General features: G+C 41.8%; 2 protein-coding genes across 5 annotated transcripts; one reads left to right on the forward strand and one right to left on the reverse strand.

The window, feature by feature from the left end:
• Window positions 1–12315: 12315 nt before the first annotated feature.
• Window positions 12316–64191, reverse strand: ube2g2 (ubiquitin-conjugating enzyme E2G 2 (UBC7 homolog, yeast)). 4 transcript variants are annotated; one of them, XM_052013758.1, is made up of 7 exons: window positions 64065–64161; window positions 40546–40581; window positions 37784–37829; window positions 20384–20502; window positions 20058–20198; window positions 16613–16671; window positions 12316–13908 (listed from the first exon to the last, which is right to left on the reverse strand). In XM_052013758.1, exons 1-7 carry the CDS (start codon window positions 64105–64107, stop codon window positions 13858–13860), a joined length of 495 nt encoding a protein of 164 aa, XP_051869718.1. In that variant the 5' UTR covers window positions 64108–64161; the 3' UTR covers window positions 12316–13857. The 4 variants fall into 4 exon arrangements, with proteins under 4 accessions (XP_051869718.1, XP_051869710.1, XP_051869737.1 ...); XM_052013750.1 differs by lacking the exon at window positions 12316–13908 and having other exon boundaries at window positions 14669–16671; XM_052013777.1 differs by lacking the exons at window positions 12316–13908; window positions 37784–37829 and having other exon boundaries at window positions 14669–16671; window positions 64065–64166.
• An 8-nt stretch (window positions 64192–64199) lies between these two features.
• pofut2 (protein O-fucosyltransferase 2) lies at window positions 64200–88590 on the forward strand. Its single transcript, XM_052013736.1, has 9 exons — window positions 64200–64396; window positions 68913–69163; window positions 69452–69596; window positions 72856–72966; window positions 78933–78999; window positions 82465–82590; window positions 83532–83712; window positions 85365–85488; window positions 86822–88590. Exons 1-9 carry the CDS (start codon window positions 64200–64202, stop codon window positions 86973–86975), a joined length of 1356 nt encoding a protein of 451 aa, XP_051869696.1. The 3' UTR covers window positions 86976–88590.
• The last annotated feature ends 55589 nt before the right edge of the window (window positions 88591–144179 follow it).

Consider the following 144179-nt stretch of genomic DNA (forward strand, 5'->3'; position numbering starts at 1 on the left):
TTTTCCTCTTTGCTTCACATAACACACTAAGGCAGAACAGTCTGCAGTAAACTGGAGGATAAGATGTTGCTGATTCCTCTAATTCACTGAATCATATACATCACTGTAGCACAGCCAGTCTGTTCTGGCTCTTTATAGAGGAACCAAGTCACATTTTCCTGTTCCTCTCCCTCCCCCAAAAAAAATCCTGCATTTTTTTTTACCTGCAATAATTTTTTCCCCCACTTCTGTTCATTTTCCTAGATCTGTATGCTGCTGATAACACCAGCATTTATTACACTTCTCCGATTGCCCTTGAGAAGGTGATGGTGACAGCACCTTGAACCACTGCAGTTCTTCTGGTGATGGTACTCCCACAGTGCTCTTGAGAAAGGAGTTCCATGATTTACACCCAGCAATGAAGGAATGGCAATATATTTCCAAGTCAGTCTGGTGTGCAACTTAGCAGGGAACCTGCTATTGGGGGTTTTCCCATGCACCCCAATCCCTTGCTCTTTGTAGTGGTAGAGATCATGGGTGTGGGAGATGCTGTTGAAGTAGCTTAGGTGAGTAACTGCACTGCATTTGTAAATTGTACACACTGCACCAACTGTGTGCCAGTGGTGGGAACAAATGATTAGGGTTATGAATAGGATATCAATAGGATTAATACATCAGAATTTATGGTGCAAAGAGGGGGAAAACATCTGCTGAACTTACCTGACACTAAGAGTTGTACTAAAATGCTAAATAAAATAGAATGACATCAAAATCTTTTGAAGTTATGCATTTGGTCATTAACTTGTTGTGTGTGATCTTGGCACAAAGTAATTTTAGTCTTTCCCCTATGTTATTTCAGTGAATTTCACCTTTGAGTGAATTTCAACTTTGGATGAATTTCCTCAATTCAAGTGCCTGCATAGATTAAACTGCTTCAGTCCTAATGTTTGTGTAAAAGTTGATTAAAAATGTGAATCCTTCTCTTTCAAAGGCCAGACTCTCCCAAGCAACAGGAGATCCAGCGATTCTGGGCATTAGTAACACACCTCAGCTTTTAACCTTCCAGATCTTAGCTAATGATATTGTGGTGAATACAGATACATGGCAGGTGCAGGTATCAACTATTACATTGGAAGTGTCAGATATCCTTTATTTCAGCATAAAGAACATTATGCTATTTAATCTCATAAAGATGACAGGTGGGGCATGCAACTCTGAGGTATCATATCTTGTTATGTCTTTAAACTACATCAAGGTCTAGGAAGAGGGTATGAGAGTTATCAGGGTTCTTTAAGTTATTGGGGAGGTGGGAAAGAAAGGGCTTCAATTATTTCCTTTATTCATATGAACATTAGAGCCCTTATGTTTTTGTATGGTTGCGGTAAAATGTGCATGCAAAGATAAGTATGTTTAAGCCTACTATAACAGCCCGTCTGTGACCCTATGGAAAGGACACTAGACCACAAGGCTGCCTTTCAAACAACACTTTGGAGTTTAATAGCAAAAATAGCAGCAAGTGTCAAGGATTTCCTTCTATTGAATGCAATCCTGCTCCATGCTACGCCTTGGTTATACCACTTGCACATCTTTTATCAACAACCACAAAATGACTTTCGCTATTGCAGAAGCCAAATTATCCCCTTATTCCCACAGTATTGAACTCGCATCTTAGTTGTAGAAGCAATCATAACCCTGTGTGTCACTGAAACTGCAATTGAATCAGATTGATACATTCACTAAAGGCCATATAACACATACAGTATGCCTTTGGTAGAGCTGCCAAATTAGCCTCACTGCCCCTACTCTTTCCTAATTACCTGCAAATCTTTCCCAGAAATGATCACCCTCAGCTACTGTTGGAGGCTTGGGTTCAATTTTCATGTTTATTCTTTGAATTTATACAACTTGTTGAAGTTCTGCCAGCTTCCACTTCCAACACAGCCATTTGCTCAGCAGATTGATGAAGTTGCCTCCCCACAGCAGAATAACCAGGCCGGAGGTGTTGTAGTTATTGCACCCCATCAACCTACTTCCGGAACCTTTATGATGGCTCATGGGACCACCATCCCAACCAGTGCTGATAGTTGCTGAGGTGCAGTAATCCACACCAATCCATTCTGAAACTTTTTCTGCCCGTGATTTACTGGTGAGGTCTACACCTCAGACAAGGAGAGGCTGCTGTCATCTTATTGTTATCCGGGATCCCTTGGCTTTTGGGTGGTGCTTTTTGTATTTTCTTCTTATTCACCATGTGTCATTCCCCTGCTTGTGTAACTGCAGCCTCCTCTTCCACTAACTTCATCTCCTGGGAAGAAGCCAGGGGCTAACGGCTGGTGCTTGGCAACTTGAGATGGCCAGACCTTCCTTCAGTGAAGGCGGCTGTCATAGGATACAGCAGGAAATAGATCAGTTACAGATGTGGGCAGAGAAATGGCAGATGGAGTTTAATCCGGCCAAGTGTGAGGCATGCACTTTGGGAGGTCAAATGCAAGGTGTAAAGTATACAGTTGATGGCAGGACCATTAACAGTACTGATGTACAGAGAGATCTTGGGATCCAAGTCCATAGCTCACTGAAAGTGGCCACACAATTAGATAGGGTGGTAAAGGTGGTGTATGGCATGCTTGCCTTCATTGGTAGGGGCATTGAGTACAAGAGTAAGGAAGTCATGTTGCAGCTATACAAAATTTTGGTTAGGCTCCACTTGAAATACTGTGTACAATTCTGGTCACCTCATTACAGGAAGCTTTGTGGAGACTTTGGAAAGGATGTAGAAGAGATTTACCAGGATGCAGCCTGGATTAGAGGGTATAAGCAACAAGGAGAGGTCAGACAAACTTGAGTTGTTTTCTCTGAAGTGTCAGAGGCTGAGGGGAGACCTGATAGAAGCTTATAAAATTATGAGAGGCACAGACAGAATCTTTTTCTCAGGGCAGAAATGTCAAATACTTGAGGACATGCGTTTAAGGTGAGAAGCCGAAAGGTTAAAAGGACATGTTTGGGGCAACTTAAAAAAAATAATCAGTGGCAGGTGCCTGGAATGGGCTGCCAGGAATAGCAGTGGTAGCAGATACAATACTGGCATTTAAGATGCTTTTAGACAGACACATGAATATGAAGGGAATGGAGGGATATAGATCAAGTGAGGGTGAAGAGATTTAGTTTAATTTGGCATCGTTTTCAGCCCAGACGTCATGGGCTAAAGGGCCTTTTCCTGTGCTGAATGAATGATTCTATGTTCTATGCTCCCTGACTTGGGCTTGTTTGTGGCTGGAATCTCCGTAGTGGTAGGGAAGATGATCTTCCTTCTGGGATTACTGCTGCCGGTTGACCCTCCTATTGCCTGTGCATAACCAACCACAAGAGCATTTGGGGCAAGCACTATAGAAGTGGCCTGCCTCCCCACATAGATCACAGCACTTGGTCGCATTTCAGTCCATGATCTGGTGGCCTTGCAATTTTTATAGATGAGTGTGTTGCCACATGTCCAGTTTTGCTGCAGCTACAACATAGTCTGGACTACTCTGCATGCATCATGTAACCCCAATATCCTCCAACTGCAAGTCTAACATAATTTGTCAAAAGAATAAAACCAAAATGTGCTGGAAATGCACTGCAGGTCAGGAAAAAACTCTGCAAAGAGAAATTGTGCTCTCTCCACAGATTTTGCAACCTGCTATATGTTTCCAGAATTTTGTTTTTATTTCAGATTTCCAGCAACAGCATTATTTTGCTTTTATAGATACATTATGCAATGTCTTTGTTTTAAGTCAGACATTTGTGGTGGTTTGTGTAAAACATTTCTGGTTTCAACAGAATATGTATTCATCTTGGTGCCTCTAGTACAGTATGAAGTAGGGAGTGACATGATTGCACTTTGTTGTTGACTGCAATAACCACAGAAGTTTCAGCACATCATTCTTATACCTGGAAATGCAAATATTGTAATTGTATAACATATCAAAAATGTATTCCTAAAATATTAACAAATCCTTAAATCACCACTATTCTTGATATGAAATTAAACTATACCCAAGTCATCAGATTTCAACAAAATAACATAGTCTGTCTCAATGTATTGTGTTCCTTTCCAGGCATTACCATACTCTCACCAACAGAGAATGCACAATTCACTATAAAATGTCATTACTACTGGCCAAAAATCAAAAAAAGTTTTGCATGCCATCATTAATGATATGGGTTCAGTATTAATCAATGCTATTCATTCATATTATTCGATTTTTCCCACAATTATAAACTGTACTGGTTCTTCAGCAGTATCTCAAGAACAAGGATGACTTGCCTCCAGTCTGGTTTTGTGGGGCCTGAGGTGGCTGATGAGCCCAATGTGCGAATCACAGACTCTTCCACAGATGGGGAAGGAGGTACCCGACCATAGTTTGTGAGACGAGGTTTCTGATACATGGACTCAATACCACTCCAAACGCTCCTTTTCTACTTTGAGTGGCCAGGGACCAGGATTCTCAGGAGGTTTGAATTTTTCAAGGAGACTTTTGAGTACATCACCATATCTTTTCCTCTGTCATCTGGTAAACTCTTCCCATAACAGAGCTAAGAATAGAGCATCTGTTCTGGAAAGTTAGTGTCAGGCATGTGAACAACTTGGCTTGCCCAATGGAGCTAACTGAGTGTAACTTGGGTCTCAGTGCTGGGGATGTTGGCCAACAAAAGTTGATTTGCTTATCCTTCCAGTGAATTTGGGAGGATTTTGCAGAGGGACTCGATTGGTGGTAATTTTCCATTGCCTTGAGATGGCTGCTGTACGTAGTCCACATCTCAGAAACACAAAGAAGACATGGATCATTGTGCCCTGGTGTACTGTACATTTTGTGCCACATCTGAAGTCCTGATCTTCCAATGCCCTTTTCCTGAAATCAACCAAAGGCTGTTGGTACATCGAAGCAATGGTGAGTTTTATCTCTGATATCCATCTTCATTGATAGGTGGTTTCCGAGATGTGGGAAGTGGTCCGCATTTTCAAAGGCCTCTCTATGAAGCCTTATTGTCAGAGTGCAGTATGGTGCAGTGGAGGCAGACTGGTAGAGGACCAGTGTCTTGAGTGTAAAGGCCATCCTCTCACATGCAGAGTTCAAAGCCATTCACTAAAGTACAAATACAAGCATGAACTGCATACTGCAGCTTAACTAACGAGGCTCAGGTGACCTTGGTTCTGGAGTGCAGCTACTGTAGGCTGAAGTTTCCCCATTAGTTCTGAAGATATATTCCACTCCTTTGGGAAGTTTATTGGAGAAGGGCAACGTTGCTGTGAGAAAGATTGAGAAAAGTGTGAGGGCAAGTGTTGCAGCCCTACTTGAGACTGATCTTCAGCAAGATTATCTCAGTTGTAGAACAGATGGTTGGTATCATTTGCTTCATGATGCCTTGCAAACCGTAAAAGGGAAATGAATTCCATGGCAGCCAAATTAGAGGATGGGGTTCCCTTGACCCTGCTGAGTCAAATCTTTAGAGAAGCCAAAGGAGAGGTATAGTGGATGCCCCCTCAGTTTTTATGTGGTGAAGATCCTGTCCACTGTGCCTCTAGATGAACAGAATCTTATTGGTGCTTCACATAACAGCTCTTCAGCCAATAGGAAGTGGCAACTGAGAAGGATCCTGGTGTTGCAGAAAGCCAGAAAACCTCTACTATAACAATTAGATTTGTCTCTTTTAGAGTCATACAGCATTTCTGCCAAACTGTCACAAGCTGACCAAGATTCCCATTTAAACTAGTTCCATTTGCCTGCGTTTGGCCCATTTTCCTCAAAAACTTTTCCATCCATGTACTGTCCAAGTGCCTTTTAAATGTTGTTAATGTACCTGCTCACTTCCTCTGGCAACTCATTCCATATACTGACCACCCTCTGGGTGAAAATGTTGCCCCTCATGTTTCTATTAAATCTCTCCTCTGTCACCCTAAACACATGTCCTCTAGTTCTTGGTTCCCCAACCCCAAGGAAAAGACTGTGTGCATTCCCTCTATCCGTGCCCTAGGTGGATCTTGAATCCCAGGTGGATTCAAAATTGGCTCAGAGGTAGGAAGCAGACTGTGGTGGTTGAAGGTTGTTTCTCGGACTGGAGGCTAGTGACGAGTGGTATGCCGCAGGGGTTGGTGTTGCGACCATTATTCGTTACTTATATAAATGATTTGGATGAAAATGCACAAGGCTTGATCAGCAAGTTTGTGGGTGACATGAAATTAGGTGTTGTTGATAGTGAAGAAGGTTATTGTAGATTACAGGGGGGGGGGTCTTGATCAGTTAAGGAAGTGGGCCGAGGAGCGGCAAATGGATTTCAATACAGGTAAGTGTGAGGTGATGCATTTTGGAAAATCAAACCAGTGTAGGACTTGTACCATGAATGGTAGGACACTATGGAGTGTAATGGAACAGAGGGACCTAGGAGTACAAGTGCATAGTTTGTTGAAAGTGGCGTCACAGGCAGACAGGGTGGCGAAAAAGGCGCTTAGCACGCTGGCCTTCATCAGTCAGAGCACTGAGTATAGGAGTTGGGACATTACATTGCAGTTGTACAAGTCGTTAGTGAAGCCACACTTGAGTACTGTGTACAGTTTTGGTCACCCTGTTATAGGAAAGACGTGGTTAAACTGGAAAGAGTGCAGAAAAGATTTACAAAGATGTTGCCAGGACTGGAGGGCCTGAGCTATAGGGAGAGGTTGGCTAGGGTAGGTTTTTATTCCCTGGAACATAGGAGAATAAGGGGCGATCTTATAGAAATGTTTAAAATTATGAGAGGTATAAATAAGGTGAACGGTAACAGTCTTTTCCCTGGGATAGGGAAGTCCAAAACTAGGGGGCATAGATTTAGGGTGAGAGGGGAGAGATTTAAAAGGGATCTGTGAGGCAACTTTTTCACGCAGAGGGTGGTGAATATATGGAATGAGCTGCCAGAAGAAGCGATTGAGGCAAGGTCAATAGTATCATTTAAGAAGCACTTGGATTGGTACATGGAGGGGCAGGGTTTAGAAGGATATGGGTGGCCACTATGGTCGGCATGGACTTGTTGGGCTGAAGGGCCTCTATTCGTGTTGTATTGCCCTGTGACCCTATGCACCTCATGATTTTATACTATCACCACTCATTCTCCTACAGTCCAATGAATGAAGTCCCAACCTGCGGCGCTTCTTAAATAAAGGCACAACATTAGCCATCCTCCAGTCTCCCAGCACCTCACCCATCTCAAATGATGATGCATATACCTCAGCCAGGCTCTGCAATTTCTTCTCTAGCTTCCCACAATGTTCTTGGATATTCCTGACCAGACCCTGGAAATTTATCTACCTTCATGTTTTAGAACACTCAGCACCTCCTCTGCTGTAATGTGGACTATCCCCAATTCCTCCCCATTAACTACCTCAAGTTCCAAAGTCTTCATTTCTTTCTCCACGGTAAAAAGAGAAGACATGTTCATTGAGGAGTTTGCCTGTCTCCTGCAGCTCCACACAAAGGCTTTGGTCTTTCAGGAGCCTTATTCCCTCCCTAGTACCTCTTTTTCCCTTAATATACATACAATCTCTTGATTCTCTGCCAAAGTTATCTCATGCCACCTTTTTGCCCTTCTGTGTTCCTTCTTAAGTATACTCTTGCATCTCCTAAACTCCTGCAGGGAATCACATGATCCCAGCTGCCTGTAGCTGACCCACACTCCCTGCTCCTGCTAGCCTTGTCCTTCACTCTAACAGGACATGCAGACCTTGAACTCTCGTTATCTCACTTTTGAAAGCCTCCCATTTGCCGGACGTCCCTTTGCCCACATACAACCTACTCCAATCAACGTTTGCAAGTTCCTAATACTGTCAAAATGTGCCTTGCCCCAATTTAGAACTTTTTGTGGACTAGATATGCCCCTTTCCATAACTAATTTAAAACTAATAGAACCATGCTCCCCCACTGACACCTCAGTCACTTGTCTTGCCCTATTTTCCACGAGTAGGAAGTAGGGCCTTCTTTTCTTGAAGTCATGATTGCAGTATATCCCACGTCCCCAGGTATATCGCTTTTTCCAGATGTGGACAATGAGACTGTGGATTTGTTAATGAAACTTGTTCACTACCAACTTTTAGAACAACTTCTCTGCACAAGGCCTTTGTTTTTAAATATACAAGTTGGTATATGGCCTTGAGAGTCACGAGCAGCACCAAGGTTGACTCAGAAAGGTTGCATGCAATAACATCAACAGAGCTCACTTCAAAAGGCAAAGTCAAAGCTGAGGTAGTCTTTGAAGTGTTCCCTCCAGTGACTGCTGACTGCCTCTCTGTCCCTGATGAGTTCACCTCTGTTCTCAACTCCAAGGTGGGGTCTTGGGTGTTAAGGCAGATGATCTTGACAGTGCTGAAGAGCCTGCACATCCCATGGCTGTCAGCAAGTTGATAAATCTCCCATCTTTTGAGTCATTTTGTTTTATTGGACCTCTGCCTTCAGATCCATGTAGAGCCATTTCTTTTTCCTTGAGGTATAATGGAGATGTGAATTTAGGAATGCTTGACATTTGCAATTAGTTAGCTTCTCAGTTCTCCTGGTCATTCTCAAACCCTAGTCCTCAATGTTCTTGAAGAAGTCAAAAGCCTTTTCACAGGCACCAGTTATTGGATTCAAAATCCAATAGGGATTCACCGTGCAGGTAGATGTACTATTCATATAGATACATCACTTGGAGGTTTCAACTGATTATTGGTTAACCTGCTACATCTACATAGTTTTAATGTGATTGCAATAACTATACCGGGAGTTGTAGTTTTACCAAACCAGTTTTTTTTTTACATTGCATTTAATTTCAAATTCGTAATTTAGTATGGGATATTTGCTTCTTGAAAGCATCAGTTTTCAAATTGGGGCATTTTCACCCGAAGACAACTGCAGGGAATTCCCATAGAATTGTGTGGTTGTTGACTTACCATAACGTTATTTCTATGGCTGATACCGGCATAGTATTATTTCTTTCAAGATAACTTTCACAGCTAGTTATTGTGAGCATTCCAAACAATAGCTCTCCAACACATCCTCCATACAATGATACATAATACAGCATAATCTGACTGCCAATCAACTTTCATTGGCAAAACAAAAGGACTGCAGATGCTGGAACCTAGATGAAAAACACAATGATTCTGGAGAAACTCAGCAGGCCAGGCAGCATCTGCAGAGAAAAGTAGGCGGTCAACGTTTCAGGTCAGGACCCTTCTTCAGGACACTTTCATTGGACACAATTTATTGTTCTGCATATCATTTTGGTCTATTCAGGTTACTACTTTGGAGATAGGATATTCACCAATTTCCAAATGACTCATATCATAAATTTATGGATTTCAAAGCATCCAAACAAATGGAAGTTAATCCAACCAGTGTCATCACATTCTTTTATTTGCACCTCAAATCTGTTAATTGCTTTCATTTAGTTGTATAATGTGCTTTTCAAAGTCCCTCCTTAATAATGTTTTATGGCAGAGAATTACAATTACAATGTATTTTCCCCCCTTAGCTTCAATTCATTGGCAAATAGTCTTTGAACTTTTGTATAAGTCATGCTAACAGTACCAGATCTACCCACCACTGCGCACAAATTTTCAATTCCAGCCCATGTTGCTGTGCAAATTTTACTTCACTTCCTTGTTTATTGGGATTTTATGCCAAATACATTAGGTTTCCTTGTCTTACTGTTGAGTGTTTAACATACAAATTAAGTTAGTTGGCCAGTCATCCCCTTCAGCGTGTTCTGCCATTCAGCAAGATCTTGGCTGATCCAATTGCCCCCTACTTTGAATTCCTGTGAAGTAACCTCTTACCTTTTGCTTATCAAGAATCTATCCACCTCTGCTTTATAAATATTCAAAGATTCAGCTCCCACTGCCCTTTGAGGAAAAAGTATTCCAAGAACTAACAACCCTCAGTGGAAAAAAAATTACACCACCTGTTTTAAATGGGCAACTCTTTTTAAAACGTGATTCCTAGTTCTAGATTACCCCACAAGAGGAAACATCTTCTCCACATGCCCCCAGTTAAGATCTTTCAGGATTTTGTGTTTCAAATGTTGCCTCTCCCCCAAACTCCAAATGATACAAGCCTAGCCTGTCTAACCTTTCTTCATAAGACAATGTGTATCAGTCTAGAAAATGCAGGGTTTTGACCTGAAACGTCAATTCCTTTCCTCCCACAGATGCTGCTCAACCCGTTGAGTTCCTCCAGCAGATTGTTCATTGCTGCAGATTCCAGCATCTGCAGTCTCATGCCTCCTCAGTCCAGTGAATCCTCTCTGAGCTGGCAACACATTAACATCCTTCCTTAATCAAGAACAATACTATTCACAGTACTGTATTACAAATGTGGTCTCACCAATGCTCTATAACTGAAGTCTAACCCACCCTCCCTTCCCAATTCTTTTGTATTCCCCTTATAAGAAACAATAACGTTGTCATCTTTCCAAATCATGGCTAGGATCCAGATCCCTCCACATCTCCAAACTCTAGAATCTCTCAGTAATATCTTTTTATTTTTCTTTTATATTTCACATTTGCCCACATTAATACTCCATTTGCCAATTCTTTGCCCACTCACTTAACCTATCCCTTTTAAATCTCTCCACAATTTACTTTCTCATTAACCATTGTGTCATCAGCAAATTTAGCAATGGTACCTTTGGCACCCTTCATCCAAGTTATTTACATAAATTGTATAAAGTTTCCACTAGCGACCCCATGACAAACCATTAATTCCATCTTGCCAATCTGAAAACAGCCGATTTATGCCTTCTCTTGATGTCCTGTCAGCCAGTCAATATGTTACCTCCAACATAATGAGCTTTTATTTCCTGCTGTAACCTTTGATGCAGCACCTTATCAAATGCCTGCTAGATGTCCAAGCATAATATATACACCAGCTCTCCTTTATACAACAGCATATTACTTCCGCAGAGAACTCCAACCAGTGAAATAATTTTTTTCCACAACACTTTCTTTAAAGGAGATATTTAAGGCATTCCTTTGCTTGTAGTTCTCATGCCAATCGAACCTTACCTATGAATGATGTTAACCCATTCTCTGCAAAAAAAAACTGCAGATTCAGTTCCATATGAAACTGAACACTCCTTCTAAAGCTTGTCAATTCACTTGTTAATGAGAAATCAGCAAAAAGAGTAGCCTGGAAAGCATTCATCTTTTAAGCAGTTTCATGTAATGATTCCCCAACCTATTATTGTCAAAACAGGCACCTGGGCAACTGCAAACAGGGAGGTCATCTCATTTGGAAAATCCAAGTTAATCATTTAACCTCTGATGCCTCCAGGGGTTCCATCCAATTGCACAATGGACTTGTCAAACTGCATTAGTTAGGAGATATTTGAAAATGGGAATTACAGTAAATCTGGTCGTCGAATTTCAGGCAGTACAGGCCAGCAACAAAAGATTCTATCACAATGCATTAGGAAAATAAAAAAGCTAAGCCCAGAACAAAAAGGCAATAATCAAATTCAGGACAAATGTCAAAATAAAAAGTGTCACAAAACTAATCAACTAATCAAGATATCACTTAATAAAAACAAGAAAAAATAATTGCTAATGTGTATACTTGAAACCAGCCCAGAAACAAATAAAAATCCTCACCTGCCATTTATAAGATTTATAAGTTATGGCTTCAACTGAAACACTTAAATGTGGATTTAATAGTCCATCTTTTGTCTAGTTCATTTTAATTAATTTTCTATTACGTTTGTTTTTAAAATGTTTGCATCCTACGTTAAGAGTATTGAATAAAAGTATGTTATTAAGTAATAACATGAAAGTTCCTCTGCATTTTCATTGATAGGCAAGACACAGGATAGCACCTGTGCCAAGGACTTTAATTCAACATGGTTGCCTTGAGGAAAATTTAAATCAGGAAATAATGTTACAAAAGCCAAATACTACTGCTGCTGGAAATCTAAGTTTTGTAAATGGTTAACTGAGTTTAAACACTCCTTCTATCTTAACAAATAATGTTTGATCTGCTGTGTATTTCCAGTATTTTCTGCATTTCTGCTGTAAATTACTATATACGGAACTTTAATGCATTTGAACTGTATCTGCATATTGAATAAGATCTGTACTTGTAAAATATTCCAATCCCTATCCTTCTACAGGGGGTTAGAATATATGAATTCATGAATAACTTTGACATTTGCTTTGAGTGAAAACAAGCTAAATTCCAATGCACTCAGTTAAAAGTTGTAGGTTATGCCTGGCAAAGACTGAACAGAATCCCAAATGTAACATGGCCACAGGTGGCCTCTTTAAACAGCACTTTCCAATCAATATGCTGCTCAGGCACATCAAAAATCAGTCCAATGGCAATCATAAGTCATCATAAGTACATGGAAACAAAGACTTAGAACAATATACCAATAGGGAGAGATAAAGTAATGCAAGAGGTAGCAGGTATGGAGTATAAAGAGCATCACCAACCAGTTTAAAATGCCTATTTCTACAGTCTGAATTCTAGGAAAGAAGTTCCGTGCTTTTTTTTCAATTTGCTCAACATGGATGCAATTTAATTAACTTCATTGATTGAGTTCAAACCACATTATCAACATATTTTGGATCATTCATAGGGTATGGTCAGCAAGTAACCAAGATATGTTATTATATACAAACAGTAACTGCTAGTAAAAAGGTAACATAAATGGGTGCTGTGACTCATTAAAATTTAGTATACAATACCAGTTAAAGTAAATTTTCTGGAAAAATCCTGCTAGGAGTGCTGCTAGACTCCAAACTGCTTTTCAATGAATGTCCAAGGGTCCTGAACCAATTCAAATAAAAAATTACATTGTAATAAAATTCACTTTCACATACTTTAACAGGAGTCACAATACTCCATGGAATTTATTGTGGATATCATTATGAATACCAGTTTTTAAGGCTAGAACAATGAAAGTATTAAAAAATGGTAGATTTTCCCAAGAGGAGATATCGGTGAATATAGAACAAATGTGGGTAAATCGTGTTGAGATACAGTCCAGCTTCAGTCTAATTCAATAGGCTCTGTGAGTTAAATGGTAAAATCCCAAGAACTGTCGGGTACCCTTCACTGCAAGCAGTCACACTTACTCTAGAGCTCCTAACTAATGGCAACTGGCTTAACACACCTAACCCACTTATGTTTCGCAAAAATCATCGAGTTCATCTCAGCTACAATACAAAACCAATGTAAGAATCCGAGTCCATGCTAGTCCAACTGTCATCATTAGAAACAATGTGCCACGATCACAATCCATTTTCACTAATATTCCTGCATTCAAGAAGCAAGACCGTCAAAAACTAAGGCAAAACATATTTTCTTTTGTTGTTGCCCACTGAACACTTGGAAATGAATAGAGGAGAATCCATTATTTTTATTTGGAAATATAAAAAGTCAGCTAGCACAGACATGCTTTCTTAATTCCTTCAATTGACCTGAATTTGAATAAGGGTCTCAGAATATATACATCAAGCATAAATGTAGCTTCCACTTATTCAACCTCAAAAATATTTTACTGCAGTTTATAATGGATCAGTCACAGAACTATAGAGACCAAAATATATTCTCAACCATCCTAAAACATAAGGCACTCCATTAAATCTTAATTAACAGTAATGTGCTATCTACCAGTGTCTAGCAAAGTAAAGCTGCAGTTTCAGATGCCTGTTCCATTAACCCACTGGTATGAATCTGCGTATACAAGCTGCAGCTGTTACTGTCCAAGTACTCTAATTATCAGCACCATTGAAGCAGAGCTGTAAACTGTGGTCATTCTATTACATTCTGATACTGGAATTCCCACAATGATTGCCTGATATTTCAATCTCCGAACCATGTGCCTCTGGCATATTCATTATTTTTCAAGTGCCCAGCCAAGTAAGCCCAAGTACTGCCCGAGTGGCCTCTGAAAATGAAAAAGAGAGCGAAAGCTTAAAATGACAGCCAATGCAAAATAATTATTACTGTGATGCTTTGCACCATCAAGGACACAGGTGTCACTACCAGGGAAATACAAGACTTACACAACTGGAAAAAAAAATGAGTCAGTCAAGCTGCAGAACAAAGTTCATTCCATTCTGGTCCAATGTGTCTTACACCCAACTGCAGAACATCCTGGAACACCAATTATAACAAGAATTTCTTTTATCCAAAGAACAGTCAACTTGCTGCTACCTTATGCAGTTGAGAGGATAAGCACAGCTGCATTTAAGAAGTTATGTGCCGATCTGCAGGACATGATGGTCAAAAGGTTGTAGGGAGAGATGAATTATGAAGGGCAGCAATGTGTCAATGCTATAACTTACCTGTAATTCTGTACAACTTGTGTTGGAGTCAGATTGGGGATTGGAAAAGGGGCTCATTCCTACCAGTCACTTGTGTTAGATAACACTCAACCAGTGTCACCACTGCCTGGAAGCTATTCCAACAGACAGTATGATGGCATACTTACTGCATTTTGTTTTACATAAAGAAAAGCCTTGTACCTCCAAAATCCCAGTATTCAGGCAAAGTAGTTACTCCATCTTTCTACAATTATGGGCTGCTGTAATGGAACTAATTGCACACTATCAAATGACCACAGCATACACATCATATGGATGAAACATACAGGAAGAAACTAGGTATTTAGAATTGCTGTTTGTGAAGAGAGTATCAAAAGAAAGTAAAACAAGATACTTTACTGCTGAGTAGACGAAGTAACAGTGAGACATACTTTCTCGTGAATGAGGTTCAGAATACAACCAGCAATATTCAGGTATCCACTGAAACTTCTTTATTATATAGTCAGGCAAGCATGTTGTTACTTCTAGGAGGAAGTGGGAAAGGGCATTAAGCAATTTTTTTAATGCATTTTTCAGGATATGGGCCTTAGTGGCAACGCCATCATTTAATGGCCCACCTCCAATTCCCCTCGAGAAAGTGGTGCCGATTCATCTTCTTGAACCACTGCAATCCCTCTGGTGAAGGTACTCCCACTGTGCTGTTAGGGTAGGATTTCCGAGAGTTAGACTCTGTGATGAAGGAATGACTTAATATTTCAAAGACAGGATGGTGTGTGACTTGGGGGAGAACCTGCAGCTGATGGTAATCGCATGTACCTGCTCCCCTTGGTATCGTTCTATTGGAGTAACCCAAATGAGTAACTACAGTGCATTTTATAGATTGTATATTTGCAGTCAGTGTGCACAGCCAATGGATGGAAAGAATGTTTAGGGTGATGGACGTGGTGCAAATCAAGTGGGCTTCTATATCCTGGGTGATGTCAAGCTTCTTCAGCATTGTAGCTGCCATCATCCAAGCAAGGAGAGAGCATTCCATCTTCAAGGCGCGCGTTGGGACTAAGATGGTAGGAATAACTTGGGGTGCTGGGCAAATCAATTGCCACAGGGTACGAGACTCCGACTGCTCTTGTAGCCAGAGGATTTCTGTTCTGGTCCAGTTGAGTTCCTGGTTAATGGTGACTTCAGGATGTTGATGGTAAGAATTCAATAATGCCATTGAATGTCAAGTGTAGATGGTTAGACTCTCTCCTGATGGAGCTAGTCACTGCCTGGTACATCAGTGACATGAATGGAATTTGCCTGAATGTTGTCTCGGTCTTGTCAAGGTTATGAAGCAGAAGCACACAGTCTTTTCATTCCAGAGGATAACATTCATCAAACATGTCAGAGCGCGCGCACGCACACACACTTACATCATCCACCCCTAATGGAAGGCAGATACCTTCATCATCATCAGATTTCTCTGCTGGTAGGAAACAAGGTACTTGAAATGGCATTGGTGTTATGAAGGGATTTACACCAGATATTTGCTGTTTCATGTATTTTAAGTGCTGTTCTTTAATTTTTAATGTCCAAGAGCTTTCTTGCACAAACATGTTTTCCTCCACTGAAAGACCCATCTTAGAAACCATCAGTCTGTTGTAAATTTTTGTACAAATTCTGGAAGGGGACAGGAGCGTGGAATCATCACCTGGTAAATGACATCCCATTTGCTGCTAATGACAAACCATGCTTCACTCATCTCTACAAGATACTGTGCATCATCAACAGGCAAGGAAAACTTGAAGTCTTCCTTCATATGAGGAAACAAAATCCAGTTTGTTCCTACATCTGAAACTGCTTGCATTCAACAGAGATTAACCAAATGGTAGGAAGCAAATAGGCTCTCATCACTGTCTCCAGGATCGAGCAGAGGTGTCCAACAGAAATATCACAACCTTTTCCATTTACAGCAATATTTAGGAGAAACAAAACTCATGTTACCATGTGTCTTTTACAGCGGTTATTTTTACCTCTTCAGTTATTCCTTCAAAGCAAGTTCAAACTATTTGCATCTGAAATGGAAAACAGAACAACACTATTTCAGGAATGAAAGCCACTCAATAGTCTGGTGAAGTTTTGACAGGGGGCCAAATAAGTCCTAACGCCAAAGAAAACAGGATGATCTTAACTTTATCCTTGGATACGATTAGCAGGAAACAAACTGCATTGTGCAAAGAACCATTAAATATTGCAGATGATCCCCAGACAATTGAAGGGCTTTCCAATCAATCACAGTCCAAGGGATTTTCGCACAGTTTGCTGGGCAATTTTGCAGAACTGTACCCGGTCATCACGCCACATCTTCGAGGCATCAACATTGGCCCCACTTTCATCATTGGGCTCTGTAAAAAAAAATGTCAGAAGCAATATAAACAGTGAATAAAATTATAACGACTGCAGATCTAGAATGGTGACTGCATAAATAAGAGTACAAAAGAAGGAAACTTGAGTATCTTTATAAATCAGAGTTCATGTCTAAGCTGGAGAGTTACATTCAGTTCTGAGCACCCTACTTTAGGAAGGATGACACAGCATGACTTTACATAGTGTACTGGGGAGATTTGACAGGACATCAGGGAGAGTAGTTGCGACCAATACAAAAAAGGGTTATAGGGAGATTTAACAGACTTATTCAAAATCACGAAGGGTTTTGATGCAGTACATTAACAGTCTGTGATAAGAGGGCAGGTAACATGTTTGTTGTGATCTAGAATGTACTGATGCCTGAAAGGATGGAAGAAGCAGATTCAGTAATAACTTTGGAAATAAAATTGGATACATACTTGAAAAGGTCAAGTTTGCATGGGTTCTGGGCAAAATGGAGTGGAGAGGGAGGAAAAGGAGAAAAAGAAACTTGGGACTATCTAGTTCAAAAGGCCAGTGCAAACACAATGGGGTAACCACAAACAAAAGCAGAAAATGTTGGAAACACTCAGCAGGTCAGGTGGCATCTGTGGAAATAAAACAGTTAACATTTGTGCTGAGAACTTTGTCAGATGTAGGGGTCTTCGACCTGAAACGTTAGCTATTTGTCTTTTTACAGATGGTGTCTGATCTGCTCAATGTTTCCAGCACTTTGTCTTTTTTTTAAGGATCAAGTCTGTTGTGGGCAAACATCTTTACATGATTGTTTTATATTGTATTACTAATTCAGGTTGCTCACATAGACAGGTTATGGTGGTCTTTCTTTCATACTCCTGTTGAATACATTTGGGAATATTTTAAAAGCATGAAATGGGAATGTAAAACAAAGGAACACAATCAAATGGAGAAAAAAATTAACACCACATAGCAAGTAACTTCTGTGTCAAATGCACCCATGTCTTTGCTTCAAGGTGATGCAACTGGAGCTCACTTACTAATCATTGCAGTCATGATTTCTCCTAATTTTTCCACTCTTCATCTCAATTTTAACTCAATTATTTTATTCTTCCCCACTCATTTTCCATACTTATTTTCAATTGGCACACAACCTCCATTTATTGATCTATAATACGGTCAGGTGTCATTCCCAGCTTTACTTTCACCTCAGTTCTTATTTTGATCCAATATCCTTTGTTTCAATCCTTCTTCCCAATTCTTTTTTATCAATATTTCACACTAGCAGTCTTAGAATCTTGCTACATCTAAATTATCTAACAGGCCTCAGAGGAGTTCCAATCCACTCATTTGTGAGCAGGAAGTGTGTGCAGTGCACATTTTGTTCACAAGCCTTTCATTATTTCTTGTCAGGCAACCCCGCATTATGGGGGAGTTGCGTTCCTAGAAAATGGTCCATATCGCGATCTTCCATAACAATAGTCATCTGCACGTGCGTCAAGAAACACAAGTTGAAAAAAAGTGTTGATTTATTTACTACCCCCCACCCCCATGTTAATTCCATGAAAGTGAATTATATTTTGCACCTTAAATTTTTGGTGATTTGTGAATTCTGTAAGGGCGAATTTCCATAACCCAAACGGCCATAATAAAGGGGTCACCTGTAATTGTAGACCTTCAAGCAACAGATGGTGATATCATAAAGATTTGTCTATTAGTTCACTTTTCAACATCAGATGTTTTGGATCTTTGGGTTACAAAAACAGCAAATGAATTAAAACGTACAATTAAAACGATTAATTGAAATCAAACAATTAGTCTGTCTACAAGGAGAAACCAATTCCAGTGAAAGGAGAATTACCCCCAAAATGCAGATTCAAATTAATTGTGAAAAGAATATGAGGAAGAATATTTTTTTAATCCTTTAAAGGTGGTAGAAAGGTGGTAGAAATATGTTTTGCAATAATTTTGACGTGAGGGGATAAATGACATTGAGTACATTGATGTCCTTTCTCCATCCTAAATGGAAATTGTTTCTGACTTACAAAGCAGGCATAAAACAAGCATTGGGAATGCATTGTTTTCTTGACCCCTGTTCAGTGAAGAAGTTCAACACTAGACAGAGAGTTTATGCTGCTGAAAAATAAGGCAACTGGATCTAATATAGAGCCCAGATTAAGGATTGAGATTGTAAATTCCACACTTTACATGTAGCAACTTTAAAGGAGCAAAAGAAGTCCCAAGGTGCTTCACAGGTGCACTGCCAATCAACAAATTAACCAGGAGATATTTGGGTAAGTGACAGATATTTCAACAAAGAAATGGGGTTTTAGACCATCTTAAAAGTAGAAAATGGGTACAGAATTAAAGAAGTTTAGGGAAGGTAATCCAGAGTTTAAGACCTTAACAACTGAAGGCACAGATGTCAACAGTGAAACAGTTACATTCAGGATTGATCACAAGGCTAGAATTGGAGTGCCAATATCTTGGACAGTTGGAGGAGAATGCAGGAGATAAGGAGTGGCAAGACCATGGAAAATTTTAAAGATAAAAAAGGTGAGAACTTTAAAATCAGCACCCCACTTAACAACAATCGATGAAGGTTAGAAAGCAATGGGGGCAATGGTTGAACAGCAATTGGTCAAGTTAAGATACGGGTAGCAGAGTTTTGGACTGTCAATAGAAGAAGGGAGGCCAGTTGGGAGATAGTGCTGGGGTAACAAAGGATAAGGGTTTCAACCACAAACAACCCAAGGCAGTTGAGAGTCAGGCAATGTTAGAGGTGGAAAAGATGGTCTTAGCGATAGTACAGATATGTGGTCCAAAGTTCATTTCAGAGTCAAATATAACTAAGAATGTGAAGAATCTTGTTCACTTCTAAACAGTTGCCAGGAGAGGCATGGAGGTAGCTACGCTATGGAATTTATGACAAAGACTCACGTTGACAACTGTAGCTTCCCAATATTTAGTTGGGGGAGATTATTGACCATTTAGTGCTGGGCGTTTATAGACAACCTTGTCATTCAAGTCCACTTACCTGCATGATCAATAGATAACCCATGCCACATAAGATGTTATTAGTGACTTTGATTAAATTTGTTTTCATAACGTGGGAGAGGAAGAAATCTAATTGGAGGGATTCAAACAGAAATTTCAAGTGTAGGGTGAAAACTTGGAAGTACCACATATTCAAGGATTTGGGAGAGGAAAGGGAGGATGGAGATGGCTGGCAGTTTCCAAGGACAGAAGGATAGCAAGGGACAGCCAAACATGTGCCAGACATGAAGGAGAAAGAATGAAATCTGAGGAGAAAAGAATTTTATAAACTCAAAATGGTGCAAAATATCGAGAAACAATAAGAGGTGCCCTCTTCGATCATGTTCAAAGGCAGAGCCCACTTGAGTTTTACCTGCCAGCATGCTGACAACAGAGAGGAGAATCTTCTCAACACTCTGAACAGGACTCCATCGCTCTGCACTGCTCTCATATCCCATGGGATCATCACCCGGTGCATGTAGAATTGAGATGCAAACTCTTCCATCTGGGTAAACTGTAGCAATAAATCAATGATCAAATATAAAAGGCAGCCTCTTTGAAAAATGCACAGCATACATGAATATTCCAATTTATTAAAACATCCCATTGTAAGATTCCAGCTTAGACAAGAAAGAGTTCAGCAAACTCTTCCTGATAATAAACAGAAGCCAGCAGGACCATAAAAAAATGATTGCTTACCATTTGGGTGAAACATTTCTCCTGTGAAACGCATCTTTGGTGGACTCAGTGGGTAATCATGTGGGAAACTTAGTATAGCTGGAAACACACCACCTTCAAAACATGTGTCCTCAGGGCCCCTATTGAACAAATAGGCAGTCAGATTTATGGCACATGAATCATTCATAGGGATCATATCCATTCCTACTTTCCCACCCTTATTTAAAGCTACTGGAATTCGACTACAATGGTATAACAATTTAATAGAACAAGATCATGTTTAGCCTCCTTGCGGCTCATTAGATCATAAGAGCAGAAAGTAAAAAGAGTAACCCCATCCATCAGGCTTATTCAATTTAAGGACCTATATAATCTCTCACTCCTGTTTTAAGGGGAACATGGTCCTCTTCCTTTTTCATTTGAAATTGCCATTCATGAATTGTATTAATAACGTCCATGGCCTCCAACCCTCTTCCAGCTTGATTTTGATCCAGCTCTGAACCTGGAGTTACTTTAATAACTATAATAATTGAACTGTCTCCAGACCAATGACTTTAAAGTAGAATAGTGGACTTGCAGAAGAGACCATGAGAGTACTTTGAAAACCCAAACTGTAATTCTATATTCTGCATTCTGTTGTTGCTTTTCTCTTGTACTACCTCAAATGTACCAACGTGATGAAATGATCTGTATGGATGGCATGCAAAACAAAGTTTTTCGCTGTACCTCGGTACATGTGTTGATAATAAGCCAAGTTAACAAATTAAATCACCTATATGTGAACTGAGAGGCAATGCATAGGATAGATGAAGGACACAAGTCTTTTACTTAACAGGACTAACAGCAATGCGCAATCGCAGCACAAGTGTATCACTGTCGTTCATTCAAAATACCAGTAAAATACTATGTAGTTATGGAGGATAACATTTTATGTTTTTGTCATTTTGAACACAGAGTGTTAGCAAAGTGCTGCCAATACCAACAATAGCATGCATTGACATACTAGCTTTAAAAAAAAACTCAACGCCAGGGAGATTTTCATTTCATAGAATGTACAGCACAAATACATTTGACCCAAATACTCCAAGCTGGTATTTATGCTCCACAAACTTAACCCCATACTTCAACTATTAGCACAACTCCCCCCTGCATATCTAGCCTCCTCTTAAATGTATCTATACTAATTATTTCAAACAAATGATTTACATACTCTCATCACTTTCTGGATAAAGAAATTCTTTTTAATTTCCTTATTTTATTTCTTGCTGAATCTCAGTCTGGTTTTGTTCTTTTCCACAACTAGAAACTTTCTCCATGCTCTCAATGTTTTGATATTTTAAAGATATCTATTACATTACCTCTCAGCTTTCAAATGAAGGTTCACCCTTTCTTGGTAAGTATATCTTTACAGTTATGATATTTGTCAATCTTTTATGCAACCTCTCCATCATCACAAAATTTCTATAAAGTGTCGAACAAAATTGCATTGTCTTCCCAAGTGGTTGTATTTCTTGCTCGCCCAATGGCAAATTTTATACTTTTACCATTCTTCTTCTAACTAAACAGAGAGAACCACCTAGGTGTTCCACTGTGGGGGCCATTACAGGACTGTGTATCCACATTCAACACACGTTGTCCACGAGTGAGTCTCAGAAATGGAACCACCACTCTAATGCTCATGATTCCCAATATTAGTTTGGAGCAGCATTCTCAATGGAATTTCAAAGTGCACTGTTGGAGAGGCATTTTTTGTGAGATGTTAAATCAAGATTAATATTCTCCCAAAAGATGAGAGGCAAAGATAGCACAATACTTTTCGGAGGGCATTGTGTGAATTTTCTGCCTGGTACGTATTTATTCCTTAAACGTCATCAGAAGCAGATTATCAACTTATTTATCTCAAGTTTTGTTTGATCATAACAGTGTGAAATTGATTCCCATGATGGTCTAAAAGACCTGCGTTTCTGAAGCACCCTTCACAGCCATGCCCAAGCAATTTACACCCAATGAAGTATTTTTGAAGACAAGAGACTACAGATGTTGGAATCTGGAGCAAAAATCAAAATGCTGTAGGAACTCAATGGTTCGAGCAGCACCTGTGGAGGGAAATGGACAGTCGACATTTCAGGTTGAGACCTTTCATCTAGAGTGACGGCATTTTGTTTTTTGCTGAAGAATCTTTGAAACGTAGTCACTGATTTACCATAGGAAAGAGATGAACTACTTTGCCCACAGTGACATCACAAGAACAATAATTTGATCGTTACTAGATAATCTGTATTGAAATATTACAGATAATGCTGGAAATGCTCCGCAAGTCGGGCAGTATCTGTGGAGAGAGAAACAGCTTACATCATAGCCTGTTGACCTTTCAGTTATGGACTGCGCTCTGCAAGTCCAGGACTTGAGAGATTTGAAGGCACAAATCATCACAACGTTTCACAACTAGACAGCCCAAAATTACTTCTAAGATCCTGCAACAGCAAGGCTTGGCACAGCATCAGAGCACCCCCCCCACCCCACCCTGCCATTGATTTCAATAGTATCCTAGATTAGGATGCAAAAGGGAAGCAAATTTTACTTTTTAATTATTTTTAGTTTAACATTTTAAATTATTAAGTTTCTTCACGATTTTAATTAACTTTAATTGTGATGGGTTTTTTTTAAAACCATCTCCAAATTCTTGGTCACTACTTCCTTAATAATGGATTCCAGCATTTTCCCAATGAAAGATCAGGCTAACTGGCCTACAATTTCTTGTCTTTAATCTCCCTCCGTTCTTCAAGCAGGGCAATACATATACAGTTTTCCAACCTGCTGGGACTTTACAGAATCCAATGCACCGAACTTCTGTAGTCATTTATTTTGAAATTTTGGATGTAGATGACTAGTTCCTGGGAACATGGTAAAATAATAAGAATAAAAGGCAGAAGATCTGGTTTTGTGGTTTGACATTAGCTTGCATCAGATCAATGCAACATTGTCCCATAGTTTCCTAGAACAGCAGCAGTGCTTTTAGCTTCTGTCAGAAGGATTATTAATAAGGTCTCTATAAAACATAATTTGAACTTTTGTCTTCAGAATGATTGCCAGGACAAGCGATCAATTGATAAGCAAACATCTGCCACTTGATTAAGTGAAGCATGCAAATGCTTCCCAGCTAGTCCACATGGACACATACAAATGCAGTTGAATGCATGCATGCCATTCATTATATCCCTGCACTCCACAGAATCAAGAATAGGGCATTTATTCTTTCAAACCTGTTCCACCATTTATTTATAATGTGAACAATTGATAAAAATCTGTGCATTTGCACTGACCTATATTTAGTGACACATCATTTCCACTCAAACATGCCGATAGTGACTGTAGGTCATTCAGCTCCTTTAGCCCCTCAATTAAATCATGGCCGTCTGTACCTCAATCTCATCCACTAGTCTTCATGATCCTTAATACCTTTTACTTTCACTTATGGAATTGTACAATGCACCCCCAGTAGCAACTGAATTTTTGGAAAAAAGTTCAAGTTTTCCATTCCTTTTGTGTGAAGATGTTTCCAGCCATCACCAGAGTAGCCAGCTCTACTTTATGGTTATGCTCCCTTATTCTGGACTCACCCACAAGACAAAATAGTTTCCGTCAACCCTGCCAAATCCTTTAATCATGCAAAACATCCTAATCAGACCATTCAGGCAAAGTGCTTTCATAATTTAACCTTTAGGCTTTAGAGTAATTCTGGTTAATCTAAACTGAATCTCCTCCAAGGCCGACACATCCTTTCTCAGGTACAGTATCCAGAAATGAACATAGTACTCTAAATGGGGTCTGATCAGAGTTCATCTGTTACAGGAATGCCTTCCCACTCATACAAAGACACATACTTCAAACATCTCAAGTTACTATCTCTGTAAATAAAGTTCACTTTAAAAGCCAACCTTGGCTTTAACAAGCCTAACCAGAGCCTTTGAAATCCATTTTTGTTTAAGAATCAAGCACACTCCCTCATTAACTGCATTTCTTTCCACTCAGTCATTTCAGATACCCCTTTACTCCAATTGCAGACAACAGAAAAACAGTTAAAAGCTCTAATTTCAAGACCAGTTGAAAGCAGTTCTCTACTGTTCAAATGATTACGATTTTTTTTGTGCATAGAAAATCAACAAACAGAATTCTTTTCAAGAAAAAAAATTCATTGCACATTCACTGCCAGAAGTTCTGACCCGACCAGTGGAGGCTCACCATAGGATTCCAACTCCAATGATGTGTGATGGCAACAGGTTTGGAACTGCTCAATAATCATTAACTGTTGTATCTCTTCCCAAATCAGAATGTTCTAGGTTCAAGTTCCACTCCACTGACTTGAATACATTACCAAGGCTGACAGTCTTGTTATGTACTGAGGGAGTACTACACCGTCAGAGTTGTTGTTCTCTCAGATCAGAGGCAAAATATTCCACAGTGCCAATTTGAAGAGCAGGAGGGTTCTCCCCAGTGCCCTGGCCAATGTATTCCACAAATCAACATTTCTAAAATATTATTTGGGTACATTGGTTGTGGGAGCTTACTGTGCACAAAGTGGGAGGTGGCTTTCCTGCATTACAATTGTGATGATATTTCAAAAGTAATTCTTTGATGGTAAAACATTTGGGATGTTATGAATGGGATAGGAAAGGTACTTTTTCAGTATTTTCACCCCAAAATACATTAAAGCATGCAAGATCATAAAAAGATCATTAGGCCTATTCAGCAATGCTATCTAGATATGGTTCAATCAATCACATGCATTACTCAACCCAGCAAGAGCTAAGCCTGGTCAGAAGAGCAAAGGGATCAAGGGGCATTCAAATCATTAAAAGTAGTGACATGGGTTAATAAAGCCAAGAAAACAGCAAACAAACCACTGGGGTTCATTTCAAGAGGGTAAAAAAAGAATAAAAAGTTGATCAGTTATACAAGGTTTATAAACAATTAGTAGTTGCAGCAAACAACACAGGAGAATTTACATAGAACAGTACAACACAGGAACAAGCCCTTCATGCCAATCATGAAGCCAAGTTAAACTAATCCCTTCTGCCTTCAAACGATCCATATCCCTCCATTCTCTGCATATTCATGTGCCCATCTAAAAGCTTCTTGAACACCACTATCGTATCTGCTTCCACTACTGCCCTGGCAGTGTGTTCTATGCACCAACCACTCTCTGTGTAAAGAAAAAACTTGCCCCGCACATCTGATTTAAACTTTCCCCCTCTCACCTTAAATGCATGTTCTCTAGTACTTAACATTTCTACGTTGGGGACAAGACTCTGGCCATCTACTTTATCTACTCCTCTCATAATTTTATAAACTTCTATCAGGTCTCACCTCAGCCTCCGATGCTCCAGAGAAAACAAAAGTTTGTTTTCTCAAGTTTGTCCAACATCTCCTTACAGCTAATCCAGGCAGTATCCTGGAAAATCTCTTCTGAACCCTCTCCAAAGCCTCCACATACTTCCTGTAATGGGGCAACCAAAACAGCACGCAATACTGCAAGTCCGGCCTAACCACGGTTTTATACAACTGCAACATGACTTCCTGACTCTTATACTCTATGGGCTTACCGATGAAGGCAAGCATACCGTACACCTCCTTTACCATTCTATCTACTTGTGTTGCCACTTTCTAGGTGGTTTGGACTTGGACCCCAAGATCCTTCTGTACATCAATGCTACTCAGTTTTCTGCCATTAACTGTATACTTTCCCCTTACATTTGACCTCCCAAAGTACAACACTTCACACTTGCCTGGATTAAACTCCATCTGCCACTTCTCCACCCATAACTGTAACTGATCTATATCCTGCTGTATCCTTTGACGACCTTCTTCACTGTCTGCAACTCCACCAATCTTTGTGTTGTCTGCAAACTTACTAACCAACCTATCTACATTTTCATCTAAGTCATTTACAAATACAGGAAGTTCCCGGGTTACGAACGCCCGACTTACAAACACCCGTACTTACGAACCGACCTCCGTAAAGCCTATTATTTAAAAAAAAAATCGAGTTACACACAATGGTTCATACTAACGAACGGGCAGTTCGTTAGTACGGGACGAACTGTAAATATTTACATGTATGGTTTAATGCAATGGTTGTCCATATTCGCATCTGATTGTGAAGAATTTTAATGTTCATTCATAAAACATTGTAGAAGAATCAATTCGCTTGCACAATGATTTGAGCTAGATGCTTTCTGAACATCCGACCGTGTCTTAGAACAGAGGCAGTGAACACTGGATCTAGACATTATGTAATCGTTTTATTTTTGAGGAATGTTGTCAAACCACCGGCATACTGTTTGATATTTTGTCAGCATTGGACTCACCGAACGAAAGATTTCTGCCCGAGTACAGAAGGAAGCACCGGGCCGGGCGGTGAGGAGAGGGGGCGTGGGCTTCAGTTCGCTGTTTCCACAGTGCACTCTACTGAGATATCATGGAAGTTGCTGCTCAGCTTTCCCCAGCCCAGAGATTTCTTTATGGTGCAAGCTCACTGGCCAGCAATCAATGTTGTGTTGTTACCATAAAGATATCTCCTAGCACATTAACATGTGAAGCAGATGCTCCCAGTCCCCAGTGATGGCCCAAATTCAATGCTGAATGACCGCACTGCTTGACACAGCCTGTCCGGCACCAGCCCTCACAAGTAGCCTCCCTATACTGAGCTATAAAGCAATTCATCCTGGGGAGAACACCCGTGGACGACAAGGATTCACGCCAGGTACTCCCAAGTAAAGAAATGCTAATAACTGCTCAGCGTTTGGTTAACATCACCCGCGACCCACTGAACCTTAACTCACTGCATCCCACACGGAATAAAAAAAGAAACATAATGAAAACCGTTGAAATGGGTCCGTTTAACTTGAATAAATAACAATTATAAATACTGTACTGACTTACATACAAATTCAAATTACAAACAGACTCAAAAACGGAACTTGTTCTTAATCTGGGGACTTCCTGTAATCACCAACAGAGGTCCCGGCACTGATACCTGTGAAACACCACTGGTCACAGACCTCCAGCCAGAATAACAATCTTCCACCACTCCCCTCTGTCTTCCATGGATAAACCAACTCTGAATCCAAACTACCAAGTCACCATGCATCCCATGCACCTTAATATTCCTGATCAACCTACCATGAGGGACCTCGTGAAACACCTTACTGAAGTCCACGTAGACAACATCCACTGCCGTACCCTCATCAATCACCTTGGTCGTCTCCTCAAAAAAGTCAATCAAGTTTGTAGGACATAACCTGCCCCACACAAAGTCATCCCGACTGCCCCTAATTAGCCAATGTTCTTCCAAATGTGAGTAAATCCTATCCCTAAGAATCCTCTCCAATAACTTCCCTATCACTGATGTGAGACTCACCAGCCTATAATTTCCTGGATTATCCCAATTTCCCTACTTAGACAAAAGAACAACATTGGCTGCACTTCAGTTCTCCAGGACCTCGCCTGTGGCTAGACGATACAAAGATCTTTGTCAAACCCACAAATCTCCTCTCTTGCCTCTCTCAATAATCTGGGGATAGATTCCATCAGAACCCAGGAATTTATCCAAATTGATACTCTTCAAGAGACCCAACATCATCTCCTCCTTGATGTCATAATGGCCTAGCATATCAGAATATCCTGCACTGATGTCACCATCCTCCACATCGTTTAAGAAAAAAACCAAATAATTCACTAGGAAGAAAGGAAAAAGGTGATACTTCCAAGACTCTGCTACAACAGTGAGATGAAAGGAGAGTCGAAAGTCGTTTGTGTGGACATAATTGCCATTATAGCATTTAAAAGAAGATAAATAATTGGCAAATTATGACACTTGTAAATGAACGTTTTTTAAAAATCTGCAGTTGCTGTAAATCTAAAATAAAAAAATGTTAGAAACACTCAGGAGGTTAGGTAGCTCCCAGCTGAAGCCAGAAAGATTCAGCCCATTAATGGATATCCAATTCTATATCTTTATTCATTTTCCTGTTAGCTTCTTCATCTCCTTCTCTTGTGCATATCCCCCACCAGCACCACCATTTTATACAAATATCAATACCCATCAGCTAACTCAAAGCTCCATATAGTGGCAGACAGTACAACAAATCCAATACATAATAGCTGCACTAAAAAGCCAAGCCTGATGTAATATTTGAGCAGTGGACTGAGTCTGAGACACTCAAAGTAGCCAAAAACAATTTGAATACTAACTAAGAATGTTTCAAATCAGAACCTGGGATCACACCAGGAAGTTTAGATATTTGTCTAACTAAACACAAGGAAGCTAAATTCATAGAATCAGGCAAACAGCCTTTCACAAGGCTGTAAAATGGATAATTACATACTCAAATCCACCTTAACCCCTCTCTTTTATGTTTGTATTAACAGAGTTGGGAGTTATCAAATCAGCCAGAGTCTCAAATAGGAGCCAAGTAACTGGGGAATTCCACAAGTTCAATTCACTTTTTGCATGTGAAATTGCAGCATTATATGCAAGTACCTCCTTCCCTTTTTCAAGGGTACAAGAACATAGTAGGCCACCAAGTCCTCAAGTGTGCCCTACCATTCAATATGGTCATGGCTGATCTATACTGGCCTCAAGTTGCCCATAACCATTAATTCCTCGATCTTTCAAATATTCATCTGAACCCACCTTAAATATACCTTATGGCCTGGCCAGGGGGGTGAAGAGGGGCAGGTGGGAAAGAGAATTCTAGAGATTCACTACCCTCTGAGAGGAGAAGTTTCTATGCATCACAGTTTTCTTTTTAAATGACCGACCCCTTTCTTTATACCCCTTGTCCGTGACTCTACCACTAGTGGAAATATCTCAACATTTACCCTGTCAAGCCCTGTAGGATCTTATATCTTTGAATAAGGTCACCTCTTATTCTTCTAAACTCCAAGGAATACAGGCCCAAACTGTCTAGCCTCTCTTGACATGACAACTCTCTCATCCCAGAAATTTGCCTGGTGAATCTGCTTTAGATTGCCTTCAATGCTACTATCTTTTTTTTAAACAGAAAGGGGACCAAAACTGTGCACAGTATTCCAGGTGTACCCTCACCAACACCCTGTACATCTGTAACAAAATTTACCTCTTCTTAAAATCCAAACCCTTCACAATAAAGACCAAAATGCCATTTGTCTTCTTAATTACTTGCTGGACTTGCCTTTTTGTGATTCCCGTACTTGAGCACCTAGATCCCTCTGAACTTTACTCATTTGCAGTCTCTCTCCACTTAACTAATAACCCTCCTTTTGATTTCTCTTACTGAAGTGCAGCACCCCTCACTCCCCCACATTAAACTCTATTTGTCCAATCACTCAAATTATCTATATCCCATTGCATAAATCAGTGTCTTCATCACAACATGCCCTTCCACCTATTTTCATATCATACCAGCAGCAAACTTGGAAACCAAGGCAAATTCATTGGGGGCTTTTAAGGGGGGCTTGGATGGCCACATGAATGAGAGGAAAATAGAGGGATATGGGCATTCTGTGGGTAGGAGGGATTAGCTATGTTGGCACAACACTATGGGCCAAAGGGCCTGTTCTGTGCTTACTGTTCTATGTTCTTACATTTCATTCCCTCCTCCAGGTCAATAATGTAAATCGTAAACAATTGAAGGCTAAGAACTGATCCCCAGGGTAGTCCACTAGTTACACCCCTCTAGCTTGAAAAAGACCCATTTATTGCAACTGTTTTCTATGTGGCAGTTCAGTTTTCAATCCATGCTAACATATACATACTTCCTCCAATACCTTGGGCTCTTAATTTATGCACCAGCCTCATATGTGCCACCTTGTCAAATGTCTTTTGGAAATCAAAATACACTTCTTCTACACGTTCCCTTCTGTCAACTCTCCCTGTCATATCTTAAAAGAATTGGAAGCAAATATGTCAAACATGATCTATCTTTCATAAAACCATATTGACCAGGTTGATTATATTAGCTATTCCCTCTGATTACTGACTCTAGCATCTCAACAACAATAGACATTAAACTGGCCTACAGTTTCCCACCTTCTGTCTTCCTCCCTTTTTGAACAAGGGAATCACATTGACTGTTTTCCAATCTTCTGGTACCCTCCCTGAATTTCCACAAGAAAGGAATGAGATGAGATATTTTTGGAAATTATTGTAAATTAATCTGAAGTACAGCAAGTGAACAAGGAAATGTTAGTTTAAAATGAAATATGAAGGTAGGGCCAATGGGATTTACTGGGGGGGCAAAAAGTGTATTGAAGTTTTGTAATAACCAAGATCAGAATGTCTGACTTAGCCAGATTGTGTTGCCACAACTTCTCATCCAAAAGTGTCTGCCCATACTACTTGCAAAAAAATTGCCACAATGCTCTGAGGTGTCAAGTGACCATCAATTCCATTTTATGAAGAATAGAAATAAATGATTAGAGAAATTTTGCGCCCTTGGGGCAAGTACAATAAATCACTAAGTCTATCTAATCCAATTCATTCCATCTGCAAGCATACAATACAGGGATTTGCAGAACAATTTCTAACAAACTAAACCACTGCCTTTGGTCGCACTTATTTGCACTGATCCCATCTGCTCTGTGGAGTCTAACTTGAAGGTGAGATATGGTTTATAACTTGTTTCAGCACCATATATAACAACCTGAGCAGGCAAATGAAACTATTGCCCTCTTAAGGATGGTTCAAAATGGAAGTGGAGCCAGCTTCTGATCAAATAAGGAAAAAGATTTGCATTTTTATATTTTTAAATATAGGCTCAGGTCACTCCAAAGTGATTTACAACCAATGTTCAAAAGGAAGATTCCCGAAACAGCAACATGATGATGAGTGGATAATCTTTTTTTTAAATAAATATTGACCACGATATCAAGAATAACTTCTTACAGCCACTGGAGAGATCACTCTGGGCCTTGGGGTCTGATTCTCTCTCTCTCTCCTCTCATATGCTACTTCAACAAAATGTCAAGACCTTAAACATAGCTTTATAATTAAGGAGTTTGGAGGAAGCACAATTAGTACAGCTACTGTCTCACAGCTCCAGAAATACTGGTTCAATCCTGATCTCTGGTGCTTTTTATGTGGAGTTTGCATACTGTTCCAGTGAGTGGATGGAATTTGTCCAGGTGCTCTGGTTTCTTCCCACGAGCCTGTTCCTGTGTTGTACTGTTCTATGTTCATCCCAAGGGTGTGGGTTGGAAGGCAAATTGTCCCTAGTTTGTAGGTGAGTAATAGAATCTGGGGAGGGAGCACCTGGAATGCACTGACAGGATGGAAGGTACATTTTCAATTGTGGCTTTCAAAAAAGGTCATTAGATCAGGACTTTAAAAAGGAAAAACCTGAAAACCTGGTGAAACCAGCTACATTGCTTTTGCAAAGAAGGGGCATAAACTCTAGAGGTCAAATAGCCTTGCTCTGTACTGCTATTGAATAATAAGAGGAAGTGGTAATCAGGTGGGTTTAAGTTCATGAGGAACAGGATCAATCATGATATTAACTGAATGGCAGGGCAGGCTTAAAGGTCACACAATCTAATCCAACTTTTTGTTCTTATGTTAAGTTGTACCAAAATAATAACTTGACAGGTTACTAAAGGCATGTTCTCACAGGAATTCTCATTACTCTGTTCATTCAGAATTCTACACCCAAATAAAACTCAAATACAAGTCTAATGTTCTTCAATCATTCAGCAGCTGAAGCTCTAAAAACATACTACATATAGTTCCATACATTGCCGAACTTCCGAGAAAACATGTTTTACAAGTCTAACTTATTTCATACAAGGTGCACGTTTATTTATTCCACTATTATTTAATTAAACGACATTGCATAAAGATTGGCAACCACGGTTCAGCTAACTAATTTTCTACTCATTAGAACCATACCATGGCCACTTCACTGGTTAGGAAATTGGTTTTGCTCATAGCTCTGGTGGATTTCCAATGTGTTCTTTCGCATATGGACAAGCTTGCTAAAGCTGGCACCATTACCAAACTGCAAACTCATTTGTTAAACCACATATAGTATGAACTTTCCTTCATTAATTATAGAACACATACAATATGCACTTTTCTCTATTAACTATAACAAAATTTGCAAATAGATAAAACTGTCTGCCAGTCATATCAAATGGCAATATAGAAACCATTATTTTTGTTCTATCCAGTATACTAAAATTGTGTATGAATAAAACAAAACGACTTGCTTTTGTAACACCTCTTTCAGGATGTATCATGGCAATTTAAAGTTAGTTATACAGCAAGGACACAGGCCCTTCAGCCCAACTCATCCATGCAAAGGTGCTTACCCGAGCTAGTCCCATTTGCATGCATTTGGCCCATATCCCTCTAAACCTTTCCTATCCATGTACCTTTCCAAATATTTTGTTTTAATTTTAATCATCATAATTATATCCGCCTCTACCAGTTCCTCTGGTAGCTCATTCCATATATCCATCATGCTTGGTAAAACTTGCCCCCCCTCAGGTCCCCTCTCATCTTAAACACAATTTGTCATAACAGGTTCATAAAAACAACCATGAGATAACCTTTTAATCCTGATTTAGTGATGTTAATTGAGGAATGATTAACATTAGATTTAATTGATTTAATTTAAAAATGTGGGTAAATGTTTGTTTATGATTTTCTTAAAGAAGTTTTTTCTTTAGAAGTTTTTTTTAAGAAAACATTTAATGTCTAATTTGTAACCACTGTTGAATGTGGGCACAATTTCAAGTCTTTTTTTTAAATACAGTAGTTCAATCTTGCTCCATGTCTTCTGCAGCTGTCAAAGCATTTTTATGAGACAGTTAGCAAGGGAATACACCATTAAGATCAATCTGTTCAAAAGCTCATGCCAGGGGTCTCACTCAAGGACAAGAGTGGGTTGTGAATGATAACTGCAGGCAACAGCAATCCCTTAAGAAACTCAGGACCAATGACCAGTGAACTAACTTCCAGCACAAAATGTCAGAGGTAGCCTCATGTTTTTTTCCTCAAACAGCTCTACTGAAAGTTACAAAAAGGCAAACACCGCAGTTGCTGGAAATTTGAAATAAAACACAAATTTCAGACACTCAGACTGCAGTGAGATCAAAGAACTTTCATCATAGTGGGAAACATTAGAAGTTTTAAGTAGCAGAGGAAATGGAGAGGTCCTGGAAAGAATAAAAAGGATCTTCACTAGAGTGCAGGACAATAGAGACTGATGATGGAGTAGGTTGAAACAGAGATAGCAAAGGCTAATAAATAATAAAAGGAGTAAATAGGTGAATACAAATGACATCAGAAATTACTAGGAGAAAATGGACACAAAGTGAGCTCGAAATGCAAAATACATGCTAATTATCTCAAGTTACTGAATTCACTGTTGAGTCCTGAAGGCTGTAATGTGCCCAGTCAGAGGATGAATTGTTGTTCCTTAAGCTTAGAGAAAGTTTCATAGGAACAATGTCTTCTTACACTGTCCCCAGGATTGTTGTCTTGAGTCCACTCCAGTTCAGAGTGTTCAATGCATGCTACTGGATTCTTAGAGTGGGACAGCTATTGCACACCATCATCACATGGTCTTAGTTGTATGGCAAAGCAGTACAAGATGATTTAAAACCTGGCTGTCATTCACACATACAGATGCACAAAATTTCGACTTGGCCCCTACTACAGGTATGTGTTTGAAGTTGTATTTTTTCAATCAAACTGCCATTAAACGACAGACAGAGCAGATTGTATCATTTACTTAGTTGAAATGTATTGTAGCTGTTAACACACACTACCTGCCAAGGGAGTTCACTTCAGCCATCCTGATGGCAGTCTACATCCCATCACAGATGGACATGAAGCCTGCACTCAGAGCTATATTCCGTGGTCAACAACCTTGAGACAGGATACCCTGACGCCCTCTTCATCATCACAGGGGACTTCAATTAGGCCAACCTCAAGAGTGTGTTACCAAAATACTACCAGCACATCTTCTACTCCACCAGGGGTGCTAACACCCTTGACCACGGCTATACAACCATCAAAGATGCCTTCTGAGCCACCCCTCGTCCTCACTTTGGGAAATCAGACCACCAGGCTGTGCTCCTCCTCCCTGCATACAAACAGAAACTGAAATGGGAGGATCCAGTACAGAAAGTCATGCAGTGCTGGTCTATAGAACAATACAGCACAATACAGGCCCTTCAGCCCATCATGATGTGCCGTCTGAGGAAGCAGATGAGCTCCTATGTGACTACTTTGAGACAGTGGATTGGTCCATGTTCAGAGACTCAGCTGTCAGCCTGGATGAGTATGTCACCACCATCACAGACTTTATCAGCAAGTGTGTTGAAGACTGTGTACCAAAGAGGACAATACGGGTGTTCCCAAACGGGAAACCGTGGATGAACCAGGAGATCCACTCCCTAATGAAGTCGAGGACTGCTACACATAAATATGGTGATCCTGACCTGCACAAGAAATCGAGATATGACCTTTGGAAAGCTATCAGGAATGTCAAGAGGCTATACCGACTCAATCTAAGGTTCCCACCTGTTTTAAGAAGACCACTAGCATCCCAGTACCGAAGAAAAGCAAGGTAACGTGCCTCAATGACTACCAACCAGTGGCTCTGGCATCCACCATCATGAAGTGTTTTGAGAGGCTGGTCATGGCACGCATCAACTCCAGCTTCCCAGACAATCTCAACCCACTGCAATTCGCCTATCGCCGAAACAGGTCTACAGCAGATGCCATCTCCCTGGCCCTACGCTCAGCTCTGGCGCATCTGGACAGTAAAGACACATACGTTAGACTATTATTTATTGACTACAGCTCTGCCTTCAATACTATAATTCCAAGCAAACTTTTCACCAAACTCCGAGACCTAGGACTCAACACCTCCTTCTGTAACTGGATCCTTGACTTTCTAACCAACAGACCGCAATCAGTGAGGACAGGCAGTAATAGCTCCGGCACGATTATTCTCAACACTGTTGCCCCACAAGGCTGCATCCTCAGCCCTCTACTCTACTCCACTCCCTATACACTCATGACTGTGTGGCCAGATTCTGCTCTAACTCCATCTACAAGTTTGCAGATGATATCACCGTTTTAAGCTGTATCTCAAACAGCGATGAGTCGGAGTACAGGAAAGAGATAGAGAGCTTAGTGGAATGGTGTCACGACAACAACCTTTCCCTCAATGTCAACAAAACAAAAGAGCTGGTCATTGACTTCAGGAAAGGGGGCGGTGTACATGCACCCGTATACATCAACGGTGCTGAAGTCAAGAGGGTTGAGAGCTTCAAGTTCCTGGGAGTGAACATCACCAATAGCCTGTCCTGGTCAAATCACATAGATGCCACAGCCAAGAAAGCTCATCAGTGCCTCTACTTCCTCAGGAGGCTAAAGAAATTCAGTTTGTCCCCTTTGACTCTCACCAGCTTTTATCAATGCACCATAGAAAGCATTCTATCTGGATGCATCACGGCTTGGTATACGGCAACTGCTTTGCCCAGGACCGCAAGAAACTGCAGAGTTGTGGACACAGCCCAGCGCATCACAGACACCAGCCTCCCCTCCTTGGACTGCCTTTACCTCTCAGTGCCTTGGTGAAGCAGCCAGCATAATCAAAGACCCCACCCACCTGGGTCATTCTTTCTTCTCTCCTCTTCCATTGGGTAGAAGATACAGGAGCCTGAGGGGACGTACCACCAGACTTAAGGACAGCTTCTACCCCACTGTGATAAGACCCTTATACGATGAGATGGACTCTGACCTCACAATCTACCTTGTTGTGACCTTGCACCTTATTGCACTGCACTTTCTCTGTAGCTGTGACACTTTACTCTGTACTGTTATTGTTTTTACTTGTACTACATCAATGCACTCTGTACTAACTCAATGTAACTGCACGGTGTAATGAATTGACCTGTATGATCGGTATGCAAGACAAGTTTTTTCACTGTACCTTGGTAAAAGTGACAATAATAAACCAACACAGGAAGAAATTGCAATTCCAACACCAATTATTTTTAAACTAAAATCAATGTTTCTTAATAAGCGCAATTTTAAATACATTTTTATAGTAAAGGATTGTTCCAGTTGCTAAATACCAACTTTGCTCATTATTATTATTTGTTCTCTAACTAAATACAGATCTAAGATTAATTTAGTTCAAAGTTAATTCAGTTAATTCTTGGAAAGATGAAATCATTTATTGAGTAAAGTGAGAGCTTTTAGCAGCACAAACCCCATTTAGTTAGTTGAGAGAAAAAAAAAGTAGTTTGTATTGCTAAAGGTTGCCACTCTACCCTGCAAATAACTTAACCTAGGCACTTCAAATTTGATTAAATGCTTATTTGTGGAACAGCATTCAGGAGCAAAGACATTGTTGGAGGTCAAGCTTGTTGGAGGAGGACAAAAAAATGTAAAAATGATAGGTAACTGCAAGCTCAGGGTCACAGACTCAGAGTTGTTCTGCAAAGCAGTCACTTAATATGCTTTGGGTTTCTCCATTGTAAAGGAAACTTCATCATGAATAATGTTTGCAGTATACTAAAACAGAAGTGTACATGAATGCTATTTCATCAGTGTTTGGAGCCCTAGACAGCAGGAAGGGAGGTGGTAAATGGACATCTCCTTTGCTTTACAGCTCATTCAGATGGGTGATGACATCACTTGTTTTATCTTCAACTTTTCCCAATCCTGATGCACGTCATTAACCTGAAACATTAACTTTACTCCCTTCACAAGTACTGCCTGCCTGCTGAGTATTTTCTAGCACTTTGTTTACCACTGGAAGATTCCTTCAATGAATGTTTAATCAGCCTTAAAGCACCATTATGAATTCATGTTGGCTAAATTGTGGGACATGTTTCTCCCTGATACACGTAGGTCAATCAAGCAAAAGATGAGGGAATAATGTTTATCCTAGGGTACGCACAAATTCAATTAAGGCAGCCATTCATTCCAGATTGAGATTCAAGGTGTCTCATACATACACTAAATTGATTTATTACACTTGTTACAGATGTTCCACCGAGTAGACCACACTGTTGTACAAAACAGAAGTAACACATCAATCACCTACGTGCATGTGTGCTAATAAACAAAAATAAAATAGAAGGTAAATGTCCAGGGTAATGAATTAATTGAGTAGTAAATTTAAGATCACATTAATCAGCTTGTGATAAGATTGATCTCTCCAACCACAAATGAAACAATGTAGACCTGTGATCAACAATGGCTTTGTACTACTGCTTGCTAGGCCTATTAGTTCCTAAAAGGTTCCATATTGTTCATGCATACTTATCAAGATACTGCTTAAACCACTAATGGACATCTACATAAATCAGTCGAGTGAGTTGGGGGCAAAACATACTATAAATTTTTAACCTTACATGATTAAGGCCTCCCATTCAAAAAAATTCTCTTCGCTGATTGGACCTATGAACAGAAAAAAAAAAGAGAAAATTGAGAGGTGCTCCAATTGAAGTATACAAGATCCTTAAAAGATTTCTTAAGTGTACCTATGCAGCTTAGCTATTCTACATGGTAGTCACCACTGATCAGAAGCTTGACTGGAGCAGTTACATAAGTAACACAACTAAACGAGCAGGTCAAAGGCTGGGTATCCTGCAGCAAGAGGCACATCTCTTGACACTACAAAGCCTTTCCCCCATTCACACAAGTCGGGAGTGTGATGGAATGCTCTCCACTTGTCTGACACACAGTGGCTGCAGTGTGTTCCATCCACAAAATGACCTGCAGTTACTTGCCCAAGCTACTCTGACAGCACCTCCCAAATGGATGACCTCTACCAACAAAGGAGGAGAAGAATAACAGGAGCCAGGGAACACCACTACTTGTAGCTTCCACTCCGAGCAACATACCACCCTGACTAGGAAGCATAATTGTTGGCCTAAACACTGAAACTCCCTACCTAACAGCACTGTGGGAATATTTCATGGTGGTGGCTCATCAGCACTTTGCAAGGGGAACTAGGGATGGGCAATAAATGCTGGCATTTTCAGTGACGCCCAGATCCTAAAAATGAATAATTAAAATAAAATGTCATTCCATATTCTAACCATTGCGTTAGTAAGGAAATTTCTCCAGTTTCTCTTACTGGATCTATTAGGGTGTCACTTATTTATGGCCTTTGACTTAGATTCAACATACGTGAAGCAGTTTTCGATTTGTCATTCTGAATCAGGTTTATTTTCAATGAATTACATGTCATGAAATTTGTTGTTTTCCAGCAGTACAGTGCAAAGACATGAAATTACTATAAATTACAAAATAAATTAATATTGCAAAAAAAAAGGAATAATGAGGTAGTGTTCATGGGTTCACAGATCGTTCAGAAATGGCTAAAGGGAAGAACCTGTTCCTTTCCAAACCCTTCAATAATTTTAACGAAGAACAAACAACATGCTAAAAAGAACTCAGCGGTTCAAGCAGCATCTGCAGAGACAAGAGTTGTAAGTTTACATTTCTGGTTGAGACCTGAGTCAGGACTGAGAGGACAGAGGAAAGCTTGCCAGTATAAAGCAGTACGAACATAGAACATTACAGCACAGTACAGGCCCTTCAGCCCACGATGTTGTGCCGACATTTTATCCTGCTCTAAGATCTATCTAACCCTTCCCTCCCACATAGCCCTCCATTTTTCTATCATTCATGTGGCTATCTTAGAGCCTCTTAAATGTCCCTAATGTATCCGCATCCAAAACCTCTGCCAGCAGTGCGTTCCACGCACCCAACACCTGTGTAAAAAACTTACCTCTGACATCCCCCCTATACCTTCTTCGAATCATCTTAAAATTACATCCCTTCACGTTAGCCATTTTTGCCCAGGGAAAAAGTCTCTGACTGTCCATTCGATCTATGCCTCTTATCATCTTGTACACCTCTATCAAGTCACCTCTCACCTCCTTCTCTCCAAAGAGAAAAGCCCGAGCTCACTCAACCTATCCTCATAAGACATGCTCTCCAATCCAGGCAGCATCCTGGTAAATCTACTCTGCACCCTCTCTAAAGCTTCCACATCCTTCCTATGAGGTGACCAGAACTGAACACAATACTCCAAGTGTGGGCTAACCAGAGTTTTATAGAGCTGCAACATTACCTCACGGCTCTTGAACTCAATACCCTGACTAATGAAGGTCAACATACCATACGCCTTCTTAAAAACCCTATCAACCTTCGCGGCAACCTTGAGGGATCTATGGACATGGACCCCAAGATCCCTCTGTTCCTCCACATTGCTAAGAGTTCTGCCATTAACCTTGTATTCTGCCTTTAAATTCTATCTCCCAAAGTGTATCACTTCACACTTATCTGGGTTGAACTCCATCTGCCACTTCTCAGCCCAGGTCTGCATCCTATCAATGTCCTGTTGTAACCTACAGCAACCTTCTACACTATCCACAACACCACCAACATTTCTGTCACCAGCAAACTTTTACCAACCCACCCTTCTACACCCTCATCCAAGTCATTTATAAAAATCACAAAGCGCAAGGGTCCCAGAACAGATCCCTGCAGGACACCACTGGTCACCAACCTCCAGGCAGAATACGCTCCATCTACCACCACCCTCTGTCTTCTACGGGCGAGCCAATTCTGAATCCAAAGGGGGATAGAACAGAAGCTGGCTGGTAGATAACAAGTGGAACCAGACAAAGAGGGAGATAGAACCAGGGGGAGGTGTTTAATGACATCTCTTTCCAAGAGAAAGGAAACTTGGTCAGTTCATTATTTCATTTAATGCTAATTTTCACGTTCTCCAGTCATGCTTTCTCTTTGTTCAGTTAATGGTGTTCAGTGTTTCAAAGATGGTTTATCCAAAGTTCTAACAAGTTTTCCAAATTAAAATATTGGGTTATTCAAGTAATCTCATTGTTAAATTTTAACATTATTTTATATACCAATGAGGATTATATACCAGGGAGGATCCATGATTTAAACAAAAAATTGCTTCGGCAGGGATTTTCCAATATTGTGCTATTTGGTTCAATGTACCAACAATATAAATGTATAATCATAGCCCTGCCTGGTATGCATTTTTCTTGATAGTTAATCGATTTTCAGATATCATGTGCGGACCTATGAAAGACAGAGGGAGTTATTGGAAGTTGTATAATGTGGCATTGCTTACCTGCAACAATTCCTTCTGGAGGATTTAGTGTTAATTCTGCAAAGAAACATAGATGGATTACTTAAGAGAATCACTGGGCCCCCAAAGGTTCTACATGATATTACGAGTTATGCTTCAAGGATTACAGAAAAGAAAGAGAATGGGTGCATTGAATAAAATAGAAGCCCATAAGCAGGTTCCCATAGTATGGCAACTCAGTGGCTGGACTGCGATATACTACCTTCAATACCTGCCAACCAAAACTTTTTTTTAAAATAGCATTTTCATCCAATCTGAAGCTCTATACAAATTAGTGAGGGTTTAAGACTCCCACAGACATTTTCTTCATTTTACAGGGAGGGTGGGGGTAGAGTACTTCACTTATATATCAATATATGCATTTGTTTCATTCATGTACTATGAATGGCCTCGTTGCACCATTAACTTGCATAACAAACATTCTGCATCAATTTCCCAGTGAAGCTTTTTCTTTTGTCATGTTGGTTGGAGGAGGAATGTCTACTGAGGGAGCTTCCTGCTGCACTTCAAGAATCCCTTTGGAATCTGAGGTTGTGAAAAGGTGCAATGGATTGATTTTGACTTCAAATCATTCCATTAGCATCCACCCAAACCACAGGAGGCAATCAGAACATTATTTTCTTCAAAAGATCATTAACTTGAAACATTAACGCTGCTTCTCTCTCCAAAGAAGCTGCCTGCCCTGTTGAGAAATTGCAGCACTTTGTTTTTTTATTTCAGGATTTCCAGCATCTGCAATTTTTTGCTTTTCTGATAGAGGCTCGATTGTTAGACTTGTTCTTGCTGGATGTAGTCATTGCCTGCCACTTTGTGGCACAAGTACTGCTTGCCACTTATCAGCCCATTTCTGAAAGGCATGGAAAACTTCATCTGCCATGAAGCTGTGATAGAATTGAATATTGTTCAATTATTAGTGAATATTCCCACTTCAGATGTCATGGCACAAAGTCATTCATCAAGTAGTTGGATCCTGAGGAGCTCCTGGATCTGGGATGATAGACAGCCTACAACCATAACTACCTTCTTTTGTGCAAGGCATGACTCTAACCTTTGGAGTATTTTCTTCTGGTGCCCCACTGACTTCAGTTTTACCAGGGCTTCTTGATGTCCTGCACCTAATCAAATGCTGCCTTTATGTCACAGCAGTCACTTCTCCTCACTTCTGCAATTCAGCTCTTTAATCTATGATTACACCAAGATCTGGAGCTGGGTGGTTCTGGCAAAGGACAATCTGGGCATCAGGTTAGGGTGTAATAGCAAGTGCCATTTTATTGCACTTGATGCATTAACGTTATGAGACAGACAGACAAACACAAAAAGAATCAGAGAAAAGGAGAGCCACACACATACACAGTGCCATAGGGAAGAAGGAAGAGAGAGGCCCAGACACATCACAAGAGAGTGCACATATGTTGATCATCATTCTTGAGCAGCATAATGAATTGGAATCTGCTGGGAATTATTAGCAGTTGCACATGGGTCTCTAGCACAAATTCAGATGTCCAAAACTGACTGCAAAGCTCCACAAATAATTTCCTGGCTACACTCAGCACAAATTCCCTTGGTGGAGCATGACCTACTAAATTCCTCATGAGCAGATTTTCTATCTGCATACTAACACTTTGTCAGGTTAGATGTGGCTCAAGATCAGTGAGCTCATCAATCTGAATGAACAGCAATGGCTGCAAGAAAAAGAAATGCAAGTCGCATTCTTGTAAGTAATTGTGTCAGCATGAACATTTAATTACATTAGGTTTGAGTTAATTTTTAATAGTTTGATTGTTGAACTGATGTAATAGATATCAAAAGCGTACAAGGAAAGTGTACCTTGACGACCGAAGCCATGGGGCCTTGGTATTATTGATAGTGGAGCAGGGTTCATTCTGACCCACTCACATGAATGTAGGACAGAGAACAGTACAGCACAGCACAGGAACAGGTTGTTCAGCCCACCATGTCTGTGCCAACCATGATGCCAATTTAAATTGCACATCTACCTGCACATGGTCTATATTCTTCCATTGTCTCAGTTCACATTTCTGTCCAAATGCCTCTTAAACGTTGCTATTGTATCTGCTTCCATAACTTCCCCCGGCAGCACATTCCAGGCATCCACCATTCTCTGTATTTACTTATATGTACATGACTTCAACCGTATTTCCTAAATAATGGACCCTAAAATACAAAAGTATTTTGCAACTCCTAAACCTAGCTTAAGAGGTTCCTTCTTATTTGGACAAGCAATACCTGCTTAATGAAGTTCAAAAGTGATGTGCTTGCCAAGTCATTTGCTTCCTTGTGGTAAATTACACGTTAAGCTCTGCTGAATGTAGGTCACAAACATACAAAAAAGTGGCATTGGTATTACATAAACCAGAACTCCAGACCAAATTCCTTACAATACTGTCCTTTCCCATATGGGAGAAAAGACTGAATCACCCAAACATGTAACAAAATTGTAATGCTAATTGACTTTAATCAATTTCAATCCAACTCCTAGTACACAAGTCCCATGGTACAAGGCATTCCAATTAATTTGGTGTAAAATAAGAGCCCGCATAGATAGAAACAGAATCTTAGCAACGCTGGAAGGAAACCATTGGAGAGAATAATGGGGAAATTCACAAAACTGTTTTTATTTTATAGTGAGATTGGGTCCAAACAGCCAACACATCTTCAGTTTCCAAACCACATCTCATTATCAAGTACCCAAGGAGGCTGATCCAACTAGCTGAAAGAGAACAGACATCAGTACTGACGGACAAGGATGTGAATCTATAATCCTAATGGCCCTAGTAGTTTTGCACCCTAACCTTTCCCCTCAAAATAGAGAAATTCAATATAATTCAGGGATGTGGAACTTTAGTTGCATGCAGAAACTAGGGCAGCTGGAAGTGCTCTCCTTGAAATACAGAAGGTGGAAAGGACATTAAACAAACATGTTCAAAATTATTTACTCAATTTCACAAGGACAGAATTATTTCCGCTGACAGTTGGGCCAGGAACCAGAAGCTTTGAGTTAATTGGCAAGGGGAAATGAGAAGTTTTCTTCTACAGCGAATTATTAGGATCTGAAATTCAATTGGGGAAATGGCACTGAAAAGAGATTCAACAGCAACTCAAAAGGGGAATCTAATACACATGAAAAAGGGGAAAAATGTGCAGGATCTTGGATAAAGTGCGGGGAAGTGAGATTAATAGTTCCCCCACCCCAAGTGGCAACACACATGATGGGCTGAAGAACATGTTTCTGTGCCACATGGCCGATTCTACATCTCAATAAAGCTAGCATCAGCTGATGAACAAGACAATATAGCTGAGTGAAAAATCAGAGACAAACTTTTTTGAAACAAAGCTCAGAAGTGAGATGCAAAGATATCAGGTTGTACAAGGATTGAAATATTAGCAAGGCAGTGTATTTTTTTTAATTAAGAGGACTGAAACTCAGTAGCGTAGGAAAGGCTTGTCATTTTTAGAACTGGAGGGGAAATGTCCTGACTGTAGAGGGACCAAGAAGCTTAATTCTGCTTCATGCCCATCAGACAGCCATTCAGACACAAAGCAATAAAAGCAGGAAGGGGTCCAATTTTTAAGTAGATACATTTACAAATAATTGCTGTTTCCAAACCCCCACCCCAAAAAGTGATTTCCTTTTAAAAATGGAACAAGTGAAAGGGATCAAATAAGCTATTTAAATGTCTAAGCAGACAAGGGTAGAGGAGTCCTTTGGGATAAATTGAGCAGAAATAGTGTCCTGGAAATGGCAGGCATGGTAAATTAATTCTTCACATCAGTCTTGAAAAACAAAGAACATGGTCAAACTCCAGAACTGTTCAAAATTGCCTCAAGAGTCTAAGGTGTATGTGGAGATCAGCAAAGCACGTACAGAAGAAAATTCAAAGTATTAAGTGTCAATGGAGCACCTTGACATACTAAAACACTCAAAATGAACAACGCAGTGAACAGTATGCCCATAAGCTCCTCCATCATTGACCCAGCCACTGTAGATTGGAGAAAATACAATCTTCATGCAAGAATTAAGGCACAAATGAATCCAAAGAAAGTGAAATATGTACTCATATATTTTAAGTGATAGCAACATTGTTCTAATAGAGTTCAAAGAGCTAGTTTAAACAAATAACACCCCTCAAGATATCAATTTATTTAAGGAACTACATGAATGGACAAAGACCACAGAGGATATTGTTGGATCTGGAGATAATATTTCTTCAGAAGTCAAGAATGAGGCGAAAATCTTATAGTTACAGCCATTTTATTAGATGTTCATCAAAGTACAGGTGAGAAGTCTGTGAATGACAAGGACAATCTTGATTTACGCTGCCATACAAACATATAAGCAAGCATAAAGAAAGTTAAACTACAGGAAAAATAACAATTTAAATAGCAACTTAGACCCTAATCCAACAACAGTTTGGATTTCTCCAAACATATTTGACCAAGTTCAGCATTTAACAACTTACAATATGACGGAGGCCTCAAGGATTTCATTGCACATTAACCAGTTGGCTCGAAACAATCCTCAAAGAGGAAGTTAAGAGAGAATTTGTAGTACTTTTGTTATGGATCTCTACAATTCACAAGTTAATTGGTTAACCATGACACCTGGTAGCACTTCTTAGTCAAAGTCCTGGGCTCCAACCCGACGGGGCCAGCTTAAAATATTGGGGCCAACACAAATATGACACTGACATTAAACCAAGACCACACCAGCCCTCTCTGGTATGCATTAAATGTCCCATGCTGCTACTTCAAGGAGATTTCCATAGTCTCCTGTCCAGTATTTATCTGCAACCAACAATACTAAACAGGCTGCCTCGTCTTCATCTCTTGCTCTACGTGGGATATTGTTCGGAGAAGAAGATGGGTTTAAAACATGCTGCAGTTTGTTAAAGGCACTACAGAAAGCCAGGTCTTTCCTGCCATGATGAATTTTATAGGGAGAGCAACTTTAGTAGTGTGCGACACTTATCAATTCATTCCCAACCCCCCCCCCCCCCATTCCAATGAGATACCCCCATCAATGCAGAAGGCCTATCTAAATGCAAGTTCTAGCCAAGAAAAATCCTTCCAATGGGTTCCATATCCAAAGGAAAATTTGGACTTTTGTTTTTAAAACCAGGATCAGCAGCTTGCAGAAGGTACTACTCACCTACGACCAAAAAATCCATAACGTTATCTTAAGTGTATACAGAGCACTGCCAGAACCAGACAAATATACACAATGTTTATAGACCCATGGCATTCCAAAGAGAACAGATGTAATAAGAATATTCCAAAGATAAAAAATAAAGCACAAGTCTGAAGAGACTTGCAGAATGGAAAATATCAGAAAGTGCAGAAAGAAAAAATAACTTGCATTTATATTTTACCCCTTCTCCACCCAAGAGAACAGAGCCTTCAATTTAGTATTTCATCTGGGGAAAAAAAAGCAACAGTGAAGATTTCCTTAGTCAGGGTTTCATTTTCAGGGTTTAGCCAGGTACCTTTCTCCTGATGGTGCCTACAGAGCATTTGATGAAATTCAAAAGGTGATCTAACATGCACTCCATCTGGATTTATAACATCATTCAAGGTCTGGATGGTAAAGCTGGATTCTGCTTACTAGATGTGATGAGCTTTCAGGCAGGTTGGGAGCGGGGGAAGAGGAGGGAAAATTATCCAATTAATATTACAAATTGCACAGTAGATTTATTAGAAAGAGATAATATAGCACCTTATGTTATTTGTTTTTAACCCTAATTTTAATTCACTGTTTTTCTTTGGGCATAGAAATGTAGAAAAATGACTCTTCATTAACTGGGTGACTTCTACTAAAACTGGATTAGCATCATGCTTTGCAAATCTTACACACAAGCAATTGGAGCACAAAACTTCGTCAGAAGCACCTGAGCAAATGCTGAGCTGCAGTGACAGAAGAGAGCGGAAACAAGATTAGAAAGACAGTTCTCTCAGGCGTCATGACTTTTTTTTTGTTAGGCGTCATGACTTTTTTTTTGGTTGTAGATAAACTGGGAGCAAGTTCCATGAAATCTAACTCTTGCACTTTTAGAAGTTGGGACCAATATTTTTAAAATCAAGAAGTTAAACAAAAGTTATCAGCACATCAGGCACATCTGAGAACAGAGAACAAGTGGCTAATATTTCAGGTTAGCAACCTTTCATCAGAATTGGGAAGAGATAAAACAAGTTACAAGGTGCAGAGAACAGGAGGAGGGGAGGAAAGATTAAATGAGAAAAAGGAGTGATAAAAGTCAAAGCAAGTGGCAAAGGCATTAGTGAATGACAGAAGGCAGATCAAGGAAATGCAAAGTACAAAGAATTGTGAGTAAAAATGCTAGAACTGAGAGCACACGAAATACAAAGTAGCCATGCAGCCCCTCGTGCCTGTTCTGCCATTCAATAAGAATTGAGCTTTTATTTAAGTGTCACTTTCTTGCACTAAACTCATATCGCTTGATTCCCTTCATATCCAAACATTTTTTGACTTCAGTTTCAAATATACCAAGTGATGGAACTTACTTAGCCCTCTTAGGTAGAGAATTCCAATGATTCACTCTTCTGGGGAAGGAGTAACTCAAAAAGCACAGGAGGAACTCAGTGGGTGAGGCAGCATCTATGGAGGGAAATGGACAGTCGACGTTTCAGGTCGAAACCCTTCATCTTAGTCCAGAGATGACTAGCTGGGTATTTCCAGCATTTTGTGCTCCCTTTCAGGTTTCCAGGATCTAGAGTAATTTTTTTGCTTTTGGATATCAAATCATAAATGTTTTACTCAGAACTTACGGATTTTAAACCACCCCTCTCAAAACAAGTTTACGAGGCAATCAAAAGGATATTGATGAGAAAAGATAACTTGGGCTTAATATTTTCTCAACTGCAAAATATCAATTCCATCATAATCAATACCTGCTGAAGAGAAACATTCTGTCTTATTACTCGAGAGGCATAACTCTCATTCAGCACCCTTCCATGTACCTTAAGCAGAGCTGGTGCACAATTGTTTGTCTGATCATAACTAATATGGTCTAGGAATCAATAGAAATTGGAAGAGAGTAATGGAAGCAGAAAATAACTAGTTGGACAAAATTACTGTTAGTAGACAACTATCCAGCATGCTTAAGCAATTTCCTCTGGCATAGTAGGTGGGAAGTCAGGCAAGATGTATCATATTGTTACAAATTATAAGGGAAGTAGTATATCAGGTCCCAGGACTTGCACAGCATGGTTTGCATGCAACTACCCCAAACTATGGAGAGAAAGAGATAAAGTACAAGCTGCAAATCCCCACATTGTTTGCCAATTCACACCAGTCTGTTGCTTCATGGAAACAGCAACTCATTCTCTTTTCCATTAATGCCAAAAGATTGCTGCTTGTTCACTGTAATTATGAATTAATTTCACTGCAAGAGGGCTAGGATTAGTACTTAATGATGCAAGGATCTATTTAATAATGAGATTTATGTTCTTACAAGGCCATTCTCTCGCTCTGCCCAGAAGGGAGATAATTAAAATTCTGGAGCCTCATCCCTACAGGTAGCAAGTTATTCTAGTAGGTCACAGCATTTCCTCATATTAAAGGATGAGGGAAAAAAGTCTAACCTGGTCTATACTTGCTCTTGAATACTCTGTTCTATGATTACTTTTCACATGGGAATGGGATATAAATGACAATGGAAGTGAAGTGTAGGTGATTTTGTGAAAACTAGATATTTTTCAGTATATATCCTTCCAAATACAAGGAGGAGTTGACAGAGTGCCAGAATCCCCAGCAAGGACTATCCAGTTTATGGACAACTGATTCAACTTCCAGTTCCAAGTTATAATGATAGTCAACTTCAAAACATCAAAGAATGTCATTAAATTGTTCCATCCATTTTTCTGGCACACAGCATCCTTTCAGTTACTCAATTTAATCACAAAAATCAAAAGGGGAAAGAGCACAAGTACATAAACAGCTGCCACAGTGAAGATTCCGATGAGTCAGGGACAAGAGGAACAATTTGTACAGTTGGAAAATTGGAAATTTTCAGACCGTTGAAGGTACAATTTGTGCTGCAGAGTTCTGAATGTAGACATTTCACCTGTTCCAGAAAATAAAGGCTATTCCAAGAGTAATTTATTAAAAAATTGATAATTATTCAACAAGGTTAGAAAACACAAACAACACACTCTGCCAGTCCCATCATTCAGCTTTCAGTGCATTTCATTTTAAATTAAGAAAAATAACAGAAAAGATAAATCAAGTAATAATAATCAAGTCAAGCACTTCTTGTGACTCACCACAAGTATCACCACAGATTTAGACAAACAGACAAATTTACACAAGTGCAAGATTGCAAATCAGCCAAAATGAAGACAGATCAAAAGGAAACAAAAATCAGATGCTTGAAATCTGAAATAAAACAGAAAATACTAGAAGTATTCAGGAGGTCAGGCAGCTCATGTGGAGGGAGAAGGAGAGTTTAATGTTTCACACCAATAACCTTTCCTTCAGAACCAGAAAAGCTAGGAAGTGACATGTTACATTGCACAGAAAGATGAAGGATAGAAAGAACAAAGTGAATTCTGTAGATACCAAGAGAACAGATTACACAAAACGGTCAATTGGAACAGTGAGGGGGCAAAGAAAGATCAGAGTGGAAGTGGGATGGAGAACTGAAGTGATTGTCAACTGGAGGCTCAGGATCACCCCTGCAGATGAAATGGAGGTAGTCTGCACAGCGGTCACCCAATTTGCATCTGGTTTCTTCATTGTAGAGGAGCATTGCTGCTTTGCCTGTCAGGAGCATTTGGGTCTTTGATGGAAAGGGAAGAGATAAAAAGGCAGGAGATCCTGTTCCAGTATTTTTTCCTCTTCTGTCCTCATTCATCTCCTACTTACAGCTCCTCCAAGCAATTAACAAGCCTTCCCCATCCTCTCTCAGCCGACACCACCAGCTTGTATCATTCAATCTTTCTCAGTCTCCGACCAACTAACTTTTGTTCTCTCCAGCATCTGCAACTTAAAATATGCTTGATTTCTACCATTTCCTTGATCTGATGAAAGATTACTGATGTGAAACATTAACTCTGTATTTCTGTCTCCACTGTCACTGCCTGGCCTACTATGTAGTTTGAGGATCTTCTCAAATGAAATGAATTTAGTATGAAATTGACAACTTTACTAATGGTTTTGCAAATAGGTTACAATTTTTCTCAGTGTAAAAGCAATTACAACCTCTGCATTAAATCCTTCATTTTAAGCAACATCAAGGCTGGCTAAATATTTCCAACTACACCCTGTCTTCCCAACAGCCATTTCTTGGAACTGATATTCCGATACCACAAGATCTTTCGCAAAACCAAAGCCTTTGACAATCAGAACTCCTGAGAGCCATACAGACTCCAAGAAGCAATCTGTCAGTATTCAAAGTGAAGACGAAACTTTATCTGAGCAATCAGTACAATAGCTAAACCAGCGCTGTGGGATGTGAAATCAAACTCCATTATCAAATTGTGGTATCGCACATTAAATGCTTGCTAACATATAGGCAGGCCAGATGAATTGCCACTGTGGGAAAAAGCAAGTGACCTGGTCTATTGCCAACTTAGTCAGGGATTTCTGCCATGATAGTAAAAAATATAATGCTCCAACCACAAACAAACTGTTGAAGGAAAGATATTGCACTGAATTCTCGTACATGATACTTAGAACATTTACAAGGCTTGGAATTGCCTGGATCTAGTTTTTATAACATTGCAGTATTGTAAATCACTCCAACTGCAACAAGCTTTTAAATAAGAGTGTACAAAAAAAGGAAACATTTCTCTGAACAAGTACTCCAAAGCCCAAGGGTGAAACATTACTTGGATGCTCCAATTCCATGTCTAATTAAATGCAACATTGGTTGACAGCTAAAACAACATTGGTCTGAACTTGGAAATACCCAGAGATATTTTAACATCCAGTTGTGAGCTCATTTATTTTCCTGCACTTTTCTGATTACAGGTTCAAGTCCCATTCCAGCAACTATAAGCTTACACTTTTGTGTAGTACTGAAGAAATGCAGTAGTGTGCAGGGTACTACTATTGACCCAATTTGGAGGATGTAAAGGTTTCTGGGATTTGAATCCATTACCTTCTGAATCAGAGGGAGGTATAATACCAATGAGCCCAGTGGACAATTAGCTTTCCTTTGGAATCAAATAGGATCACACAGATACTGTAACTTCAAGCACTTGTTTGAAAGAGTACAACACTTGGTACTTATATGACACAACTTACTTTACAACAGTGACTCTACTTCAAAAGCATTTCATTGCAAAAACAGTGACAGCCAAAAAAGTCATGAAAAGTACATTATAGGGTTAGGCAATTCGGAAAGTCCCGGACCAATCCCAAGTCAGAACTGAGATATCTCGTCTCATCTGAAGTGGAGTGGAAACACCACCTCATTGCCAGCATTGAGTCAACCATGATTGCTTCTCACTTAGAAGTTCATGCGATTTACTGTATACTTTAGGTGTAAATGTACCAATGACCTACCTTATCCTCTAAAGTATGATATACACTTGGCATGACATACCACCCAAGTGGCCCAATATCGGCTTCATTATTCAACAGTAAGTGATCACTAAAGCTGGACTTAATTTGTTTAAGCTGTTCTTTCCCAATTTATCACCAGAGCACGGCAAACCAACATGATATTAGGTGGGCGAATAATGAAATTTAACTATGAACGTGCCAAATATCTACCTAGATTCACCTTTCAGGTTGCACGTGCAATTTGGTTCTGTTATGGTAGCATATTATGCACCAACTAAAGGAAACATATCAAAGAGAAAATTGGCTAAGCTGCATGCTTTCAATCAATAGAGAAAATCCTTTAATCAGAACCAACCAATGATTTAGTTACTATCATCTTAAACAAAAGTCTTCACAACCAGAGTCAACTTGCTATAGATTTGTTACAATACTTCAAAGCCCATGGGTGACAGAGTCCTTGGATGGTTCAAATCTGTCTAATTAAACACAATGTTGGCTGATGATCAATATAAATTATTTTAAAGTTCAGGCTGATGTTATGATGTTAGTTTTAGCATTCAGTCATGAACTATATGTATTTAAATTTATTTTACCATTTTCTGAAACAGAAGGTCATGAGTTTGAGTTGCATGCCAGGGTTTATGCACTGAGGGAATGCTACATTATTCAGCATGCTATCTTTTGGATTAAGTATCTCACCTTCAGCGCTCTTAGAAGGGAAAGAGCTCAACTAATATCAGTGCCAAATTGAGATGTGCAGGTAGTATTCAAAGTGAAGACAAAATATTGAGTGTCCACATGGTTGGTTCAGTAATTGAATGCCGGTCCATCAACTCTCGAAAACCACTCAGTTTACAGACACCCACTACCACTGGTGCAGGGTAGGAAGCATGCAAGAACACCATTTACAGGTTTTCCTCCAAATCACACACTATCCCGACTTGGAAAATAGCCATTCCTTCATTGTTGCCGTCAAAAACCATGGAATTCCTTACCCAACAGCTTCACGGAAGCACCAACCTGCAAGTTCAGATGGCACCTCATCAACATCTTCTCAAAGGCAATTACAAATGGACAATAAAAAATGGCTCCCAGCAATACCCTCGTCCCGTGAATTATTGGAATAAAGCAAAAGGAAAATTTTACTGAATTACACACAGCTACAAAAGGACTTCAACTAAACTAAACTACAGGTCACCCCCAGTTATGGCAGGGCTCTGTCCCGGTGAATTGTCCCTAACCCGAACAGTTCGCAAGTTGGAAATGTGACTGCGAATAGAGCTCCCAGGTGGCAGAAGACACCCTGCAGCCCCAGAGCAGCTGGCTAAGTTGTGCATGGAAGCCTTGAGGTGCTAGTCTCCCAAATGCTCGTTCATATGTATAGACTGTAGACAAAGTCAGTTATTCATAAGATGGGGAGGACCTGTATGGGTACTTCATTGAGTCAGCACCATCATCCAAGGAAAGATAACAAAATGCAGACAATCACAACATTTATTCAGATAAGGTGATATTAGGCATGGACTAATATTCCCAAATTTAAATTGACCAAGGATATAAGAAAATAATCCAGGATTATTGACTTGGGGCCACAAGTGGCCATGAAACAGTTCCTCCTCCAACAGGAAGCCAAGACTAAGTGAAGAAATAAAATTTATAAACTAGGCAAACCTTGACACTTATAATCTACTCGTTTCAGCTACAGCAATGAGAGGTAGGGAAGAATGTTTTACTCTCTCACTCCTGAAATTTCACTATAATTTCTATCAGATAGCAAGGAACTGTACAGACACTGTTGCTCCAATAATAAAAGGCAGTATAATGCACAAGTGGTGAGAGTATATGAGAAGGATAGTGCAACATGTTAGTAATGGGTTTCTCCTAAAGTATTCCTGAAATAAACTTGGCTGTAGAGCAAAATGCAAAGATGATTTGTATCGATAGCAATAATGACATAATAAACCCGAAGTCAAAATAAGTACAACAACACCCTCTGGTGAAAGAAAGCCCTTACCACAACAATTACGTGCAAAAGGATTACCCACTCCTTACTTCAACTTCCACATGAACCGATCATTCTCGATCTTTGCATGATAGTTTCTACAGGAAATCAGCTAGTCACACAAGTACTAACATGGTGTAACTAGAGCTTTAGAAACCTGTCACTTCTGTTTTGATGCAAAGTAGTTTTTGGCTGAAATTAAAAGTAACCTGACAGCTCAGAAGATTGTAGTGTGCGTGGTAGCCTTGAGGTGCTAGATGCTCTCCGAGGCTGCTTGCTTTTCATTTCAGTTCCCAGAGTATATACATATACGAATCCAATCTAATAGCGATTAAGGCACCTTCCCCAGTTGTAGAACAAATACAAAAAAGGCACAGAAACACAAAACTGCAGTCCCCATGAAGTTTTGAGTGAAATGGGAGCTGCATTAAATAGAGGAGGTCAAGCATTACTTTACTGGAGATTCAGATTTTGATGCAAATCTATCGATGCAAGTAACTAAAATGCTCAGATGGTCCTCAAAAGGATCTCAAAGGTTCAAAATTTGAAAATGATGCTCCTGGGAAATAGAAGTGTGGAAATCCACATTCTTCTATATTGCTTGCTGTAATTATTACAGCACAAGAGGCTGGTCAGCCAAAACAACCGTAGGTTTTTGTAAGAGCAATCTTATGAAGTAGCAGGTCTCAGAGCAGTAGTAGTAAAAGAGGAATGAATAGTAGTGTTTTCAAGGGTCAGCACAGAACCACTGCTTTCATTAATATACATTAACAACATGAACTTGGGTGCACAGGACTCAACATCCACATTTGCAAAAGTCGCAAAACATGGAGGTGGAGTGAACTGTGAGAAGGGCAAGTAACAGACTTCAAGGAGATACAAGCAGGCTTGTGAGACAGGCCAGTGGATGAAATTTAATGCTGAGAGACAAAGCACTACATTTTTGTAGGAAGAATAAAAAGCAACATAAGCAAAAGGCCCCAGAAGGAGAAGCAGAATACAGGCTGTAAAAATAGTAAGGTAGATGGACTGAAGTGTGTTTATTTAAATGCAAGAAGTGTCAGGAATAAGGGGGATGAACTGAGGGCTTGGATAAGTATGGGGGACTATGATATCGTGGCTATTACTGAGACGTGGCTGACGTCAGGAGAGGAGTGGATATTGAATATTCCTGGTTTTCCGTGTTTTAAGAGGGATAGGGAAGGGGGGGAGAAGAGGTGGAGGGGTGGCGATACTGGTCAGGGACACTGTTACGGCTGTGGAAAAGATGGATGTTGTAGAAGGATCATCTCTAGAGTCCGTATGGGTGGAATTAAGGAACAAGAAAGGAGCAGTTACTCTACTAGGAGTATTCTATAGGCCCCCCGGTAGCAGTAGAGATATAGAGGAGCAGATTGGCAGGCAGTGTTTGGAGAGAAGCAGAAATAACAGGGTTGTTATAATGGGAGACTTCAACTTCCCAAATATAGACTGGAACCTGTTTAGTGCCAAAGGTTTAGATGGGACGGAATTTGTTAAGTGTGTCCAGGAGGGATTCCTGACGCAGTATGTTGACAGGCCGACTAGAGGGAATGCCATGTTAGATCTAGTTTTAGGAAATGAACCGGGACAGGTGAAGGATCTATTGGTGGGTGAGCATTTGGGGGACAGTGACCATTGCTCCATAACCTTTAAAATTGTCATGGACAGGGACAGGTGTAGAGAGGACAAGAGGTTTTTCAATTGGGGAAGGGCTAACTACGAGGCTATAAGGAGAGAACTTGGGAGTGTAAATTGGGATGTCCTTTTTGAAGGAAAATGTACCATGGAGATGTGGTCGATGTTCAGGGATCTTATGCAGGATGTTAGGGATAAATATGTCCCGGTGAGGCAGAGAAGGAATGGCAGGGTGAAGGAACTGTGGGTGACGAGAGAGGTGGAATGACTTGTTAGGGAGAAGAAGGTAGCATACATGAGGTATAAGCAGCAAGGTTCAGACAGGGCCCATGAGGAATATAGGGTAGCAAGGAAGGAACTTAAGAAAGGGCTGAGGAGAGCTCGAAGGGGACATGAAAAGGCTTTGGCTAGTAGGGTTAAGGAAAATCCCATGGCCTTTTTCAAGTACGTGAAGGGTAGGAGGATGGCTAGGGTGAAGGTAGGTCCGATTAAGGACAAAGGTGGGAGAATTTGCCTGGAGGCGGCGGAAGTGGGAGAAGTTCTCAATGAGTACTTCTCTTCGGTATTCACCAGGGAGAGGGGTCTTGATGATGCGGAAGGGAGTGCTGGTAGGGGTAATGTTCTCGAGGTTGTTGATATCAAGAGAGAGGATGTGTTGAAGTTGTTAAATAATATTAAGACAGATAAATCTCCGGGGCCTGACGGGATTTTCCCCAGGCTGCTTCGAGAGGCTAGGGAGGAGATTGCTGAACCGCAGGTAAGGATCTTTGGGTCCTCGTTGTCTATGGGGGTGGTGCCAGAGGATTGGAGGGTTGCGAATGTTGTCCCCTTGTTCAAAAAAGGTAATAGGGATAGGCCAGGGAATTATAGACTGGTGAGTCTCACGTCTGTGGTGGGTAAGCTGTTAGAAAGGATTCTAAGGGATAGGATTTATGAACACCTTGAGAATCATGGACTGATTAGGGACAGCCAGCATGGCTTTGTGAAGGGAAGATCTTGCCTCACAAGCCTGATAGACTTCTTTGAGGAGGTGACCAGGAAGATTGATGAGGGTAGTGCGGTGGATGTGGTTTACATGGATTTTAGTAAGGCATTTGATAAGGTTCCTCATGGTAGGCTTCTTCAGAAGGTCAGAGGCCAAGCGATCCAAGGAAGCTTGGCTGTGTGGATTAAGAATTGGCTTGCATGTAGAAAGCAGAGGGTTGTGGTGGAAGGAGTGCCCTCGGATTGGAAGGCAGTGACTAGTGGTGTCCCGCAGGGATTGGTTCTGGGACCTCTACTTTTTGTGATATTCATAGATGACTTAGATGAGGGGGTGGAGGGCTGGGTTAGTAAGTTTGCAGACGACACTAAGATAGGCAGTGTTGTGGATAGTGTGGAGGGCTGTCGGAGCTTACAGAGGGATATTGATAGGATGCAGAGCTGGGCTGACAAGTGGCAGATGGAGTTCAATCCGGAGAAGTGTGAGGTGGTACACTTTGGAAGGACAAACTCCAGGGCAGAGTACTGGGTGAATGGCAAGGTACTTGGCAGTGTGGAGGAGCAGAGGGATCTGGGTGTTCATATTCACAGTTCATTGAAAGTTGCCTCACAGGTGGAAAGAGCAGTTAAGAAGGCCAATGGGATGTTGGCTTTCATAAATCGCGAGATTGAGTTTAAGAGCCGCGAGGTGATGATGCAGCTTTACAAAACTCTAGTTAGGCCACACTTAGAGTACTGTGTTCAGTTCTGGTCGCCTCATTATAGGAAGGATGTGGAGGCATTGGAGAGGGTGCAGAGGAGATTTACCAGGATGCTGCCTGGATTGGAGAGTATTGAATATGAGGAGAGGCTTAAGGTGCTAGGGCTTTATTCACTGGAAAGGAGGAGGATGAGAGGAGACATGATAGAGGTATATAAAATATTGAGAGGAATAGATAGAATAGACAGTCAGCGCCTCCTTCCCAGGGCACCAATGCTGAAGACGAGAGGTCATGGCTTTAAGGTTATGGGTGGGAGGTTCAGGGGATATGTCAGAGGGAGGTTTTTCACCCAGAGAGTGGTTGGTGCATGGAATGCACTGCCTGGGGTGGTGGTGGAGGCAGATACATTGAACAGGTTCAAGAGCTTGTTGGATAGGCATATGGAGGAATGTGAGATTGAGGGATAATGCGGGAGGAAGGGGTTAGGTAGTGCGAGGGTGGTCTGATGGACAGCACAACATGGTGGGCCGAAGGGCCTGTTTTGTGCTGTATGGTTCTATGGTTTAAGGCCACAATTATAAAAGGGGGACAGGAGCAAGGATCTGGTCGTTTTTGGTTCATGATTCATTGAAATGGCAAGACAGGTTAAAAGAATGATTTAAAAAATGAGATCCTGGGATTTATAAACAGAAGAAAGAGAACAAGAGCAAGGAAGTCATGATGAACCTGTATAAAGCTCTGGTTCTGCCATAACTGGATTATTGCATCCAGTTCTGGTGTCACACATTTGGAAAGACACAAAGACTTTAGAGAGCATGCAGAAGAAACACAACCAATTCTATGGATGAGAGACTCCAGTTACAAGAAGCCAAGGCTATTCTCCTTGGAATAGAAGAGATTGCAAGGTGATCTGATGGGGTATTTAAAATCATGAAGGATTTAGACAATAGTTGAAGAGAAGCTATTCCCATTGGTAGCAGGGTCAAGAAGTTGGAGACACTGAATAAAAATGATTGACCAAAGAACTAAAACACATTTTTATATAAAAATGCAGTGAGTGGTTGTGTCTGGAATGTGCTGCCAGGTGAATTTGGTGGATTTAAGCATGTTCACAAGGGAGCTGGATGATTATCTGAAGGGAAAAAGTTTGCAGAGCTGAGGAAAGAAAGTAGGGGAGTTGGAGTATATTGCTCTTGTATAGAGCTAATACAGAATCAGCATATCAAATGCCCTCCATTTATGCAGTAACCGTTCTGCGATTCAAAGGATAGAAGGCATAGAACAGGCCACAAAACTCAACCAATCCATGCTGGCATTTATGCTCCAACTGTATCTCCTCCAATCTTTCCTCATCTAAATTTATCAGCTTAACTAGTCCCTTCTCCCTTATTGCAGTACACCCTTCCCTTAAATGCATCTGTACTATTTACTTCAATCACTCTGGCAAGAATGTGGAATTTGCTACCATACTCTTGGGTTAAAGGAACATCTTCTGAATTCTTTTCAAGATAATCACCAAGACATCTAATAATGATACCCCTTAGATATGTTCTTCCCCTCAAATGGAAACATTCTCTCTGCTTTCACCAACAAAACATTTTTTAAAAAGACCTTTAATCCTCAGTCTTCATTTGTCAAGAGTTTAAAGACCCAATCTCTTCACCCTTTCCTGTTACGCACATGCCAGCATTTCTGGTATTATCTTTCCCATACCTTTCTAGTGCCTCTGTATTTGTTTATAAGCAATTAATCTGATTCTCCAGATTGTCTCTGTATTCTACAAAGGATTCCCCCCCCCCAAACTTCTTTTCCTTAACTTTCTGAAAGACACAAGTGCATCTGCTGCTTTCAGCCTTTCAGCCAGTGAATTTATTATCATAAAACACTCTGATAGAGCTGATCCTCTCACTACTCACCCTCAATAATATTCAAAATAACATTATCTCCCTTTGTGATCAGTACCACATACAGTCAGTCCCCAGGTTACACAAGGGTTCAGTTCCTGAGAACCGTTCGTAAGCCAATTTGTCTGCAAGTCAGAAAGATCCATTTTCTATAGTAACCCACATCATATCGCTCTATATAAACTTGCCACAATTCTTTCATTTCATTGAATATTCCCCCTAACACTATACATAATTAAACTAATAGAATAGATACTGAATCAAGTCATTGATGAATAGCATGAAATATTTTATGCTGAAAAATGTTTAAAAAGTACATGGGGGAATTTGCATAAAGTTGGATTTTCCCTAGGTCAGGTCATCCTTAACCTAGGAAGCCCCTGTAGATACCAGTTTCCACCAAGCACTCTGGTTGGTTGAGCAATTTAAACACATTCATTTACTTCCTCCACCTCGCCAGCTAACACCGCACAGTTTTTCCAAGTCCAATATTATGGTCTCCAGTTTCAGTTGTTCACTAGCAGTAGCTAATGAACAACCAAGTCAGAATGGGAAGGTTTAAGTTACACTCAAAACTAGAGTACATAATCTAGATTGTTAGTTCACCATATAACCAAAAGAGACTTTAATTCGTGGTCCCATCTGATCAAGTAACAAGAAAATTTCCAGTGCAGAGAACTCTTCACTCTGTCATGGCCAGATCATTTTTCTAATTAATTGATGCATCTGTCCAGCACACAATGCTGAAACCTCAAAATTGGACATCTATGAGGTGCCTTGAAAATTAGCTTTTTGCAGCAGCAGCATGGCACATTACAAGATGAGGTCAAACGCAAGTTAACAACCTCAAATTAACATATTTAACATTCTCTCTTCTCTCCTCTTCCATTGGGTGGAAGATACAGGTGCCTGAGGGCACGTACCACCAGACTTAAGGACAGCTTCTACCCACTGTGATAAGACTACTGAACAGTTCCCTTATACAATGAGATGGACTATGACCTCACGATCTACCCTGTTGTGACCTTGCACCTTATTGTACTGCACTTTCTCTGTAGCTGTGACACTTTACTCTGTACTGTTATTGCTTTTACCTGTACTACATCAATGCACTCTGCACTAACTCAATGTAACTGCACTGTGTAATGAATTGACCTGTACAATCGGTTTGTAAGACAAGCTTTTCACTGTACCTCAGTACAAGTGACAATAATAAACCAATACCAATAAATTATACACAACTTACACGGGTTTCAGACTTAAAAAAGTTGACCATTTCTCTGATGCTACTGAGTGTTTCCAGCATTTTCAGTTGTTTTTTTTATATTTTAGAAATCCAGCATCTGCAGTTTTGTTTTTGGGTTCGACAACAGATCAGATCAAAGCTCTGCAGTGAAGAGTTCATATGAAATTAGGGTCTCTGCCTCTACAACACTGTCAAAGCTGTTCCAGATGCCATCACAACTCCTTCAGCTGAAAACATTTTCCTTCAACTCACCTCAAATCATTCTTCCAACTACCTTAAACCTATGCCCCCAATTATTGGTCCTTTCTGCGCTTTATTGCACTTCGATAAAATCCCCCTTGGACCTCACATGTTCCAAAAAAGGGGGCAAACCAATCTATTCAATATTTCCTCATAACTGAAACTCTCCAGTTCTCAAAACAGAGTCTCTCTCTCATTTGCTTCTTATAATTTAGTAACCAGAATCATGCTGAACTACAGCTGTGGCCTTGTGTTTTTATACAATTCTGGCAAAACTTCCCAGCTTAATGTCTCTGTTCATAAGGTACTCCAGAACAGTTTTAAAACTACCTTTTCTATTCATGATTATTTTCCATGAGGTCTCTGTTTCTCTAAACTCTACACCCTGCTTTTAATAAACATTCCCTTGCTTTTCTGTCCTACCAAATATATTACCTTATGTTTCTCCTGAATTAATTCCACCTTGTACTTTTCTAGCCACCTGACAAGTCCATTGATAGCTTTAGTCTATAACTTTCAATCACACTTTTCTTTTTATAATCACTATATTAATCATGATTTCTGTTTGTCTAAATCATGTATACCCAAAAAAAGGACCAAACATTGAGCCCAATAAAACCCTATTGAATCAGCCTTCCGGTAACACTGCCACTGTTGATTATCATCCTTTATTCCTGCCACTGAGCCAATTCTGGATTCAACTTGTTGCTTTCCTTTTGTTCTAAGGGCTTTCAGAAGGGTTACTGACCAGTCTGACACATGGAACCTTGCCAAAGAGTCTAAACTAATTGTGCCATCATCAAGGACCCAATTCAAAATATACTCAGATCGTTAGTCAGACAATGTCTTTTCTTAGTAGGCCATGCTGACCATCCTTAATGAGCCTTTCCAAATGATATATACTGACCCTCAGAACATTTAACAATAATTTTCCCACCACTGATGTTAGTGTTGCTGACTCTGCCTATTCCTTTCTCGCTGTTTAAAACATTGGTGACTTTCCAGTCTTCAGACATCACGCCCATAGCCTCAGAGAATTGGCAAATGATGGTCAAAGCCTCTGCTATTTCCTTCCGTTGCTTCCCTTAACAACTTGGGTTGGATTCCATCTAAGCCCTGGGATCTACTTTCAAACATGCTAACCCCTTAAATGCCTTCTCCCTCACCAAATTTATCCTTTCCAATATTTCACACATCCTCCTGAATTATCATGTCTGCATCAACCCTTTTTTTTGAATACCATATATTTATTCATTTCTTTGGTTATTCGCTTGGTCTTTATGCATTTGTAAGTCAATTCAGGGTATTCTTTCATCTTATTTTTTTTTCATGCACTCTTTCTACTTTCCCAGTCTCCTTTTTACTTTCATAGAACATTACAGCACAGTACAGACCCTTCGGCCCACAATGTTGAGCTGACATTTTATCCTGCTCTAAGATTTATCCAACCCTTCCCTCCCATATAGCCCTCCATTTCTCTATCATTCATGTGTCTATCTAAAAGTCTCTTAAATGTCCCTAATGTACCTGCCCCCACAACCTCTGCCAGCAGTGCGTTCCACGCACCCACCACTCTTTGTGTAAAAAACTTACCCCTGACATCTCCCTTATATCTTCCTCCAATCACCTTAAAATTATGCCCCCTCGAGTTAGCCGTTGTTGCCCTGGGAAAAAGTCTCTGACTGTCCACTCGATCTATGCCTTTTATCATCTTGTACACCTCTATCAAGTTATCTCTCATCATCCTCTCCAAAAAGAAAAGCCCTAGCTCACTCAACCTATCCTCATAAGACATGCTCTCCAATCCAGGCAGCATCCTGGTAAATCTCCTCTGCACCCTCTCTAAAGCTTCCACATCCTTCCTATAATGAGGCAACCAGAAGTGAACACAATACTCCAAGTGTGGTCTAACCAGAGTTCTATAGAACTGCAACATTACCTCACGACTTTTGAACTCAATACCCCGACTAATGAAGGCCAACACACCATATGCCTTCTTAACAACCCTATCGACCTGTGTGGCAACCTTGAGTGATCTATGGACGTGGACTCCAAGATCCCTCTGTTCCTCCACACTGTTAAAAGTCCTGCCATTAACTTTGTATCTTGCCTTCAAAGTCGATCTCCCGAAGTGTATCACTTCACACTTTTCTGGGTTGAACTCTATCTGCTACTTCTCAGCCCAGGTATGCATTCTGTTGTAATCTACAGCAACTTTCTACACTATCCACAACACCACCAACCTTTGTATCATCAGCAAACTTTCATCCCTACAATTTCTATACTCTATTTCTGCATTAATGAACTCTAGATATTGCACGTGTCTGATTTTTTTTCTTTATTTCTCCATTTAATCTCCTTAAGAAACAACAAGGCCTAGGGAAAAGAAGGTATGACTGGTGAAATTCTAAAACTTGGTGGTGAGGAGCTTCAGTCAAAAATTCATTGTTTGCATCTGTGAGAAGTACATGCCAAGGGACCATAATCACGATTATCTTCAAGAAAAGAGACAAATCCAACTCTGGTAACGACAGAGGGATCACCTTATTGTCGGCTACTGGGAAAGTCATTACCAGGGTGCTTCACAACTGCCTCCTAGCTGCTCCCCAAATCACAAAGAGCATGATTTTCATCATGCTTGATGAGAAGTGAAGGGTGCAGTACCAACTACTATGTGGTCTTTTTCAACCTTACTAAAGCTTTTAATTCCCTCATCCAGGAGGGACTATGGAACACTCTTCTCAAAGTTGGCTAATTGCAGAAATATGCCATGCAAGCTGTGATTCTAACCAATGGGTCCACAACAGAGAAAATCTTAGTACATACTGGAGTCAATCAAGGCTCCATCATTGCCAGAACACATTTTTCCAATCTTTTTCACAATTCTGCACTTCATCTCCAATAAGATTTCTGCTGGCCTACAATCAACATAAAGGACTAATTAGAAACTGAATTACCTCCACTCCTTAACCAAGGTCACCCCACCATCAATGAAACAAACTGCAGTACACAGACAACACTTGCATTTGCAGATGATCAGAGGCCAAGCTTGATCGATTGTTGACTTGTTCACTGAAGCATACAGAAGGATGAGTCTTACACTCAACAGCTGTAAAATAAAGATCCTCTACCAACCTACACTCAACATCTACACTATCCTCCAAAAGTAAAGGTTCACTGCAGCCAACTTCCCACCTCGTGGGAGCCATCTCTCAGCAAATGCAGACTTTATCAATGAAATTTACCATCACCTTCAGAGTTCCAGAACAGCCTTTGGCTGACTGAGTAAAACAGCATTTGAAATCAAGATCTCAGAGCAGCAATGATCCCTATCATCCTGTATGCTTCCTAGACTTGAACACCTTACAGCAAGCACCTCAAGGCACTGGAGAGGCAGCACCATCATTGTCTCCACAAAATCCTCCAAATCCACTGGAAGGATAAGCAAACCAGCAGTGTCTCGAAGGCTAACGTCCCCAGCACCAATCAACTCTGTTATACAGGGCACATTGTTCACATGCCCAACACCTGACTCCTGAAACAGGCACTGTTTCAAGCTGCGTCATGGGAAGAGATTATCAGACAAGGGAAAAGATTCAAGGATGTTCTCAAAGCTTCCTTGAAAAAGATAACACAACATCCCCACTGACACTTGCGAATTCCTAGTCCACCAATGCAGGCCCAGTATTTGGAATGGCATTGAGAGCCCCATGCCCATGAGATGAGTGTATATAGAAGCCCCAGCATAAACAGTACCACCTCACACAAATACCCACCCGCCGGTCCAATCAGGCATCTCCTGCCCAACCTATCACAGCGTCTTTAGGTACGATATTAGCCTCAATAACCAGCTAGAACTGGAATGGAAACGAGTCACACTTGACCCCTTGGAAGATCTGTTGGATCTCGCTGTGTGCAAACCAGCAGCCACGTCTCCTGATCTGTGTCGGCCAATTACTCCGAAACACCCGGGATCCAAAACATTTCCATGACTAGGACTTGGAAGAGTAGGAGGGATCGTGGTGTGACGGGGGTAGAGGGAAACGGAGCCGGGGCAGGGACGGGGTGGTTGGGTAAGGTCCCGGACCGCAGTGCCGGGGCCTGAGTCAGGCCCCGGCTACAAGGCCCATCAACTGCCAAAGCCTCGCCTCTGGGCTCCGACTCTTGAATGGCAGTGAGCCGACGTTCCCCACTCACTATTCTTTCCCTTCCCTTGACTACTCACGCTTGTACTCGGCCATCAGCCGTTTCAGCGCCGTTCCCGCCATCGCCGACCACGGTCCGTTACTGCGCCACAGAGAGGACCGATTACACCGACACACCGCAGCCACTTCCGGCTCAGAGCCGCCGCGGGGGGAGGATGATCAGCGGGGCACAGCTGAGCCCCTCACCCACCGCCATGGCGGGGCTGCTGCCGCCGCTCTCCTCCTGCCGGCTCTGGCTCGTCTGTCTGCTGGGCTTGGCGCAGCTCAGCCGTGCTCAACTAGCGGGGGATGGAGGAGCCTTCAACCCCGGACAGACCTCCCCCGGAGACGTGTCTGCAGCCCAGCAGCGCAGGTAATGGAGGGGAGGGGATGCTGGACCCCCAGACTCGGCTTCAGCTTCTTGTTGCTTTAATGGTGAAGCAGTGCGGGGCAACCCGAGGATGTTGTCTGGTCCCCCCGTAGTCCTTCTTTCTTGGCCTCTGACATTCGTCTCAATTCCCCTGGCTTTCTCTCCCCTGACAGTTCACTAACCTCCCCCTGCTCCCCAAGTCTTCCCCCCCCCCACCCCCCAGGTAAGTATTTCAACCCACAAGTGGCCCCCGCCATCCAAACTTGTCATTTTGTTGGCTTTTGTACTACGATCGGAGTCATAAGCAGTTTCTGGTAATCGTTGATTCGTTCTCCGCATATTCTCCTTCCAAACTAATTTTTTCTGTGTCCTGGAAAAATGATCAACTTTCAAACTGCCATCCGACCCTATATTTATCATGAAGGTTCTGCAGCGACAGATCTGCAAAGTCACTTCACTAGCATTCAACAAAATAGGACGAGTGGAGGATGAGTGTAAGTGTGGGGGCTTGATGGTCAGCACGGACTTGCTGGGCCAAAGGGTCTGTTCCTGTGCTGTATGACGATGAATACATTGAGCATAAGAAATGGAAGGACACGTAGACCATACTGCCCCTCAAATCTGTTGTACCGTTCAAAATTATTTTGCCTGATCTGATCTTGCCTAATTCCTATACCCATTGACATTCCATTCCATAATCCAAAGTACATCAACCTCAGTCTTAAAAGTGTTCAGTATTTTGCACAGTATCGATTGCACTTACACCGATCATAGCCAAATGCTTTGAGAGACTGATTTTGAAGCACATTAAACGTGCTATCCCTGCCACCGTGGACCAGCACCAGTTTGCCTACTGGGCAAATAGATCAACGGAGGATGCAATTTGTCTCGCCCTCCATACTGCTCTGGCGCACCTGGAAAGACCGGACACGTATGTCAGGATGCTCTTTTTGGACTTCAGTTCAGCCTTTAACACAGTTATTCCCAGCAGATTAGTGTCCAAACTCCACAGCCTGGGCCTGAATACAACAATCTGTAACTGGATTATGGACTTTCTGACCAATCGTCCGCAGACTGTCAGGTTAGGAGGGCACATATCTTCCACCCTCATCCTGAATACTGGTGTTCCTCAGGGGTGTGCTGAGTCCCTTCCTGTATGCCCTTTTTACTCATGACTGTTCATCCGTCCATGAAACAAACACCATCATAAAGTTTGCAGACAACACGACAGTCATTGGCCTGATCATGAACAATGATGAATTGGCTTACAGGGATGAGGTACAAAACCTGACAGCCTGCTGTTCCGCCAACAATCTCATTCTCAACACTCAAAAGACTAAAGAGATTGTGGTGGATCTCAGGAAGTCAAGGAAGATAGATCTTGGTCCAGTGTTCATTGGTGGCGAGGCTGTGGAGAGAGTCTCCAGTTTTAAATTCCTGGGGGCATACATCACTGAGGACTTTTCCTGGGCAATACACACCTCAGCTGTCATTAGGAAGGCACAGCAACGCCTCTATTTTTTGAGGAAATTGAGGAGAGCCAGACTGTCTCAGAACATTCTGGTGAACTTCTACCAGTGTGCGGTGGAGAGCATCCTGACATACAGCATTACTGCTTGGTATGCCAGCTGCACTAGGAAGGAGCAGAAGGCTCTGCAGAGGGTCATCAAGACGGCTCAAAACATTGGGACTCAGTTACCAACGATGGAGGACATCTATCAGGCTCGATGTCGGAGCAGGGCTTTAAACATCGTTCGAGAACCAACTCACCCTGCCCACTACCTTTTTAAACTACTCCCCTCTGGTAGGCGATACAGGACAATACATGCACACACTACAAGACTGAAACACAGCTTTTTTCCCAAAGCTGTTAAATTGTTGAACATGGACTGACACCTCCTATACATACATACATACACATACTATGTCTTCCCCCCTTTACCGGCTGGACTCATGGTTTTATTTAATATATTGATATTGATATGCTGCTGATTATCATTATTATTATTATCATCATGGTTCATTTGCACACTGCCTTTTTATATTTTTTATACGTTATATTTGTGTAAGTATGTTTGTTTTATTTTATAGTTATAATTGCTCTTATCAATTTACTGTTTTGGTTTTTATTAGGCAAGGGAGTGCCATTGTAATCTCATTGTGTTGTTGTTGCAACAGTACAATGACAAATAAATAAAGAAAAGAATAAAGCAACATTTCAAAGTTTCCTGACCCTCTGAGAAAAGAAACTCTGTGACATCTGTCTTAATTTAAATTGGCAATTTAAAGTGACAGACATTTGAATTACAAGAAAGTCAAGGGGCATGGGGATAGAGCAGGAAAGTGGTGTTGAGGCCAAGATTGGGTCAGCCATGATCCTATTAACTGGAGGAGCAGGCTCAAGGAGCCAATTGGCTTACCCCTGTTTCTGAAACTATACCCTTGAGTTTTAGATTCTCTCCTGAAGGAAGCAACCTGTCTACCCTGTTAAGTCCCCTCAATCTTGTTTGTTTCAATAAGATCACCTCTCATTTTTTCCAAACTCCAATGAATATCAATGCAAATAGCCTAGCCTTTTGTCATAAGCCAATCATCTCATCCCTGGAATCAACCTTGGAGAAAGTTCAGATAAGATTTACAAGACCATTATATCCCTTTTGAAACAAGGAGACCAAAACTGTACTTCAGATCAAATGTAGGAAGATGTTTCTAAATTCAGATCCAACCTCCTTTGATGTTCATGTCTTTAAGACCAACTGTCTCTCTTTCCCCTCCCCTCCCCACTGTTTCTCTCAGAATGGTCCCTATCTCTGCTATCTTGTGTCCAAGACGTGCAGATTGTATGTTTTGCAATAAATTTGTCAACCATCATTTGCCAGATTTGGATGGACCACACTGATCATCATTGTATTTTGTTCTCCGTTGCTAAAACTGACCATAATTTTAAGATTGTCCAGGAATATAAGCTTCTCTTCACCATAAGCAGTCTTAAACTACTACCCTGCCTCTTCCACCAAATGCAAGCAGCTCATGTTAATGAGGAAGGTTGAGCTCTGGCACTTTCTACCCATCTGCTGTTCCACCGACCAGACTTGCCCTAATGTTCCCCACTGCCTTGGTTCTGGAAATTTTCTCTAAGTTATATTGTTTCTCTTGCCTTGTTCTCAGTAATCTCATCTTGTCCACATCCATCTCCTGTTCCCTTCATCCTATTTTGACCTGACATTTGACCACCCAGATTCTTCCTAGCCATTCATTAGCTGCTTTTGCAACTCTCATACCTTTATGACCTTCAGACTTGGGTTTCCAAATCTCCTGACCAACCTTCCGTCTTCTACTACACAGAAATGTACTTCTCCAAACTTTGCTGCCTGTATCTTAACTCACTCCAGGTCTCTCTCACGGGTCACAGATTCTTGAATCACCCTGTAGTTGATTGTCCAATTATAATTCCAAGCATAAAAATTGATCTAGCTAAGACCAATGTTACACTGCTGGATGATGGATAAGATAGTGATAGTTGGGGATTGTTTTTTGTTTTTGGAGGAGTGGGGGTGAGGGTGGGGTGGTCCATGGAGATGCAGAAGCTATTTGCCACAGTCAATTTTGCAGATAAAGTCTTTTGATTTTGACAAAGACTTTTTCAATATTAGATCGAGGGATTAAGTCATGTGTGCTGATCCACCCTGGCTGCCTTTCTGTGAATCCTTCAGTTTTAACAACCTTTTCACATCTTTCCATGACCTCTCCTACCCTCAATCCTAATCTCTGCAGACACTTCTAACCCTTCCACCCCTCAATACCTCAGTAGTTTACTGTTTTGCAGCTCTTGCACAGATTTTGAGTTTTTGTTTGGTTCTTTTAAGAACCTTGGGATATTTAGTGGGTTTTGACAGCCTCCTTTTTCCTTGCAAGATTTTATGTTGTAATTTCAGACCATACCAGCTTCTGCTGTGATAATTTAGTAAGTGCCCAACCTGCCAGATTTATACTCCAAGTCATCTGGGACCTTCCCTCCTTAAGAACCACCAACCCCTCTCCCCAAAACCATCACTGAGACCAACAGCACATGTTAACCAATTGTAGTATTTGAAAGGGAAATAGTAAAAAGAAATGAAGCAAACTTGTATTTGTATAGCATCTTTCACAATCTTGGATGCCTCAGATAGTTTTGCAGTCAATGAAGAATTTATGAAGTTTAGTCACGGTTTGTGACAAAGGAAATGCAGCAACCAATTTGCCCACAAGGTCCCAAAAACTGCAATGTGATAGCAACCAGATTATCTGTTAGAGCAGTGAATATTATCCAGTACAGGAGAGCTCTCTTTCAAGGTAATGCCATTGGATTATTTTACATCCATGTGAGTGGCAGGTGGGACCGTGGTTAGCGTCCCAATGGCAAAGAAGTTGTCCAGTCAATTTCATTTGTCATTATCCTGACACCAAGTCTCAGGGGAGCAGTGGTATGTACAAAAGAATATGAAGTGCAGAATGTTATAGACAAGTTTTGTGTCCTTAGGTATTTGTTATATGATGTAAATCCACCTGAAGGATTTAATCTTCGACGAGATGTTTATCTACGCATGGCATCCTTGTTGAAGAGTCTGCTAAAGAGTGAAGCTTGGGTACTGGTCCTTCCTCCCTGGGGGCATCTCTACCATTGGCAAAGCAAAGGTCTTGAACAAGTTCGCATTCCATGGTCTGCATTCTTTGATGTGCCTAGCCTAAACAAGAACATCCCCATTATTGAATATGAGGAGTTCATTGCAGGTATCTATAATCTTAATGCATCCCAAGAAATTCTGGTTGTCTATTAGTTTTCAAATATAAATGAGGAACATAATTCCACTTTAATGAGAGCTTCCTAATCCTTTTGGGATTGTTTTATTCAATAATAACAGTCTAAATTGTAGCAAGAAATCAAAGCAGGAGACGGTCATTTTGTTACTCTCAAACCTCCTGAGATATTTTCTTGTTTCAATGGCGCGCACAGATTCAGATTTACTCACTTTAAAAGTTGGAATTCTCTTTAATAATCAATCTCCCTATTGCTCATAGAGTCAGGCGGACCATTTATACAGCAAATCTATGTTCTGCAAGGATATGCAGAAGGTTGGACAGAGGGCCACTGGGAAGAAAAGGTGGATGAGCGACTTTGCATCGAAGATCTTGCATATGTGAATGACAAACAAGGATTTTATAGGTATTTGATTGGCTTATTTGTAACATATTTAAACTTGTTGTGTTTCCATTTCTTTATTTAATATTGTAAACTTGGAGCCTTCCTGCTTTGCTTGGTAGGACTTGTAAAATCATGCAGCACAGGAGACCATTCACCAGATAGAGCCATAGAAACAGGCCCTTTGGCCCACCACATCTATGCCTATCTATACTAATCCCACCCACATTAATTCCATATCCCTCTAATCCTTGTTCCTTCAAGTACCTGTCCAGATGCCTCTTAAATATTGTTACTGTTCTTGCCTCCCCCATCTTCTCTGGCAGCTCATTCCAGATAACGATTACTCTTTGTGTGCAAAATTTACCCCTCAGATCTCCTTTAAATTTCCACCCTCTCATCTCTATCCTATGCCCTCTAGTTTGAGACGCCCCTAACATGGGAAACAGGCACTGGCTACCTACCCTATCTGTGCCCCATAATTTTATGTACAAAGTTAGATCTAGATCTTTGAAAGAGTTAGCCAGTTAGTTCTACCTTCATATTATTTCTCTGTAACTCTGTAATTTTTTCTTTGGGAATGTAACAAATTCCATTTTGAAATGTACAAAAGAGGTAAGTGAAAATGAAGAAGAGAATTGAAGTAGTTTGATTCCATTTGGCTAATCTTCTGCAGATTATGTTGGATCAGAACTATCTTTTTTGGCATTCATTTCTGGAATTATAGCATTTGGACAACTAGTGATACTTGCCTTTTTCTTTGTCATCATATTAAACACATTTAAAGATGAAAGGATTGGGTCACGTCTGTTCCAATAAAGGCCTTAAGAGGGGGGACTGTGAGCCTCAAGTATCGCCAGGATTACTGCCAACCTGGCCATTCCCTTTTCTCCCTCCTACCTCCTAGGAGAAGATACAAGAGCCTGAAGCCCTGGATGACCAGACTCAGGAACAGTTTCTTCCCCACTGCTCTCGGACATATGAACCAATCTCCTCTTTCACATCCTCTTCTCAGCAGTGATGCCACATTCTCAAACCCTTAATTCTACCTCTTCTGCTTCGGTCACTTTAGCATTTCTTTTTTCACTACTTCAGATTGCACTACCATACTTTGTACCATTCCATTGTTTTGCACTTCGTGTTAGTTATTGTTGTATTTATTATTACCATGTATACTGTTTACTCTGTGAGCTACATGCGAACAAGGAATTTCATTGCACCCTGGTGTATATGACAATAAACCAATATTATCTAATCAAGATTGCACCACCATTTGATAAGATCATAGCTAATCCTCTTCCTCAACTCCACTTTGCTGCCTGATTCCTGTATCACTTGATTTCTCCAGGAATCCAATAATATATCAGTCTCAGCCTTGAATATACTCAGTGACTGACCATCCACAATTTTCTGGTAGAAATTTCCCAAGTTTCACAACCTTAAGAAGAGTGAAGAAATTTTTCTTGACCTCAATCCTAAATGTTTGACTTCTTGTCCCTAAAAGCCATTGATTGCCAAATCCATTAGATAAGAAGCATTCTTAATTATTGTAATAATCAGTCATCAGCATAAAGTGTTCACTTTGCCTTTTCTCTACTCAGATGGTGCCTGATCTTGTGAGTATTTTAGCATTTTCTATTTATTTCAGATTAGCAGTACTCTGCCTTGTCTCACAATTAATCAGTAGGCTGGTTTTGCTAAGTCGATGGAGCTGATAGGCAGTAATTATTTGTCCCACTTTAGAAACTAGGTTCTTTTTTAATTTACTGCCCAAATAAATAAGGTTCTTATTCATTGAACTTCAGCTATCAAAGATTTATTAATTATATAGTACATGTAATAGTACATAAGTATATTTACAGTCAGACCAGAAGGTGGTTGAGGACCCAAATTTTATTTCAAAATCATCTTGTTCTTGTACATTTCTCTTACTGCCTCCATATGGCAGTCCACCAGTTCAACATCATATAGTTGTATAAAAAAATAAAAATACAACTCTATATAAGGAAAATTTAATTGATATTGCATATTAGTAATCTTAATTTTAACAAGTTATTCTTTTCCTGTGATTGGGTTAACCCTACTATTTTATATTTGATTTGATTGCGTCAGTCTCATTGCTTAGAATTGCTATTCTATCGTGAAATTTTTAATTGCTGTTGAGTCTTTACTCAATGATAGCTTGCACCAGCCGACCTAGGTGTTTCGTTTTTCTTGCTCTTTTCTGGGCTTGATGGAAAATTTATATACTGAATAGCAGTTTTGAGTTTCTTGGACTCTGGAAGCAGAAATCCATTAAACAGCATGTATTAAACCATGGTTATACTTGCTCTCTGCTCAGATTGCTTCTAAACAATATAATTTTTCACATTTGAGTACATCTCTCTTAGTCCAGTTAAAAGGCTGCAGCCTCCCTTACTAGAAACCTCTTCTAGCATTCCAATCCCCTTAGTGGAAGACCGAGCAATTACAGTTTTGTTCACAGACTTTTTTGGCACCATAAGGAAAAGGTTTGGACATTCCTGGTCTGCACAGATATTGCTCTCATTTTATACCATAATAATGCTAACTTCTAGCCTTTGCAAATTAAGCTGGGAAGATGGACAATTTAAAGTCCTAGTAAGCTATTGCACCCAATGCTTAAAACAATGGTCAATGAAGTCACATCAGTAGACTTCCATAAAAGACATGCCAAGGTGCACTGTTGGTTCTTGTTTTTTCACAACTTCAGTACATCTTTATAACTGAAGAAGTACTTTTGAAATGTAGCCTGTTGTAATGTAGGAATTGTGATAGCCCACTTTTAATGTAGGAAAACCCTACTAATACCAGTGTTATCGTGAGCAGATTTTCTGTTTAAGGCTTGAACCCATGACCTGCTGACTCAAGTGATTGTGACACACTGAGCGGAGTATGGTCGCTGCCCATCGTTAATAAATATTAGAGAATGTAACAAGAATGGGATCTTGAGTTTGTTTATCACTCCCAAAACTTTACTGCTATTATGCTAGCTAAGTTAACTTGGTATAGAACAGAGATGAAACTTGCTGTATTTTCTTCGATATAACAGTGGCTACAATTCTAAATATATCACCACCTACAAACTGCTTTGGGGTGCCTTAAAGAGTATTGCATAAATTCAAGCCATTCTTTTTTCCTTCTTGCCTGTAAGACATGCAATCGGTCACTAAGTAAACCTACACGGATAAAGAGATCAGCAGCTGTGGAAGGTGAGGAAGTTAGTGTGCTACTAACTGTGATGTACATTTCTTTTCTGTGACAGAGGTTGGTTTTGGGGTTACGAGGAGACAAGAGGCCTCAGTGTCGCCTGTGTGTCTGTGCAAGGTTCAGCCTCCATCATGGTGCCGGTTCTTCTGAAAAACACCACAGCACAGTGAGTGAGTGACCTGAACATAAGAACTGCAGGATATATCTTTACACTCGTACTGTGGTGATTTGCACAATGCAAGAAAATTGACAAATCGCCATAGAAACATCTGTGAGTAGGTTAAGCAAGTAATTTAATTACAAGACTTGTATGGATCTAACACATTTCGAGATGCAAGAGCACAAGTTAGAGTAGGGCACGTGGCCACGTGAGCTCACACTACTTTTTAATAAGGTCTTGGCTTATATTTTCTCTTGTACACTTTTCCACCTGATCCCTTTATTTTTCGATTCTCTTAGTATCAAACTGTAATTTGGATTTAACTCAACAACCCAGCTTGCACACAGAATATTCCAAAGATTCACAAACATCCGAGTAAAGAAATTTCTCCTAAGTTCTAAAAGGCTGACTGCAGTCCCCATTAACTCAAGACTGTCCAGCCAAACAAAATAGCCTTGCAGCTATCTCAAGATCTTGTGCAACACAAAGAGGTCACCTCCCATTCTTGTAAACTCCATTGAGTGTATGTACTTGATCCCTCTGCATGAGACAGGTAGCAAAGGCAGCCTTGAGGATGAGCTGTTTCCCAGAGCACTAGCTGTAGAACCAATCAGAGAAGAGGCTGTTTTAGATCTGATCATGTGCATTGAGACTAAATTAATTAACAGTCTTGTAATAAAGGATCCTCTGGGGAAGAGTGATCATAACATGATAGAATTTTATATTTTGTTTGACATCTAAAATAAAGAGATTTTTACAATCATGCGAGGGCAGATTAGGCTAAAGTGGACTGGGAAAACAGATAAAAAGGGAAGAAGGCAGATAAGCAATATTAGCCATTCGAGGATATTTCATGGTTCTCAGTGAAGCAATATGAGACAGGAAGATTCCATGAGAAAGATTAATTCACCTGTGTACAGCTAGGGATGGTATCAATTTGAAATCAAAGGCATAAAATGTCACAAAGACACTAGTAGCACCAGATGATCAGGGATATTTTAAGAAACTGGCAGAAGATGATTTAAAAATACAGAAGGAGAAATAGATTGAGTAAGCTAGTAAGAAAAATAAAAACAGGCTGTAAGAGCTTCTCTAAGTATATAAAATGAAGAAAGTAGCTAAGGTAACACTTGGAGGATGAGAGAGGGGAATTATAATGGGAATTAAGAAAATGACATCGATAAAATTTTATTTTCATTCTTTGGTAGTAGATACTCAAGGGTTCAAGTATATATTAGAAAATCTGAGGGCAAAACAGAGCGAGGAACTTAAAACAATTACCATCACTAGGGAAAAGATACTGGAACTAAAGGGTGAAAAGTTCCCTGAACCTGATGGCCTACATCCTAGTGTCTAAAAAGGATTGAATACATTGGTAGTGATCTTCCAGAATTCCCTTAATTCTGGTAAAGATTCTCGCAGATTAGAAAACTGCAAATTTAACTCCCCTTTTCAAAAAAGAAAGGAAACAGAAAGCAAGAAATCATAGGCCAGTTCGGCTGAATTCTGTTATTGGAAAAATACTGAGATCCATTATTGAGAAAGTAGGAGCAGGACATTCAGAAAATTGTAATACAAACAAGACAGTGTGGTTTTATGAAAGTCAAATCCTTTTCGACATGGATTAGAGTTCTTTGAGGATGTAATTTTAGAAACTAGCAAAGGATGACTTTAAAAAAAAGTATGCACAGTGAATAAAAAGGAACCAGTACTTGTAGGGTGTTTGGATTTCTGGAAGTAAATTGATAATGTACTACATAAGTTACTGAACAAGTTAAGAACTTGTAGCATTGGTGGTAATGGTATGGACAGAGGATTTGCTAATCAACAGAAAATGAGATAAATAGAGTTATAAATAGTGAGAAGTCACAGGAATCGATGCTGGAGACTGAACTGTTTATAATCTCTATGGAAGATTCGTATACCAGCTCAAGTGTACAGTAGCCAACTTTGCTGATGATGCCAAGATAGGTGGGCAAGCAAGTTGTGAGAAAGACGCAGTTTGCCAAAAGATACTGATGGGTTAAGCAAGTGGGAAAAAGCTTGATGTTAAGGTTAAGTGGGGAAATATGAGTTTATCCACTTTGATAGTAAGAATAGAATATTATATAATAAAGATCAAAAAGACTGCAGGCACTGGAAATCTGAAATAAAAACAGAGTGAAGGAAAAATTTAACAGGTCAGGCAGCATCTGTGGGGGAAAAACACGTAATGATCGATGTCTAAAACTCTTCATCAGACAACATTATTTAAATGCAGGGGGACTAAAGAATGCTGCTGTACAGAGTGATCCTCTTACATGAAACAGAACAGTAGCTTGCAGGTACAAGGAATTATGAAGGCATATGAAATGTTGGTCTTTATTGGAAAAGGGATGGAGTATAAAAGTAGGGAAGTGTTGCCACAACTGTGCAGAGTATTGGTAACCACAGCTGGAGTGCTTCTGATAGGTTTGGTCTCCTTAATTAAGGAGGGATATATTACCATTGCAGAAAGTTTAAAGTGGTTGATTCTTGGTTGATTCCTTGGACAAAGGCGTTGTGAGGAAATGCCTTGTATTTTCTTACGACATTGAAGGAGGCCATTGGGCTCATCAATTCTTTGCCGGCTCCTGGATCAATTCCAGCAATCCCATTCCCCCACTTATTTACATAATACTTGCACTCTCCCACATGCAGATATTGAGCATATTGCACCTGTCCCATTGGTGTTTAAAAGAAATGTGATTTTACTGAAACAGAGGCAAAGTAAAGAGTTGTCCGTTTAAGGTGGGGTTGAAGAGGAATTTCTCTCAGAAAGTTGTGAATCTTTGGAGTTCACCACCATTCAACTGTGAGTCATTGAATATAATCATGGTCAAGATAGGTTTTGGGTTGAGAAGGGAGAGTTGGAGGAAAGTGAAGCTGAGAGCAAGATCAGATCAGCTGTGATGTCATTCAGTGCCACAAGTATCCACATGGCTTTTTCCTGCGCTTGTGTTTATACAGGAGCCTTCACTCTGGCTATCAAGATGAGCATATCCTTCTTTAGGTACAGAAACTATACGGGCTGTGCTTCAGCTCTGGATGCATGAAAAGTTCCAGCAAAACTTCTTAACTCTCATACTCCATTCTCCTTGCAGTAAAGGCCAAAGTACCATTTGTCACCTTAAATACTTGCTATTCATGCACATTAGTCTTCTCTGGCATTTATTAGAAAAACTAGTTTTTATTAGAAAAACTTTTATTTTTATTAATCTCACTAAAATGAAAATTGTCAGGTTGGCAGATGTTATACCCCATCTGGCACTTTTCTGCTAACTCCTTTAAACTATCCATGTCTCTTTGCCGATTCTTTGTGCTCTCTTCAGAGCTTGCATTCGTGCTTGTATCAGGAAACTTGGATGCAGTACACAGTCTCTTCATCTAACTCATTAATATAGGTCGCAAATACATGCGGCCTTGCATTTAATTGTTGTAACACCCCAACAATAACAGCTTGCCCACCTCCAAATGACCTTAGTTATTCACAGTGTTTTCTGTCATTTAATCAAGCCTATATCCATGTAAATATATTATCCCAGTCCCATGAGCCCTTATTGTATGTAGTCACCTTGCCTGTGAAACTTTATAAAATGCCTTATTTTGTTAAAGCTCACAAAATTATTTTTTGTGCAATGTCAACACTGGCATAGATTCGATGTAATCCACCAATCCTATGGAGCACTGTTCTGCTACATCCTTCTTCCATCTTTGTGTAGCCTTTGACATGGTTGACCACACTGTCCTCATCCAATAAATCTCTTCCATTGTCCATCTGGTTAGGACTGCTGATCCGGTCATCTTATGCAATGTCTTCATTTTCTCATTTTCTCATTTCCATTATTTCTGGTCATCCCAAAGGATCTGTGCTTAACTCCCCACTTCTTCTCAGTTAAATGCTGGCCTTTGGTGATGTCTTCAGAAAACAATCTCAGGTAGTTTGTGTATTTCATTAGTTCCCGGTTGTATCTCAACACTACCCCTCCTTTGCTTCATGTCAATGCTTACTTGGCATTTAGTATTGGCTGAGTGCAAACTTCCTCCATGTAAAATGAGGACAAAGGTCCCAAGTTATTTTTCTGAGGTATTGCAGGAATAGAACATTGCTAAATTATTTTAACATCACTGTTGTAGAGCCACACGAAATATCTCTAAACCAACAGCAGCCATGTCATGTTTGACGGCTGTACTTCTTTGCCCTTCATGTATCTTTGTCCCTTGTGGTGTCTTCCCAGTTGCTGAATCTGCAACAAGGAGCTTAATTTACTCTTTCCATTGCAACGATTTTCACCAATATTTAATTCCCTGGAAAGCAATCCCCCTATAAGAAAGCCTTTTGAAAACCTGATCTGTGCTACAGCACAGTATATAGTTTGTCATGTGAGAGAATTGTCCTGCTTTTGGTTTCAAAACTCAATCTATTGCATTTTAAAAGCATTTTCTCCTATTTTATTAATATTACTCTAGTAACTGTTATTCTGAAAACCCTATGGTTATTTTCAGTGTGTTATTTTGCACACTTTCTTTATCACTGTGTTCAAATCACTTCTCTTCATGCATTCTCTGACTGGTTCAATCTTGCTCCAGCCCTCAAAATTAGACCCTTTGGCCTCTTTCAACAATTCATTCTACAGTCTGTATCACCTAATTACCATTTTCCTGGTTTAACTGTTCTATTTTACTCTCGTACGCCAGAACTCAGAGCCAACTCGAGTTTCTCAAAGAGAGAGACGAGGAAGGGGTTTCTGCCACCGATCTCCTCCAGACAGTGAATTTCCAATCTCAAATCATTGCCGGCAAAGGGAGGAGCATGAGATAAGTCGCTTGTAGGCTCTAAAAGTCATTAGTGTCTCTCTCACCTGAATCATAAAGTCACATTCATCACCCTAAATATTCATTCCCATAACCAGAATACACTGTGCCAGAAGTGTGCACCATCTAAAAAGGCATTTCAGTTACTCACCTCGGTTACTAGGCACCTTCTTAACCTGTGGCTTCTACCATCAAGAAGTTCAATAGGAATAGGCATGTCAGGACATCACCAACTGCAATTTCTGCACCGTCACTCTGCATCCTGACTTGAAAATATATTGCCAGTTTTCAATGCCTTCCTAACTCCCAGAGTGGTATATTTTTACCAGAAAGACTCCAGCACCTCAAGAAAGCGGTTCATCACCACTTTCTCAAGGACATTTAACGATGGGCAATAAATTCTGGCCTTGCCAGCAAAATGTATATTCCATAAAATGAAATATGTAAGAAAATTTCAAGGTCTACTATGTGGATATGACTCTTAAACCTAACCTGACACTCTAGTGTTGTACTGTAGGAGCACTGGAATGTGGGAAACGTTGTCCTCCACTGAAATGTTAAACACAGGCTTGTTCCTCTTTCTTCATTGGAACTTCAAAACCTTTTGGCATTACTCAAAGATGCTCCCATGTTGTTGTCTTATGTTTTGTCTAACATTTGTCCCTTGACAACATCTCTAACAACAATTGATCTGGTCATTTATTTCATTGCTGTTTGTGGGATCTTGCTGTGTACATAGTGATGGCTACAATTTTTACATTGCCACATTAATCATAATTTAGATGAATTTAATTGGCTGCAAACATGTTGGGATGTTCTGAGGTTGTGAAAGGTGCTGTCTGAATTCTGGTCATTTTTAATGTTCTTTAAATATATTATTTGTGACCTCTGATAAATTTGGGGCATGATGACTTAGAAGTGGGGCCATCTAAGTACAATGTTGACAACAAACAATATGCTGGAGGAACTCAGTGGGTCAAGCAGCATCTGGGGGGGTGGGGTGGAGGGGGAGTTCCTTTCTGAGTTCCTCTATTCCTCCAGCATTTTGTTTGTTATTCTGGATTCCAGCATCTGCAGTCTCTTGCGTCAATGTTAGATTTTTTGTGGTGCAACTGAAGAAGTTTCTGATTGTGTCCTAGGTCTGTAATGTTAGACAGAGCAGAGAACCTACTTCATGACCATTACGCAGGGAGAAGTTACTGGGATGTGAGTACTATATTAACATAGAACAGTACAGCACTGGACTGGCCATTCAGCCCACAATGTTGTGCCAATCTTGATGCCAATTTATATTAAATGTCCTCCTCCTGTATATCATCCTTATCTCTCCATTCCCCTCATATTCATGTGTCTATCTAAAAGCCTCTTGAGCTCCACCAAACTGCCTGCTTCCACTACTACCCCTGGTAACCTATTCCAGGCACCTACCACTCTCTGTGTAACAGAAAAAAGTCTTTAAACTTAAACAACCTTCCCCCACCCCCCCCCCCCCAACCTTAAAGCATGTGCTCTGGTATTTGACATTTCTACCCTGGGGAAAAAGTTCTGACTGTCTACCCTATCTGTGCCTCTCATAATTTTAAAAACCTCTACAAGGTCTCCCCTCAGCCTCTGACACTCTAGGGAGATCAACCCAAGTTTGTCAAATCTTTCCTTGTACCTCATACCCTCTAATCCAGGCAGCATCCTAGTAAACCTCTTCTGCACCCTCTTCATAGTCTCCACATCTTTCCTATAATGGGGCGACCAGAACTGCACACAATACTCCAAGTGTGGTCAGACTAAAGTTTTATATAGCTGCAGCATGACTTTCTTACTCTTGTACTCAACACCCCAACCAATGAAAGCAAGCATGCCATACACCTTCTTTACCACCTTATCCACTTGTGTAGCTACTTTCAGTGGACTATGGACCTAGACCCCAAGATCCCTCTGTACCTCAATGCTATTAAGAGGTCTACCATTAACTGTATACTTTCTCCCTTCATTTGACCTCCCAAAATGCAACACCTCACACTTGCCCGGATTAAATTCCATCTGCCACTTCTCTGTCCATATCACAAACAACAGAGGTCCCATCACCGATCCTTGTGGAACACCACGGTCATGGACCTCCAGCCAGAATAACAGCTTCCCACCCCTACTCCCTGTCTTCTGTGGGCAAACCAGTTCTGAATCCAAACTTGTAATTCACCCTGAATCCCATACATCTTTATCTTCTGAATCAACCTACCATGAGGGACCTTGTCAGATGCCTTAGTAAAGTCCATGTAGCTAACATCCACTGCCTTACCCTCATCAAGCTCCTTTGTCATGTCCTCAAAAAACTCAATCAATCAAGTCTGTAAGGCATGACCTGCCCCGCACAAAGCCATGCTGACTGTCTCTAAGCAGACCATCCTTTCCAAATACGCATAAATCCTATCCCCCAGTATCCTCTGCAATAGCTTCCCTACCACTGACGTGAGGCTCACTGGCCTATGGTTACCTAGATTATCTCTATTTCCCTTCTTGAACAAAGCCACAACATTTGCTACTCTCCAGTCCTCTGGGACCTCGCCTGTTGCTAGTGAGGACACAAAGATCTTTGTCAAAGTTCCAGCAATCTCCTCACTTGCTTCTTTCAATATTCTGGGATGTATGCCATGAGGCCCTGGGGATTTATCCACCTTAATGATTTTCAGAAGTCTCAGCACTTCCTCCTCCTTAATCTCAAAATGTCCCAACACATTAGCATGCCCCACTCTGCCTTCACTATCCTCCAAATCCTTCTCCTTGGTAAATACCGATGCAAAGTACTCATTTATCCACATGCTCTGACTCCAAGCACAAATTCCTTCCTTTATCCTTGAGTGGACCTACCCTCTCCTTAGTTATCCTATTTTTCTTAACATAAGTAAAAAATGCCTTGGGATTCTCCTTGATCCTGCTCGCCAAGGACGTTTCATGGCCTCTTTTGGCCTTCCTAATCACCTGCTTGAGTACTTTCCTGCTACCTTTATATTCTATAAGGCTCCAGTCTGATTTTTAGCTTCCTAAACTTTATGCATGCTTTCTTTTTCTTCCTGACTAAATTAAGGACTTCCTGGATCATCCAAGGTTCCCTTACCTTACCATCCTTGTCCTTACTGGAACATGCCGATCCTGAACTCTAATCAGCTAGTCTTTAAACAACTCCCACGTCTCATCCTGTTGTAATTTGCTATCCCCCAATTTAGTACCTTCTCACAAGATCCAGTTTTATCCTTGCTCATAACTATCTTAAAACATAATGAGTTGTGGTCACTATTCCCAAAATGTTCACCCACTATCTGGTCTCTCACCTGGCCTGGCTCATTTCCCAAAACCAGGTCCAGTATGTTTCTCCTCCAGTTGGACTCTCCACATATTGTTTCAAGAACCCCTCTTCGATTCACTGAAGAAATCCTGCCCCATCTAAGCCTCTTGTATTAAGGAAGTTCCAATCAATACCAGGGAAGTTAAAGTCCCCCACTATGACAACCCTGTTGTTTCTGCAACTTTCCATAATCTGTTCCTCCACCTCTCGGTGGCTATTGGGGTGCCTGTAGTATAATCCCATCAGTGTTAATTGCATCTTCCAGTCCTGTCCCTCCCACATCCAGGTCTCTGTAATGGCAACAACATCGTAATTCCATGTACTGATCCAGGCTCTAAGTTCATCCTCCTTCCCCATAATACTCCTCGCGTTGAAGTAAACACACTTCAGCCCATCAGTCCCACCGTGTTTATTGGCCTGTCTCTTACTGTCCTTCCTTTCAGTCTTACTTGTCACCCCATCTTTCTTGCCCTCAATCCTACCACCTGCTGATGTGGTTCCCATCCCATGTTTAAACTTGTATTATTTATATTATAACTTGTATTACTTGTATTGTTGATAAGCATGTTTAAACCTTGTATTATGCAGTTTAGTAATTGTCCAATGAGAACACCTCCATCATCTGAAACTCCTAAATCATAGGAAAATGGTATGATACTACTGTATGATCATTAACAATTTCTGCACTCTCGATTCCTTCATTCCCCAATGATAGCAGTGTCATCAGCCACTTTGGTTAATGATTAAATCTGCTCCCTAAGCCTCTCCTGGTTTTTCTCCTTCAACACATTTTTTTAACATAGGCTCCTTTCACCTCTCCTAATATGTGGGTCAGCCTAAAACTTTGGAAAGGATGCTCATGTGAAGTGTCATGGTATCTTTTACTACATTAAAGATGGTGTGTACACATATGTTGCTAATGTTTCAAAATGATTCTTTGTGGCCTGTGATCCATAACACTTACCCTACCAGCTCCTGCTCCACCTCAAATCTCTTAAATGTTTTGTTCCAGTCGGTCTCCACAAGTTTCTTGCCATCAGAAATCCATAAGTAATGTTTTTTTTGTGTATCTTTTTGTTCTAATGTTTGTTAAGAAAATTCATCTTGTGTTTGGCTGAGTATCCAAAATGTTGCTCTGATCTCTCCCAACCTTGCTCCCATTATCAGATGCTCCTTATGGAACCTGCAATGCACAAATTGGCTGCCAGGTTTCTTATATTTACAACTGTGACAATTCCTTAGAAGCAAGTTATTGGCTGAGATATAGTTTGGGCCATTCTAAGATTGTGAAAGGAGTTTCACGGATCTAAGTTACATTTTCCTGCCATTCCCAGGCTCGGAGAAGCATGGTGTTTGCCAAACATCTACGTGTGGCTGGGGATGAATTCAGGGCAAAATACCTAAACTCTACAGATGAATTGGACAACACTATTTATAATGAGGATTGGACTAAGATGAAGGTAAATTGTGACCAGCTACAGAGTGAGGTATGTGAATGTGGAATGAGATTTGCAATGATGATTGCACAGTCCTTTTATCTCTGGCATCATGGATGTCAGTCTTCAGAAAATGTCAGCTTTAAAGAGGAGCAGAGATGCCTAAAAAAAACACTATTTCATTTCTGCTTTGTGGGTCTTTGCTGTATTTCTGTCTTTGCTGTATTTCTTGCATTATATCTTTGCCCATAGTTCAATGGTTCCTCATTACCTGTTGTTTTTTTTTCATTTGCTGAGGCGGTGAAAGTCATTATGTAATGCAAGCCTTTTCTTTTCGAAGCAGTGTGTTGATGAACCAGAGAACACTGCTTTGCAGTACAAGTGGAGACACAAGGGACTGCAGATGCTGGAATCTGGAGCAACACACACAAAGCCTAAGGAACTTAGTGGGTCAGACAGCATCTATGGAGGGAAATTCACAGTCGGTATTTCTGGTCGAGACCCTTCATCTGGACTGAAAGATAAAGTGGAGATGGCCAGTATAAAAAGGTGGAGGGAAGAGGTGGGACAAGAGCTGGCGGGCAGTAGGTGGATCGGGGGGGGGGTGGGGGTGGGAAATTATAGGCAGATGGGGGAGGGGAGGATGGGAATAGCGGCAGAAGCTGGGAGGTGATAGGTGGAAGTGACAAAGGGCTGAAGATGATGGAGTCTGATAGGAGACAAAGGTGGAACATGGAATAAAGGGAGGGAGGTGGGGAGGGCAAGTGGGGACCCCCACATCTCCCCCACTGCTCCCATCTGCCCTCCCCACCTCCCCCCCCCCTTAGATGCTGCCTGACCTGCTGAGTTACTCCAGCTTTCTGAGTGTTGTTTACAGTCCAAATATCCGCTGTCTTGTACTTTAATGAATGTTGGGGTATATCTTGCCATATTTGATCTGAAGCTTTTTAATCCCTCTGCTACAGGTGAAGTTGGGCACTGCCAAAGGAGGTCCGTACTTGGGTGTGCATCTGAGGAGGAAGGACTTTATCTGGGGCCACAGAAAGGATGTCCCAAGCATCAAAGGAACAGCCAAGAAGATTCACAACCTAATGAAAGAGCTGAAATTGGACAAAGTGTTTGTGGCCACAGACGCTGCTGAGGACGGTAATAATCCCGGCATGGTCCAGTCTGGTCAGGTCCGCAATGGTCAGAAATTCCCTGCTCAAAGACCTCTATCTATTCCTCCAGATGCATACAGGAGCACCAATCGTGGCTTTGCCAGACTTTCAGTACAGGTCCTGCCCAGGTTATGAACGCCCGACTTATGTACAGCCCAAACATACGAACAAATGTTTGGGATACCAGCGGGATGGATTTGCCATCTGCTGCGGGCATCTTGTGGCAAGTTCTGCCGTGTGGGTACTTGGTTCGTGGCAATATCTGAATAGTTGAGTTAAACGCCCCAGTTTAGCTACACGCTGTCCTTGGTTGGCCAATGTTTTTATTTAAATGCATTGCTGGGCGGCCACATTTCTGACTTTTGAACTGTTTGGGTTACGAACAGTTTTCAGGAACAGAACCCTGTTGTAACCTGGGGATGACCTGTAGATTGTAATGGATCTGCACCTTAACTTCTAACTGTCTTGTTTCCATAACCTGTGGATGGTTTTCTGTTGCATCATTGTACTGTCTCAGTTCTAAAATGTTCATGTGATCTACCATAGTGCTCCCTACCATGACCCGTAGATGATGTAACTTTTAGTTTGATATTATGTCTCTTGTTGTGGATTCCTCATTTAGAGCTCCTCTATCAAATCCTCTAATAGTAAGCACCTCAACTAGATTTATTTGTAAGAAAGAGAAATACAAATCTACTTTATAAAAGCTTATGGAGTCGCACAGCCCCGTCCATGCTGACTGACTGTCAAGTACCCGTCCCATTTCCTAGCCTTCAATGCCACAGTGATTCAGGTTCTTGTCCAGATACGTTTTAAATGTTGTGAGAGTATCTGCCTCCACCAGTTCCCCTCTAAATCTATTGCACTTTATCCTAAACATATACTCTCTCGTCTTAGACACCTCTGCAAAGGGAGACGTTTCTTACTAGCAATACCATAATTTTGTCCAGCTCTATCATTGATCCTTGTAACAGTTTGTTGAATGTGCACTACACCACCTATCACACAAGGCAAGTACATCTTTCCTGAGGTGCAGTACCCAAAATACTCCATTTATTTGCTTATAGCACAACATTGTATTCCAGTCACCTGGGGAGAGGGACAAAGATTCCATCAGTCGAGGTAATTATTGTGTAGATATACACTGGCCCTTAGGAGCTTCTGTACCTGGACCCATACATTATATGTAGGCTGATGTTCTTCATCATTGCTCTGAAATAGCCAGAGACAGGGATAAGGTCAGTGCCAAGTCTAGTTGCTGATGATCAAAGGGAGGGTTTGCTGGAAACTGGACCTCCATTAGGTCAAGGTTTAATACAGTGGACCAGTCCACATTTGATGTAATCTGTCTTTCACGAAAAATCCATTTTGCATCCATTCAATTGGATGAAACAATTCAGCAAAATAATGGCGTAGAGGAGAGGGAAGACAAATAAGAATAAACAGACAAACTACTTCATGAGGGTGACCAGCTAAAAGTACATTTATTGAGGTATTTGCTAAGCAAAAGTGAAGCCAGTTTGAGATGTCAGGAATTCATTTTGTCCCATTGGAACAGGGGGAGTAAACAGCAGACAGATTCTTTCTTTTTTTCCAGAGAGGTGCCTTAACCAAGTTTGTTTCTTTGTATTTTTTAAGACTTGAAGGAGCTGAAAAGCCTTCTCCCAAAGATGATTCGATTTGAACCAACCCAAGCAGAGCTGCAATTATACAAAGATGGAGGAGTCGCCATCATTGACCAGTGGATCTGCGCTCATGCCAGGTAGAAGCAGGGGATGACCAGAGTTAACAAGAACAGAAATGCTGGAAGAACTCAGCTAGTCAAGCAGCATCTATGGAAAGAGAAACCAGTGATTGTTTCAGGTCCAGGACTGGACAAGAGTGGAAGGGTGTCAGTTTGCAAAACATAGCTGAGGGGAAGATGGGAAGAGAGAGGACTAAGACAAAAGCCTACCTGGAGATAAGTCAAGACAGATCAGGTAATAATAAGGTGCATGAGTACTGATCATTAGTGAGGCATTTCAAAGAAGCAGAGTGAGAAAGGGACATCAGCATGATAATGGGAAATGAGAGAGCAGTTTACCTGAGGTTGGAAAATTCAGTGTTCATTCCAGAAGGTTGCAAAGTGCCTAGACGGAAGGTACAGTGTTGTTCGTTCAGTTTGGGCTTCACGATGGCAGTGGAGGAGACCACAGCCATCCAGGTGAGAATAGGAGTGGGACTGAAAATTAAAATGACATGCAGCAGGAAGTTCAGGATCAGTCCTGTGCACTAGGTGTAGGTGCTCCACAAAGGAATCTCCCAATCGGTGTTTGGTAGAAGAGGTCACATCATGATCACCAAATGTAGTGCACTAAATTGGAAGTAGTACAAGTGAATCACTGCTTCACCTGAAATGATTGTTTTGGACCCTGGATGGTGGGAAGGGAAGAGGTGAATGGACAGGTGTTGCATCTCCACAGGATGGGGAATGGTAATGGAAGAGTGGACCATTAATGCAGAAAAGGGAGGAAAGGGGAAGAAGTGATTGGTGGAAAGGGAGGTGACTACCAGGACTGATCCAAGGGAGAGAGGAGACATGCATCCATTGTGGCAGCGGGGAAGCCACGTTTTGGCAAGGACAGTTGAGAGGCCACAGAGCAGAAGACCTCACCATTGGAATAAATGCAACAGAGATGAAGAAACTGCAAAAAAGGAAAGGTGTCCTTATAGGAGATGGGATTAGATGGTGTATTGTCAAGGTAGGTGAGGGAGTCTGCAGGCTCACAAAAGATATCAGTGGCTAGTCTATCCCCTGAGATGGACCATTGAAATGTGAGAGCAGGGTGGAATTTGTTTTCCTTTACTGTTGACTAGAGTTAACAAAGGCTCAAGGGGTTGGCTACCAAAATGGACTCGCCTAGATATCATGTACACCATATCTGCTCAACCATCAAGGAGGCTGTGAGGTACAAGTAGCAAAGACTTAATTGCCATCCTTCACTTGCTTTTCACATCCAATAAAGTATCTTTCATTGGAAATTGTAGTTTTAAATGTTTGCCTCATCTTAACTCACCTCAACACCACCTGATTTGGTTTGATGCTTTTCTTACAGATTTTTCATTGGAACTTCAGTGTCAACCTTTTCCTTCCGTATCCACGAGGAGCGCGAGATTCTGGGCTTTGAACCAAAAACTACTTACAACAGGCTGTGCGGTGACCAAGAAAAGGAATGTGAGCAGCCAACACATTGGAAGATCGTCTACTGAACGGGATAGTGTTGTAATGCCACTCAATTACCTCAACTGATCTAAGTTATCCAGTTAGTTGTAAGAGAGTCAAACACATCGTTTACAAGAAGCCTTTCACATCATTTTCATGCAGCATTCTGGTATTGTTGAACCAATTCTGCTAATGGCATCGTTCCCCTTGGTGATCCACTGAGTAACCAGCAGGGTTCTCCTGCCAAGCAGTTCAGGGTAATTCTACACAGATATAGAGGCAGCGCCTTCTCTCTTGGGATCCTGCTGTAAGATTGTGTAAAAGAGTGATTATTTTCAATAGAACATTAATTACTGCCAGCTTATACTTTACCTGTAAGAAAATACCTTCTCTTCCAATTCATTATCATTCCACCTCAGTAGGATTAAGATGTTAAAAAAAATCTTCAGCACGCTTTACATAATTAAAGTACACAAATAGTCTAAAGATACGAAGGAGATATTTTACAAATGTCAGCCTAGCTCCATAGTATTTGGATCCATGATAGTAACAACTAACGTAATTTAGTTGGAAACAGATTGAGTAATGAAACCCAAACCTCAAGTGCCCGCTCTGATTTTATCAGAACCTACCGCTCTCTTATGCTTAATTATTTAAACACTAATCAGGAAACAGCAACATGTAAGCATTTGATTAATCAGTCAATGTTGTCCCAAGGAAGAAACAGTTCTCATTGTTCAAGTTTGAGTGCATCACAGTTGCTGGAAAACTATTTCCTCATGAATTCCTCTCCAGCACATTCCAAAATCAGTTTCATGCTCATACTGTTCTTTTATTTACCTCAAAAATTGAATTCAGCACATTAACAACCTATGGAGACAGAGGATGAAGCAGTTAGCTGTTTCAGAGTGGAGCTTAGCTCGTGCCTTGCTGACAGAGGAAGGGTGCCTTGTAACAGTTGAACTAAAGATATGCAGACACCAGAAAGAGTTGCAATTCAGGTCTGCCAAAATCTAAACTGGAGAACCTGGCCTGTAAAATTGTCAAACATTAAGTATTTTATACTTTCATTCTATAAATCAGGATATTGTACCATTTTATATTGTAGAATATAAAATTTGCAGTCCTTGATTAGAGTTTTATTTTAGATGCATTGCACACATTTGTATTGGACCACCTTTAGATATTTGTGGCCAACCTTGAGATAGCTGAGGTTGCAATACATTTAAGGGTAAACATGATGTGGAGAAGTTTCTTTGTAAATATAAACACTATTGAAATGTGTAGTTTCGAGTGTATCTGGATAATTGGATCTCCCCTTTGAAATACCAGTATTCACTTTTCACCAGGCTGCTTTAAAATGCTGTAACAGATCAAACACTTACTTAAATGTATTTTAGATGACCTGTTCACCTCTTTTATTTTCTTCTAAGACATCTATACCTTCTGTTTCCATCCTTGCTTGGTTACCACAGCTAGTCACAATTTTACATTTGACTCCTCAGTGTTCACATCAAGCATTAAAACTGTTCGAATCCACAAGAAGCTTGAAGCTTGAGTAGTTCCCAGACAGAATGTCATGACTCTTGATGCAGTATAGATCACTAACTATTTATAAATGCAGTTTGTATACTATTTTTGAAATAAAAAGCTCCACAATCTAAGTAGTTCTAATAATTTCAACTACGGCTTGCCAATTGCAACAGAATTCTCAGTGACCACATGAAGAAACCATAGACAAACATGCCAGCCTCCACTTAAGCACTGGCCAGTTATGATGTATGGAACATCCTATTAGCTTGTCATATCATTATCCTTGATTCAGTCTGGAGTTAGTAAACTCAATTTTGGAAGGTATGCTTCTCCAGAAAAGTTGAAGAGACTGGGGCTCCTTTCTCTGGAAAGGAGGTGGCAGAGGTGATGCGCACTGTAGTTTCAAGTCAAGTCGGGTTTATTGTATTGTGCACAAGTGCAGTGAGATAGAGGTACAAAGAAAAAAATTCCTTGCAGCAGCATCACAGGCACACAGGTATGGACAATACACAGAATATAAGTTATACATGTCAAAACTGTGATGGTTATTTTACCTTAGGGAAGGATATTAAGTGTAATGGAGCCAACTGGGGCATGTCTTTCTCTGCATTCATTGTAGCATCAATTCAACACATTCTCTTACCACATGCCAACACCACTCATGTTTCCTCCTTAAACAGTGGGAACCAATTATTCTGAATTAAGCTACAGAGCAGCCAAGATCCAGTTGAATGTCAGAATAAGCACAAAGGGCTGAATGGCCTCCTCCTGCTCCCACATTAAACTGGGGAGAGGATTGAATCAATTAGGACAGAGGTATGAGACTGGAGCAGAAGGCTTTACTCAGCAATTTCTGATTAAATTAGAAAATACTCACTGCAGGTCCTCCCCAACTTACAAGCACCCAAATTAGGTACAACCTGTACACCTGAGCGAGCATTCGGGAGGCCGGCAGGATGGATTCGCCAGCTGTTGCAGGTATCTACGTGTGGGAACTTGGTCTGCGGCCGCATTTCTGACTTGTGACTTTTTCCCAGGGCGACAATGGCTAACACGAGGGGGCATAATTTTAAGGTGATTGGAGGAAGGTATAAGGGGGATGTCAGGGGTAAGTTTTTTTACACAGAGTGGTGGGTGCGTGGAATGCACTGCTGGCAGAGGTTGTGGGGGCAAACACGAGGGACATTTAAGAGACTTGGGAAGGAAGGGTTAGCATTTGGGAGGGAAGGGTTAGCTAGATCTTGGAGCAGGATAAAATGTCAGCACAACATTGTGGGCTGAAGGGCCTGTACTGTGCTGTAATGTTCTATGTTCTAAGACAGTGAAGGGAGAGAGGAAAAAAGACTGTGCAAAAAAGACATAATTAAGAGACAATCAGACAAAACAGTTGTTTACACAGAGTTGGAATGTGGAAGTGGCTATACCACAGCTAACAAGTAAAGCAAGTTGATGCATTTAAGAGGAAGCTAGATAAGCACAAGGAAGAAAGATATGGGGTGTGATGAATGGTGGATGGGTGACCAAGGCCCACATTGAAAATGGACCAAAATCCCATGTAATTGCCTAAGCAAAATGCCACATTCAGAGATGGGATCAGAAGGTCCATCAGATGCTCTCTGGTAGAGGTTTGTCCACCACCAACCAGTGTGCAGAGCAGACCGATTCTGACAATAATCAGCACAACTGTGATTCAACACTGTCTATTTTAAAGTCGCACCTTCACCACATATTAACTTGATTTAGTTGAATGTGGCGCAACCCATTTGCATTTAACCCACCAAAGCAAGTCCAAGTTAGGCTGTTGAACAACAATATCAATCCAAGACATGCCACCGAAGTCTGCACTGGTGAACCAAAGCAATGCTCCCACTGCTTATAACAAGCAGGAGAAGCCTGATAGCAGTCAAATAAGTTGGTATAAAGAGGCAGCAGGGCTTGGCGATTGATGAAGCAGCCAGGTGAGAGGGAAAGGTGCAGAGTACAAGAGTGAGCAGGAGGAGGATGAATTGCATTGGTAGTGGAGTACCAGGAAGAAAGGATGAGGTGACTGTGGGCTCTACAGGGGCTGGGTGGTCTGCTCCTGTTCCTATCACTTGAGTAAGCTATCCTCCCCCTCTCCATTCCTTCCAAACCCTCAAACCCCACCACCTCTCCACAACCTAACCATTCCAAATCATCCGCAGGGAAGGTCCAGATCTTAACTATCCTACCTGTGGAACCCTCGATCCTGAGACTGGAGTTAATCTTCACTTGAGACAGGAAACGTGCATCATCCCAACACATATCCACTCCGTGCGGGGTAGACATCTGTCCTTGTAGTTCTGTCCTGCCACCTATCAAGGACACAAAAGAGACCTTCAATGGGAATCACAGGCAGAATCATGTTATGTTGCAGAAGGGAAATCCCGCAACATCTCAAGGGTTAAATGCTGAACATCAGAACTTGAGGCTTCATGAGAAGATTGAATCGCCTGTTATTGCTTGCCTAAAACACCAGGTGGCAGTATGTCAACAGGATAGGGCTCTCAGCACTCAAGGCTGCTGTAAGATTTTACCTTCTGCTCCCTTTGGATATATCACAGACACATCCGTATCACGTGATGGTCCACATAAACGTGTCACTGTTCACCATATTTAACTGTTGAAGTAATTCAGAAGGTTATAAAATTATAATTTCCTTAAAGACTAAGCAATTTCATCAGCTTGCTTACTATGCCAGAATACTTTAACAGTTAGAATAGAACATAATGTATGTCACCCTCTCTTATTTTCTCATGGCTTCACTGCTGTCCTGCCATTTAAAAACTGGGGCAAATCACTTGCTGAGACACGCGCAGGACTCCTTCCACAAGCAGTGTGTTTGCACACCTATAGGAAGAGATGTGTAGCTAGATCTCAAGTAATGAGATGATTGGTAATCGGTTAATTATTGCTACATGTACCAAGATACAGCGAAAAACTTTGTTTTGCATGCCATCCAGACAGATCATTCCGAACACAAGCACAAGAGGAAAAGCAATAACAGAATACAGAATATAGTGTTACGGTTACAGAGGAAGTGCAGTGCAGGTAGACAAATAGGGTGCAAGGGCCATGATGAGGTAGATCGAGAGATCAAGAGTTCATCTTAATCGTACAAGAGGTCTGTTCAAGAGTCTTATGACAGCGGAATAGGAGCTGTCTTTGAGCCTGGTGGTGTGTGTTCTCAAGCTTTGATCAAATAGATCAAAGCAGTGACATAAATGTGAGAGGGCATCTTGAAACTAGCGATCTTAGTACAATCCAAATGGAGCATGGAAATATTAGTACATGAACAAGAATAGCAGATTGGATTAGGGCAAGTTTCAGAGGTTGCCCATGCCAGGAAAGGCACACTCAACCATGCATGTGGTGTACCAGGTACACTGCCACAAAATCCCATTGTGATCAGGGCTCAAAGTGTTCACTGAAACATTGCAGAATTTCCTTTCTGTAACACAACAATGTGTGATGATCTACCCATGATTACCATTGAAAGCATTTTTTGTGCCCTTGATAGGTGGCAGGACAGAATTACAAGGAGGGATGTTTCACCTAATTGACCATGGCAAGTATTGGGCAGAGTGGAGATGTGCTGGGATGATCACAGTTTCTGTCCCAAGTTGCTCTGCTGTTAAGGATCAAGCAGAGGTTGAAGATCACAGGGGTCATGGTGGAGAGGGACCCAGGGAGGGGGCTAGTGGCAGACTCATAACCTCAGCCGGGGGAGGTGGGGGGAGAATCAGGACCGTAAAGATTGGGTTAGGGGAGAGTGAAGGGGGTCATAATCTGCTAGTAGTGGTGGGGGAGTGGCCAAAATCAGTTGAGGTCTGGTAGAAGGAGACCTATAGCGAGGATTAAATGCAGAGCTTGAAGAAAACCTGTCCTTAGCTGGCTTCAAGCAGCAGACTCAATGGCCTCCCACCTGGTCAAGCATCTCCCCTCGATATCTGGCCAAAACCGGTCTCGTGCATTGAGGATGCCCGCTCCAGTCCAAGTGGCCCACACGATTCACAGGCCACACATGCAGAATGGTGTTGTGCAGATGTGGCAGCCAAACAGCTGTTGTCTCTGCATGAGCAATACTGCACATACCTAGGTGCCTCTGGGTGCATATGCACCACACACAGTCAGCAATGTGTCATCACTTGGGAACCACGCAGTAAGTACCTGATCCCTGATCTGTTTCCTGATAAAATGTCATTGCAAAATGCACATAAGCATTGTGGTGGGAGGTGATAGAAGTTCTAGGCCAAGGAGTTAGTTGAGGGGGAAAGGGAAACTGGTCATAAGGTTATACATCAATAATCTTGAGGAGACTGTAAAATTACAGAATAAATACTGCAAAAAAATCCACATCAAACTTCAGCTTATCATCGATGAGTAAGTTTGAACAAACTGTAATTGTGCAAGAGGGGTCACAGGATGTAAAAAAATTCTTCAACACCATATCAAAAGGGGACCTCCCTGGAGTCCTCATCATGACCTATGACCTCATGATCTACCTTGTTGTGACCTTGCACCTTATTGCACTGCACTTTCTCTGTAGCTGTGACACTTTACTCTGTACTGTTATTGTTTTTACCTGTACTACATCAATGCACTCTGTACTAACTTGATGTAACTGCACTGTGTAATGAATTGACCTGTAAGATCGGTTTGTAAGACAAGTTTATCACTGTACCTTGGTACAACTGACAATAATAAACCAATACCAATACGTCACTGAGAAAGATTATTTAGGTTCTTTATGCAAAACTTGGCTCCCGCATTTCCTACATTACAATGGTGACCTCTTGTCATTGACTGTAAAGGATGCATTAAGCTGTGCAGGTGCTGTATAAATCCAAGACCGCTTACATGAAACCTTTTGTTCCTCAGCAAGGAATGTAATTTTTATTTTCTGACGCTAGCCCGTGCTAGCAATGCTCTTGGATGACGTGATAAGTAATTAGCAATTACTAACGTTATTACTCTCAGCCAAATAGTTTAACTTCATATAGCCTTAGCTCCTCAATCAAACCACCATATAACCTCTGGGAGACACAAGGCCAACAAAGAGGCAGACATAGCTGGGGCCCATGCAAGTACCTTAAGGTGTAGCCATGGATACTCGCATGGGCCCCAGCTATGTCTGCCTCTTTGTCGGCCTTGCGTCTCCGTTTTGCTGCTCCACTGCTAAATAAAACCTCTCGGTACTGAACTCTGAAATTCACTTTCAGTACATGTATCCATGCAACATTGGCTTATAGTTTGCGATCCTTACTGAAAAATGACATTGAATTTAAACCATAAACTCTGCCCTTCAGACAAAGGACATGATATCAACGGTACTTACTTCAGAGCATCTATATATACAGTGTCATCATATGGCAGGTCACAGCACAAGGTACAATCCAGAATATCCAATGTGACTAAACCAAAGCAACGCAGGACTAATGTCAATAAAACTGAATTAATAAACTGGCTAAGTAACACCTTCAGGTTAGCTGTACTAAGGAGCAATGTAATGTCATACACCGTTAACAGTGGTTCTCTCCACAGAGGCTGCCTAACAATGGGTATAGTTTGTATTTAAAATATAATGAGAAAACACAGTATTTCCAGCATTTTCACATTATATTTTAAATACAAACTATGCCTACTGTCCAAATAGTAAGTATTTCTGAACTACAAACCCAGTAGGCTGAGTTAAACTGCATAGCTCCTTGTTTGGACCTCTTCCTGGCTACGAAGACTGGCCAGCATCTGCTGTGTCAGTTTTCTTACTAGCGGTTGATCGAGATTGACAGTCACCAATCCAATCCCTCGACACCTACCCCAAAATGGATTTAACATCAGAATTAATCAACCAGCTGAAATATTCACTTGTTTCAAAGATGAATTGGCAAGTCAAGGTGAGCAGAATTTAACCCAGCAAATGAGACAAAGCTTTGGGTTTCTCCATCAAAGGAATAACTGAGTTCCAAATAAAAACAGAAAAGGCTGGTGAGACGTAGCAGGGTCCATTACAACTGATAAGATAAGATGTTTATTTATTAGTCACATGTACATCGAAACACACAGTGAAATGCTTCTTTTAGCATTACTGAGAATGTGCCTGGGGCAGCCCGCAAGTGTCGCCACACTTCCAGCGCCAACATAACATGCCGCAACTCCTAACCCGTACGTCTTTGGAATGTGGGAGGAAACCAGAGCACCCGGAGGAAACCCACGCAGACACAGGGAGAACGTACAAACTCCTCACAGACAGCGGCGGGAATTGATCCCGGGTCGCTGGCGCTGTAATAGCGTCACGCTAACCGCTATGCCACCGTACCGCCTGGAAAGGAAAGGTAACAAACGTTGTCTCGGGGAGCTGAAAAACCTGCTGGTCTGCCTCCTTACTTGATAGTTTCGCTCTTGTCCCATGTTTCCATACGGCATTGAATGAGGCTATTCAGCCCATCTAGTCTATGCCAGCTCACAGAGTGATCCCATTCCCCTGTATCCCATTCTCCCCACATTCTCATCAACTCCACTCTCCCCACCCCCAATGCATTTTCTGAACTAAATTATTGCCTCCAAAATTTTAAAGTCTGCAAGAGCAGGAAGAAGTCAGAAAGACTGAAAGCCTTGATTAAAAGTGTATACAACGACTAATGCCCAGGTACTTTTCATAAGCAGACTGGCCAGTCCTGAAGAAGGGTCCTGACCCCAAAACGTTGACCGCCTGCTTTTCTCCACGGATGCTGCCTGGCCTGCTGAGTTCCTCCAGCATCATCATGTTTTTCATCTAGATTCCAGCATCTGCAGTCCTTTGTTTCTCTGGTAAAATCAATTTGACTCATCTCATGCCTGCAGTTACCGAGGTACATTTATCAAACCACAAATCAAAAGGGTTGTAAAGGAAAGAGTAAAACACTGGAAACCTATTTTAAGCCAGAAAAAAAAAATTCTTCTGGTTAGCGATGCCTTACCTCGGTGGTAATGAGCCCTGAACTGCAGTTTTGCACACCCTAATAGACCTCCCACTTCTGAATGGGAAGTGCCTCCAGTATAGCTGGAACATGCATGGGAAGAAATTGCAAGGAGATATTTACACACAGCTAATTGATCAACCTCAGAGCCCAGAATACAATGTGCATTTTATAAATACTTTGAATTTGGAGTTTCTGATCTTTCAGTGAAGTGTTGTGCTTTTTATAAAATCAGTGTTGCTTCAATATATTTTTTAAAACATCTGTAAAAAAATATGTAAAGGTCAAAAATAATTACATGCTAATTACGATTCTCACTTTTAAATATGAGAAAAAAACTTGTTTCTGATAAACTATTAGTCAGAGTCAATGTGGTTTTCTTTAGAATAGACATTTTGTCAATTTTACTGTTAATTATTTTTTAAATCCTTGGTTACTGGCTAGTTAAATGCTCAGTTATATTTAAAGTCCACTCAGAAACCTTTGACTCCTGAGTATCTCTTCCTTAAACCGACGTGCTAATTTAAAAACACGCAGACCCAATATTAAATAATAAATGGTTTGTTGGAAAGGGAGATAGAAAAAATACATAGTCAGGGACAGAGACAGCTGGTTAGGTTTTGGAACAGAAAATGTAAGGTTACAAATACATCTCAATATTATTCTAATCTAGAAGCAGTAATGTGGGTAAAGTTGGTTTAAGACCATGTTTTCAGAATGTCTTTTCCTCAAGTGACATTGATTGCATCAAGGGAAGAATTTAAAGTTGCAAGAAATTGTACTGCAGAAAACAAAAACACATATATAAATTATTAAATATAAATACAGATTTTAATCACAAAACTTGAATGTGTTAAGCAACGAGATTACTGCAATTTGGGAAGTGTGAAAGTGTAAGAAAGGAATAGCTCAAGAGAAACAACCACATGAATTCTGGTACGAAAAGACATGAACTCCCTCATCTGATCTTACAATGTTCTCAAAGAATCAAAAGAATGAGATGTGAACACAAACACCAGATATTAATACAGCCTGGAGACTGTGGACCACGAGGAAAATGATGCAACATTTAAAAAGAAATTTTTGCCTACCTTCTGAGTGACATGGAAAAGGATTGGAGAAGCCACTCTCATGCTTTGCAATCACATCCTCTGCCTGGGAGCTTTAAATGTGAGGTTGACATGCATTGCCCTGTATGATGGTTTGAAATAAACATTTTGTAAATAGAAGAAAGATTATTCTCTGACGCATTAGTACTTCTAGATTTTTCAATCTGTTAAAAGCTTAAAAAAAGTCCACATCTCCCATGACTCTGGTTCCAACCAGAACAAAATCTAAACACCACAAAGTAAAGTCTGCACTGGGCTATTGTAGATACTAATAGGAAAATAACAGTTTAAAACATCATTGATTGAGAGTCTGTAGCTTTCCCTGATTGTTGAATTCAGTGCTCAGAAGTCAACAGCTCCCAATTCTGCTGTACATCTCAAACCATTCTGCCAGAAATGAGTAATGCTCCTTCTGTGATAGAAAAGAAGAAAAATCACCCCTTTATAAATGTTCAGTGTTGGTAAGTGAATGCCAACTGCTATAATTACCATGGAAATAACAACCATCGCCATGTATGACCAATTGCCCTGTTTTCCAGATGACAACAGTCCATGTACGTGAGGTGGGGGAGTCTTGGATAACATGTGAGAATGAAAGAAAACAGTCTGAGTGGGCAGTGGTTGGAGCCAACATCCGCTGTTGCTAGCTGCACTGAATTAATGTGTACTGCTCATGTATATCATAAACAGTTGCCTCTATAAAGAAATCATTGCTTAATGTTACATATTTTAACAAATATATCAGAATGGTGTCCAGACAATACTGTGTCCATGTTGCATGCATTCAGAACCCTCTGCTTAACACTGTAACAAATGTAGGGTTCAACATTACTTACATAATTAAATAGAAAGGAGGTGAACTGCAAAAGAATTGCAGAATCATGAAATCTCCAGACCTGAAATCACCGGCCCATTGTCCAAAATCACTGGCCATCAACCCTTAGGCCTTGCATTTTGCTCCAATGTGGTTCCCAGTCCAGCCTTCCCATGGGAGCCCAGCTCTCAGCACTCTGTCATCACTCCCAGGGTCACCAGCTATCAAAGCTGTCACTGGTACTGACTGAGGGCACCTTTGACATTCAGGAAAACACAAAAAACATCTCAAAGATGTGCGGGTTGGTAGGGCTAATTGGCCACTGTAAACTGCCCCAAATGTGTAGATGAGTGGTAGAATCTGGGGGGAGTTGATGAGAATGTGGGGAGAATAAAAATTGTAATTAATGTGGGATTGGTGTAAGTGGGTGGTTGATGATTGGTGTGGATATTGATGGGCTGAAGGGTCTGTTTCCATGCTGTATGTCTCTGTGACTCTTGGGACCTGCAAAACAATATAAAAACTTATTTTTTTGTGCATTTAACTGTTTTTTGCAACTTTCCGAAACACTGGTTAGGCCACACTTGGAGTGCTGTGTGCAGTTCTGGCCACCACAGTATAAGGAGGATGTGGTTGCACTGGAGAGAGTGCAGAGGAGATTTACCAGGATGTTTCCTGGATTGGAGGACTTTAGTTATGGGGAGAGATTGGAAAGACTGAGCTCGTTTTCCCTGGAGCGAAGGAGGCCGCTGGTAAACGTACATTAAGATTATGAGAGGCATAGATCGGATACATAGTCAAAATTGTTTCCCTATGATAGGAGTATCAAAAATAAGAGGGCATAGGTTTCAGGTGAGAGGAAGGAGTCTCAAAGTGGATCTGAAGGGAAAGTTTTTATTGCACAGAGAGTGGGTGATCTCTGGAATGCACTGACAAAGGAGGTGGTGGAATTAGATATGATCATGACAATTAAGCAACATTCAGACAGACACTTAAATCGTCAAGGCATAGAAGGATATGGACCTAATGTGGGCAAATAGGATTAGTGTAGACTGACCAGATGGTCGGCATGGATGTGGCCAAAAGTCCCACTTCCGTGCTGTACAACTCTATGACTAAAAGCTTTAAAGGACACACTCATAGTTAAAAACATTGAATGTAAAATGAATACTGACATAGGGTCTTTCACTCAGCAGTCAGTATGGATCTGTGGTGCTTGCACCAGGTTTAACCCAGGCCAGGCTGAGTTTTCTCTGGTGTGCAGGGGGAGTTGAGGGGAATGTGGGGAGAATGGGATTAGTGTGGCTGCTTGATGGTCAGTGTGGACTCAGTGGGCTGAAGGGCCTGTTTCCGTGCTGTTGCATTATTCATAGAGCAAGGAAATTCTCCTCGATGACCTGACCAATATCCCTCAAACAACATATAAGAAAACATCAGCTCATTTTCTCAGTGCCACGGTTTTCTTTCAACAGTGTCTAACCGAAAATGTATTTCAGTTTCTGTGAAATGCTTTGGGATATTCTGGGGCCATGAAGGGTGTTTGTTCAACTCTCGATTAATTTTGTTTCTCTTCCTGAATGGCCATTTGGGGAAAAAAGGCAAAGAAGTCAGACGCTTTTGCTGCATTTAGAGGACAGGCAGCACAAGGAGTTACTCTCTCCGAGGCTGCTGCAGGATCCCTGCCTACGTTCTGGGAGCTGGTCAGTGCAGCCTCCCCCTTTAAAACCGAGCACATTGGTGACAGGAAAGCTGCAGAGTGTTCGCTCTCACCCAATTATCTGTTAACTAGTGCATGGTTCACACTGGTTATTCTGCACTCACATCAGGACCTCATTACTTGCAATGAGGAACAACTAACCTGACCTTCCAGAATTTCAGACAATGAGGTTGACAAAAGGATCAGTGGCAGAAATGTTGGAACAAAACCCCAAACCTATATTTATACAATCCTTATGAGTTACCAAACAATAATTAGTGTGACTAAGACATAGTTACAGAGCAGAAACTGCCTCAGGTTACCCAGGCAATGTCACTCAGTCATTCCATCAGCTTTCACAGATGATAAGTATGATAAGAGCAACACAATGGCAGTTATTGACCGATTTGTTGTCAGAAACCTATTGCTCTCACTGCTGTCATCTCTCACTTCTATGAAAATACGTGACAACCTGCTGCTTGTTATACAGTTGCCCAATCAGCATCCAGGTCCCATAAAACAAACTGGAAAGTATTATAACAGGATTATAACCTTGATCAACATTGCGAGGAGTGAAGCCTGGTGTTACTAAAGACTAAGAGGGTAAAAAAGGAAAAAAAACTTTTTATAAGTATGGTCACCAGCATCCATTATGTGCACAGCAACTTCCCACAAACAGGAATGTTAGCTGACATATCAGATTCAACCACTCAACTTCACATCCGGGGCAATTTACAGCAGACAATTAACCTGCCAACCTGTACATGTGAGGATTTGGGATGCAGGGGGAAACTGGAGGAAACCCACACGGTCACAGGGAGAACGTGCAAACTCCACACAGACAGAACACGAGGTTGGAATTGAACCCGGGTCTCCAGCGCTGTGAAGCAGCAGGTCAACTAGCTGCGCCACTCTGACCGTACTTCCCTGAGGCCTATTCTCTCCCGCATGCCCACGAACACTCTCCTGATTCTCCCACCAGCCATCTCAACCAGGGACAAAACCAGAGGCCGGGATCAAACTGTGAGGCAGCAGCACGACTGGCAGCTTCACTGTGCCACCCTTTAGAACCACGTGAACAAGTGTTTGCATGCAACAGGCACTTACTCCAAGCATTATGGACACCATTACTTCCTTCCTTCAAACGAGTTATGAAACCAGATATAATCATAAATGAGATATAGATCAGCCATGATCTAAGTTATGGAAAGCACATCCCCCAGTGGATCTGCTCTCCTCTCCTCCCCAGCACCTGCCCATCACTCTTACCTGCATCTACCTATCACCTGCCTGTGCTCACCCCGCCTCCCCTCTTTTGTCCACCTATCACTGCTCTGCTTTTCCCTCCTATATATTGGGCTTCCCCCTTTTCCTATCTTCAGTCCCAAAGAAGGGTCCTGACCTGAAATGTTGACCGCCTGCTTTTCTCCACGGATGCTGCCTGGCCTGCTGAGTTCCTCCAGCATCAACGTATTTTTCATCTAGATTCCAGCAGCTGCAGTCCTTTGTTTCTCTATGGATAGAACAAGCTTGAGGAGCTGAATGGACAACTTTATCTTTCAATGTTTTTGCCTCCCACGCTACAGAAACGAAAAAAAACAAGTGAGAGTGGCTCAGAGTGGGGGCGGCTGAAGAACAAATGAACAAGCCAGAAGCAGACAGCAAGGAAAAGAATGTCAAAACTAAACTAAAGGCAGCCTAACAATGCAGACAGATGAGGGTAAGGTCTACACTGATACCCAAAATTAATGTTTTTCAGCTGAATAAAGAAGGAAAGGCACCCAATGCAATAACGAAACTCCAATATTGAAAAGCTTTTACCAGACACCATTACTGCATTCCACAACATCATTCGAGCCAAGCAACAAGGACTGCTTCAGCAGTTTCCTTGCAACACTTGCAGTGAAAGAAATTGGATACTAATAAAAACTGCATTACCCTGAAAAATGAGCACAGCCAGGCCGTATATTCGGAAACCACACTCCATTATTGCAGGATGTGCTCTGTCATGTGGAGTCCTCAGCTGAAGATTTATGGAAGGTCCTTACCAGCCTACAATATTGCACAGAAATAATTGTAATATTTTATGGATGGTTTGCAGCAAATGGGTCACAATATTGATGTTGTTGCTGTTCACACGTTGTTGAGGGGAATAAATTGAAGCTCCATCCTATTTATGCCCAGCAGCATCACTTTTGTTTCCTTGCTAGTGACATACAGGTTAGAACAAATATGTTCAGCATTGCCATCAGAGAATCCATTACTTTAAAGGTCCAATTGAAAATATTCCAAAATTCACAACAACTTCAAACACATTGTGAATTTACAAATCATTGCCACCACATCCAAAATAAAGTCCTCACAGTCACTCCGAGGAAATAACCAGAAGCGTCTCAATGGGCAATCACCCAGTCAGTGGTACTGAGCAAACTGTTGGAGTCGAGCATTGAGAAGTCTTCGGGACCTGATGGACTTCATCCTGGGCTCTTAAAAGAAGCAGCAATGAGATAGTTTTTTAAAATTTTTTTAAAATTTTAAATTTTTAAAAAAATTTTATTTACAGCGTGGTAACAGGCCCTTCTGGCCCAACGAGTCCGCGCCGCCCATTTTAAACCCAAATTAACTTACCCGTACGTCTTTGGAACATCTTAGTTGGCGCATTGGTTTTCATTCATCCAAAATTCCCTAACTTCCATTAAATTGTAAAATATCAAATGTAACTCCTTTATTCAAATATGGGAGGGAGACAGGAAGGAGGAAGCTACAGGCCAGTTAGCTTTAACACCTTTTGGGGAGGATGTTATCGGTTATTATTAAATATGTTATAGCTGAGCACTTGGAAAAATTCAAGGTTATCAGGCAAAGTCAACATGGTTTTATGAATGCAAATTCATGTTTGGCCAATTTATCAGGGTTCTTTCAAGACATAACAGGTTCTGTGGATAAAGGGGTATGGGTGGATGTACTGTGTTTCGATTTCCAGTAGGCATTTGCTCAGGTGCTGCGTCAAAGATTTTGTGAAAATTAAAACTCGTGGTATAGGAGGTAACATATTAATAAGGACAGAAGACTGGCTGGCTAGCAGGGAATAGGCAATAAGTATAATTGAGTCTTTTTCTGGTTAGCAAGATGCAATAAGTGATGTGCAATGCTGGGATGTCAACTCTTCACAATTTATATTAATGACATGGAAGAAGATAAGGAAGGTATAGATGCTAAATTTGCTGATTACACAAAGAAAGTTGGAAAGTAAGTTTGGAAGGGGACATAAGGGGGTTACGAAGGGATATAAACAGTCCAGATGAAGGGTCTCAACCCAAAACGTCAACTGTACAGATGCTGCCTGACCCACCAAGTTCCTCCAGCAGTTTGCTTTTTGCTCCAGATTACAGCGTCTGCAGTCTCGTGTGTCTCTGTAAAGTGATAGAGGCAGGTTGAGTGAGTGGGCTGCCAAATAGAAGATAATGAGGGAAAATATGAAATAGTCCATTCTGGCAGGAAAAATAAAAGAGAAGCACATTATCTAAATGGGGAGGGATTGCAGAACCCTGAGATACAGAGGGATTTGGGTGCCTTAGTGCATAATTCACAAAAGTGCATATCATCTCCCATTCCACCCACCTGGGACGGAGTCTGCAGCTACCAACCACAGTCATTAGCTACCTCTAGAGCCCACATATCAGGAGTGGAATCAAGTCATCCTCGACCCTGTAGGAGAGCCCAAGAAGAAAAAGTAGGTTGAACAATAAGTCAAAGAGAGCCCCTTACATCACATTTGTTGACAAAGGGAGAAAGACTCTGTTCAAATCAATAAAGATGCATTACGAGTTGTCTTTTGAGTGAAAAAGATTCATTTGTTCCTGTTGGGTAGACCTTTCACTTTGGCCACAAATCTTGGCTACTACAGAACTTTTTAAGGCTGAATCAGACCAATGTTCAGATGAAGGCCTAAAACTGTACTTTCACCCGTGGTTTGAGCAGTCGATGGAACAAAGTGTTTCAAATGGAGCCTCTGAGTTGTCAGACTAAGTGAATCTAGCAAACAGATTTCAAGAAGACCTTCATACTGAATATACTGTCAGCTTGAAGGCACAAGCCAGATGTTTTATGTATTGGCCTGGGTTAGATAAAGATTTTGAAGAGCCAGTGAACAATTGTACAACAATTGTTGTACAATTGTTCACTGCAGACCCTGTTGTAAAACAAATTGTATTAAGCACATCTTATTTTACCATTTCATCCACAATCAAACGATGTGGTAGAAAGATCAAAGAAGCACTGAAGAAACAAAGAGTTTAACGATGATTAGCATACTTCTTGCACACTGCACCACAGGCTAAACCCCTGCTGAGTTACTCATGTGCAGAAGATCTACAGCACAGTTGAGCTTAGTTCAGGCAACACGAGGGGAAGAGGAAAGAGAAGATTTGAGGCAGAAACACAATTATGCTTCAAGCTGTGGAGAGAAACATGTGATTGATTGAGGTTGTGTGTTAGTACCACCTAATAAAAATGCTATCTGGAAATGGACATTGGAGTGAAAGTTGAAGTCTGTGGGAGGAACAGAAATCTTCTGAAAACAGGAGATAGAATTAGAAGGGTACATGCAAGTCACTTCTTGCAAGAGAGTTACAAGAGAATGTGGAAGAATTATGTGACCAGAGGAGTATCCCAGAAGTTGATCCAGTGAATCTGGAAGCCACAACACAAGATTCTACTGAACTGAGATCATGTAGTAGATATGTCAATGACACAAGTTGCTTTGAGAAGATCTCACTCTCCATAGGAAGGTTTAATCAGTAAATAATATTTGTTTATGGATCACTTGTCTTGAAAAAGGGGAAAGTAAGAGGTAAAGGAGTGATGTATAAGGACAATGTATGTACTCACACAGCTTGGAATAAACAAGATGCAGGTGTTTATGCAGTTCTCTACATCCTGGCATCACACCTACACAGGTTCTTAATTAAGTTTAGCTTCTACTGTGCAATATTTGTCACTTTTTTGAAGTTCTATACTTACGGATTCCCAATAGTCAGGAATCTGCCAGGTTGCTTGCCAAGGCAACTTCACCACCAATACTACTGCCAACTTGTCCCAAGGCAGAAAGTCTATGCTTATTAAACAATCCTTACCCTTTTCCCACTTCTTGTTAAAATTGGTCCACAATGGACATCTGCTTACATTTCTGATGGGACATAATTTCTGAACATTTCACACAGGAAATTGAAATGATTACTGCTGTGAGAGAGGGCAGGCAAAACAGAACAGGATCTACTGTGAGAGGGGGCTGGCAGTCTGCAGTAGAGAGTACAAAATACCATGGCAACAGGAAAATGAAAGCCTGTGTCAGAGAATAAGATCAAAAGGTGAAAACGGCAGACATTTATTAAAAGACAGACAGATGAAGGCAGCAAATGGGCAGACAGGAGACTACCAGGGATTGGAGAAAAACCAGCAGATCACCAGAATGATAATTGATCTACAGAGCAGGATCAAGTGTGGGAGACATCACTTAGCACTTCCTCAGGCCTTCAGGTCATCGACCTGAAACATTAACTCAGTTTCTCTCCCTACAGATGCTATTTGATCTGCTGAGTATCTGTTTTCATTGAGAAATTTAATTATTAACTTACCAAAGGAATTCGGATAGATTTTCAAAGGGAGAAATTTGCAGTTTAATAGGGAAAGTCAAGGCAGAGGGACTAATCAGAAAAGCCTACCAAAGGGCTAGTATAGGCACAATGGACTAAATGACCTCCCTCTGTGCTGTAAGATTCAATGAAATTCTTCCAGCTCATTGTTAGGGAAAGCCATCTAAATCAGCTGGCAGATGATGGTGACGTTATCTAGCTCTCACGCTAATCGTTGAGCATGTCCATGCATACCAGACAGAGATTTAATCAGTCTGAGTGACAAGTGACCTTCTCACTGACATTTTCCAACACAGTTGGTTAAAAACTACTTTCCAACACTCTTATGAGTCTCTCAGCACAGGCAATTTAAATAAGCTTTCACAAACTACAACATCCATAATTTGAGGAAAATCCCTATTTTAGAAAGATTCCACAATACTTGTCCACTTAAAGAACTCTGCGCACCCTTTAATGGGAAACACATGACAAGGAAAGCAATCCTCAGCTTCTGTAGTCAGCTCCTGATGAAAAGAATGAAGTCTTCAGCATTGCTTCCACCAATTAAGAAAGAATTCAGCCTTGCCAGACACAGGGTCATTGAGAGATACAGAACAGAAACAAGCATCAAGCACCCAGTTTGACACTAATCCTACCACAACCTACGTTACTCTCTCTCCACATTCTCAATGTTCAGTGGGAGTCAACCATGGCTCAGATGATGGGTTGGGGAGTCAGGAGCCTGTGAGTTTAAGTACCACTCCAGGGTTCTGTATGAATATGAAAGAAATCCAACCAGGTAAAGAGGGAGTGTGCTGCACTACTGGAGGTTCTGAATAAAAGAAACTGTCTTCCCTTTCAGCGGAGCATAAAAAAGTGCTTGCATTATGGGAGAGTTCTCTTTGGTGACCAGACCAATAACTATCCCACAAGCAAAATCACTATAACGGAAGGTATCACCAAAGCAGTGAGTTAGGATGAAGGTACCGAGCTCGGGATTACAGCGTAAGGGAGGCCAAGGGTGTTAGAAACATCAGGACTGGAAGTAACAAAGGGAAAGATGAGACTTTCAGCAGCAGCTGAATGGAGGCAGGGGTGGTGTTGGGAAATGGTACCTGAGTAGATGTCATGGAAAAATAGTCCCAAACTTATTTGTCGTCAGATGTGACATCAAAGCTGTGAACAATCTGCTTTACCTTCATAAAGAAGCCAGCAGGTATTGATAGCTAAAGAACAGGGTTCTGATAGGAACTTCCCCTTTTTAAATTGGATGAAGCCATAGAGTCATTTTAATTGCTTTGCTAATCTGTGATGTTGCTTTTACTACCTTCAGAATATCCCTACATGCTCTTCACACTTGAATTCCTGTTTTTTTTCCCCTTTAAAGTACCAATGAAGCTTCCCACCCAAGTCCATCGTCCCACGCTTATCTTTGTGAAAGTTTATTTCCCACTTACCTGTGGTTTTTTTAAATAACTTCCTTCCTACATTGCAATTTTTCACAGTGACCACCTGCAATGTTTGACACTGGGTTGCCTACTCCCAGATACAAATCATTTATATAAATGATGAATAACAGTGGCCACAGCACAGATCCTTGTGAAACATCACTTCCTACTTTATCCCAATTTGGATTTACCTTCGGTCCTATGATTTTGGATACTATGGGAAATAATGGATAAGAGGGTAGGAAAGCTGGAGGGTCCTTAATCCTATTGGAAGGCAGAGCAGACTGCATTGTCCCCTTGGCCTATCTCAACTTCATTTTCTCTTCTTACATTCTTTATCTAGTCAATTTGCCATCATTTCCAGAGATCACTGCTTTTAACAGCAACACACAAATGCACTTTCTCTCCTACAGATTATCATTATGTCATCAGTAATACATAGCTTTAACAAGAAACTTAATTAGGCCTGCATCGATTCCTCTTTAAGAATAAGCATACCAAGCTGAGTTACAATGAGAAAGTGACTTTTTAAGTAAAATAAATCAACTATGTAAAACTCAGGAGACAAGCATTTGACAGAGACTCATTCAAGAGCTCTCTGGAATAATGTAAGCAAACCTCCTCACGTGACCTCACTAACCTCTGAAACAGTAGTTACTTCACACCTTTCCCTCAAAAAAAAACATTGCTCTTTCATGGAAACAGCAGGCAGCATAACAGGAGCTGGTCCTGCAAATGCACTGGTGGCTGATGCTGCCTTTCTGGTCTGCAATCACTGGTGTTTGAGCCATGGGATCTGCAACTGCTCTTTTAGTTATTGTGCCTTGCTTTGGAGATTGTGGACAGTTCAGAGAATCACTGAGGACCTACAAAACAGTCCTCAATCTCAGACGTTCTTCCCATTCCAATCAGTGGACAAGTCTCTTCCTCAAAGGAATATTGAGGCTGTCGTAGGTATCTACTGCAGGAAGAAATACCTACACATATTAGTTTTGGTGCAGCATGATTCCGATTCCCTTTCTTGGCATTCCATACTGATCTAACAAAGCTAAACGCTCTGATTTACTGAATTCCTTGCATTTTGTGAATAGTCTTCACAACATTCTCTGCTTTACCACTTGGTTTTGGATGTAGATGTGGTGATGTCATGTGTCTAAAGCTCTGTACTCTAGCAATCGTTGAAAGTTCCACAGATGCAAACAGTGCTCTGTTATCAGTGAGGAGCCCATCCTACCACTCACCTACACACCAGGGGCAATCCACAGTGTTGAATTAACCTAGCGACCAGCACGTCTTTGGAATGTAGGAGGAAACTGAAGAACCCAGAAGAAGCCCACATGGTCACAGGGAGAGTGTACAACATCCACACAGACAGCACCGGAGGTCAGGATTGAACCCGGGTCCCTGGAGCTGTGAGGCAGTGGCTCTACCAGCTGTGCCACCGTGCTGCCCTAATTCTGCCGTGATAACTCCAATATCCTCCATTTCTGCAACAAATCTCTCATACGGTTCCATTACATATTTTGAGAGAATGTAATGGTGACAGAGCACTTCCCAAAGGAACCAGACATTGAAATGTATGTGTAGGGAATGTGGACACTGAGCATAAACGCAAATAGAAACCTGTCCTGTTTTCATCGCAGTTGGCTCGGACTTGGGAAGAAGTCTTATGTAAACTAAGGGAAGGAAAACATTCGGACGTGAGTGATCATTGGTTCAGCAAGCTGGACTACTGAAGAATGCAGGGTAGGGCAAGCTACACTTTCACACAACTTTCAAAGCAACCAGCTCCAAGCTCTTCGCCAAAGTAAAGTGAGAGTTGCTTTAAAATATCAGGTTCTCACTGCCTTTGGAGTAATAACTAGACCAAAGAGAAACTAATGTTTATGTGAAGTACAATTAAGTAGCCTTGAACAACTCAGGTGATGTGAATTTAAAATTCCGATAAGATAAGATATCTTTATTAGTCACATGTACATCGAAACACACAGTGAAATGCATTTTTTTGCATAGAGTGTTCTGGGGTCAGCCCGCAAGTGTCGCCACGCTTCCAGCGCCAACATAACATGCCCACAACTTCCTAACCTGTACGTCTTTGGAATGTGGGAGGAAACCGGAGCATCCGGAGGAAACCCATGCAGATACGGGGAGAACATAGAAACTCCTTACAGTCAGTGGCTATAATTGAACCCGGGTCGCTGGCGCTGTAATAGCGTTACGCTAACCGCTACACTACTGTGAATCCAGCACTCTCAGGACTTTGGTGGTGCCACATTTGCAGGTTTTCCAAACTATGGGATGTTATTTTTATTAATACCCCAAGACATTTTTAATTTACCTTTTTTTTTTAAGAAGTTATACAGTATTACAATAAATTTCTCAGAGGACCCTGTAAGTCAAAAGGAAGCCTGGAAAACAGGACCCTGGTCAGGTTAAAGAGAGCACAGGGAACTGGGTCCCAGTGATGGAGGGAGTGAGGGAATTGGGTGCCAGTGATGGAGGGAGTGAGGGAACTGGGTGCCGGTGATGGAGGGAGTGAGGGAATTGGGTGCCGGTGATGGAGGGAGTGAGGGAATTGGGTGCCGGTGATGGAGGGAGTGAGGGAATTGGGTGCCGGTGATGGAGGGAGTGAGGGAATTGGGTGCCAGTGATGGAGGGAGTGAGGGAATTGGGTGCCGGTGATGGGACCAAGGCCCAGTGAGCTGAAGGAGATTGGAGGCAAACGTCACCTGGCTCACCAGGTGACGAACCCTTGGGATTTCCCAATGGTTGGACAGCGGATTATCAGAGTTTTACCGTAATTTGCTGCTTTGGTTGCAGCTTCCCGAGGAGGGCACCTCATCATTTCTGGGGTACACCTGATGCTGCTCCCAGCATGCACTTCTGCACTCCTCGCTGAACCAGGATTGTAACATCACTGACAGTAATGGTAGAGAGAGGGAGATGGCGGGCCGTGAGGTTACGGCCTGTGGTGGGGACAGATTCTGCTGCTGCTGATGGCCCACGGCACGTCATGGGTGCCCAGTTTCGAGCTGCCGGGTCTGTTCTGAGCCTTTGTCATTAAGCACATTTATAGAGCCATACTACAAAAAGGAAGGTGCCTTTGGTGTGAAGATGGGACTTTGGCCTCCACAAGGACTGTGGGGTGGTCACTTCCACTAATGCTACTATGGACAGATGCATCTGCCACGGGTAGGTTGGTGAGAACGAAGTAGGTAGATTAATTCCCCATATTGGTTCACCTATTATCTTCTGCACAGCCAGTCTTGTTATCTGTGCCCTTCAAGCCTTGGTCAGCCTGGTCACTAATCGTGCCACTGAATTACTGATGGCAATGGACAGTAAAGTCCCCCACAGTCTGGGATATGAACTCACATGTCTGGAAAAATAGGTCACTTTTGTACCCTCTCCTCAAACTTCCATTCCTTTTCCTCTTGATTCAGAATATAACACTGCCTGTGGTCTGCCCTCCAGGTGATTTTGCAGTGACAGTAGACCTTAGCTTTTGAATTGGATTTGAGGCTTCACATCGTATGTGTGCTTCTTCATTGATTCAGCTAATTTGGCCTCCCACTCCGAAACATCACTGCACAGAAGCGCCTGACAGATATCCAGCTAGCTCCCTCCACCCCCTCACTCTTTCTTAGTATGTGTGGATCAGCAGAGAAAAAGAGACAAACAAAAACAAAACCCCAACACTGAGTGTGTTTCATTACTCCAAGGCTCAGAGGATCCAATAGGCACTGATCATTACCTTTAACCAGCTTTCTAGCTGAGCAGCCATACTTCCTTCAGTTGCCTTAAATTCAGCAACAAGCCTTCCATGTAGCATTGTGACAAAGAGTTTCTGGAGATCCATATGCACAATGTCAACAGCTTCTCCTTCAGCAATGCACTGCTTTGCATCCTCAAAGAACCCCATTGCATTTGCCCTGGAGCTTGCAGCAATTTACTAGGTGTGCAAAGCTCTTGCGACATATGTAAGCAGTTGCACACTAAATAGCTAAAAAAAACTTGTGCATTATTTAAAGAAAAATTACCAGAATAGCCCTGGGGGAGAAATAAAACATAATCTGCTTGAACTGGACGAACTAAACTGTTTCATGCGTTGTAATTTCTGGACTTTGCAATGAGGAGACTGTCAAAAAGGGGAACATTGTCCTTACGAAGATGAAAACTGCTTTTGAGTGCACTGAAATATAAAATGAAGGAGATATCAGACAAAGGAGCCACCATTTAACTCCAGAACAGTTTGCGTGGGAACTGAGGTGTCCAGAATTAGATGGTGAGATAGAACTACAGTCAAAATTGCAGAGAGTATATTCCTGGACACTAAACCTTCCTGCACCCCTCTCCAATAGAGCAATTCACCAAGTGTAACACAGCAGACTTCAAAGACACCTCCTGAAAACAAACTGATATCAGAACCAGAGCCTGGTAGAGAATGTATCAACAAGTGCAGTTTACAATAAAGATGTAGAAGTAACTGTCTGAATTCAACCCAAGGGCTAAAGGGGTATAGAAGTCTTTGTGAGCAGAGGAATGAGACAATAAGGAAGTAAATGAGGAGTCAGCAAACAGAACAATCAGTTATTGACTCTGTGTCCACCTCTGTACTTAGTAACACGTCTGGAGTTATCCAAACAGTTCACAGAAAACAAAATATCTAGAAAGACTTGCAAGTCAATAGCTCCATTCAGAAGCTGAGGACAACTCAAAGCACTTTACAACCAATTAAGTTCTTTTTCTTAAGTATAATCATCGTTATAAAGTAGGAAAAAACAGCCGACTAAATCCGCAGCAAGCCCCACAAACAGAAATGAGGTAAGTGAACAAAAAAAAACTGCAAATGCTGGAGATTTAAAATAAAAACTGAAAATGCTAAAAAAACTCAGGTCAGGCGGCACCTATGGAAAGAAAATCATTTGAAATCAATGACCTTAAATCACAATTAGCAAAAGTTAGAAAACCAGCATGCCATAAGTTACAAAGAACAAAGGGAATGTTTATAACAGGGTGCAGAACAAGAGAAAATGAATGATACAGATGGTGTCGGGGCTGCTGAGAACAGGAGGGAAAGGCTTGTTAACAACAGGAGGAGGGGTAAGTCGAGGGAGATGAATGAGAACAGAGGAGAGAAGGATAAAAATGCTGCAATGGTGAGGTATAGAATACAGCAGTTGCTGGAAACCTGAAATAAAATAGAATGCTGGAAATACCTGGAGGTCAGGCAGCATGTGTTAAAACTTACAAGTTGATTACTTTTCATTGGAACTGGCCAGCTCTGAAATGAATTGGAAAGGCTGGTATCTGGAATCAACACTGTCCCAAAAGCTGTAAACAACCCAATGCGTGGATGGAGAATTAAAGTAACAGGCAATTGGAATCTCAGGGCCACCCTTGTAGACTGAACATAAGTGTTTGGCAAAGCGGCCACCCAACCTGTGCTTGGCTTCTTCAATGTAGTGGAGGCTGCATTGTGAGTTTTGGATGCAGTTCACTAAGTGACTCAATGTTTTGTTTTGGAAGTTGAGGGATAAATATCAGCCAGGATACTGAGGGAGAAAAAAAAGCGGGAAGAGCTCAGCTGGTCAAGCAGCATCTTGGAGGCAAAGGGATAGAACAGTACAGCACAGGAACAGGCCCTTTGGCCCACAGTGTTTTGCCAAACCAGGTCTCCCGGTTCGAACCATGGTCGACATTTTGGTCGAGACCCTTTATTAGGACTGAGAGCAGAGAGGGAAGGTAGCCAGTGTAAAGAGGTGAGGGGGAGGGTTGAGGCAGGGGCTGGTAGGTGATAGGTGGAACCAGGTGAGGAGGGAGATGATAGGCAGATGAACCTCAGTGGGAGAGGGGGAGGGGGGAGTGTTGAGGCGGGGGCTGATAGGTGATAGGTAGAAACAGATGAGGGAGGGATGAGGGATGGATGGAACTCAGTAGGGGAGGGGAGATAGGAAAGGTGAGCCTAGGAAGGAGAAGAAACCCAGGTGGATAGATTTGAGCGTGATGGGCAGATAGAACAAAGTAGGGGAGGGAGATAGGTTTAAGTTACGAGGGGGACACGATTGGAAAAGGTGAACAAAGGAAGAAAGACCTTGGGTGGATGGTGGGGTGGGAAAGGAACACAGGGGGTGTGGGTTACCTGTAATTGGAAAAATTCAGCTTTCATACCATTGGATTGTAGGCCACCCAAGTGGAATATGACGTGCTGTTTTTCTAGTTTGTGTTGTCCCTGACTGTGGCAGTGGAGAAGGCCGAGGACAGGCAGATTGGTGTGGGAATGGGAAGGGGAATTGAACTGGCAATGTAACCAGTAGCTCAAGATGGCCATTGGGACAGAGCACAGGTGCTCTGCAAAACGGTTGCCAAATCTACGCTTGGTCTCGCTGACGTGGAGCAGGCCACAGCACGAGCACTGAGTGTGTTAGACCAAATTGGAGGAGGTGCACGTGAATCGCTGCCTCGCCTAGAAGAGCTGGTTCCGTCCCTGGATATTGGTGAGGGAGGTGGTGTACAGTTGCAGGGGAAAGTGTCAGGGGATGGGGAGGGTGGGTGGGAAGGGATGAGTGGACCAGGGGATCACAGAGTAGTTCCTGTGGAGAGCAGAAGATGTCACTGGTGGTGGGATCCCATTGGAGCAGGCAGAAATGGCGAAGGATGATATGCTGGATGTGGAGGCTCGGGGGTGAAAGGTGAGGACCAGGGAATTCTATCCCTGTTCTGTCTTGGGAAGGGGGGAGGTAGGAGTAGACATGTGGGAAATGGAGGTAGTGTGTGTGACCTCCTGGGGGAGACCTCCTGAATAAAATAATGTCTGGAGGCCCTTTATGACTGGGTTATAGTTTAATCTCATCTAAATGACCACTCTCCAGCATTACAGCAATTTCTCAGTGCTTATTATAACAAAAGCAAAGATTGCAACTAGTAACCAATGTCACAGTTAGAGAAAGCCACAAACGGGAGCTCCCCTGATCTAACTGGTCGAAACAGGTCTATAGCAGACACCATCTCCCTGGCCCAATACTCATCTCTGGATCATCTGGACAGTAGAAACACCTATGTTAAACTATTGTTGATTGACTACAGCTCCACCTTCAATACTATAATTCCAAGCAAACTCATCTCCAAACTCCTCGACCTGGGACTCAACACCTCCCTTTGCAACTAGATCCTTGACTTCCTGACCAACAGACCGCAATCAGTGAGGATAGGCAGCAACACCTCCAGCACGATTATTCTCAACACTGGTGCCCCACAAGGCTGCGTCCTCAGACCCCTACTCTACTCCCTATACACTCACGAGTGTGTGGCCAGAATTTGCTCTAATTCCATCTACAAGTTTTCAGATGATACCACCGTAGGGGGCTATATCTCAAATAATGATGAGTCAGAGTACAGGAAGGAGATAGAGAGCTTAGTGACATGGTGTCATGACAACAACCTTTCCCTCAATGTCAGCAAAACAAAAGAGCTGGTCATTGACTTCAGGAAGGGGGGGGGGGTTGTGCACATGCTCCTGTCGACATCAACGGTGCTGAGGTCGATGGGGTTGAGAGTTTCAAGTTCCTAGGAGTGAACATCACCAATAGCCTGTCCTGGTCCAACCACATAGATGCCACGGCCAAGAAAGCTCACCAGCGCCTCTACTTCCTCAGGAGGCTAAAGAAATTTGGCATGTCCCCTTTGACCCTCACCAATTTTTACCAATGCACCATAGAAAGCATCCTATCTGGATGCATGCTGGCTTGGTATGGCAACTGCTCTGCCCAGGACCATAAGAAACTGCAGAGAGTCGTGGACATAGCTCAGCACATCATGGAAACCAGTCTCCCCTCCATGGACTCTGTCTACACTTCTCACTGCCTCAGTAAAGCAGCCAGCGTAATCAAAGACCCCACCCACCTCGGATAGTCTCTCTTCTCCCCTCTCCCATCAGGCAGAAGTTATAAAAGCCTGAAAGCACATACCACCAGACTCAAGGACAGCTTCTATCCAGCTGTTATTTGACTATTGAACGGTTCCCTAGTACAATAAGATGGACTCTTGACCTCACAATCTACCTTGTTGTGACCTTGCACCTTATTGTCTACCTGCACTGCACTTTCTCTGTAGCTGTGCCACTTTATTCTGCATTCTGTTATTGTTTTACCTTGTACTACCTCAATGCACTGTGTAATGAATTGATCTGTATGGATGCTATGCAAGACAAGTTTTTCACTGTACCTCGGTAATGTGACAATAATAAACAAATTTACCTGGTACCATTAGGACTACAGTCACACTGTTAAATGTTCTTCATTACACCAACTTCAGCACCAGTGGAGTGGACATCAAACACATCTCAACACCTGTTACTGTCCTGCAGCAACCACACACGTGGCTGAAAGCACTAGAAGCGAGGCTGTCCTTGTACTTCTAATTCCACAGGTGCAACACAGTTCCCGGCCCTGAGGGGCAATGCCTAGTTCTAACCACATCTCTGCATATTACAGCAGCCCTGTACCTTGCCTACAAATACTCTGCTCACAAAGACAATCACTAAATTGTTTAAATAAGCCTTGGCCAGCTTTTACATATGGATTACTTTGGATTAGTATTTAATCATTGTTCAGCAGGTTTCACTTGACACTCACCACGATTTTCTTTTCTCTCCCAGTTTTGTGCTGTCGATACTTAGCACCAACACTGTTTGATTTCCAGCTAAATCTGCTTATTGAGTGCTTCCCTTTGAGATTCAGCTAACTAACTGCTGGAAACAATTACTCAGGTAGAGTCAACACTGTACAATGCAGCATGTTGCCAGCAATACTGATGATTCAGATTCAAAGCGTGCAGTTCCTAATGTCCCAAAGACTCGGAACCATCTTCCCACATTTGACCTTCACAGACATGTCCTGTAACTGGATTCAGTAACAATGTCTTTCACATATATTCATCTACCCAGTTAACAATGAGCATCCAATTAACTGCAGTAGTCAGAATGTGCCATAAAAGTGTGAAGGCAATTTAAATAACAAAAATTAGTTGATCAAAAAAATTATCACAAGGATGTAACAAAGAAGTTTAAAGATGCATTTCAAGAGCATTTAATTAAGGTTCAAACATCTCATTTATTGAACTGCAATAAGTTGCAATTAATTTTGCAATTATTAAATTGCAAAAAGTCTACAGTAACAAGTTTATGCCCTCCCTTTAGAAATCCTCTTGATAAAACTCTGCTACTCCCAAAGGTTTGTGTGTTATATTTAGGGGTGTGCTCAAACCACTCACTAACTAGAGGCACAGGAATGCCAGGAGCCCATTCGGTTGCTTTAGTCTGTTCTGCCATTCAATTAGAGCAAGGTGAATTGAAAACCAGAACAAGTGGAATATAAGAGATCCTTTGGAAACTGTGACCATAGTTCAGTAAGTGGAAAAAGATAAGTTTAGTCCTAGAATTAAAATCTTAAATTGGGTGAAGGGTGATTTCAACAGTATACAGTAAGACAGAGCCTGATGAAAGGAGATTGGGAGAAGGTGTTAGAGGGGAAAACAACACCTGATAAGCGGAAGGCATTTAAAGGTGAGATGGTAAGTGTCCCTGGAAAGGTAAGAGGCAAAGATGGTAAGACTGGGAAACCTTGATTAACAAAGGAAATTGATCAGAAATGAGAAGGGACCATGTGCCAGATATAGGCATTTGGTATTGAGCGAGTCCATTGAGGTTTATAGGGGGATGTGGGAGAGAACTTGAGAAAGAAATGAGGAGGGAATGGAGGAGGACATGAAATGGCCTTGGCAAGCAGGATGAAGGAGAATCCCAAAACCTTTTATAAGTATATTAGAAGCAGGAGGGTAACTAGGAAAAGAGTAGATCCCTTCAAAGTCCAAGACGGAAAGCTATGTGCGGAGCCAGGGGGTATGAGCAGGATCCTAAATGAATACTCCTCATTGATATTTATCAGGGAGGAGGCAGTAGATGATGAAGACTTAAGGGAGGGGTTCACTGATATTCTGGAACATGACTGTGACAGGAAGGAGGAAGTGTTAGAGATAATGGCACACATTAAGATGATAAATCCCCAGGGCTGGACAGGATCTACCCAGGTTGCTGTGGGAAGTGAGGGAGGAGACTGCCAGGGCACTGATGGAGATTTTTGCACCTTCGTTGGCCTCGTAGGGTGATGTACCAGAAGACTTGAGGGCAACAAATGTGTTCCCTTGTTCAAAAAGGACACTTGGGATATGATAGGGAACTATAGGCCCTTACATTAGTGGTAGGGAAATTACTGAAATAAATTCTAAGGACCAGGATTTATGTTCACTTGGAAAGACAGAGACTGATTAAGAGTCATAATGATTTTGTGCAGGGGAAACCTTGTCTCACAAACCTGCTTGAGGTTTTTGAGGAGGTAATTGATGACAGCAGCTCTGTAGACACAGTTTACACGGGCTTTTAGCAAGGCTTCTGACAAGGTCCCGCATGATAAACTGGTCCAGCAGGTTAGGGCACAAAGGGATCCAAGGTGTGTTGGCCTGGTGATTAGAAGCAGAAGATGGTGGTCAAGGGTGTTTTTCTGACTGGTAGTCTGTGGTGTACCCCAGAGATCGGTGCTGGGACCATTGTTGTTTGTCATATGTATAAATGATTTGGATGAGAATATAGGTGGACTGATTAGTAACTTTGTTGATGACACAAAAGTTGGTGGAGTAATAGATAGCGAAGAAGGTTGTGGAAGGATACAGTGGGATCTGATCAGTTGGAAAGTAGGGTGGGGCAGTGGCAGACAGAACTTAATCCAGACAAGTGTGAGTTAATGCATTTTGGGAGGTCAAATCCTAGCAGGACACAATACAGTAAATGGCAAGGACCTCAGGAGTGTTGATGTACAGAGGCACCATGGGGTGCAAGTTCACAGCTTCCTGAAAGTGGTGACACAGGTGGATAGGGTAGTGAAGAAGGCATTTGGTATGCTTGCTTCATAGACTGAGGCATTGAGTACTAAAGTTGGGACATCATGCTGCAGCAGTACAAAACCTTGGTCAGACTGCACTTGGAGCACTGTGCACAGTTCCAGGCATCACACGACAGGAAGGATGCGGTAGGATTACAAAGGCTGCAGAAGAGATTCACTGGGACGTTGCCGGGAATGTAGGGCTGTAGTTTTAAGGGGACACTGGATAAGCTGGGTTTATTACTCCCTGCAATGTAGGAGACTGAAGGGGTGACCTTGTAAAGGTTTATAAAATGATGACAGGCGCAGATAGGATAGATAAGTCTTTTTCTGAGGGTGGAGGAGTCTAAAACTGGAGGGCGTAGGTTTAAGGTGAGAGGGGAGAACTTTAAAGGAGATCTGAGGAGCAATTTTTCCACACAGAGGGTGGTGGGTAGATGGAACGAGCTGCCAGAGGAAGAGGCAGAGGCGGGTACAGTTACAACATCTAAAAGGCATTTGGACAGGAACTTGGATATAGGGAAACAATAGAAGGATATATAATGGAGGTAAATGAGAGTAGCATAGATAGGCATCACGCTCGACATGAGCAAGTTGTGCAGAGGGCCTGTTTCTGTGCTGTACAACTCTATGACTCTAAGAGCTACAGAGGAGAGAGTGTGGGGAGCCAATAGACAGAAAGATCATTTACAATGACTGAATGTCCAGTAACATGGCTCGACAACAAATGGAATTATCCTTCCAGTCCACAGAACTGTATTTACATAGCACCTTTCACAGCCTGAGGACATTCCAAAGTGCTTTACATATTCTGGAGGTCTAGTCACGACTGTAATGTAGGAAACGTGGCAGAAAATTTGTGCACAGCAAACTTCCACAAGCAGTAATGAAAAATCAAGATCGTGCTTTCTTATCAGTTTTGGTCAAGGGATAAATGTTGGCTGGACCATAAAGAAGAATCCCCCTGTTCTTTCCTGAAATAACACCCACTTATGGGGGCAAGGGGTCCATGGAATAACAACTCATCTGATAAAAAGCAACCTGGGTCAATCAGTAGATCAGAGAGACATCAGTCAGATCATGTTCGCAAATCTCTGGAGTGGTTGAATTCATGATCTCCTACCTCAAAATGATAAGCCATTATCGACACCACCAGTAGGTTACTCAGCACCGGCTGACATTGTGTAATTAACCAACGTAAATGCATAACAACAGATATAGAAGGGGCGTAGTGCTTAGATCACCGGACTAAGATGCAGAGTTTGGGACCATTGAACCATAGAGACAAGCTCAAATTCCACTGTTGCAGCCAGGGAATTTAAATTCAACTAATTAAATAAATATGGAATTTAAAGAAGAAATCTAGTTCCAGTGGTGGTAACTCAGCAATGTGGTTGACTCTGAACTGTCCCCTCAGACTGAGAACATTGACAAAGGAATGTAGACAAACTGCTGAGTATTTCCAGCGCTTTCTATTTTATTTTAGATTTCCAGCTTCTGCAGTTTTTTTTAAATTTTCAAATCTCATCATGATACCGTGGAATTAAAATTCAATTAATCAGTGAGTGATGGGCTGAAAATCTGGCATTTGTACTAACTATGAAATTACCTTTGTAAAAAGCAACTCCTTTTATCAGTGCCCTTTAGAGAAAGAAACCTACCATCTCTCCCCTGTTTGGCCCATGTATGCATCCAGGCACAGAGCAATGCAATTGATTAATACTTCCCTTTGGAATGGCCTTGCAAGCTGCCCTTTTTTTTTCACTTTGCACTTTTTTTCTTTGCACCGAACTAGTGCCACAAAATAACAAATTTCACATCACAAGACAGTGATAATAAATCTGATGCTGATTCTGAAGCTGCTCAAGGAGAATAACTACCGCACCCGGAGCATCGTGTGTAGTCCTGGTCACCATACTACAGGAAGGACGTGATTAAGCTGGAGAGGGTGCAGAATAGATTCACAAGGATGTTGCCTGGACTGGAAGGATGAGTTATAAGGAAGACTGGTAGGTTGGGTCTGTTTTCCTTGGAGAAAAGGAGGGCTAAGAGATGACATGATAGAGGTAATAAAATTATGAGAGCCATAGCCAGTGTCCGTTTCCCATGGTAGGGGCATCAAAAAACTAGAGGGCATAGGTTTAAGGTGAGAAGGAGGAGGTTTAAAGGGGTTCTGAAGGATAAATTCTTCACACAAAGAGTAGTTGGTATCTGGGAGTGATCTGCCAGAGGAGGTGCTGGAGGAAGGAACAGCAACACATTTACTGGCAGGCACAGTAGTGTAGCGGTTAGCGTAACACTATTACAAGCACCAGCGACCCGGGTTCAATTTCGGCCGCTGTCTGTAAGGATTTTGTACGTCCTCCCCGTGTCTGCGTGGGTTTCCTCTGGGTGCTCCGGTTTCCTCCCACGTTCCAAAGACGTACGAGTTAGGAAGTTGTGGGCATGCTACGTTGGCACCAGAAGCGTGGTGACACTTGCGGGCTGCCCCCAGAACACTCTACGCAAAGATGCATTTCACTGTGTGTTTCAATGTACATGTGACTAATAAAGTTATCTTATCTTGAATGAGCAGGGGCAGAGTGGGATATGGAATTATTGCAGACAGGCATGAAAGGTCAGCAGGGGACCCAATGGGCCGAAGGGCATCTTTCTATTCTGTACTACTCTACAACTGATAATTTGCTAGCAACGCCTGTGTCTTGTGATGAAATTAAATAAAGCACCAGCATGGACCCGACTGCTTCTATGCTCTGCATTCCACGGAATTAGTTTCATTTAACTTCATATTTGGAACTGCTGCACATAAGGCAAGTTCTACAAACATGCTGGAAGAGTCTGGCACTGCCAAACACTTCCAGCTTTCTAGGAAAATTTAGTAAGTGCGAAGGTAATGGTGGAAAACTGGCTCTGCAAAATGCAAGAGGCTCACTAGTGAGGCAACGACACCCATGGGCATCTGAAACACTCAAAGACGGGGATTCGATGTCAGAAGATAAACCAAAAAGGCCACAGAGCACATTGGAAAGAGGAACTTGGAGATTGTCTGAATCTATCTTTGTCTCATCTGGTAAAAACTAAATCATGTGGGATATGAAGAAAAAGGTGTTTAAGCAGAACTCACATTCAAAAACTCCACCTTAGTGTAACTCTGGGGACTTCTGCTAAATGAAACTTCATAGGGACAAGAACAAAGGGAATAAAAAGACAGGTCTGCTCAATGAATTCCAGTCAGTCAACCCACATCAGTCCCCTGAAGGATTCCTGGAATACTGTTTGAGGTAATTGGCTGTGTCTTATGTGCCGGAACAAATTGACCCATTTAATTGCAGGAAATGTTTGAAGTTCCTTGCCTGAAAAAAATCTGAACTGTCAGAAAGGCATCAAAATGAAAGCATTTATCTAGTTCTCAGAGGCAGACAGCAGCAGGCCTAATGGAATAATAAGAGCATTAACATTTTTCCTTGTTCACCAGCACATAATAAAGAGACAATTTGATTTTTGACCTTCGGAATTCAATGGGGATTCTGCATTCTTTCAAAGACACACATAGCATAGGTGACGAGAGCAGGACAATGCTCTCCAATCAAAGATAAAAGCATCCCCAGAAAAATGTAAGAATAAAGGGCAGAGCATCAGGAAAGAAAGGTTCACCTACAAAATGGAATGAAAAATCTTAATTGGCCAGAATTGTTGCAAACCAATACCTCACTTAAGACACTCAAACATTCTTTCTCCAACTGCAAAATAGCACAAGGTATGATCCATCATGAAGCACATTTTGTCCCAGTAATTCATTTTGTGCACACATAACCACTGGTTTCCATAAGAAAGCCAGACCCTCCTGGATATTGAAATGTGTCTAAAGTCAAAGTTGAGTCTACTGTCCTATGCACAAGTACATGTATGCACGGGTGCAGTGAAAAACTTACTTGCAGCAGCATCACAGGTACACAGCATCAGAGACACAACATTCACAAGAAAAACATAAATTAGACGTAAATTATTCAAAATTATACGAGAAAGAACACAATTAGAACATAAAAAAACAAAGTCCATTGTAGTGCAAAATGGTCAAAGTGGTCATAGTGTTTCTATACTGAGGTAATGATGAGGGTTTTGCTGGTTGGTTCAAGAACTGAATGGTTGAAGGGAAGTAGCTGTTCTTGAATTTGGTGGTGTGGGACTTCAGGCTTCTGTACCTCCTGCTCAATGATAGCTGTGAGAAGATGGCATGACCCGGATGGTGGGGAATCTTTGATGATAAATGTTGTCTTCTTAAGACAGTAGCTCCTGTAAATACTCCCGATGGTGGAGAGAGATGTGCCCGTGAAATATTGGGCAGAGTCCACTACTCTCTGCACCTTCTTACGTTCCTATGCATTCAAATTGCCATACCAGACCATGATGCAACCAGTCGGGATACTTTCAACAGGACATCTGTAGAAGTTTGTTAGAGTGTTTGGTGACAAACCTCCTTAACCTTCTAAGAAAGTAAAGATGCTGACGCACTTCCCTTGTGATTGCCTCCATGTGCTGGGCCCAGGACAGGTTGTCCAATATGTTAATGCTGAGGAATTTAAAGTTACTGACTCTCTCCACTGCCAATCCCCCAATGTAGACTGGCACAAGTTCACCCTCCTTCTTCTTGGCGTCAACAATCAGCTCTTTACTTTTACTAATGTTGAGCGAGAGGTTGTTGTGGCACCACCCAACCAGGTGTCCTATCTCACTCCTGTACACTGACACATCACCACCTGTGATTCATCCATCAACAGTGGTGTCGTAGGTGAACTTGTCTATGCCATTGGAGCTGTGCTTAGCCACACAGTCATGTGTGTAGAGAGAATAGAGCAGGGGGCCAAGCATGCAGCCTTGAGGTGCATCTGTGTTAATGGTCAGCAAGGAGGAGATGTTGTTACCAATCCTCACTGACTGAGGTCTGTTGATGAGGAAGTCAGGGATCCAGTTGCAGGGGGAGATACAGAGGCCCAGGTCTTGAAGCTTGATGATGAGCCTGGGTGGGATGACTGTGTTGAACGCCGAGCTGTAGTCAATGAACGGCAGCCTGGCGTACATGTTCCTGTTGTCCAAGTGGTCCAGAGCAGAGTGAAGAGCCAGAGAAGTCACACCTGCTGTTGATCTGTCGTGGAGGTAGACAAGTTGAAGTGGATCCAGTTCATCTCTGAGGCAGGAGTTGATTTGTGCCATTAACAACCTCTCGAAGTACTTCATTATGGTTGACGTAAGCGCTACTGGACAGTATTCATTGAGGCAGTTCACCATGCTCTTTTCGGGCACTGGCACAATAGATGCCCTTTTGAAGCAGGTGGGAACCTCAGACCACAGAAATGAGAGGTTGAATGTGTCTGTAAATACTCCAGCTAGTTGGTCTGCACAGATCCCATCTGGAACAGACACTTTTCATGGATTCAGCCTCTTGAAGGATGCCCAGACGTCGGCTTCAGAGACTGAGATTACAGGGTGATCCAAAGATATGGGGGCCCCGCGTGGGTGCGTCATGGTTCTCCCTATCAAAGTGTGCATAAAAGGCATTGAGCTCATCCAGGAGTGATGGTCATTCCCACTTATGCTAACTGATCTCGTCTTGTAGGTAGTAATATTGTGCAAGCCCTGCCACAGCTGTTGAGTCTGTGATTCCAGTTTAATCCGAAGTTGCCTTTTCGTGCTGCATTGGCCTTCCGGAGGTCAAACCCGAGTGAGGTCTGATTGGGATAATGTGTCCCATACAGCATAATGCTTCTTACAAGTTATAGGACATGAGAGAACATGAACTGCTCCCTGTATTTTGTAAGCATCTCTCCACATAATCAGACATATTTGTTTTTGCATGATATTCACAAAGGAAGCTCAGGTCCGACAGATCACAAATAAGGATTGTGGTGGGTAGGACTTCATCCCATTCAGATAAGTGATTATTGGATAAAACAAAGAGTCAGACTTATTTATATGCACAACAGCTGGAAAAGTATTCAGAATACATAGGTAAGATAGAGCCAGTTCATCAATGCCCGTAGCAAACTTCTTTTAAGACATCTTTCCCACTCAGTACATGACACTGCAAAACAGGTGGATGAAATAGTTCAAGATCTGTCAATGCAGTGGGGTGCATCAAAGAGACATAATACATTGCACCCTTTGTACCAAACCAAACCCAACCAAGAGAAATCTGCTGATTACCAATAACTCATTTATGGACCTGCTGGGTGTTTACATTTCCTGTGTAACATTTGCAAATTTTAATGTAGGATTCAGTATAAACTTCAGTTTGGCCATGCATCCATCATTAGACACAAGAACAAAAGATTAGAAGCAGGAGTAGGCCATCTGACCTTTAGAGCCTGCTCCGCCATTCATGAAGATCATGGCTGATCTTTTACCTGAGTGCCATCTCCTAGCCATATCTCTTGAAGAAATTTCTCTTCATCTCAGTTCCAAAGCCCTGACACTTACTCTGAAACTGTGATCTCTCAGTAGGGGGAAACTTTCTCCCACCATCTACCCTGTCAAGCCCTGTAAGAATTTTATAAGTTTTGAGATGCCATCCCAGTCTTCTAAACTCTGGAGAAATAAAGGCCCAAACTATTCAGTCTGGATATGGCAGACTCACTGTCACAGGAACCAGTTTGAATGGGCAGGCACGGTAGTGTAGCAGTTAGCGTAATGCTATTACAGCACCAGCGACCCAGGTTCAATTCCGGCCACTGTCTGTAAGGAGTTTGTATGTTCTCCCCGTGTCTGTGTGGGTTTCCTCCGGGTGCTCTGGTTTCCTCCTACATTCCAAAGACGTACAGGTCAGGAAATTGTGGGCATGCTATGTTGGCACCGGAAGCATGGCGACACTTGTGGGCTGCCCGCAGAACATGCTACGCAAAAGATGCATTTCACTGTGTGTTTCGCTGTATGTGACTAAATAAAGATATCTTATCTTACACTCCCTCTATGACAAGTACATCCTTTTTAGGTAAGACAACCTAAACTGGAAACAGTACTCTGGGTGAGGTTTCACCAATGTCCAATATAATTGTAGTAAGATATTTCTATTCCTAAACTCAGTTACTCTTGTAATAAAGACCAATATAACATTTACCTTCCTCTCCGTCTGCTGCACACGCATGTCGGCTTTCAGTGACTTGTACACAAAGACATTGAGGTTCCTTTGAACATCAACATTACCCTGTCTCGCACCACTTAAAGAGCACATTGTGAATGAAAATGGATGACCTCACATTTTTCCACGTTATATTCCATCTGCCACATTCTCACCCACTCACTCACCTTGTCTCTATTCCCTTTAACACTCGTTATATCCTCCCACCTAGTCTCCCACAATCCCCACCTAGTTTTGTAACATCAGCAAACTTGGAAATACAATGTGTGGTGCCCTCACCCAAATCACTGATACTTCTTGTAAATAGCTAGGGCCCAGGCCCCTGTGGTGCCCACTAGTCACAGCCTGCCAACATGAGAAGGATCCATTTATTCACACTCTGCTTTCCATCCATTAACCAATTCTCAACACATGCCTGTTGATTACCCACAATTCCATGCACTCTAACCTTGTTGACCAACCTCCTGGAGAAACCAAGGACTGCAGATGCTGGAATCTAGATGAAAAACACGATGATGGCGAAGGAACTCAGCAGACCAGGCAGCATCCGTGGAGAAAAGCAGGCGGTCAACGTTTCGGGTCAGGACCCTTCTTCAGGACTGAAGATAGGAAAAGGGGAAGCCCAATATATAGGAGGGAAAAGCAGAGCAGTGATAGGTGGACAAAAGAGGGGAGGTGGGGTGGGCACAAGGTGGTGATAGGTAGATGCAGGTAAGAGACAGTGATAGACAGGTGCGGGGGAGGAGGGGAGAGCAGACACGCTGGGGGACTGGTCAAAGGTAAGGAGAGAAAGGAAAAAAGGGGTTTTAAAAAAAGAGAGAGAGGCTAGGAAGAGAAGAAGCATGGTGGGTGGATGGGGTTTGGAGAAGTGGGGTGGGGATTACCTAAAGTGGGAGAATTCAATGTTCATGCCATTAGGCTGCAAGGTTCCAAGATAGAGGTGCTGTTCCTCCAGTTTGCGCTTGGAATTCTCCTGGCAGTGGAGGAGGCCGAGGACTGACATATCTGTGATTACTGTGGGAGGGGAAGTTGCAGTGACTGGCAATGGGGAGATGCAGGTCGCGGTTACGAACAGAGCGCAGATGTTCTGTGAAACTGTCACCTACTCTGCGTTCGATCTCACCAATGTAGAGGAAGCCACATCCCCTGGTGGATCTGCTCTCCCCTCCTCCCCTGCACCTGCCTATCATTGTCTCTTACCTGCATCTACCTCTCACCACCTTGTGCCCACCCCGCCTCCTCTCTTTTGCCCACCTATCACTGCTCTGCTTTTCCCTCCTATGTATTGGGCTTCCCCTTTTCCTACCTTCAGTCCTGAAGAAGGGTCCTGACCCGAAACGTTGACCGCCTGCTTTTCTCCACGGATGCTGCCTGGTCTGCTGAGTTCCTCCAGCATCATCGTGTTGACCAACCTCCTGCATGGGAAAAGCATCAAAAGATTCCTAAAATCAAAATACACCAAGTTTACTGGTTCCCCCTTGTCTATTCTACTGGTCATATTTAAAGTAGTAAAGAATTATCCAATGCAGGTGACCTTTGTTGTTAATACTGTAAGCCAGTTATCTGGTCCCTTCACCCTTAAGAGTCTGTGTTGAGTCTAAACTCAGTGAGAGCAGAATTTTTTTGGAAGTGTAGTTAGTCAGGACCTATGTTCAAAATGAATATAGTGTGACTTTTCAGGAAATGAGGAAGATAAGACACAATTAAAGAAAGAATTTGAAAGAGGTAGGTTTTGATGGTGTCTTACAGGAGGAAATAGTGAGAGTGAGGCAGAAAAGTTTAGGAAAGGAACGCTAAAGCTTAGGGCCTTGCCAGCTGGAGGCACAGCCACCATGAGTAGAACGATTAAGATCAGGGGGTGTTCAAGGTGCCAGAGGTGGAGGAACACATATATCTCAGCAGATTGTAGTGCTGGAGGAGATTACAGAGATAGTGTAAGCATTGGGAAGATTTTAAAATCAAGGTTTTGCTAAAATAGGAACCAATGTAGGTCACTCGTCATGGGGATGAGGGGTTGAGTGGGACTTGGGTTAGGATGTGGCCAGCAGTTTTAGATGGCAGATTAGGAGAGAAACAGCAATTAAGATGGAAGTAAAAATTATTTATTTTTGTTTGTGTTGGTCAGGGGTTAATATTGAACTATTGGCTGGGTTACGCTGAGTTTCCTGCTGTTTTTGAATACTGCCAGATAAATAAAGATCTTTTAACATTCATTGATGAAACAGTCTCATCTGGGAAGAATTGTTAAATACATCACCCCTTCTATAGTAAGGAGTTTTAACTTTAATTGCTTTTCTAATAAACCTCAGAGGATAACAGAAAGTGCAAGAGTAGTAGCATCAGTCCTTGAGGAGTTACTTACTGCAGGATGTCTTCTATCCCATTTCAACATCTCGTCTTCTCCCCGACACACACCTTTACCAATAGTCATAAATAGTCTCCAGAATCAGGCAGCACTTATTTACAAAGAAAAAGCAATTTATATTATTGTCCACACTATCAAATATAGATAATGGAAACACTGGATTGCAGGAAATGAAGAAATGCATTCCAATGGGAATTCTAATGAAGATCTAGCCATTTTAAGTGGGGATGTAGTGTTGCAGTGAGTGCTCCTAGCCAGCCTCATTCCCGATTATATGACTGGAAGCTTCTTCTGGATAGATTCTCTCTGAAACCTTAAATAAAAACACAAAATGCTGGAAACACTCAGCAGGTCAGGCAGCATGTGTGGAAAGAGAAATAGTTAATGTTTCAGGTCAAATGAGCTTGTCAAATGAGTTAGACTTAGTAAGACTTGGTTCACCTCAGTCAGGCTATTCAGCGATGTAAGATAACGTACTTATTAATTCACAATAAATGACAGGAATCCATTGGGATTTTGGAAATCGAGCAAAAGAAATATGACATTCTTAGTGTGTGTCAGTCCAAAATCAGTCTCACTGTAATCCAACGAATCACAAGCCAAAGCTTCCTCAGCTCGAGCCATTCCCATCTCCTCATTCTCTCCTCCAGATCGAATTCAACAAGAACAATGAACTTACCAATTTTCTGCCCCAAAAACTTCCAATTTGAGTTGGAAGACTCCAGCTAAATTTGCCCACAGCATTATCCCACTTGGCTCCTTGTGTTGTCAAGAACTTGAGGTCACCGGGACTGCATTTGAAATGAAACACTGGCATTTCTGAGCAGCCCTTCAAGGTCCCAGAATGTATCAGAGTATTTTACAGCCAACAACATACTTCTGAACTTGGATGATAGTTTGTGCATAGCAAGCTCCCACAATTAGTGACATAAAAAGGAACAGATATTTGTTCCTGCCATGTTAGTTGAGGAACAAATAAGGATAGATATTGGTCAGAGAAAAGGAAAAATCTCCACTGCCCATCTTGAAAATAGTGTCATGGAATCATTTATGACCATTCAAGGTGACAGGCAGCTCCTCTGTTTAACATCCCAACTGATGGGCAATGCAACACTCCTCCGCTGGTTCTGTCAGCCTTAGTTTTGTGCTCCCGTGTCCAGAGTGGAACCTGAGCCCGTGACTTTGTGTCAGAGGAAAGACTGCAATCAATTCAGCCCTGGTCAACATGTAAGGTAGCAAGGTTATAATCCAGAACTCAACAAAGCACAACCCACCCACCACAGTGTTACATATTTAACACTAAAAACCAGGCAGTCAGCCAGTGTTGTAGGTCAGCTGTGCCCTATGCAATTGATGTGCTTCTGTGGCTCAGAGAGTCTTTTCCTTCAATCGTGAGGCCTTAAGGGGCTGGAATACTTCATTCCGATATGGAAGTAGCAAATTGGAACAAGGACGGATATTAATGGGAAGTGGTTGCATGGTAATCTTGTGCAGTCTCTCAGGGTTTGCTTTGCGCTGAGCATCACTTACCTGACACACTTTTCTGATACCGAATACTAAAAGCAGCCTGTTTAGTTTCTGGTCTCGGGATATTTTCCACTCAGCTGGCTAAGGGCAGCAGGATCTGTTTGAACAGTTTTCCAGATATTGTGGCATTTTAATCTTATAAACACACATTCACAAAGCTGCAATATTTGCTCTGCTCCAGAAATTAAAATCCAGGATTTTCACTTGCCCTTTAGCTATTTACCTGACTCCAAAGCAAAATCCTGTTTGTGCCCTGCACATTTCTCCCAATTCCAGCATTTTCACATTTAAACTCCATTTTGAGATTACAATTCTCAGATTTCTCTGACAATACGATAAAAGAGAATCAAATGTTTTCTGCACTTTTGAGGCTAAAGTTTATTTTGGATTCTGAGGAATACAATCTTCACGATCAGAACATGTACAACAACAGAGACCGTGTCTGCAGATTCTGAGATCTGAGACAGGATCTGATCAGTGATAAAGATTCGCTGTGGATTGACGCTGAGTTTGAACGGTGTGTTCAGCAGTGTGAATGAACAATGCCAGTAAGTGCTCACTGCACATTCTGAACTGTGAGACCGGTTGTGAGCCTTCCCAGTACATTTTGACCGTGACTGCCTGCCTGCCTATTCATTCCACCTTTGTGTGGATGCTTCAGTCTCTTGAAGTGCTTCACTACCCTCCTCCCTTTGTGTCAGCCGGAAATTTTGAAATGGACTCAGGTGTGCAGAGTGCTATGTTCATAATATTTATCAAGAAAAGCAGTGGTCCATGTACTGACCTCTGGGAAACACATCTTTACACCTTCCTCCATTCAAAACAAACTTCTCATCGCTAGCCTGTTTCCTATCCCTGAGCCAATCTCCTGATGTCATGGACTTCAGTTATCTTAGCATGCTTGTTACTTACAAATTTATCAAGTGCTTTGTTGGTCATCCATACAAATTCACCAAACTCATCAAAAAGCTCAATCAACTTCATTAAACATGATTTTCCCTTAACAAACCAGTGCTTAGTAAATATCCTTGTTCAAATGATGGTTAATTTTGTTCTGGATTATTTATTTCCTGCACTTTTCCAACAGAGATTAGTGTGCAGTTGCTGGGAACAGCCTTATTTACAGATGGTAAGGATTAGAAGCAGGAATAAGCCATTTGGCCTTTTCAATCCTGTTCTGCCATTTATCTAAATCTGGTTGACCTCAGTACCATTTTCCTTCACCTTTCCCCATTTTGTACAGTTCCCTTAATATCCAGAAATGCTTTGAACGAGATTCCACAGCCCTCCGGGGTAGGGATTTCTAAAGATTCTCCATGGTCCATGTGGGAAAAGAATCTTCTCAATTCAGTCCTAAATGGCCTACTTCTCATTCTGAGATTGTGACTCCTGGTTCTAGACTTGTGAGTCGGGGGAAACATCCTCCCCTGCATCCAATCTGTGGAGTGCTTTACAATTTCCCAGTCCGCTGGGACCGAGCCCCACCCTCTCCGCCCTGCAGACCCATGTCTATGGAAGGTCTGGGTAAATTAGGGAGCAGAAGTCTTCACATCTTGGTTGTACTGTATAACAAACAATCTGCTGGAAGAGCTCAGCAGGTCAAGCAGCATCTGTGGGAGGAAAGGAATTGTCTTGACACAGGGTTTCAACCTGAAACATCGACAATTCCTTTATTCATACAGACGCTGCTTGACCCGCTGAGTTCTTCCAGCAGATCATTTGTTGCTCCAGATTCCAGCATCTACAGTCTCTTGTGTCTCCATTGTACTATATAACACCTGGGAGAAGTTCAGACCCTTAAATTCCCATGGTGCTAGAATAGATAAATGGGCAGGAAATACAGTGAAGCTTCACCATACAAAATTTCAATACAGTTTTGCCATAATTCTCTATTGCAATTTACTAGTTACTAGTGGTGTGCCGCAAGGGTCGGTGTTGGGGCCTCTCCTTTTTACCTTGTACATCAATGATTTGGATGATGGAATAAATGGTTGTGTGGCTAAGTTTGCGGATGACACCAAGATAAGTGGAGGAGTAGGGAGCATAGAGGAAATAGAAAGAATGCAGAGGGACCTAGACAGTTTAGGAGAATGGGCAAGGAAATGGCAGATGAGATTCAATGTTGAGAAATGTGCAGTTGTACACTTTGGAAGTAGAAATAAGCGGGTAGATTATTATCTAGAAGGAGAGAAGATTGATAGTGCGGTAGTACAAAGGGACTTGGGGGTACTCGTACAAGATACCTTAAAAGTTAACCACCAGGTTGGATCGGTGGTTAAGAAAGCGAATGCTATGTTGGCATTCATCTCGAGAGGTATAGTGTATAAAAGTAAGGACGTGTTGATGAGGCTCTACGCGGCGCTAGTGAGGCCTCATTTGGAATACTGTGCGCAGTTTTGGGCCCCGCATCTTAGGAAGGATGTGCTGACGTTGGAGAGGGTTCAGAGGAGATTTACGAGAATGATTCCAGGAATGAAAGGGCTTAAGTATGATGAGCGTTTGTCGGCTCTTGGACTGTACTCGCTGGAGTACAGAAGGATGAGAGGGGACCTCGTAGCGACATTTAAAATGTTGACAGGTAAGGATAGAGTAGATGTGGCTAGGCTGTTTCCCTTGGTGGGCGTGTCCAGGACCAGAGGGCACAATCTTAGAATTAGAGGGTACAGTTTCAAGACAGAGATGAGGAGAAGTTTCTTTACCCAGAGGGTGGTGAAATTGTGGAACTCCTTGCCACGCACAGCAGTGGAGGCCAGATCAGTGGGGGTATTCAAGGAGGAGATAGACAGATATCTAAATAGTCAGGGTATCAAGGGATATGGGGATAAGGCTGGCAAATGGGATTAGAATAGTTTTGTTTTTTTTTTCTCTCTCTTTTTTCCCACCCCATTTCTTTTTCCCTTTTCCTTGGAGCAGACTCGATGGGCCGAATGGCCTGCTTCTGCTCCCTTATCTTGTGATCTTGTGATCTTGTGAATATATACAAATATTAAGTGTTACGTATAGGGACCAGCACAGTGGCACATCTGTTGGTGCCGCTGCCTCACAGCTCCAGACACTCAGGTTCAATCCTGACCCCGGCGTTGTCTGTGTGGAGCTTGCACATTCTCCCTGTGACCTGTGGGTTTCCTCCAAGTGCTCCGGTTTCCTCCCACATCCCAAAGACGTGCTGATCGGTAGGTTGATTGGCCAGTGTAAATTGTCCCTCATGTAGGTTGGTAGTGGAATTGATTGGAATATAGGAGAACATGTTGCAGGAAAAATTAGTGTGGGAAATGGGATTGCTCTGTGAGCTGACATACACTCAATGGGCTGAATGGTCTCCTTCTATGTCACAAGGAAACATGCAACAATTTAGCCAGATTGAATATGAACTGCAATCCATAAACTACTGTAGGTTTGGCAGCTGAAACCACCTGAGCCCAGCAGCACCGTGAATCATGTTGTGTGAGAGGCTCATAATCCTACAAACTGCCCCTTAGCCAAGCCTGCGTCATTAATGGAAAGGTGTTGAGTATCTGCTGAGCTGGAGGGTTCCATCAAGCTATCCTTGACTGGCCCATAATCAGACAGTGTCTTTGATGGCACAGGTGAGGTGGATGGTCACAGTCTTTAAAGGGGATCCATGACTCTATGAAAATACAGCTATTCTGGGTCATTCAGGCAATCAAAATGTCACAGCATGCAACCTGGGGTCCCTGGACTTGGTGAGGTGACTGAACTTCCCTGGTTGAAGACATCATGCAGAGCTTGCTGAGTCCGGGAGATTGAAGGCTCTGGCCCTATTACACAGAGGTGAACTTGTTCTTTGCCTAGAGAGTTGGGCCAGGTCATGGCTCTTCATGTACACATCCATGCCCTGCTTCCATTTCAGGCAGTGACCTCCAGACCCTCCCTCTGGGTGAAAACACTTCCATCTCCCCTCTAACAAATCACTTTAAATCCATGGCAACTGGCCTTTGACCTCTTTGCTAAGGAAAATGAGTCCTGCCTATTTGTTTTATCTAGACCCTTCATAATTCTATCTGAATTAAATCTCCCTTAGTAGATAAGAAAACAAACCTTGGCTAATCTAATATTTCTTCATTACTACTATTTTTCAGTCCTGACAATATTCATGTAAACCTTCTCTACACCCTCCCCACTGCAACCACATCTGTCCTATGATGTGGTGACCAGAATCACACAGATACGCAGGCTCTGGCCTTGTATTGGATACAGTCTGAACAGAACACAGATGCATCCACCAACCATTGCTTTCTACCACTGAGCTATCTTTGGATCTGATTTCCACTCTCCCTTGGATCGTATGGGATTTTAACAGAGAACATTACAGCACAGTACAGGCCCTTCGGCCCACAATGTTGTGCCGACATTTTATCCTGCTCTAAGATCTATCTAATCATTTCCTCCCACATAGCCCTCCATTTTTCTATCATTCATGTGGCTATCTAAGAGTCTATTAAATGTCCCCAATGTATCTGCCCCGACAACCTCTGCCGGCAGTGCATTCCACGCACCCACCATTCTCTGTGTAAAAAACTTACTCCTGACATCCCCTTTATATCTTCCTCCAATCACCATAAAATTATGCCCCCTCATGTTAGCCATTTTCACCCTGGGAAAAAGTCTCTGGCTGTCCACTCGATCTATGCCTCTTATCATCTTGTACACCTCTATCAAGTCACCTCTCATCCTCCTTCTCTCCAAAGAGAAAAGCCCTAGCTCACTCAACCTATCCTCATAAGACATGCTCTCCAATCCAGGCAGCATCCTGGTGAATCTGCTCTGCACCCTCTCTAAAGCTTCCACATCCTTCCTATAATGAGGCGACCAGAACTGAACACAATACTCCAAGTGTCTAACCAGAGTTCTATAGATCTGCAACATTACCTCACGGCTCTTGAACTCAATATCCTGACTAACGAAGGCCAACATACCATACACCTTCTTAACAACCCTATCGACCTGCGCGGCAACCTTGAGGGATCTATGGACGTGAACCCCAAAATACCTCTGTTCCTCCACACTGCTGAGTCCTGCCATTAACCCTGTATTCTACCTTCAATTTCAATCTTCCAAAGTGTATCACTTCACACTTATCCAGGTTGAACTCCATCTGCCACTCCTCAGCCCAGGTCTGCATCCTATTGATGTCCTGTTGTAATCTAGAGCAACCTTCTACACTATCCACAACACCGCCAACCTTTGTGTCATCAGAAAACCTACTAACCCACTCTTCCACACCCTCATCCAAGTCATTTATAAAAATCACAAAAGCAGGGGTACCAGAACAGATCCCTGAGGAACACCACTGGTCACCGACCTCCAGGCAGAATGCGCTCCATCTACCACCACCCTCTGTCTTCTATGGGCGAGCCAATTCTGAATCCACATATCCAAGATTCCCTGGATCCCATGCCTCCTGACTTTCTGAATGAGCCTTCCATAAGGAACCTAATCAAATGCCTTACTAAAATCCATCTACACCACATCCACTGCTCTACCTTCATCAATGTGCTTTGTCACATCCTCAAAGAATTCAATCAGGCTCATGGGGCACAAACTGCCCCTCACAAAGTTATGCTGGCTGTCCCTAATCAGCCTATGTTCTCCAAATGCCCATAAATCCTGTTTCTAAGAATCTTCTCCAGTAATTTGCCCACCACTGAAGTAAGACTCACTGGTCTGTAATTCCAAGGTTATCCCTACTCCCTTTCTTAAACAAAGGAACAACATTTGCCACCCTCCAATCATCTTGCACCACTCCTGTGGCCAGTGAGGATGCAAAGATCATCACCAAAGGCGCAGCAAACTCTTCCCTCACTTCCTGTAATAACCTTGGATATATCCCGTCCGTCCCCGGTGACATATCTATCCTTACGTTTTTCAAAAATTCCAGCACATCCTCTTTCCTCACGTCAACGTGCCCTTGCGTATCAACCCGTCGTATGCCATCCTCACAATTGTCAAGGTCTCTCTCTCTGGTGAACGTCAAAGCAAAGTATTCATTAAGGACCTCCCCTACTTCTTCCTACTCCAGGCACATGTTTCCTCTTTTATCCCTGATCGGTCCTACCCTCACTCTAGTCATCCTCCTATTCTTCACATACGTGCAGAACGCCTTGGGGTTTTCCTTGATCCTACTCGCCAGGGACTTCTCATGCCCCTTTCTAGCTCTCCTAAGTCCATTCTTAAGCTCCCTCCTGGATACCTTGTAACTCTCCAGAGCCCGATCTGAACCATGCTTTCATAACTTTAGGTAAGCTTCTTTCTTCCTCTTGACAAGATATTCTACGTCTCTTGTCAACCACAGTTCCTTCACTCTACCATCCTTACCCTGCCTCAATGGGACAAACTTATCCAGAAGCCCATGCAAGTATTCCTTAAACAAACTCCACATTTCCACTGTGCACTTTCCCAAGAACATCTGTTCCCAATTTACAGTCCCAAATTCCTGCCTAATAGCATCATAATTTCCCCTCCCCCAATGAAATACTTTCCCATATTGTCTGCTCCTATCCCTCTCCATGGCTATGGTAAAGGTCAACGAGTTATAGTCACTGTCTCCAAAATGCTCTCCCACCAAGAGATCTAAAACCTGATTAGGCTCATTGCCCAGTACCAGGTCCAGAATGGCCTCCTCTCTAGTTGGCCTGTCCACCTACTGTGTCAGGAATCCTTCCTGGACACACCTAACAAACACTGTCCCATCTATCCCCTTTACACTAAGGAGGTGCCAAACAATATTAGGAAAGTTGAAATCACCTATGACAACAACCCTGTTATTTTTGTACTTCTCCAAAATCTGCCTCCTGATCTGCTCCTCAGTGCCTCTGCTGCTATTGGGGGTTTTGTAGAATACTCCCCATAGAGTGATCGTTCCTTTCCTGTTTCTGACTTCCACACACTGACTCAGTAGACGATCCCTCTAGGACGTCCTCCCTTTCTACAGCTGTGACACTGTCCCTGATCAGCAAAGCCACTCCCCCACCCAAGTCCCTGTCCCTTTTGAAACATCTAAACCCCAGAATATACAGCAGCCATTCCTGCCCTTGCGACAGCCAAGTCTCTGTAATGGCCACCACGTCAAAGTTCCACGTACTTGCCCATGAACTTAATTACCCTTGTTCCTGATACTTCTCGCATTAAAGTAGACACATTTCAGCCCATCCAACTGACTGCAATTTTGCCCTTTCCACTGCCCATCCTTCCTCACAGTCTTTCTACACTCTGCATTTACTTGTACATGAAATGCACCAACCTCTGACCTATCACTCCGGTTCCCATCCTCCTGCCATTTTAGTTTAAACCCTCCCCAACAGTTCTAGCAAACTTGCCTGCAAGAATGTTGATCTCCCTCCAGTTCAGGTGTAACCCGTCCCTTTTGTACAGGTCGTACCTTCCCCAGAAGAGATCCCAATGATCAACAAATCTGAAACCCCGCCCCCTGCACCATCTCCTCAGCCACGCATTCATCTGCCAAATCATCTATTGTTACCATCACTAGCATGTGGCACAGGCAGCAATCCAGAGATTACTACCCTTGAGGTCCTGCTTTTCTGTTTCCTACCTAGCTCCATATACTGTATTCCCTCTTCAAGACCTTATCTCTTTTCCTACCTATGTCATTGGTACCAAAATGTACCACGATCTCTGGCTGTTCACCCTCCCCTTCAGAATGCTGTGGACCCGATCCGAGACATCCCTGGCCCTGGAGGCAACATACCATCTGTTTTATATTCATACCATTTTATACTTCCACCCAGACCATTTTATACTTCTCACCTTGCGGCCGTGTGGGACATAATATTCAAAGTTCTCAGCTGCCTTCTGTAAGCACCTCTTGCCCCTTTCGGCCTCCTCCCCACCTGGCTCATCCCCGTCTCCCCCCTTCCTGACCCCACTCGTCTCTAGCTATCTCCTCCCTACCTTCTTTTATTCCTGAACACCTCCCCAGTAGAACACTAGTTCATGCTGAACATTGCCTGCACCATTTCTTTTCCCCTTTGGCCTTCCGCAGATGCTCTGTGTTGTGATGGGTCACCTCAAGTGTCATCCTTCTTAAGAATCATCGATTACTTTACATTGGCTTGTTCTTCACTGACCCCTTTCACTGTGTCCCGCCATCGCTGGCAAACTCTTGCCGCTCGTCAGTAACACAAAGGCTCTTCTGTGTGCTTTTATCAGAGCAATTTTCTCACCCTATAGACCATTTATTCCACTTCCGACCATTGTAGCAATTTTCAAAATACTACTGTTTCCCATTAGTCACCATAGTCAGTCCTATTCCCCACTGTTTGCCTTTGTCAGTGCCAATTAGTTGAACATTTGCATTTCAGGGAGAGTAGCTAATATTCTGTGTGGATTAGAGTCACAGATATATACAGATGTTCCATTCAACTGTCCTTGTGTGGTTTGACCATTGCAAAGTTAATCCCTTTGACTTCTACCCCCCTGGTCCCTAGACATATTGAACTTTTAGTTAAAATATACATTGGTATCTGTCTCAACTACTGGCTGTGATTATCCATTCTATATTTCAATAGCCCTTTGCAAGGGCTTGTATTTTTTTTAAACAAAGAAATAATTGGTTTAATCTTTCTCCTGAATTGTACTAAAACTAATAAAAGTTTTTATTGTATAAGGTATCCAATAAAGAGAAACTCACAAGAAACTTCATTACCAGAGAATGCTTGGAATGTTTATCTCACTCCCCCAAGTAGCTGTTGAAGGAAACAGTATAGAAAGAGGCTTCAGTAGAGCATGGACCTGTTAAGTAAATACTTTGTAGTGAACAACAATAGAAAAGAGAACGTTGCGATCTCCAATTTTATTCCCAAGTCTCCTGTGTTTATATTGGATATTAAAGTGTTCACTGAACACAATAACTCATTCCAAAATGGCCTGTCAAGCTTACAACCCTCTTTTTCTGGACCACTTGTTGACCCCGTTGTTCTTTGCTCATTCCAGACTGCTGACTAAAACCTGATCTCCAACCATCTTACATCTCCTAGTCTCTAGGCCAAGACGTCGCTCTGTCTAGGTCGTCCAGCAGGACGTCTGCCACAACTACCCCACGTAAAAAGAATTGATGCACAGGCATCTTTCACTCCTTGGAACTGGAGCAGGAGCAAGTCATCCTCGATTCCTTGGAATTGCCTGAGGAGATGGAAAGCCCATCACTCAGTCCGGTGTCTCATATATTTAAATGCCACCCCCTTCCTCCCTACATCTCAACCATTTCCTTATGCTCTCCTAAACTTATGTTCATATTTGACCTCATTCCCTGGTCTTTGAGCTGGATGTGTTCATTCAGGACACCAGCCCGTGTACCTGAAGCCCTAGCACGTCACTCTCACTGCCAAACTTGTCCCGTACACTGGAGGCACACAAGAGGGTGGATGCCGAAATCAGTAGTAAAAAAACGAGCTGCTGGAGGAACTTGTGGGTCGGGCAGCATCTGCGGAAGGAAATGAACACAATGTTTTGGGTCAAAACCCTTGATCTGCACTCCATCTCCGGTGACTATCCATTTCCCTCCACAGATGCTGCCTTACCTGCTGAGTTCCTCCAGTTCTTTTTTTGTCCGGTACATCTTCATTTGCTGATTTTAGCAGAGTAAAGATTTACTGCTCCTCACTTTACAATATGCAGCTTCCATCAGGTGTCTGGGCGTCTCGTACCCGTCTTTGTAATGTTGCTGATTCCATTTGTTCTTTTGTCTCTGTGGGCAACCCTGTTGCCCTATTGTTTTTTTGCCACTGTTTATTTACTTTTCATTACAGTTATGTTCCTCTTATTTGTTAAATCTGCTCCACCGCCTCTTAATGACAATGGCTTCCTTTAATTTGTCACGGATTCTTTGTAACAGTTTATGCTCATTAACCAACCAATGAAGTCACAACAGCTAATGGTCCAGAGACAGATGATACACCTCACTCTTTTAAATGCTGAAAACCATTCTTAGGGAAATTATTATCAAGTTACTAACACCATTCCCTTACATTCCCTGATCTTACCTTTGTACTTTATTCTTCACGCTTGTTCCTTGATAGTGTACTCCCATCCTGAGTTGAAAACTTGCCACCTCTTGAAGATGTGACCTGTAATCCATATCAGATAAGCTCTCTGTTCTGTTGGTGTGGTAGGTCACAGGATATCCTCACATAGAACATGGTGGCTCTGTAACAGTGGCTGGTCTAAGTTACAGGAAGTCTTGCATTTTCAAAGCTACCCTTCATAACCGCTCAAGGCACTTTATAGGCAAAGAGGAAGTACTTATTTATTGCAATATACTAACGTACTAAACAGGGCAGCTCTGCGTGGACACAGTTCAGTCCTGCAAACTACAATGAGATTATCTATTAAAAATTATATCAATTAGTATTGAACAGTACTTAAAATACGACAAGCTTTTCTCACCATTGGTAAGTCAGCTTAAAATCACAAAATAGCAATAATGGAGGAAGGTAAAGAACTGTTTTAAAAAATGGCTGTAGTTACCTGCTCCTGATGCAGCAAAGAATCACTGGAAGTTGATGCGCATAGACAGTGAGTGGGTGAAACACCAGACTTGGATGTACTGACTCTCATAGTTAAAGTTCACAGCACCATTTCGTATCTGAATGCCTGCCTTGGATAATTCAAGCGATGAGGTTCAACATTTGCTCAATGACATCGCAGTCCATAGACGAGAAGAAAAGCGAACATGATTTTTGGGTAAAGTTACCTTGCAAGTATTGTAAATCAATTTATTGCAAGTGTTAAAATCGCCAAAGAATCATAGAGAGATACAGCACGGAAACAGGCCCTTTGGCCCATCAAGTCCACACTGACCATCAACCGCTCATTTACACTAATCCTATATTAATTGCAGTCTTTAAATTCTCCCCTCATTTGCATCAACTCTCCCCAAATTCTACCACTAACCCATACATTAGGGGCAATTTACAGTGGCCGATTGATCTACAACCTGCATATCTTTGGGATGTGGGAGGAAACAAGATCACCAGGAGGAAACTCCACACAGACAGTGCCAGGGGTCAGGATTGAAGCGAGATCATTGACACTGCATGGAAATGGAAGTGGTGACACTGTTCTGGAAAATACTACTCTAACTTTCATGCCCCTTTCTCCTTCAAACCAAGACTTAGTGAATATTTTTTTCTTTAATGCCCCAATGTCCAACTGATAAACAATCACAAACCTCTCACCTTCATTTCGGTCAACAGGAATTCACCTCAACAACAGAGCAAGAGAAATAAACTGCTGGAAGAATTCAATAGGTCGAGCAACATCTGTGGAGGCAAAGGAATGGTCGCCGTCTTGGATCAAGATCCTGCATCAGGACTAGCACAGGGTCTTGATCCAAAATGTTGACAACCCTTTGCCTTCACAGATGCTGCTCGACCCACTGAGTTCCTCCAGCAGTTTATGCTTTGAACTGGAGAGTTCCATTAACATTGAGGCCCCTATTTTCTTTGCAAATCAACGCTTGTTTTTACAGATGATGGCAAAATACCAACACATAGTCCTGCAGAAGATAGGCACAGACTGTCTTTGTTTTTTGCATTAACCTTTTTCAAAAAATCTACATTAAAATAATCCTAAAGCTACACTATGTTAGAAAAAAGGGAAGAAAAGAGATTTGCTCCTTTATGTTTTTAAAAGTTTACATATATTGGCTTAGTCTGCTGACCTCTGGCAGGACAACATTTGTGTAAGCATCATTCTTGAAACTCTGGTTAATCACTGCCCGTTCCCTCCACCCGCTTCACCCCATCCCCATCATCGGTGCCTGAATGTCCTCTGCCATGATTTGGCACCTTTCTTTTCTCCATCAGATTTGGTTCAATGGGTAGCAGTCTCCAAAAGTGTCAGAAGATTTCATTTACCCTCACTCCAGAGATGCGGGCTTATACTGAAGGTTGTTTCTTCAGCGTGTTAACGTCAGAAGACACATCAAACTCTTACCCTGCACAAAGCCAAATTAATCAAACGCCACGCCCATTACTGACCCACACCAGCTCCCAGTCTCTATTTAAAACTATCACCCTTGTTTAAACTGCTTCACAGTCTCCTGTAAACTTGGAGCCCTGGAACTCAGCAATGACAATGCTTCTGGTAACTTGACCTTTTATGTAGTCTGACTCTCTTCCACTCTCCACTCCTCTCCCCACTGTTGGTTGCTGAACTTTCAGTTGCCCAGACCCCATATTTTGGCATTCCTCACCTAAACCTGCTCAACTTCCTCCCTTCCTCTCCTGCTCTGCCGTTCTGGCCAGATTCACCCTGATTACACCTTTCCATAGCTTTTCTGCATTAAGATTGTGAATTCAGGTGCATGTTGTTACTTCAGTGGAACCTCACACCTCCAATTTAGGTTCCCATATCTAACATTGCCAATGTAGCTGCTGCCATGAATAGCCAGTGTGCTTAACCTTAAGATAAACACATGTCTAAGTGTGTTAGCATTTCCCCTATCAATTAAACAGATTCCAAAATATTTGGCAGTTTAGTTTATGTTTGTTTCAGGATTAATTTAATCTCATCAAGCTTGACTCCACAGATAAGAGCCCTAAAACTGCGAGACAGAATTTCATCTTGCATTCACATTAGATCTCCCTGACTTTTGTAAAATGGAAATTCTAGGCTGGCAGACTACTAGCTTTTTATCATTTCTTGATCCTTAATTCCCAGTAAATGGCAAGCACCTTAAAACCCCAAGTTTGTCTCATGAGCTGTGGAATTCAGTGGGCCTTTGCATCACATCTTACTGATCAGGAAGCTCGTGCCACACCATGGTGCAGCTAATAGAGCTGCTGCCTCACTGCTCCAGAGACCTGCAGAGAACCTGGGATCTGGATGGAGAAGAATCCTTCCTGAGCCATAGGGCTTCCAACCCAGGATGTGTAAATCAGCATACTTAATTAAATATAAAAACGCGTGCAGAAAGCAAATTAGAGAGGGAATCAGAGATGGGATCGAGGGAGATAGAGCACATTAAAAGAGACAGAAAGACAAGGTAGAGAAGATTTTAACTTGAATATTTTATTTTGGTTAAATCTCCGACACCAATTAAAACCTGAAGGAATGAGAGCTTACATTTGTAAATTATCAGTGACAGGGAGGTAGTCAAGCACCATTTAAGACTTAGTGTTCTGTAAGAGTTCACTTAAAATTGGATGTATAAGCCCTGATTTTTTGGGTGTCCTTGGTATGGATGATATAATCCCAAACAGGAGGTAGCAAAGAAGAAATGTAATTACTGCTTGTGATTCACTGAATAGTGATTACAGATGAACAAATGGAGTGATGTGTAGCCCGCCATTGTGGTTGACTTTATGCTGGGATGTGCCTCAGGGAAGTGGTCCCTCGGGGTACCAGACAGATTCTCATCATCATACAGCACAGAAACAGGTCCTTTGCTCCATCAAGTCTGTACTGACCATCAGGTTATTTTATTCTCCTCACATTCTCATCAACTCCCTCAGATTCTACCGCTCACCTGAACACCAGGGGAAACTTACAGGGGCCAATGAACCTACCACCCTGCATGTCTTTGGGATGTTGGAGGAAACTGGAACAGCCGGTGGAAATCCACATGGTCACAGGGAGAATGTGTAAACTTCACACAGACAGGTCAGGATTGAACCCGGGTCTCTGGAGCAGTGAGTCAGCAGCTCTACCAGCTGCACCATGTGCTACCTTTTGCCTGTGTTATCTTCCAGCCGGTGAAAATTAAAAAATGCTTGAGGTTTGACCAAAAGTTGTTGAGTTGAGCGCTGGTGTAAAGTACTCCACTACGCAGGACAAATGGGACTGCAATTTCCTGTTTTCCACATTTAATTCCACATGCATGGACTCTGAGATTTGCCATCCATAATAATGATGACTGCTGATATCCTTACCTTGATAGGCAAAATCTGGGCCATATACCGATCTGCACAACTTCAGTACAGGATACTGGTGAGCGCAGAGCACTGTAATTGCTGACATCCAACTATCTGTTGAATATGTGAAGGGTCAAAAAGAAGTGTCCAAAGTCAAACTCGATGACAAGAGTTTTGTGATGAAACTTGACAAAGTCACAAATGTGACCAAATAAGTAGGATTAATCAGAAGTGGGAAAAAAACTCTTTGAAATTGTCACTTCAAGACAAACGGGAGAAGCATTGAAACCAAACCCTGTGTCCAAAGCTGGCATATCCAGTCAAGACAAGACAAGATATCTTTATTAGTCACACGTACATTGAAACACACAGTGAAATGCACCTTTTGCATAGAGTGTTCTGGGGGCAGCCCGCAAGTGTCACCACTCTTCCGGCGCCAATATGGCATGCCCACAACTTCCTAATCCGTATGTCTTTGGAATGTGGGAGGAAACCGGAGCACCCAGAGGAAACCCACACAGACACGGGGAGAACATACAAACTCCTTACAGGCAGCGGCCGGAATTGAACCTGGGTCTCTGGCGCTGTAATAGCATTACGCTAACTGCTACGCTACCGTGTCTGCCCTTAGGAATAGTAAAGGGAAAAAATAACTGGTGGGAGTTGTCTATAGGCCACCAAATAATAACATTACAGTGGCACAGGCAATAAACCAAGAAATAGATGTAGTAGAGGATGCAGAGAATCTACAGAGAGATATAGATAGGTTAAGTGAGCGGGCAAGGGTCTGGCAGGTGGAGTACAATGTTGGTAAATGTGAGGTCATCCACCTTGGAAGTAAAAATAGAAGATCAGATTATTATTTAAATGGTAAAAGATTGCAGCATGCTGTTGTGCAGAGGGACTCGGGAGTGCTTGTGCATGAATTGCAGAAGGTTGGTTTATTGCAACTGTACAGGGTACTGGTGAGGCCACACCTGGAGTTCTGCATGCAGTTCTGGTCTCCTTACTTGAAGAAAGATATACTGGCTTTGGAGGCGGTGCAGAGGAGGTTCACCAGGTCGATTCCAGAGATGAGGGGGTTAGCCTATGAGGAGAGATTGAGTCACCTGGGACTATACTCGCTGGAATTCAGAAGAATGAAAGGGGATCTTACAGAACATATAAAATTATTAAAAGGGAAAGACAAGATAGCAGCAGGAAGGTTGTTTCCACTGGTAGGTGAGACAAGAACTAGGGGACATAGCCTCAAGATTCGGAGGAAGAGATTTAGGACGGAGATGAGGAGAAACTGCTTTTCCCAGAGAGTAGTGAATCTGTGGAATTCTCTGCCCAGGGAAGCAGTAGAGGCTGCCTCATTAAATATATTTAAGACACAGTTAGATTTTTGCATAGTAGGAGAATTAAGGGTTATGGGGGAAAAGGCAGGCAGATGGATCTGAGTCCACAGCCACTGGGGTCATTTTCTTTTCTCCCCTATCCCATCAGGCAGAAAATACAGGAGCCTAAGGGCACGTACCACCAGGCTCAAGGACAGCTTCTATCCCACTGTGATAAGACTATTGAACGGGTTCCCTTATACAATAAGATGGACTCTTGACCTCACAATCTACCTTTTATGACCTTGCACCTTATTGTCTACCTGCAATGCACTTCACTGTAGCTGTGACACTTTACTCTGTACTCTGTTATTGTTTTTACTTTGTACTACCTCAATGCACAGTCAATAGTTTATTAATGCTTGTTTAATAATGGACCTGACAGACATGTAAACTATCAACGTAATGTCTATTCAAGTTTGCATGGACTTTTGACTAATGGCGTAATTTGCCGAATTGGTGTCTTTTGAGTTCACCAGAATCTCAGTGGAATTTATTATGGATTCAGATTTATATTTTGACTACATCTTAAGTAACCTAGTGGCTGAACAATTCTAATCATACCATTTCAAAATAATTTTCATTTAAAGGCTGTCTCAAGTAAATAACCCGCTAGTGAGTAGGCTGCTAAATTACATGGTATGTACAGTGACCTGAGGATTTTTTTAACAGGGAAATTGAGATTTACTGGAAAATCAGTGATGTACAATCAATTTCACTCATACATTTCTAATACACAGTGATCATATGGTCAAGATTTAATGGATTATATAGATTCTGATAGTTAAGCTACTTAATTCAACATTTGATAA

Source organism: Pristis pectinata, chromosome 1, assembly GCF_009764475.1.
Source record: "Pristis pectinata isolate sPriPec2 chromosome 1, sPriPec2.1.pri, whole genome shotgun sequence".
Classification (NCBI taxonomy): domain Eukaryota; kingdom Metazoa; phylum Chordata; class Chondrichthyes; order Rhinopristiformes; family Pristidae; genus Pristis; species Pristis pectinata.

Coding starts and splice junctions, on each gene's coding strand:
- ube2g2 (XM_052013750.1), bottom strand. CDS start 64,107: ATGGCGGGAACGGCGCTGAAACGGCTGATGGCCGAGTACAAGC. Junction 20,199..20,383: donor AGAAATGTTTCACCCAAATG/GTAAGCAATCAT, acceptor TTATTGCTACAG/TTTACCCAGATGGAAGAGTT. Junction 16,672..20,057: donor TGTTGTCAGCATGCTGGCAG/GTAAAACTCAAG, acceptor TTTTTTTTACAG/AGCCCAATGATGAAAGTGGG.
- pofut2 (XM_052013736.1), top strand. CDS start 64,200: ATGATCAGCGGGGCACAGCTGAGCCCCTCACCCACCGCCATGGCGGGG. Junction 64,397..68,912: donor TCTGCAGCCCAGCAGCGCAG/GTAATGGAGGGG, acceptor TTGTGTCCTTAG/GTATTTGTTATATGATGTAA. Junction 82,591..83,531: donor AGGATTGGACTAAGATGAAG/GTAAATTGTGAC, acceptor CCTCTGCTACAG/GTGAAGTTGGGCACTGCCAA.